General features: G+C 39.8%; 2 protein-coding genes across 4 annotated transcripts; both read right to left on the bottom strand.

The window, feature by feature from the left end:
- Positions 1-37,696: 37,696 nt before the first annotated feature.
- GAS2L3 (growth arrest specific 2 like 3) lies at positions 37,697-69,487 on the bottom strand. Of its 2 annotated transcripts, none has more exons than XM_060777245.2 (9): positions 69,374-69,487; positions 58,686-58,719; positions 58,093-58,261; positions 55,913-56,031; positions 51,668-51,809; positions 44,846-44,909; positions 44,296-44,434; positions 42,767-42,874; positions 37,697-42,350 (listed from the first exon to the last, which is right to left on the bottom strand). In XM_060777245.2, the coding sequence occupies exons 2-9, from the start codon at positions 58,701-58,703 to the stop codon at positions 40,980-40,982; spliced, it is 2,130 nt and encodes a 709-aa protein (XP_060633228.2). In that variant the 5' UTR covers positions 58,704-58,719; positions 69,374-69,487; the 3' UTR covers positions 37,697-40,979. The 2 variants fall into 2 exon arrangements, with proteins under 2 accessions (XP_060633228.2, XP_067325243.1); XM_067469142.1 differs by lacking the exon at positions 69,374-69,487 and adding an exon at positions 69,211-69,316.
- Positions 69,488-85,412: 15,925 nt separating this feature from the next.
- Positions 85,413-139,280, bottom strand: NR1H4 (nuclear receptor subfamily 1 group H member 4). 2 transcript variants are annotated; one of them, XM_060777246.2, is made up of 10 exons: positions 139,117-139,280; positions 133,958-134,097; positions 127,251-127,613; positions 121,833-121,973; positions 101,822-101,955; positions 101,442-101,540; positions 100,224-100,323; positions 97,852-97,998; positions 87,727-87,840; positions 85,413-86,088 (listed from the first exon to the last, which is right to left on the bottom strand). In XM_060777246.2, exons 2-10 carry the CDS (start codon positions 134,040-134,042, stop codon positions 85,850-85,852), a joined length of 1,422 nt encoding a protein of 473 aa, XP_060633229.2. In that variant the 5' UTR covers positions 134,043-134,097; positions 139,117-139,280; the 3' UTR covers positions 85,413-85,849. The 2 variants fall into 2 exon arrangements, with proteins under 2 accessions (XP_060633229.2, XP_060633230.2); XM_060777247.2 differs by lacking the exons at positions 133,958-134,097; positions 139,117-139,280 and adding an exon at positions 130,288-130,391.
- Positions 139,281-144,179: the final 4,899 nt, after the last annotated feature.

Raw genomic sequence — 144,179 nt, 5'->3', positions numbered from 1 at the left:
GTCAGAGAACTGGCCATCTGCAAGGTTTTACCATCCTGTGGGAGGCTTCTCTCATGTGAAGATGGAGCTGACAGACAGGAGCTTACCCCACTCCCCAGATTCGAACTGCGAACCTTTTGGTCAGCAGTCCTACTGGCACAAGGGTTTAATCCATTGCGTCACCAGGATTCATATACTGAAAAGCATATGAGGTCATGGCACTTTAGTTGCAGTATAAAAGGTAAAGGTTTCCCCTGACATTAAGTCTAGTTGTGTCCAACTCTGGGGGTTGGTACTCATCATCTCCATTTCTAAGCCAAAGAGCCAGCATTGTCCATAGACACCTCCAAGGTCATGTGGCCAGCATGACTCCATGGAGTGTTGTTTCCTTCCCGCAGAAGTGGTTCCTATTGATCTACTCACATTTGCATGGTTTTGAACTGCTAGGTTGGCAGAAGCTGGGGCTAACAGTGAGAGGCTGGATGGCCATCTATCAGAAGTGCTGTGAATGCAATATTCCTACTTCTTGGCAGGGGGTTGGACTGGATGGCCCATGAGGTCTCTTCCAACTCTATTATTCTATGATTCTATGCTCTCCAGATTCGAACCACCAACCTTTTGGTCAGCAAGTTCAGCCGCTCAGAGGTTTAACCCTCTGTGCCACTGGGGGGGGGGGGGGGATTAGTTGCAGTATACATTATTATTATTATTATTATTATTATTATTATTATTATTATTATGTTTGAGAGTGCAAACAGGAGAGAGCTGTAAGGACTTCAGAACCAGGAAGCTGCAACATTCTGCTGTATTGTTGATTACCTTAGTGATCAAACAGCAGCATGGACACTCATGGAGGAAGCAAATACTAGTTTAGAACCTACGATGCCTTTATATGTACTATTCAAATAGAAGACTGTGACCCTTAAAAAGTTATTATCTCAGAAATGATTATAGGACACGGATAGCTGGAAAATATTGCACTATACACAACAAACACTTACAAATGTATGTCTAGTTCAATAAATAAATAAATATTAAGAAAGTGTCAAAAAACAATGTGTTATTGAGTCTTGCCAGACAAGAGAGGACAAAGTTCCCTACGATGTCACTCTCCAGATTAGGAAACTGCACTTTTCCCCACCTCCCTAGAGTTGGAAAATACCAAAGTTTAGGGAATTTTTTGAAAATGATCAGAGGCAGGCGAGGTTAGGTTGACCCTGTCATTTTCCTTCCTTCTAAGCAGCACAGTTTGGCTCTATCAACATCAGGGAAAGTCCCCTTAAATACTGTTTTAATTGTCCCCATTTAAAATGCTAACGTTTCAATGGGAAAATGCTGGTGGAAAGACTTTTTGTCTGGGTTGCTGTGAGTTTTCTGGGCTGTATGGCCATGTTCCAGAAGCATTCTCTCCTGACGTTTTGTCTGCAGCTATGGCAGGCATCCTCAGAGGGTGTCTGTTGGAAATTACGTAAGTGAGGTTTATATATCCGTGGAATGTCCAGGGTGGGAGAAAGAACTTTGTCTCTTTGAGGTAAGTATGAATTGGCCACCTTGATTAGCATTTAATGGCCAAGCAGTTTCAAGGTCTGGCTTCTTACTGCCTTGAGGAATCCAAACCTTGAAACTGCTAGGCCATTAAATGCCAATCAAGGTGGCCAATTGAAACATTCACACTTGCTTCAAACAGGCAAGAGTTCTTTCTCCCACCTGGACATTCCACTTATATATAAACCTCTGATGATGCCAGCCATAGATGCAGGCGAAACGTTAGGCGAGAATGCTTCTGGAACATAGCCTGGAAAACTCACAACAACCCTTCATCACACTGGAGAAAAAATCCATTTAAAGTCTGGTTTCTGCCACCTGCAGAATTCTGGGATTTGTAGTTTAGTGAGGCTGTTAAAGGCTCCATCCTAAACTACAAACTCCAGAATTCTGCAAGAGACAGAAACCAGATTTTAAGTGGATTTTTTTTACTAGTGTGATGAGGCCACCAGTGATTCCGGTCATGAAAGCCTTTGACAAGACCTGGTGTCCTCTCTTCTTCAAACCCAGGGATTACACAGGTGGCTTCCTTCCCTCTGCTGTCAGATCCTTCTTGAAAGGACAGGACAAAACTCGTATGTGTGTGTGCTGAATGGAGAGCTTGACCAAGCTAAGGGCAACCTCTTCGCCCAATATGCATTGCCTCACTTATACTATACGTTGCTGTGAGCCTGGCACACAACCATCACTACCCGATTTCCAAGGCTCTCCTTTCAAGGACAAAAGGGATTTTACGCCAGGGGCTCTGGAAGGGGTTTGAAGCCAAACAAAAGGCAAACTTGCCCTGCAGTTCCTTAAGTGAGTGCCTGCCACTCCTCGGGAGGGGGTTCGGAGGGGAAGGGAGGCTGGAAATGAAGGTCACGTTAAGGCTCAGCAGGGATCCAGTATGGGGAAAGGGAGGGGGGCACTGCAGCAAAGATGCTCCGTCCATGCGTGCACTTACCGTGGAAACGGAAAGATCGGAGGGAAGGTCCCTTTGGAAAGCTCCCTTCTCCTTCAGATTGCAGAGAGACGCAAAGCCAGCAGCAGCAGCAGCAGCAGCCCTGGGAAGCGAGGCTTCAGAGGAAGGCGATGCTCAAGTAGACACAACACAACAGGCAGTCTTTACGCAAAGCCGAACCTGTAAGCAGTTTGACTGCGGGCAAAAACCCGGGACATGAAGACCTCGGGCTCCTTCCTCTGTTGCACTGCAGCTACCAAAACAGAAGGCTTCTTTCCCCTCTAGTCTTTTCCCCACTCTCACACACAATGGTGGGGGTTCTCCTCCTCTTCCTCCTCTTCCTCCTCCTCCTCCTCCTCACTCAACCCCCGCCTCCCCCGGCTGCCTTCATATGCTCCCAATTACTTGCCTCGTAGAGAGATGATGTGTTGGTTGGGGAAGAGGAGGAGGAGGAGGAGGTGAGGAGCCGGAGAGCTGCCCAGCATCAGGAGTCTTCCTCAGCCCTCGCCAGCAGCCAATCAGGCGGCGCCTTGAAAAGAGCCAGAGTGACACCTAATAGCCCAGGAGTCTTGACAAGGGAAGCAAGGGCGCAACACCTTTCTCTGCCCTTTTCAGACCTTCTTGTAGTCAAGGCACACCAAGGAACAGCCCAGCTTGACACACAAGGCACAGCCTCACACTAGGAGAGTCCTCTGTTGCTGCTCATCTCTGCTACTCACCAGGGCAGTGTGGATGCTGCCTGCCTTCTGACATCATCAGCTTGAACTTAAGTTTTTGAGGTTTTTTTCTTCCACGGTTTCTGCACAGTTAGACAGTCACGTCTCTTATTTCTCCTTCCACTAGATCTGGCATGGGCAAACTTCAGTCCACTCCAGGTATTTTGGACAATTGTGGGAGTTGAAGTCCAAAACACCTGGAATGCCGGAGTTTGCCCATGCCTGCACTTGATCCTCCAGGCACTTTTGAAGATGAGCTCACAGGCCCCTGACTTCAAACTAATCTGACCATACAGCAGGGAGTTCCGCAGTTCCTGGGAGCATGGACTTTCAAGATGACAGAGGGACTGTGGCTCCAACAGCGGCTTCAACACAGAGACCTTTCCTTTTCCTGCTAGATTTCCCCTGCTTTCTTGTAACACTCCCCCAATAAAAAGTATCCTTTCTTTCAACTTCTTCTCTCTCTGGAATGATACATTGTGTTCTTTACTGACTCTAACTCCACTACCATAATGAATTTTCCCTTTTCCAAGGCGCAGATCACTGCTGGCTTCCCCGGGACAGTCTTCCAGCATCCCAGGGAGGACGAAACTGCGTTCCTTTGAACCGTGGATAAGGAGACCCACTGGGCCCCATATCCGCAGGTCAACCGATCGGCTCCAAACCAGTGCCATCTTTTTCCTAAACTAATTTTAAGACTAACTGCTATCTTACTTTTTGCGGAATAGACCCCTGCACCCTGGGAAAACCATTTTTGTCACAAAAGCCTCATGTGGGGACCAGCATGCTTCTTTGCATGGCTCCACACTGCAACAATGTTTGTGCCTCCATTTCATGTGCACCAAAAAGCCTGTCGACTGTGGGAGAGTGCCTTGTGATCATCCCCCAGATCAACCCCCAGACCCCTGGCAGGCCGCTTGAGCTTTATGAATTGGATCTGTAGTTTTCTTTTCCTTTTATGAATAGATAAAGTGCAAATACCAGGTGACAAAACTAGGGATGAAGGGCAATATAGGGTGGAACATTATAACTCTGAGCAGGGAACAGTAGAAAAGTGTGGGAACTAGATTTTAGGTCATAGCTGGGGGCTGAATTTCCTGGGGAACCATCCAATCAAAGGCACAGTGGAACATCCATGTCTTTAGTTCTTTGTGAAAGATGGGCAAAGAGAGTGTCAGCCTAATTTCCAAGGGGAGAGAATTCCAGAGCTGGGGGAGCACCACCGAGAAGGCCCTTTCTCTCATCCCCACCAGCCGTACCTGAGACGGAGGTGGGAGAGAGAGGAGAGCCTCCCCAGAAGACCTTAGAGATCCAAACAATCTGCATTTATGCACACCGGGACTGTGGTGCAGTTGGCTGGGAGTCAGCTGCATTAAGATCACTACTGACTGAAAGGTCATGAGTTCAAAGCTAATTCAGGTCAGAATGAGCTTCCGACCATTGTGTAGCTTGCTGTCGACTTTTGCAGCCTTAAAGACAGTTGCATCTGTCAAGTAGGAAATTTAGGTACCGCTTATGTGGGGAGGCTAATTTAACTAATTTACGATGCCATAAAATCTCCAGCAAGCAAGCAAAATAATGAGGAAGTACTCCATCAGTGTCACAAATGGATGGTGAAATGACAGCTCCCTTGGTGGCCAGAATACCCCCATGAAGCTGGAATGTTAAACAGCTTCTGTGTGTCTGTCTATTGTGTGTCTATGGCATTGAATGTTTGCCATGTATATATACATTGTAATCTGCCCTAAGTCCCCTGCGGGGTGAGAAGGGTGGAATATAAATACTGTAAATAAATAAATAAACTCAGCTCTCTGGGCTCAGTAGCAGACTGCTTGCTGAAACTTTTCCCCTATCCTCTGCTGTTTGTGTGGGGTGAGATAAATACACAAACAGTTGCTGGTTAGTGCTGGGGGAGAGAGACCCACAGTACTGGGTAAAATGGCAGCCACAGCTTTACGTCTTCCCCCTGAGGACACACAATACCCAAAGAAGAGCATCCCGCTCCTCACTTCACTGAGGAGACTGCAAGTTTCACTTTCTATGTCTTCCTCTATGCCTCAGCTTGTAGCATGCACAGAATGACCACGCAGAACAACTGGAACCTGATGGGGGAGCCGACCTTGTACACTTCATAGTACATTATGTCTTATTTTCAGGGTATGGCTTATATTGCACAAATGCTTAGAAATCCTGCTACGGCTTATTTTATGGGTATGTCTTATTTTAGGAGAAACAGGGTTGTATATAAAATTGGAAGAAAAATCAAATGCTCCCTGAGACTATTTCATTATCCAGGCAGAGGCCACAAGGGAGGCGCTAGAGAGAGAATGCTAGTTAATTTTACAGGTGGGGGGAGTTGAAGAAGGAAAACAATTTTCTATGTTTTCACGGGTTATTCCCCCTCCCCACTTCCCATGTCATACACAAGGTTTGTTTCCATGACAGGAACATGAGTGGGTGGGTGGGTGGGTGGATAACAGGAAAACAGGGGAAAATGGTTTAATAATAATAATAATAATAATTATTATTATTTATTTATTTATTTCTAGACCGCCCTCTCTCCCTGAAGTGACTCAGGTCAGTTTAGAGACACAAAACAAAAGGCAAACATTCAATGCTTCAAATGAATACAACACATCAAAATAATACAAGATAATGCACAGAAACAATAGGAAACTTACAACAAAGAATTAAGCATCGAGATGAAAATAAAAAAAAACCAATCCAATAAGACACAGTAAACTAAAACATAGGTAAAATATTACAACATATATCCTAAAAGAAATTAGGATACTCCTTCGAACCACCCCTATAAAATGGGCTATCCTTCTCTCACTAGCACTCCCTAGTGGCCTCCACCCAGATAATAAAACAGTACCCTTATGGATAATAAATTAACGTTTGCAAGGCTTGCTGAACTGGCTGGTTTTCCTTTTTGTGGAGTATAGCTAAGCATTTTCTGCAGAGTCCACTGTAAACACTGCACATTGTTGCTGATGGATTTGTGTAAATATCTAGGTGGTATTTAGAAACTTTTTATTGTCGCTATTTTTTTCTTGGCAGGGGGGAATTGGATGGCCCACAAGGTTTCTTCCAACTCTATGATTCTATGATTGAGCTAAGAGGTCCACATTTGGGGGCCTGGACTTCCTAAGGGCCTCATCACACTGGAGCATTTTCCCACTTCAATCCACTTTAAATGCAGTGACTGCTTCCTGCAGATTTCTGGCGTTTGTAATATAGGAAGGGGCCTTTAAACTGCTCGTCCAAAGAAGCCCTTTGACTCCCTTAAACTACAAGCCCCAGAATTCTGCAGGAAGCAGTCACAGCATTCTGCACAGTTAGACTACTAGATATAGACAAGCTTCAGCCCTCCAGGGGTTTTGGATGTGAACTCCCACAATTCGTAACTGTCTTGGGCCCTTTCCTTTCCCCAATGTCTCCACAACAAAAAGGATCAGTGTAAAGAGAGCCGCTGTCTGAGGCTCCAGCAGGCAGAGGAAAGTGTTTGGCATTTCCAGCAACATCACAGCATCCAGATTAAAAGAGAAAAGAGGAAAGAAGATGAGAAAATGAAGAGATTGAAGTGGGAAAATGCTCAAATGTGATAAGGCCCTTAGCCACAAAAGTGCAAATAATAAAGTACACTGGAGGATAAAGGACTGGGATTCTACTGTTAACTAACAACATGGAAAATGCATACAGTTGTCCTGTCAAAGCATTATGAAGAAGTCTGCATTTCTACAATAGACACTCAAAGTTGTGCAAGCAACAGGGGCGGCCCGTCCATTACTCGAAGTAAGCGGTGGCGGAATACTTTTTTTGCCAGGGGGCGCTGTTCTGTCCTTAGGCCACGCCTCCTCCTGCAGGCCCCATGCGCCCTCCACAGCCTTCTAATGGAGAAGCGCAGGCCCCGCCCACTAGGCGAGAGGGAAGTCCTCCCTCCACGTGCTGCCAGGAGGGAGGCAGCCAGCCAGGCTCTTTCGCTTTCCCTTTCCTTCCCTGCAGCTGAGCCTGGACCCCTCTCAGGGCAGCAAGGGGGCCTGGTCAAAAGGTACTGCAAATGTCATCTTCTGTACATGCCTGCCCCAAACCCCTCTAGTATTTGGTAATGGAAGTCCTATATGCCAAGCTTGGTTCAATTCTATTGTTGGTGGAGCTCAGAATGTTCTTTGGTGCTTGGTAAACTGCAATTTCCAAATGTCAGGGTCTATTTTTCCCAACCCCCTCTCCAGTATTTTCTGTTAGTCATGAAAGTCCTGTATGCCAAGTTTGGTTCAGTTCTATTATGGGTGGAGTTCAGAAAGCATTCTCACCTGATGTTTCACCCACATCTATGGCAGGCATCCTCAAGAGGCTGTGAGGTCTGTTTGTAACTAGGCAAGTGGGGTTTGTATATCTGTGGAATGTCCAGGGTGGGAAAAAGAACTCATGTCTGCTTGAGGTAAGTGTGAATGTTGCAATTGGTCATCTTGATGAGTATTTAATGGCCTTGCAGCTTCGAAGCCGAGCTAGTTGCTGCCCAGGAATCCTTTGGTGGAAGCGGTTAACTGGCCCTGATTGCTTCATGTCAGGAATTCCCCCCCCCCCTTTTTAGTGTTGCTCTTTATTTATTGTTCTGATTTTAGAGGGTTATTTTAGAGGGTACTGGTAGCCAGATTTTGGGCGAGGGGCGAGCGAGGCATTCTCTCCTGACGTTTTGCCTGCATCTATGGCAAGCAGCATCCTCAGAGGTAGTGAAGTCTATATTTATAAGGGTTTATATTTATGTGGAATAATGACCAGGGTGGGACAAAGGACTCTTGTCTGCTGGAGCGAGGTGTGAATGTTTCAACTGACCACCTTGATTAGCATTTGATGGCCTGGCAGTGCCTGGAGCAATCTTTTGTTGAGAGGTGATTAGATGTCCCTGATAGGGTTGTTGTAGGTTTTTTCAGGCCATATGGCCATGGCCTAGAGGCATTTTCTCCTGACTTTTCGCCTGCATCTATGGCGAGCGAGAGGGGCGAGCGAGGCATTCTCTCCTGACGTTTTGCCTGCATCTATGGCAAGCAGCATCCTCAGAGGTAGTGAAGTCTATATTTATAAGGGTTTATATTTATGTGGAATAATGACCAGGGTGGGACAAAGGACTCTTGTCTGCTGGAGCGAGGTGTGAATGTTTCAACTGACCACCTTGATTAGCATTTGATGGCCTGGCAGTGCCTGGAGCAATCTTTTGTTGAGAGGTGATTAGATGTCCCTGATAGGGTTGTTGTAGGTTTTTTCAGGCCATATGGCCATGGCCTAGAGGCATTTTCTCCTGACTTTTCGCCTGCATCTATAGCGAGCGAGAGGGGCGAGCGAGGCATTCTCTCCTGACGTTTTGCCTGCATCTATGGCAAGCAGCATCCTCAGAGGTAGTGAAGTCTATATTTATAAGGGTTTATATTTATGTGGAATAATGACCAGGGTGGGACAAAGGACTCTTGTCTGCTGGAGCGAGGTGTGAATGTTTCAACTGACCACCTTGATTAGCATTTGATGGCCTGGCAGTGCCTGGAGCAATCTTTTGTTGAGAGGTGATTACAGATGTCCCTGATTGGGTTGTTGTAGGTTTTTTCAGGCCATATGGCCATGGCCTAGAGGCATTTTCTCCTGACTTTTCGCCTGCATCTATGGCGAGTGAGAGGGGCGAGCGAGCGGCGAGCGAGAGGGGCGAGCGAGGGGCGAGCGAGAGGGGCGAGCGAGCGGCGAGCGAGAGGGGCGAGCGAGGCATTCTCTCCTGACGTTTTGCCTGCATCTATGGCAAGCATCCTCTACTAGTGAGGTCTGTTGGAAGTAGGAAAAAGGGTTTATATATTTATGTGGAATAATGACCAGGGTGGGACAAAGGACTCTTGTCTGCTGGAGCGAGGTGTGAATGTTTCAACTGACCACCTTGATTAGAGGGCCCGCCAGAGTGAGTGCCTGCCTTCCCTCCTTAATAATAATTTTAATTTCTCCTCCCTATTCTACTAAATTAATAATTAAATTTAAAAAATATTGAAAAAATATTGAAAAAATATTGAAAAAAAAGGGCGCCATCTTTACAAAATGTTTTGTAAATATTTACGAAATTTCGTAAATACCGAACTTTTTTTTTTGAAAATTTTGTAATTATTTTAAATATCGAAACAAAAAAAAACCCCCAATTACAAAACGATTTTAGAAACAAATTTTTGCGTTGTTACCCAGGCCTAATAGATAGATAGATAGATAGATAGATAGATAGATAGATAGATAGATAGATAGTGATTGGTTTTGGGGGAGGGGGGCGCCAAAATACTGTTTGCTTACCATTGAAAATTACCTAGGGCCGCCTCTGGCAAGCAACCATACATTCCCCACAAATCTAACATCTATCTCAACCTTACAAATTCCTCAATACTAAGATAAGGGCATGTAATGTGTTTAATGCACTTAAAGCAAGAATAGTAATCCCGAAGCCTTCCGGATGTAGTTGGATTCCATTTCTCACCATTCCATACTATTAGCTTTTGTCTAGAGCCAGAGGCTTTCAGTGTCGGAGACTGAGGCATTATACCACAAGCTTTACTGATGGTAAATGATGAAGCAGATGATACACAGCAGAGAAGCATGCCAGTTCTTCCACTGATAGGGTCCAGCAGCCCTCACAGTCAATGGTAGAACAAGAGCTCCAAAGAGCTTCAGTTGGTGATCAAATCAAATCTTCATCGATAAACATATAGGAAGCCCTTGGACTGAGGTGCAACCCTGCCTCACCAAGCTGAGACCAATGAAAGATTTTTTTTACAACATGTATAGCCCCTCTTTCTCAACCATACGGCGACTCAAGGCGGGTTACAGATTGGCCAGATTCGATGCCATGCATTCATAAAAGTGCAATTTAAAACAGTCAACATAACAATATAAAAACATATATAAAAACCATTAAAACATGTAGTCACCAATGTCATCTTGTTAAAATCGTTTTCCAGTTACACCATCTGGCCATTCCATGTTTATCATTCATAGTTTCATGCTATCTATTCTGCTGCATTCTCAAAAGCTTGCTCAAAGAGCCAAGGTTTTACCTTTTTTTGGGAAAGTCAGGAGGGAGGGAGATGATCTAATATCCCTGGGGAGAGAGTTCCATAGCCGGGGAGGGGGGGGGGGCACCACTGAGAAGGCCAAGTCCCTCATCCCCACCAATCACGCTTGCGATGCAGGCGGGATTGCGGGCAGGGTCTCCCCAGATGACCTTAAGCTCCTAGATGGTTCATAAGGAGAGATACATTTGGACAGATAAGCTGGGCCAGAACCATTTAGGGCTTTATAGGCTAAAGCCAGCACTTTGAATTGTGCCCAGTAGCCAATTGGCAGCCAGTGGAGCTGACGCAACAGAGTAATAGTGTGCACCCTGAGAGTCGCTCCCATTAGTAACCTGGTTGCAGTCGGTTGGATCATTTGAAGATGGGCTTCTAAGGTTAATGTAGTAAAAAGAAGACAGAATTAAAGTACACATACATGACCAATGTCCCACCAATAGCTTTTAAAAGTGTATAAGAAGGTTAGTAACAACATCAACACCACTTCCCCAGTTGGTTCTCAGCGTTCGTATCTTTTCCGAGCCTCAAACTGCAAATTGAATCCACAAAGTATCCAACATAGATATTGGCACAAGTCAGCTCTCTCACACCACTGAACAGCTGTCATGATGCTAACAAGAACTCTGAAATCTATCTGTATGGTAACAGCTGCCCAGCTCACTACAGCTGTACTGGTTACAGCAGGCATGGGCAAACTTCCACCCTCCTGGTATTTTGGACTTCAACTCTCACCATTCTTAACAGCCTCAGACCCCCTCCTTTCCCCCCTTAAGTCACTTAAGAAAAGGGCCTGAAGCTGTTAGGAATTGTGGGAGTTGAAGTCCAAAACACCTGGAGGGCTGAAGTTTGCCCATGCTTGGGTTACAGGTATATTGAAAGTTGTATTCCAAATAGGAGTGGAGCCAACGTCATGTAGTGCTTTGAGTAATGGCGTAGGATTCTGGGAAACCAGGGTTCAAATTCACATACCCCTCAGCCTGAGATTAAGGAAATGATAAACCCGTTCTAAACAGAACTTTCCAAGAAAACATGTGATAGGTTCTCCTGGGTGGCAATAAGTCAAAAACAAGAAACAACTTGAAGATACACAACACTAACAGCAGTTCAACAGCAGCTGGTAAACTACATGATTCCTTCTGTGATATAAAAAGGCTAGATTATTTTTAAACATTTGTTCTGTGCATAATGTGAATTACAATAAGGATTTAGGACACCATGATGAGGAAACAACACAAATGTGGAGCAGTGAAGACACTTGTAGTCTTCCAAGATCTTTAGCTTTATCTGCCCAAACCTACTCCCAGAATTCCATACCATTGAACCATGGCAGTCAATGTGTGTCAAACTGCATTAATTCTACAATGTAGTAGCTCATAGAAAATACTGGCCTTTGTTTTTGACATAAGCTTTCTTAAATTAGTTTCCTGTCCAAGAAAAATTAAGTTAAAATTAACGTGTTAATTGTTCAAATGCCACAGTCACTTGCATTTTATCTATAAATATATAGGTGTACTCAGAGGAAAAGGAAAAGCTCTTATAATACAGTCATTATTTTAAGTAGTTGTTTGGCGAAATATATTAGAACTCATTCTATATTTAACAAAGGCTGAAAATTACTTGGTGAGTAGATTACAAAAGACAGGCAGCATGTTTGCCGAACCAATTATCCTGCAAAACTTCGATTCGCCAGCCTCTGCTGTTATTATTAGTCATTCAAAAGAGGAGAAGGAGGCAAACAATTGATACATAGGCAGAAGTAAAGGCAACCCATCTACTAGGGCCACACTAAAATGAGCAAAGAGGGCACATTAGGATTATGTTGCCAATCACAGGATGAGTCTCATTCGCCTGGAATTCTGAAATCCAAAATACTCCAACATTTAAAATTGGCCTCCTGAGTGTCTGAGATAGTGAAGCTATTACTTTCTGATGGTTCAATGTAATTAAACTTTGTTTCATGCATAAATATATTAAAATATGGTGTATAAAATTATTCTTAGGCTATGTGCATAAGATGTATATGAAATTTAAATGAATTTCATGTTTAGAGTTAGATCCCATCTCCAAGATATCTCATTAAGTATATGCAAGTACAATATTCCAAAACCTGAAAAAAAATCTGAAAATGATAATACTTGGCATCTACCTTTGGGCATATTCTATGATCATATAGTAAGTGAAACTGGAGACTAGTTTGTTGGTTAAAATGGGAATGAGGAATGTTAACCTGTGCCACTTCCCTAGCCCTGTGTTCCACCCAACATAACATGAATACATTTATCAAATTCTTGCTGAAATAAAGATAAATTATGTCCCTAGCATCCCATAGTCTGGCATCCCATAGTCTACCAAACTCGTAACTGAGTTTCAAACAAACAAACAAACAAACAAAAATATAGCTTCATGTGAGTTTTATGGGCTGTATGGCCATGTTCCAGAAGCACTCTCTCCTGACATTTCACACACATCTATGGCAGGAATCCTCAGAGGAAGTGAGGTCTGTTGGAAACTAGGCAAGTGAGATTTATATATCTGTAGAATGTCCAGGGTGGGAGAAAGAACTCTTGTCTGCTTGAGGCAAGTGTGAATGTTGCAATTGGCCACCTTGATTAGCATTGAATGGCCATTTAACATCAGGAGAGACTGCTTCTGGAACACGGCCATACAGCTCAGAAAACTCGCTGTAACCCAGTGATTTGGGCCATGAAAACCTTCGACAACACAAGCACAAATATACATTGGTGAGTGTAATAGGCTTTGGTCCTGTCTCCTAGTCTTGAGTAGAAGAGGGGACATTCAAAATATAGCCAATGACCATCTACTAATTTACCCTACAAGACTCATTAATTTAATGGGTTTAATGTGCACCTTCCCCACCCCTGATATTTTAAGAAGAGTCTTTATCCAAAGCAGCCAATATTACATTATCAGTGCATTTTGGCCTCAGGAAGATTCCAGGGAAGACATTTGGCCCCTTCCACAGTTGCCCACATCTGATTTAAGCCGACGTAAACAGAATTAAGGAGAATACACTAAGAAAATATAAGAAGACATTAATAGTTCATCCCCGTTTTAAAATTGAGATTATTGAATTCCTACAATCAAGTGAATGCTTAATGTTTTATAAGTGGAGTGAGTGCATGCCAAAATAGTGACTGAGCCAAAACTAGGCAACTGCAAATGAAAGCTGTTTCTGTTTCAGTACAACAAATAATGCGAATATCAAAGTCCTGAGTGAGCAAAGAGAGTCAGCATTTCCAGTAAAATGCTTTATCAAATGGATAATCTGTTTCTTTGAAAATTCAACGTGTTCATTATGGGCTGCATCAAATATTAATTAAAAGTGAATGTCAGCCTTTTCTCTCCACAGACAATTCTGTCAGTTTCAGAGTGACAAATGAGAGACTACAATTGAGAGACTGCATTCGTAAAGTGATATAGTTTACTATGCCAACAGTAGCTTAACCCAGGCTGAAGATACTTCCCTTACTTTTAGATAATACATCTGCCATTTTTTAATGTGCTGGTAAGTGACCTTAGCCTTCATTTTTTTACATTCACACAAATGTTCTCTTTTATGTTCTTTTGGCCCTTAAACCAAAAGATCTTAAACCAAATAGGTTTAACTGGAAACTAGAGTAAACCCTTAGCCTGACTCTGACTAGGGTTTTGTGGGGAACTGTTTCTTTCGTTTCATCTGTTCTTTCATTACTTTCATTATCTTTGGGATCATGTAACAGGAAGGCCCTTCCCCAGATGAAAATTAGCTCGACATGAAAGCATGCGGGAGCCGATCCTAGTTCCTCACCTGCTTTTCGTGTGGAAGTGTGTGTATGTGGCGTGCAGGCCCAGAGAGCACACATGCCTGCCTGCAGCCGAGCACCTCCTCTCTAGTAAGAGAACTCCTCCTTGCCTTAGAAAGTGCATGATGTGCAGGCCAAGAAAGCGTGTGAGCCTGCCTGCAGCTGAGCACTTCCTCTAGAGTATGAATCAGGAAAGAAACCTCCTGAAAGCACACATCCGCCTGCAGTTGAGTGCCTCTCCTCTAGAGTAAAACAGTGGGAAGGGGAACCTGGAAGCCCCCCCCCCCCCCCATAACGGGCCGAGAGAAAATGGATCTTTCGACACCCCAGAGCAAAAACATATATCTGCCCTCCCTACTTCGCGGATTTTCACTGATCGTGGGTGGCCCTGGAACAGAACCCTCATGGTAAGTGAGGGAACACTATACAACAAAATCTCAAACCTACAGGCAGTGCTGATGATTTTTGTGGCAGCTCCAAAGCATAAAATACACCATGGAAGCATTTGAAGCTTTAGTGACTTCTTCATTTGGCAAAGATGTTAAAAATCAGGCCATGGGAAATTGGAAATGATTTTGACTGAAATGCTGTCATTTAAGATAGACAGCAGTATGGCAGAGGTTGGACTAGATAGCCCACGTGGTCTCCTCCAACGCTGTTATTTCTATACATTTCATTGCAGAGATCACTGCTTGCTATATGAAAACTACAGAAAAAAAATCAATCAAAAATGAGTGCAATCAGCTCTCCATATCCACAAATTCTGCATCCATGGATTGAAAATACTGCAAAAAAGTAAAATCAAAAAGCAAGCCCCAATTTTGCTATTTTATGTAAGGGACATCATTTTACTCACTGTATAAAACAGGACTTTGATTCTGTATTCATGGGGCCCAGGAACCAAACTATAGTGGACATCAAGGGCCCACCGTAATAAAATGTTATTCTATTAGCATCAGCAAAATAACTTGAAATGTAGATGTCTGTCCTGTGTGAAGCTAACTACATCTTTCTTAGGCAATTTAATTTCTCAGGAAGTCTCTATACTGTTACTTATAGGTAAATCTTGTCAAACTGTAGTCCAGTGAGAGTTTTTATCTTTATTTGAGGTAGAAAACCTCAAAGAGCGAAGTCCCACTTTTTTGGTTCTCTCTTTTTAAGGATTTCCTGCTGCTAATAAATTTGGTATCTTGACATCCAGAGAGAAACAAATATACTAACCATTCACATAATCCATAGTCACTAAAGGCGCACCTACACTGTAAAATTGATGCAGTTTGACACAACTTTAACTGCCATGGCTCAATGCTATGGGATAATTGAAGCTGCAGTTTTACAAGGTCTCTGCCAAAGAGTGCTGGTGCCTCATTAAACTACAAATCCCAAGATTACATAGCATTGAGCATGATAGTTAAAGTGGTATCAAACTGCATTTATTCTACTATATGGATGCACCCCCAGTCACTAGGCCTTACTTTGAACTCCATCTGCTTGAATTGCTTTTATTGCAATGGTTCCCAACCTGTGGTCAGTGGATCACCAGTGGTCCCGCGAGAATGAAAATATATGGTCTGTGGCCTCACCATTACAACACCGTTACCTTGAAACTATGCGGCAATGAGAGCAACTGGTCTTGCAAAACCCTCTTATACTGCCAAGGCAACGGGGATTTTGGGAGGGGAGAATCTGACTACCCATGAAAGATTATTACTACCACATCAGCTCTAGATTATTAAATATGTTTTTCTGTGGGCGAGCAGATGGTGACTACTTAATGGCATATGTTTTGTATCAGAAACTAGAGCTCATGTGGTCTACCCAATGCAATTTTCTGAATCAGCACCTCAAATAACCAAACTGAATCTAAAGTTGAACAAAAACTGATTCATAACCCTTTTGGTACTAATGTTGGAGAGTGGTCTCTGGTCAAGTGATCCTTGGTCAAAAAAAGAAGTTAGGAGCCACTGTTCTAGTGGCTGAAGGATTTCAGAATCTGCTGTAAGATATGTTGCACACATTTGTCCTATGCATGGTAATGCTATCATAGTATACTCCCTTGCTTTGTGGTCCTATATAAGACATTGAAGTGTTTCTCACATGAAAACCCTACAAAGATGAATCCTCAATTGACAAGAATCTTCACACTTTGGAACATACCATTACATGTAAAAAAATTTACTCCTTTTTACAAATGTGACAGTATTTTCTGTCCCAGAAGTATTTTGATTACTGTGCCACAGTTCTTCCTTATTGGTTACAGCAGTCAGGGTTTGTTTTTGTTTTGTTTTTTGGTTGTTTTTTTTTTGTTTTGTTTTGTTTTGTTTTTTGCAAATGAAGTCCAAAATATCTAGAAGCCACTTGGTCCACCACTCCTGCTATTCAGGACTGTGGTATATGCTTTGAAGTTGCCTATGTAGTTAAGCACTCCTGGTTCTGGTCTGCAGTTGGGTATTAGCTTGTCTTAGCACTTTGTGGATATCTTAACAAACAGATTTTCACCCTTATGGTGTTAAGAATCAAGTAACACCAAGATGAAAGTGTGATTGCACAAGTCAATTGGTACTGGCCTTTATTATGTGCTTTCAAGTCATTTCTGACTTTTGGCAATCCTATCATAAGGTTTTCTTAGCACAATTTCTTCAAAGGAGTTATGCCATTGTCTTCTTCTGACTCCCAGGGAATGTGATTTGCTCATAGTTACTCACTTGGTTTCTATGCCTAAACAGGGATTTAGACACCGGTCTCTAGAAGTTTCCTAGTCTAGCTCTCAAACCACTCCATCAATCAGGGAATCATAGCATTGCTCATCTATAAAACTAAGTGAAATATACGGAGGATGGTTAATACAGAAAACAGGGAGAAGCATTTACTTACCCAAGTAGTAGACATAGATTAACAAAATATCAGTAACAAGAGTATAGAATAGGACAGTTGCAGAATTAGTGTCTGAATGCAAGCTTGTTTAAATGAAGGCATTTGTTACTTATCTCATATAATATGTATTTTTAAAATACATATTATTAATAACGTAAATGTGTGAGCACATCTTCTCAACAGATGCTAATCCTTTCTTATAAAACATTCACATTTAGATGAGTAGCTTGCTGCTTTTCTAGAGGCTGCTCATTTGAGTTCTGGTGTTTTGAAACTATGACTTAACAGTAAACTTTGTAATACAAAGGTCAGCAGAAAAGCTATTAGTCTCAAATGGTCAATGTTTCTTCAAATATCATAATTCATCACATTGATCAAAGCAGGAATTTAGCCATTCAAACAAGGTTATCTGGGTCCTGTTACAAATCTGTTGAGTTTTATGTTTTGTAATAATGCACTGCCTGCAGTTCCAAACTAGCAAGAGTGCTCATGACACAATGCTATTTATAGAAGGAAGTAAGAGATCCGCACATGGCATCATTATCGTAATTCAAAGGTGATATAAAGGATTAAAGGACTAACCTCTGTACAATATCAATAAATATAAAATATTCCCTTGGGGCATTAGTACAATGTTTGTAGTAAAAGAGACATCAAGTACAGGTTAAGTTCCCCTTATCTGAAATGCATGGGCCCAAAAGTGTTTTGGATTTCAGATTTTGGAACACCTCTACTTGCAAAGAATCATACAACCATAGAATCACAGAGTTGGAAGAGACCTCGTGGGCCATCCAGTCCAACCCCCTGCCAAAAAGTAGGAAAACTGCATTCAAAGCACCTCTGACAGATGGCCATTCAGCCTCTGTATAAAAGCCTCCAAAGAAGAAGCCTCTGCCACACTCTGGGACAGAGAGTTCCACTGCTGAACAGCTCTCACAGTTAGGAAGTTCTTCCTAATGTTCAGGTGGAATCTCCTTTCCTGTAGTTTGAAGGCATCCAAGTCTCCAGGGGATCCGAAAACAAGCCTGCTCTCTCCTCTGTATGACTTCCCCTCACATATTTATACATGGCTATCACGTCTCTACTCAGCCTTCTCTTCTGCAGGCTAGACATGCCCAGCAATTTAAGTCACTCCTCATAGGGCTTGTTCTCCGAACCCTTGATAATTTTAGTTGCCCTCCTCTTGACACATTTCAGCTTGACAACATCTCCCTTCAATTGTGGTGTCCAGAATCGGATACAGTATTCCGGGGTGCTCTGACCAAGGCAGAATAGAAGGGTAGCATGACTTCCCTGGATCTAGACACTATACTCCTGTTTATGCAGGCCAAAATCTCATCGGCTTTTTAAGCTGCTGCATCACATTGTTGGCTTATGTTTAACTTGTTATCAAAGAGGACTCTAAGATCTTTTTCACATGTACTGCTCTCGAGCTAGCCATCCCCCATTCTGTATCTTTGCATTTCATTTTTTTCTGCCTAAGTGGAGTATCTTGCATTTGTCCCTGTTGAACTTGAATTCTGCTCCTGTCTTCTGGAGTATTAACTAAGCTATCCCTCCCAATTTGGTGTCATCTGCAAACTTGATAATCATGCCTTTTAACCCTTCATTTAAGTCAGGGGTCCTCAAACTAAGGCCCAGGGGCCGGATACAGCCCTCCAAGGTCATTTACCCGGCCCTCACTCAAGGTCAACCTAAGTCTGAAATGACTTGAAAGCGCACAACAACAACAACAATCCTATCTCATCAGCCAAAAGCAGGCCCATACTTCCCATTGAAATACTAATAAGTTTATATTTGTTAAAATTGTTCTTCATTTTAATTATTGTATTGTTTTAAAGTATTTTTTGCACTACAAATAAGATATGTGCAGTGTGCATACGAATTCATTCATGATTTTTTTCAAATTACAATCCGGCCCTCCAACAGTTTGAGGGACTGTGACCTGGCCCTCTGTTTAAAAAGTTTGAGGAACCCTGATCTAAGTCATGAATAAAGATGTTGAACAGAACCTGGCCCAGAAAGGGCCAGGTTCTGTTCAACATCTTCAGAAATTGGACCCAGAGCACAAAAGTAGACAGTAACCAGAAAAATTGCAAAGGTCTTACTCAAAATTTGGAGACGTCTTACTCAAAATGAAGAATTCAATAGACTCTGAGTGAATCTTTATGGTGCTTTCAGGTCATCCTGACAGCTAAAAGTTGGCATACATTTAATTTGGAATGTGCTGGTTCAGCAGGTTAACTGCTGAACTGCTGAACTTGCTGACCGAAAGGTTGGCAGTTTGAATCTGCCGAGTGAGGTAAGCTCCTGCTGTTAGGGTCAGCTTCTGCCAACCTAGCAATTTGAAAACATCCAAATGTGAGTAGATCAATAGGTACCGCTTCTGCGGGAAGGTAACAGCGCTCCATGCAGTCATGCTGGCCACGTGACCTTGGGGGCATTTATGGACAACGGCGGCTTAGAAATGGAGATGAGCACCCCCCCCCCCCAAGAGTTGGAGATGATTAGATGTAATGTCAAGGGAAACCTTTACCTTATCACAACACAAACTAAATAAACTTTCATTATTGTGCTGTTTCCCAAACCTTGGGGCGGGGGGAGCATTCCTCATTGTTGCATGAGGTTTCTATCAATAACTGCAGAAAACAAGCACAATTTACTAGAAATGTGTAAATATACATATCTGTGGGGATCTAACATTTTTCTTATGCGATGCCATTAACTGTATTAGAAGGGTCTTTACAGTCTGTTGGTCCAGATCAGAGCACTACAGTGTAATGTACAAACAGAAGCCTAACATCCATATTTTATGGAATACGTACTAGACAGTAGGAACTATCATTAGATAACAGTGTAGATATAGCAGTTATTTTGAGCGAAATTATAAAAATGTACTGCCCTTTATTGACCATTTGCAGGGCTGACACAGAATACTTTTTAACCAGCTTAATTGGGCAAGTTGCATCCTTTCTTAACAGTATGTCTGACACTGGGATAGGATCCTACAATATTCTTAGTTTGGGGCTGTGGATATACAAAATGCTCAGAAACTCGAGTTGGTAGAAAATATAATGGTCCTAGATGACTGGAGCCTATGGCATCAACATGTTCTCAATCTCTTTTGCTCCCTATTTTCTTTCTATTGACATACAAATCCCGCTCACATTGTTCCTCAAAGTGCTAAAAGATCATGGAGAATTGTATCTTCAAACGTCATACAAACCTAGCTCAGCTTCTATTTCTCAACGGATCTACATCACTCCATTTTTAAAGTTTAGACAGGTGAGCACATGGGACATGGATGTTTTTCATCTTTGCAAAAGTGCTGTAGTGAAACCAGGTCTTGCAGGTTCAAAGTGACAGGAGTATTTTTAGCAGCAGCGATGATAACATCTTTCATCCTGCACTAAGGCTGGAATCCATCTCAACGGAGCGGCAGTCCTCACAATGGCTGAGGCAAATGGATTTTCTCTGCAACTACATAGTGGCGGATACTACACATGCTGTAATTTAATGTAATCTGAGTTGGTTTGGTCTTAAATTACCTTTTTATACAACAGGCTTTAAGAATTGAATGTTTTTGAAAGCTTTTAAGAATACACTGTATTATTTTAATTTTTGTTTTTGTGTCAGGAACGACTTGAGAAACTGCAAGTCGCTTCTGGTGTGAGAGAGTTGGCTGTCTGCAATGACATTGCCCAGGGGATGCCTAGATGTTTTGCTGGTCTGAGTCCCTCTACAGAGGTTGAGAAGATCAGGATATAAAAGTTGTAAATAAATAATTGTAGTTTTGGAGTTGTAGTTTACCTACATCCAGAGACCACTGTGGATTCAAACATTGATGGATCAGGACCAAACTTGGCACGAATACCCAATATGCCCAAATGTGAACACTGGTGGAGTTTGGGGGGAAATAGACCTTGACATGTGGGAGTTGTAGTTGCTGGGCTTTATAGTTCACCTATAATCAAAGAGTATTCTGAACCCCACCAACGATATAATTGGGCCAAACTTCCCACACAAAACCTCAATGACCAACAGAAAATACTGTGTTTCCAATGGTCTTTGGTGACCCTTTTGCCACCTCCTTGCAACACCCCCCCCCCCCCCAGGGAACCTGACCCCCAGGTTGGGAAACGCTGCTCTCTCTCTCTCTCTATATATATATATATATACACACACACACATACATACATACATGCTTTTGGAGAGCAGAAGGAAAACACCCCTGTGGTGTTTCTTTTGCTGTCCATGCCCCTGTTCAGAAGATTTCACCTCACTTCCTGTCCCTGTGATAATTGGATTTTGCAAAAATTTGGCTTGTTGTGGAAACAAGGTTTGGTGAGAAAGCTACAGCGGAGACACCTTTTCCCCAAGATAACTTCCAGGAGTGAATTTCCCTTCAGAGGGGCTGATTTCTCTCACTTCCTGTTGTCTCACCCCGTTCTTAACTATGAGTTGTTTGTAAGTTAGATGTTTGTAACTCAGAGAATGACTATACAGGCAAATGAAAATGGACTATAAATGTTCTGAAACAAATAAATCATTGTTCTCAGGCATGTTTCCTTTCCTCACCTCCCATTGAGAAGAAGCTTCCCTCTCCTTGGACCAAAAACTCTGCAAGTTTTAGCTCCCATTGCCCCCTATAACTTATTTAAAGCTCTATTTCTTCTTATTTTGTTTATACTACACAATTTTATCTATTGTGAATTTATTTAGTCCATTCCTTTGCTATGTTGAACTTGCAAGGTTGCAACATGTCGGCAACTCAGTGCCTTTCCTATACTGCTGACAGGCTGAGTCTAACTTCCTTCCATTTATCCTTATAATGCAGCAAAACAAAAGCTGTAATTGACAGGAGAGGACAGTGTATAACCTTAAACTCCTTTGTAAGTCAATACATTAAATTATAGGGAAGTATGTGATTTGTCAGTGCTATTTTTTATCTATTAGTCAGAGCAATAACTGTATCTGCTATCTATGGAAGATAACACTGGAAAGCATCAACCAGAGATTTACTTTCTTTCTGAGGGCATGCATGCTTGATTTTTATAGGTATCAGAAGTAAAGCTGAACATTTTTGTTCTTCAAATATAAATATTCAGAGAAGAAGAAAAAGAGGAAGAGTAAGGGGAGGAAAAAGAAGAAGAAAAGGAGGAAGAATTGGAGAAAGAAGGAGGGGAAGAGGAAAGGAAAGGAGGGGGGAAAGGAAGGAACTCATCCAATCTCCTTTGTATTCAGAAAAACAGATTCACTGAATGAGACTTTACAAGTAAATATATGGTTTGTATCAGCAAGATTTCTGCATCTATTAGTTGTTTAACAGGAAAACAGATAGTAGTTTGAGTATTCACTAAATTGCTAGCATGAGGTTCATACATTACATTGACATATATGACAGAAAAATGCTCACACCATAAGACACATAGTCCTATAGTACAAAAGTGCTGAAACATTTCAAATTATATCCACATTTTCCATTACAAAGGAAACGTCATTCAAAACATAGGATTCTGTAAAGTGGTCCCAGAATATTCTGGAAAATAACTCTCACAGAAGTTTGACAAAAATGACACTGTCAAAGCAATCATTGTGGCTTGGGATTTTCTTACCATTTTCTCTAGTCGCTTCACATTAAACAACATATTACTTTGAGACTGCTATCCTGGGTTTTGGTGAGATATTAGAGCTCTCCTGCAAAAATGCTAATTGCCTCACCAAACTACAAATCCCAGGATTCTCTAGGATGCCACCATGACAATTAAAATGGTGCTTTGTTGTCTTTTGAGAAAGATCTGCTGTCCCACACATAAATATTGGGCACATAGAAGTAGACCGATGGGCCATTTTTAGCTGTCCATACTGTGGCCCACACATGGTTTTTCATTGGATGGAAGTGATGTGCAGTCACTTCCACTTTTTGTTTTGTTTCATTTTTTAAATTCTCAAATTGTGTGAGAATCCAAGGAAAGGTGTCACATTGTTGTGTGACTTTGTCCAATTTCAGGTGAATTGTCACCTGAAGATTTCAGTACAGGTTGTGTGGGAGCTTTGGGAGTGTCCTGTGATGTTTAGCAGGCTGCAGACTTGTATAAAAGCCACACATGATCTGTAGAGTAACCCCCCACCCCACCCCTGGCTATATTTTGACCCTGAAACATACAAATAAACCTTACCTGTGAGATCTTGTGCATCACTAAGTGTCTCATTGCTGCTGTCCCTGTCCCTGCTGGTCCTGGAAGGCACTGGAGTGATAGATAATGATGCTGGGCAGGACAAAGGAGCAGATACATCAATCTGGGGCATAAAATATTGATCCATGCCAACATCTTCATAGAAGGAGAAAGGAAGGTGTTGATGAGCAACTTGCAAGCATGGACTCCTCTGGTGAGAAAGTCCAATGGCAAATTGTCCAGAAGCACAATCTGAAAATAAACATGGTATGGTTTTCTGATGAACGTATTATAAACAGAGCAACCCTAGCTGGTGAGTGTCATGCCAATAGAACAGTGGTTCCCAACCTGTGGTCTATGGACCACCAGTGGTCCCCAAGACCTAAAATATGGTCTGTAGTCTCACCGTTACTACACCATTGCAACGAGAGCAACTGGTCTCACAAAATTCTCTCACAGTGCCAAGGCAATTGAGATGTCCAGAGCGGAGAGGCTGACTACCTACGAAAGGTGCAACGTCAAGCCTCCTGACTGCTGCTTCTTCTCCTCCTCCCTCCCACTATGCAGAGCCATTCCATGTGGCATTTGGAAGCAAGGTGCCTTAGTTTTTAGGCCTATACCTTGGATTATTTGGGGTACTGACTCTGAAAATTGCATTGGATAGACCACATCAGCTCTAGATTATAAAATATGGATTTCTGTGGGTGAGCAGATGGTGACCACTGGATAGCATATGCTCTGTATCAGAAACTAGAGCTGATGTGGTCAATCCAATGCAATGTTCAGAATCAGCACCCCAAATAACCAAAGTAAATCTAAAATTGACCAAAAACTGATTTGTAACTCTTTTGGTACTAATGTTGGAGTGTAGTCCCTGGTCAAGTGGTCCCTGGTCAAAAAAAAGTTGGGAACCACTGCAATAGAGTATTGAATATGGTCCAGGTTTTAGCTAGCATTAAAGGAGCTACCCAAGGTGCTGAACCTATTTGGGAGATGGTTCAGCACTGTTGATACATTCTTTAAAGTCTGAACTAAACTCTGAACTGAATTCACTCTCTGTGGCATGAGATCAATCAGCTGCCACTGAAACATAATATTGCTGGTAATACTTCAGCATTCTCTTTCAACAGTGGCTAACCAAAAATCTCTTAGAAACTAAAAAGGACCACAAAACATTCATCATTCCCTATTAATCATACCAAACCACTGTTATTAAGAATAGAGAAAGGCTGCTTTGTAAAAAAGGGTTAACAGATGCTTGGCAATTAGAAAGTTGCTATTTGAACTCATTAGCTAATTTAATTAAGTTCTTAACCCTTTAAAAATATCTTTTTTATCTCTGGTTTATCTCTGGCTTGCAGATCTGTGGGTTTCAGCTACCTGTCATAGCTAAGTGATATAAATGAAAATCATCCTTATTTAAAAAAAACAACAACTTGGCACTAGTGGGATGAGTTGCTACATGTTCTAGACATCATTAATTTAAGGCCATTTATTAATGTAAAAAGCTAATCAGACAGTGTTACATTTCTCCCAAAAAATAAAAAAAAAACAACCCTGCAGGACTCATCTATGTTTAGTTGATTTGAATTCTTAGGGTGGGTTACATTTTAAGATATTATGAGGGTTATATGGAAAGTTAGGTTACAAGGCATGTAGCTCTCACAGGGAATTTTCTCGAGGAAAGTTGGTATCACTGCCGTGTAGCCGGAAGCCAGCAGAAGCAAATAAGTAGTGCCAATCGTCAGTAGCTCATTGACTGCCATTGTGGTGAAGGTTAGAGATGAGCATTTTCATTCCGTTTCAGTGCAAACCCTCATACTCTGGATGGTAGAACAATAGAATAAATCTTGCCCGGTCACTTTTAATGTTTGATATGCTATTAAAATTATATCCATTCTAACTTCCAGCAACCAGTCCTACCTCCATTAAGAACTGTAACATATGATTATGGTAATAATGTTTTAACTGTTTTTAATCTATTGTTTTATTTATTGTTTATATTGCTGTTATAGTTGTCATATTTGTTGCTGCATCGAATTGTTGCCAATGTAAGCCATTCTGAGTGGGTTGAGAAAGGCGGGGTAGAAATAAAATAAATAAATAAACTGTTTCCACTAAAGAAGATCAAACTTTTTGATAGAAATAGGCCATATTGATAATTAGCCGTTCTTTTCCTTTTTTGTTTTTCAGAGAGGAAAATTTTGCCTACTATAGCACAACAAACAAATATAAGAGACTACAAATTAAGTACAGAAGAGGTGTTCAGATAACACTTTCCATATTTCTGTCCAGCTCCATAACATACCTGTTTGGAGTATGCAAATATAGAAATTACATGAAATTGTGCAATATCCTAAGACCTTTAGTCAAACATAGAGTAAACAGAGGTACAAATGTGCCCTACGTTTACAGAGTATAAGCCTAGGAGTCAGATGAAGCTATAGAGTAAAGCAGGCACGGGCAAACTTTGGCTCTCCAGGTGTTTTGGACTTCAACTCTCACTATTCCTAACAGGCCCCTTCTTCCCCCCCCCCCCCTCAGCCCCTTAAGTGGGTAAGGGAGGGAGGGGGGAGAGAAGGGGCCTGAGGCTGTTAGGAATGGTGAAGTTGAAGTCCAAGACACCCGGAGAGCTGAAGTTTGCTCATGTCTGGGCTAAAGTATGAGAAGCACATAAAATTCCTTACCAACTGTAATTTGGCTGATGCAGCTGTGGTAGCTTGTTCCAGTGGAAATACTGCAACTGCCATGAGAAGTATCATGATCTAAAAATCAAACATGCAAGAAGTGTTAGAAATGACACTGCTTGGATTCTCAAAAACCTTTGTAAACAACAGATTCCGCTATTTTAGGATACTGTCAATAGTAACTTCCCCTTGAAAAAAAATATTAGGTGCTGTGATGAATCATTAGTGGGGTCACAGCAGGTAGGGAAACTGATAAAATATTGGTTTCCTGGGACTGATCCATAAATAACATTTAAAAATCAGTACCCAAAAGAACTCACACAAAATCTATGGCTGAACTGTAAATGGAGAGGAGGGGAAGAAATGCACAATAAACATTTGCATACATTTGTGTTAATATTTCTTTGGCTCTAAAGCTTTCTGCAAATCCCACGCAGCTTTCCTAGGTCAGCCACACAATATCCCAGAGGCATCATGTATTTCCATAAACTAAATGTATAGCCAATGTGGAATAGTGATTCAAGTCTATCACTCTGGAGGAGACTAGAGTTTGAATTCTCGCTTGGCCCTGGAAATCCAACAGGTAACCTTGGACAAGTCACACTCTCTCAACCCTAGAAGAAAGAAAGGCAAACCCTCTCTGAACAATTTTTGCCCAAAAGTATTATTATAGGGTCACCATAAGTCAGAAACTACTTGAAAGTACACAACAAATGTAAATGGACACCTGTCAATTTAGACATATTTGTTATAAGTGTGTGATCTATTAAAAGCTGGTGACTTGGCAATTTTTGGGACTGTTCAGTCAGCTGACCAAGTGATGGTTGTTTTTCTTTAAACTGGACTTTGAATACATGATGCTCTCTTAAAGCACAATATAGAGCTGCCTTAATCCTATTGCAAATGTGCCTATGTGTATGCTCACACACATTTCAGTATTTTCTACATATATACATACAAGAGGGGGGCCCTGGTGGTGCAGCAGGTTAAACCACTGAGTTGCTGAACTTGCTGACCAAAAACATTTGCTGTTCAAATCTGGGGAGCTCCCGCTGTTAGCTCTAGTTTCTGCCAACCTGGCAGATTTAAAGCATGCAACTGTGAGTAGATCTATAGGTACCGCTTTTGCAGGAAGGTAAACGTGCTCCTTGCAATCATGCCGGCCACATGACTTTGGAGGTGTCTACGGACAATGCTGGCTCTTCATCTTAGAGATGGAGATGAGCACCAACCCCCAGAGTCAGACACGGCTAGACTTAAGGTCAGGGGAAACCTTTACCTTATACATACAAGATTATTTCAGGTCTGCACTTTTCAGCCTCTGTACAATGCTAAGCATACTAATATCCAGTGAGAAATCAAACTTAATTTCTACTGTAGTCGACAGCTGTATCATTTATAATAGTATGCAATCTCTAAGCAACTGTCATCTTATTATTTTGACTTAAATATTGTCCTATAGATCTGAAATATATTAGCGCATCACTCTTGTCTCAGTATACTAGCTCCTGAATACATTTATGTGTTAGTAAAGAGGGCAAAAAAAGATACAACATTAATAACTACAAACTATCTCAGCTCTTAAAATAATAGAGATGTACACACTTTTTTGTGTTCTGTCAGTAACTGACAACATGTTTAGCCTTGCATAATAATCTGACACCTGAAATAATGAGATCGTTTAAGACAATAATTAAACACTGTTTCATAATGCTGACTGGCTTTAAATTTGTTCTTTCTATTGTTGATAATCTTCAGTGCTCAGGTTACAGCAGAATAGTTTAACACTCCAATATGAAATACCAGGATTTACAATTAAACACACAAACAGAGAAAATAGAGTTCTTTGCGGTTATTAGTGTGGTTGCAGCTTTTGACTATATTCATTATAAATTATTAATAATCTTCTGTGTGAAAGTCATACTTGCTTTGCAAAAGAACAGAGCAAATAGCATCCTGTACTAAAAGCAGGAGGCATAACAAAAAGCAATGACAAAATGTTCGCATTTGAACATTAACCTCTCATCAGTCTCACCAAATAGCAAAATTGCTAGTGTGAGCCCTTGAAGATACCCATACAGGAGACATCTATGCACGTTTACTCAGAAATAAATTATGCCACACTAGAAGGAGCTAATTTGTTATATTAAGAATTCCATCTGTAGAGGTGAGTTTTCATAATCCAGTATCTATACATTATTTTGGCATTTCACCATATCACCCATGCATTGAGGATCTAAACTTTAGATTAAGGATTCTGTCTTCAGTCAACTAAGTAAACTTGTCTTAGCCATTCACACAGTGTTGAGGGTATTTCAAAAAACCCAAATAGGTTGACCTACAAGTGGTGAGAGACACCGGCATGAAATATAGCCACAATCCCACATCCTGACCCAATGAGATTTAGTAGTGCAGCAATATAAGAGATCCAAGTTACAGTTAACAAAAAAGGACATATATAAAGAAGTGTTTGGTTTTCTTTTTACCATATCCAGCCACGGAAGACAGCCTGGTGACATTCTTGGCAGGGCTGACAGACATAGCCAGTTCTTTCTGAGGAGTCTGCGGACTGTTCCACTTTGAAACCTTTTGGATACTTCCCATTTTGCAGCACCTTTGGTCCCTTTCATATATCTCTAGCTGGATTCTCCTTAGTAAGCTCCGGTCTCCTCCTAAAACTGGCAAAGTACACAGTGGCCACATATAAAACACAGAGGCTCTGCATCAAAAGTGCCCTCTCATCTCTCTCTCTCTTGTTTATTCTCCGACCTGCTTGGAACAACTGGAGGTATTTTTTTTCTCTTCTGCCAGCAAGGTAATATATGGCCTCGTGATATCCATGATAGTACCACTGCTATGCTGAGCAGGGTATTTTTTTAATGTCCTCCTTAGCATGCTCAGCTTCAGCTTGTAAGGGATGGAAAGAGAGTGGATTAACACACACACACACACACACACACACACAGAGCTAAATAACAAGACCAACATATATTCTTAGTAATAAACCAGATTAATTGATTTTGAGTTGTAGGTTTTTTGGGCTGCATGGTCATGTTCTAGAAGCATGCTCTCCTGATGTTTTGCTTGCATCTATGGAAGGCATCCTCAGAGATTGTGAGGTTGTAATTGGTCCACGCTTTGGTTACATCCCGTTTAGATTACTGCAACGCTCTCTATGTGGGGTTGCCTCTGAAGACTGCCTGGAAGCTTCAATTAGTCCAACGTGCGGCAGCCAGGTTACTAACAGGAGCGGGGTACAGGGAGCATACTACTCCTCTGTTGCGCCAGCTCCACTGGCTGCCAGTCAGCTTCCGAGCACAATTCAAAGTGCTGGTCTTAACCTATAAAGCCCTAAATGACTTCAGCCCAATTTACCTGTCCAAACGTATCCTCCCCTATGAGCCATCAAGATTACTAAGATCGTCTGGAGGGGCCCTGCTCTTGATCCCACCGGCCTCACAGGCGCGGCTGGTGGGGACGAGAGACAGGGCGTTCTCGGTGGTGGCCCCTCGACTCTGGAGATCAGAACTGCCCCTTTGATCTTAACGTTCAGGAAACAGGTGAAAACTTGGCTTTGGGGATTGGCATTCAACAAATGAGCCATGATCCTGTGATATGGATGGATGACGACGAATAATGACTTTGATGACGACTGACCACTATAATCATATGATTGTATTTTTGCCATTTTAATTGTTTCAATGTTTTAATGTTTTAGTGTGATTTAGAAATATGATGTTTTAATGACGGTCTTCAATATTGATGTTGGAAACCGGCCCGAGTCCCTCGAATGGAGGTGAGAAGACCGGTATACAAAACTACCAAATAAAATAAATAAATATTTTATATTCCTAGCTATTTAGTTATTTGGGGGTGCTAATTCAGAAAATTGCATTGGATAGACTACATCAGCTCTAGATTATTAAATATGGTTTTATGTGGGTGAGCAGATGGCGACCACTGGATGGCATGTGTTCTGTATCAGAAACTAGAGCTGATATGGTCTATCCAATGCAGTTTTCTGAATCAGCACCCCAAATAACCAAACCAAACCTAAAGTTGACAAAAAATTATTCGTAACCCTTTTGGTACTAATGTTAGAGAGTGGTCCCTCGTCAAAGTGGCCCTTGGTCAAAAAAAAAAAGGTTGAGAGCCAGTGAGCTAAACTAGTTAAATTTTAGATTGCACATCAGTTTCTTCACAGTGACTCTTCAAGAAAGCTTACTTTGTTTATTTTTATTTCTTTTAACAATTTATATTCTTTCCTCCAACATTTAGTGTTCCCTGGATAGCTTACAAATACAAACAAGATTTTTAGATTTAGAGAGAGAAGTAAATTAGCACTGAACAAGAGTGAAACGGCAGGAACTAAACAACAGGTAATTAGAGGCAGAAAACAGCTATTAACCATTTGTTACTAACTGGACTGAAAATATCTGGTAGTACGGTATTCTTCCATATTTGCATAAAGCTATAGCTCTTAGATGAATAATGATTTTTCTCTCATGGCATGCTGTGAAGGCCAGGTGGTGGCAGATGGATTGCATGCTGCTTTGTATAAACAGCAATATTTCAGAATGGCATTATTCATATATATTTATTGTGAAAAAACCTGAATGAGCCTATTCATTATTAGGTTGCTATAACTCTTAGGAACTCTATAACTACAGATGCCGGGGACTGATGTAGGTCTTCATATATATAAAACTGTTCTCTTCTCACTACTATTTCCTTATTTTCAAACACCATCATAACATAACATAATAGTGCTTGTTCTTAGAGACATCTTTTCTGGCCATGACAACACAACTAGTGAGCTTCTGTCTGGATTGCAGTAACATGCTCTATGTGGGCCTACCCGTGGAGAAGCTTCAGAAACTTCATCTGGTCCAAAGAACTTCAGCCAGAGGGTTAAGAAGAGCTGGTTATAAGGAACACATAAATCCCTTGTTTCACCTGCTCCATTGGCTGCTGATCTGTTTCCAAGCACAAATCAAAGTGCTGGTAATGGCCTACAAAGCTCTATGTGGCTCAAGTCCATGTTGTCTTTAATCTTCCAATAAGCACCCCTGGACACTAAGATCTGGAGAGGCTTTTGCTGTTCTGCAGGCAGACTTTGATGGCCAGTTGCTGAGGCAGTAAGTGTGCTTTGTAATATGCTGCCTATATTACTTGTTTTTCTTCTCAGTGGTTATTTTCTTAAGTGCTTTTAATTATATTGATACTTTAACTTTTGTATGAAAGAATTTTTAACTTTTGTGAGCCACCAGATTCTCAGACAGTAGGAAAGGCAGGGTACAAATACAAATATACATAGAAACAACAACGTCCCCTGCAAAAAAGGTGGGTGTACATAAGTGAATATATTTAGTAATACCTACCTATTGTTATCTACAAATCAGACTTTGTAATAATGAAAAGATGTATTAAAGAGCATTCCTCCGTCCCCAAAAAATTATTATAAAATTATAATATTTTGTTTATCTTTGACCATTATGCACCAGGATACAACAAGAGCATAAAGTTGCAAAGAAGTAAAGAAGGTTTTGTTCTAACTAGCACTTAGGAAAGTACTGCATTATTTACATTATTCAAAATTAGTTTTGAATCCCCCCCCCCTTGGCAAAAAAGCTGCTAGATGGCCTAAATAGGAAAAAATTAGAGATTTCTTTCCAAGCAAAAGAGTAAGATTAATTTTGTTTCTATGCCTTATTATATGACATATTGTTCCTGGTGAATAAGTGTACAGGTACACTTTCCTATGAGTTATGATATATGATAGGCCTACTGGTTATGCAAGGTTACTGAATGCAATTTCAGTTACATGTGAAAAGCTTTGACTACTATAGAATCATGCCAGGAAGACCTAGTGATGCCTAGAAAAGGCCTTTAGGCCTCCAATGCAATTTTATCGCAAACCTCTGCTGGAACTATTGCCTTACACTACTCCAAATTTTTATATATTCTTAATCAGTGTGTGTTAAGTATTGGGAGCTTAGAGCAGGCATTGTTGTCCCTGGCTATGCGAAATCTTGCCAGCAAAAACAGCTTCCTCTTTTGCTGTGTTGCAGCGACACCACTGCAGATAGTTGGGGCTTGGTACTGCAGCTAATTAATACTGGTTAATAGTATGAGAAACACCTCGGAAACAATTACTGCCACCTTATTAATGGCTTTACAAGGTGAACAACTTGCTTTGAACTGGGTTAAATAAAGGTAAAGGTTTCCCCCTGACATTAAGCCCAGTCGTGGCCAATTCTGGGGTTTGGTGCTCATCTCCATTTCTAAGCCAAAGAACCAGAGTTGTCCGTAGACACCTCCAAGGTCATGTGGCCAGCATGACTGCTTGTAGTGCCCTTACCTTCCTGCCGGAGTGGTGCCTATTGATCTACTCACATTTTCATGTTTTCGAACTGCTAGGTTGGCAGAAGCTGGGGCTAACAGCGGGAGCTCACCCCACTCCCCGGATTTGAACCTGGGTTATATGCCATATATTCCAGTTGGATAATGTGGGATTCCATTCATCTGTGTGGAAGGGGGCTTGCATACAACCCAGTGGTAGAACCCACCACACTTGATGGCAGCAGGCTAGTTTAATGCATTAGGATGGACCACATGAAATACACAGCTGTGTGCTTTGACAAAGGATATGGACTGGAGGATTCACAGAAGGCGCATGCAAACGTCTGCTGCTCTTACCCTCAGCATCTGCTACCAGACATGGTTGCAATGGCCAACCCTGGTGATATTCGACAGGAAAGTTGCACTTTCTGTTCAGAAGTTGCAGTCTATATCTCAACGAAGTAAATATAAAATACCTTGCAGCACCTAGATGTAATATCAAGGGACTATGGAATATACAAAATGCTTATCATAATTTCTAATTTCATGCTAGGTTCATTGCACAGTGTTGAAGATAGCAATAAATACGTTCAAGGTATTGCTAAAGCTGATTCAGTAGTATGTACATAAATGCACATTATTTATTACAGCCTTGTTTCACAGGTTCATACATAATGCTAGACTCAGCAGAACAGTGCTGTGGTTAGAAACACTATTCATCAAGAATGACACTTGGTGGTATTTATGTTTCTCCAGCTGCACTCTCAGGGACCAATGCAACATATTTTATTGCATCTGTATTTTTGAAGGGTAAGAGCAACATTGGCTTTCTAACTCATTATAAATGTATGTACTGGAAACAAATTGTTTTATATGCAGCCTAGATGTAACCTGGAGTTTATGTGCTTATTCCAGTATTTATAACTTGTTTATTTTATTTTTATTTTCATTTAAAAAAAAACTTTCAAGACAGTTTACAAAGTCTAATAGAATAAAAGGTTATTCAGACAATGCAGAATGAATGCATTGCATGGGTTATGCAGTTGGAGATTTGGTGTTAATGGATAACTGTTAGAAATTGCCAGGAAGGCTCTGGTAAAATCTTTTGTTGCTGTATATGCCTTGCCCAACTCACTGGGCAGGGCCGTTGCGGCGGTGGGCACCCTCCTACAGGTCATGGCATCTGCGGGGGGCTTCTTGCTCCTAGAATGTTTCCCACCATAGGGCCAATTGGTCAATTGGTGGCAGGCCCTGCTGTGTCTCCTCATTGGCCAAGGCCTGGCAGCCTTATTAGACTGCCCTAGACTGGTGCAGGCACTTAGCCTGCTTTGGTGATCCATCTCACCCACCCGGCATAATAGTTATGTTTTGATTTCATTTTAATAATTGTCATGTTTTAGTCTTCCATCACAACTTCCAGGTTGGCATGTGGCATGGGCCATGGATCTGGCTTGCTTACCCCCCCCCCCGCCTTATCAGAATATGGGGGGGGGGGGAGAGATAAGTATCTGGTGATTACCGGGGCTGCAGTGTAATTGTTTGCCCGGTATAGTGCCAGCAGCACCCTGGCATGGTAAGCGGTTAGTCAGCAGCGGGCTGCCCAATCCATAATACAGGATCCATGCTTGGCGGCCAACCTTTCTTCCTATAATCAATAAATAAGTTGTGGCCAGTTTATAACCAAACCCGGTGCATGTGTCATCTATGGTTCCACTGGCAGGTGTGTCGCCCATGCCCACACAACACATATTACTTACTGAATTGTTTCCCTAAACCAGGGGTCCTCAAACTAAGGCCCGGGAGCCAGATACAGTCCTCCAAGGTCATTTGCCCAGCCCTCGCTCTGAGTCAACCTAAGTCTGAAATGACTTGGAAGCACACAACAACAACAATCCTATCTCATCAGCCAAAAGCAGGCCCACACTTCACACTGAAATAATAATGAGTTTATATTTGTCAAAATGGCTCTTCATTTTAATTATTGTATTGTTTTAAAGTGTTTTTTGCACTACAAATAAGATATGTGCAGTGTGCATAGGAATTCATTCATGTTTTTTCCAAATTATAATCCGGCCCTTAAACAGTTTGAGGGACTGTGACCTGGCCCTCTGTTTAAAAAGTTTGAGGATGCCTGCCCTAGAATATGAGAGTGTTTGGAGAAGAGGGATTTACTTTCCCCCTCTATAAGCATGCCATTGCACATTTCCCAGATGAAAATGGACATATGTGAACAACCAGTGTTAGTGTGGCCAAGTAATTGGTAAGAATACACAAATTAGGATAGATTCCAGCCATTTGCTTTTGTTTGAGCCTACTGGGAAAGGGTTCAAACTTCCCACCCCCACTCTCAATTTGCGGCACATTTGAAGGAAATAGTGAAATATACCTTTGTGGCCAACCAGTTTTCATTGGAAGCCTCCCAGCAAGGTACAGTTAGCAAATGCATCATGCTCTTCCAGGTAAGATCCAGAAGGTCCTGATGCTCTATTCTTTTCAGCCTTTGGTAAAAACATGGCGTTGCAGAAGATATTTGCTTGAAAGTGATCACAGCTTATCATTTTGATAATAGCCACAGTGGTGCAATGGGTTAAACCCTTGTGCCAACTGAACTGCTGACTTGAAGGTCGGTGGTTTGAATCCTTGAGATGGAGTAAGCTCCCATTTGTCAGCTCCAGCTTCCCATGCAGGGACATGAGAGAAGCCTGCCACAGGATAACACATCCGGGTGTCCCCTGGGCAATGTCTCTGCAGATGGCCAATTCTCTCACACCAGAAGCAACTTGCAGTTTCCCAAGTCTCTCCTGGCACGATAATTAAAAAATTGATACTGTTCTTTTTACGATGACGTATTATCATGTATTATTTGACTTTTGATGATGTTCTATATATATTATTTCTTGAGGAAGGATGGAATATACAAATAAATTAATAGCTTGTGTTTAATAATTTCATTTAGCAAAAAATATATTAGGCAAGTCCCAACTTGCCAAATATGGTCTCAATGAAATGCTTTTCAACTGACAAATCAAAATTACTCTTTCTGCAACAATTTCACACCCCAAGTGAATCCTACTTACTCTATTTCATCCTCTTCCCTTTTCCTACCCAGTTGTGCTCCTGAACAAAGCTCACTATTCTGTAAGGTCCAGCAGAGGTCCCCAGAGGATCAGATGATCTACAATTCACTTTTCAAGCATTTCAGAGCATAAAAAGATACAATACACAGATATTTGGTCGGAAAAGAGATGCGATACCAATAAAAAAAATGGATGGTAGTGCATTTACTTGATTTCAAAACAAGGCCCCTATTATTAAATGATCAAGTGCTTGAATTTTATACCATTAATGAAGCCTAAATCCCAAACCATTTTAATAGTTTGCATAAAAGGATGGTAGAGAATTGCCATTGCATATGGTTAGAATTGGTTCCCCCATCCCAATCTGCATTTATGTTGCTCTCAGTTATGTACTTCGAGTGCATATGTATGCATGACCATTGTGTACACACTGTATAATGTACTGGGATACGTTTCTGACTTTTAAAAGGACATATTTCTACATCAATAGACATTTTAAGTTGGTAACATTAGCAGGCTTTGTAGTGTTTGGGGGGCACAGCTGGTGTTAGAGTTATTTGCAGGAGTCTAGTCCCTCTCTTTTTATCTTTCTTTTTGTCTAGTGCTACTACTGAGTAACTAGTACTATGAGAAAAAAGTGTAACTGGTAGCTGATTGTATGCTTTAAGTCAGTAATTACCAACCTTTGACCCTTCAGGTGTTTTGGACCTGATTTGTGATAATCGCATTTTGCCATGACCCATGAATACTGTGAGAGCTAACACAACGTTGTGGTTTGAGTGATGCACTACAACTCTGAACTATTCTTTGCTCAGCCCTGTAAGTCCATTGGCTAATCTTAGATGAGTCACACTTTCAGTCCCAGAAAACCCTGTGATGGGGTTATAGTAGGGTCACTGTAAGTCAGAAACAACTTGAAGGCATACAACAATGAATATAACAAGCAGTGGTCAACACTAATCAGTTTTCAATAAATAGCCACATTAACCAGCTTAAAATGGAGAATGAGGATGTGGCAGGGGAGGAATATAGTAGCACTTTGACAAAAAGGAAAAAAAAAACAGGAAGAGATACTTGGTATCTGGGCTTGTGGCAGGGTCTTGTTCCTGTATTATCGTCTGGGAGGTTACCTGATTTCCAGATAGCCTCCCAACTTTAAACAAATGGATTGTAGTACAGGGACAAGAACCTGCCACAAATCTAGTTGCCAACTTTGCATAACATAGATAAGTAATACAAGGATAAGGTCCTGCCATAAACCCAGTTGCTAAGTTTGACATTGACATCAACAATATGTTACCATTTCTTGTGTGTGTCAGGAGCGACTTGAGAAATTGCAAGTCACTTCTGGTGTGAGAGAATTGGCCCATCTACAAGGGCATTGTCCAGGGAACGCCCAATGTTTTACCATCCTATGGGAGGCTTCTCTCATGTCCCTGTATGAGAAGTTGGAGCTGACAGATGGGAGCTCACCCTGCTCTCCAGATTCAAACTGCTAACCTTTTGGTCAGTAGACCTGCCGGCACAAGGGTTTAATCCATTGTGCCACCAAGGGCACCCACAAATAATATCAAAGGTGCAGTTAATCTGCCCTGTGATATAGGAGTATATATATGTAGACTTGAACATTCTCCTCTTTGGAGTAGCTCTCTCTACACTGAGTTTAGATACATGTTTAGCAAACATTAATGCTAAGAATGTATTTAAGTATCCTCCCTGTTGTCCTTTCATCAGCAGGCTAAAACCTATTTATTCAGGCAGGTTTCTAAAAATGCTTTTAAGATCAAGTTGTGGGTTTAGCTTTGAATATGTTTTTAATTAGTTGTTATGGATTTTAACTGAATGTTTTAATACCATTGATATTTAATTCTGTTTTATGTTTGTATATTTTAAATTGTAATGAAATACTTTTTAACGTAAGCTGCTTTGAGTTTCCTTTGTGGAAAGAAAAAATCAGGGTACAAATAACAATAATACTTCATCTGAAAGCAATCAGTACTTTGCTATATTAGTATGAGTTATCAACAGCTTGATTGTATAATATGTATGATCAAAGAAGGTAAATAAAAACATGGCAATTCTGATCCAGCAACTGGGAATGAAGCAAGAGATGGAGAATGTTGCTACACAGAACTCTGCTACAAGTGGATGTCACCATTTCCTTGGGACAAGAAATAATATCCACACAAGGAGATGCAGGTATCTAAATTGTACTAAACTGAGAATCAGTGGGGCTTATTGATTATACAGTTAGCCTAGTGGAGTCAGTTTCAAATTCCTGCTCAGCCATGAGAATCGCTTGGTTTCATGGACCAGCCATTTCTCTCATTTTATCGATCACACAGAAAACGGTTATAAGATTGGAGGAAAGACTAAGCTAAACTGTACATACTGTTTATAAGAAAGGAAGGTTAAAAATATAATGTAATAAATCAGCTCCTTGAATGAAAACACAAGACTCCTGCAGCACTTTAAAATTTTATTGTGGCACAAGTTTTCAGCATGATTACACAGGAAAGGTCATCCACACTCACACTAGAACCTACATAGTTATAACCTATTCCCTTTTCAGACAAAGCTTCATGAGCACACTCAAACAAGTTTTGTGTACAAAATCACGCAAAACAGAAAAGCCCACTCTGAAGGCAAAGAGCTGCTCCTTTGGATCATGACCATAATTCTCAAATACTGCAGCATAACCATCCCACTCTACAAATGATATATCTCATTCCACATTACTGGATGGTGACATCTTTACAGAAATAATGGAAAGAACTAGCTTAGCGAAGAAGTGATGATCACATGATCTTTCAGATGGCGTTGGGTTGCAATACCTAGTTAAGTTTCTCTAATCAGCATGGTCTATTGCATTGGTTCCTAACCTTTGGGCCTCCAGGTGTTTTGGACTTCAGCTACCATGATTCCCGACAGCTGCCTGGGATTTCTGGGAATTGAAGTCCAAAATACCTGAAGGCCCAAAGGTTGGGAACCACTGGTCTATTGTGACGGATGCTACAGTTCAGCAATATTTGGAGAGCCATGCGATTCCCACCCAGATTTTGAGAGGGGGACAAAATTAAGGTCAGATTAAGCAACTTTATAAACGTCTAGATCCAAGACTTAAGTCAAAGATACACACCAATAATACTCTTAATTCCTGTCTGTTCCATTTGCCATCGAAAATGGTAGTGTATTTTAAATCTATAAATGAACCTGGAAAGGCGGAAATTGATGTTTATACAACCACAGCTTTGACTCCTGAGAATATCTTGTTAGTACATGTGTTAAATAATAGTTCCAGGCACTTTTCATCTGTATCCCCATTCTTGCCTCATTTAAAAATGCTATAAACATGACTTGTAGCACAGCACTATACATGTGTAATCACTGATGTTTACTCCCTAATAATTATGTTAAGACTTATAACTTTATAAAACTAGCCCACCTGATTCATCTAAGGCAGTTATGGGCAAACTTCAGCCCTCCATGTGTTTTGGACTTCAACTCCCATAATTCCTAACAGCCAAAACACATGGAGGGGCAAAGTTTGCCCATACCTGATCTAAGAGAATCTGTGCCTATCAGCAGGTTTCCATGCAAGTATCACATACCGAAGGAAGAATTCTGTTCATAAAGTATGTGTGATTACCTGATGCTGCTCACACACACACACACATACTTTATGCTGCTGGAGCCCCCGGTGGCGCAGTGGGTTAAAGCCTTGTGCTGGCAGGACTGAAGACCGACAGGTCGCAGGTTCGAATCCCGGGAGAGGCGGATGAGCTCCCTCTATCGGCTCCAGCTCCTCATGCAGGGACATGAGAGAAGCCTCCCACAAGGATGATAAAACATCAGAAATCATCCGGGCGTACCCTGGGCAACGTCCTTGCAGACGGCCAATTCTCTCACAACAGGAGCGGTTGCTCCTGACACGACAAAAAAAAACAAAAAAAAAACCTGATGCTGCTTATTATTTGTCCACACTGTGTTTTCCATGCAAAGACACAATGAATGCAAACTGTTATTCATATCCAGTTTTGACTAATCAAATATTATCATCTTTTAAAGTGCAATTAGACCAGGTTCAGTATATATCCTTAAGTCCCACTTCTACACACTTCAGTCAACAGTGGATTGTACCAGCTTGTGATTTTTGTTCTTTTGCAAAGTTTCACTCACTGAGGATTAATTCCATATTTGTCTGCAATGTATATTAAAGCTACAATTTGATATGAAATGCATTAAGATGCAGACTTTCTGTTTCAAAAAGTGTGAAGTTCCATCATGAATACTTGACAGTGCAATTTCTGACTCCAACATAAACATTAATTATGGAGGAGGTACAGGAAACATTTTAAATATGCAGGTTGTCTGAAATACTGCTTTAATAAGTACAGGTTTATACAAATATATGCATGCAATTTTAATAACCATCGCTTGAGAACGCACGACTTTGTATGCAAAGATATTTAGACCCCAGTTGTTTTCCTTCCAACGTTATGAGTTTGTGCTGCAAGTGAAAGCATCAATGCAACAAATAATTTATCGCAGAACTAGCAATGAAGGAACACATGATATTAATATAGTAGTCACATAGGCAGCTTATTTGAAAAGCTTTTCAGTTGTGCTGACGAATATAAATCATATTATCTGGCGGTTGTTCTCAAACTGCAGACCCAAGCATACTTTCTAGAATTGTACAGAGATCTTCTCTCACAGGAAGCCTTGGCTAATGCATTTTATATAGGCAGTACACCAGACTATGTGGTTGCATAATTTCTACACACATCAGAAAGGCCAATATGAAGAAGGACACAGCATCAGCACACATTGCATTATTGCTGTGCTCCCATTCCCATAGTTTTGCTTGCTTAAATCCAGTTTTTATCAGCACAGTCGATATAAATAAAGCAGAAGACATACCTGTACTGATACAATGAGAACAACTGGCAGAGCACATCATGGGCTAAGGCACTAAGGTGGGAGTGCTTAAGGCCAAAATTTGTAAAGTGCTCCCATTGACCTAGTTTCACTGAAAACTCAGTGGAATCGTACGTTTGAGAGAGACATATATGATTAAATACTAAGATTAAATACTAATGCCAATCAGCAGTCTCTGCTGAGGGCATTTACCTTTAACAGCCTGTTCTCTGCAATATAGATATATACAATTTTAAGTACTTGCCAATAAACAAATGATAAGCTATTTCCCCAGCTGAAATGGTATTTAGAACATAAGGTCCAGTTCTCATACCTACTTTTGGGGAGGAAAAGCTGTAATTAAATGCATGGACATGGAAAAAGCTAAATTCAAGATGAAAGGGAAAATATTCAAAACTTGGAAATGCTAATTTTCTGGAATGTACCTACCAGTACCAGAATCCCTAAGTGATCATAGCCATGCAAGTCATTGTCCAAAATATATTAACTTTTCCAAGATCAGCTAAAATTTCAGATTCAGTGTGTATCCCAAGAGGCAACTAATACAGTATTCAGCCTCCCCAACATATAAAATATAACCCAGTTCATGGGACTCATATCAAATTGGGGAGCAAACATTTTATGAAGACTTTATCAAAACAGAATGGGAAACGACCCTGAATCCTGATAAAGCTGGGAAAGTGCCTTATGCTGCTCAAAATGTTACTTCATTCTGGGGAAGTGTTAACAGAACTCATCAAACTGCATTTGCAATATCATTACTTATCATTACTTAATGTTAGTATTCTCTTGTACGAAACAAGATAAATTAGAAGCCACCAGCTAATGTTTCCTTGTTATTTTGTTTCCTAAGCTTCTTATTTCCAGACATAACGAAATAATTGTCATCTTGTTTTTTCTTCAGTGTGGGATCCTTTGACCCATGAGGCATCCCCTCAGTAGTGCCTGCATCAACCTTTACTTTTAAAAGCCGATTCTTACCAGCTGGATCAAGGATTTTATTACTCTTCTGGGCGGTTTTAGCTGGAGATTGAGTTTTGGCGGTAGCCTGCACTGTCTTTTTTCTTTTTTCAGTTACGGAAGATGTTTGGGGAAGACGTACAACAGACAGCGGAGTACGCTCAGAATGTTTTGACCGACTGGATCCGACCAGAGTTTTTGATCTGCTACTTTGAACTTGCATATTCTTGCTTGAGGAATGACTGCTGGCAGATGGAGATGCGACTTTACTTCTCGATTCTAATGCAGATGTCAGCTGTGCTGATTTACTTGCTGTGTGTAAAGAGGCAGAGCTCAACTGTTTACCAGCAGCTGCAGTTTTGATATTTTTGGCCTGTTTACTTTCTGTTGTGCCTCTTGCTGAGCACGCTTGAGAAGTAGTGGTTTTGGGAATTGATTTGGTTGTTGTTGCAGAAAAATGTTGAGACCATGGTGGTTTGGGACCATTGGGAGTTTGGTTAGTTGGCAGTGGAGGCTTCACTGATGTTTTTGGAAGAGGTTTAGATTTGACTGTGGCACCGTTCTTTGGAGAATGAAGCATTTCTTCAGAGGCCACCCTCTTCTTTGTTCCAGACAGCTCAGAAAGTTTAGTTGTTGAACAAGAAGGGGCAGGACGCAACATGGTTGGAGAATTCTGTGGACGTGTACATTGGACAGGTGGCAAAATACGTTTCTGAAGATATTCTGTAGACTTTAAAACAGGCATGATTTTTTCAGAAGAGGGAGCTAACTTTTTTGGAGCAGCTGTTGAGGATTTGGAAGATGATGAATTATTAACTGAGGAACTTTTCGACTTCAGTTGGTCCAGAGCACACTGGTTTCTAGGTGTTTCTGGTTTTGCTTTGGCAGAAGAAAGTGCAGGTGATTGTGTAAACTTTGCTGCATTCTGCTTTCTATCAGCAACATGAGGAGGCTTTGGAGGTGGGGCAGGAGCAGGAGGCTTTGGATTTTGTTTCTGATATGTATCAATCGCAGACATGGGGTTCATAGATGGAGGCTGGGGAGTTCTAGCAGATGAATCAGGAACTGTCTCATTGGATGCACCTTTTTGAAATGCCAAGATCTTCTGTTCAACGGTTGCGAATTGCAGCACTCGACAGGGATCATACTTGAGTAAAAATCCCTGAAGGGTATCCCAGCCCCCACCAACACGTACCATCACATGCTTCCCATGTAACATCTAGGAGAAGAGAAGAAAAAGACCAGGGATAGAATATCTGGTTAGAATTTGGTACACTTTTCTGAAACAAAGCATTACATGGATATTTGATTGACTTAAATATTTTGCTTTCTTTGGAGTGGAACACATTGATCATTACTCTACCTTCCCTAGAAATTATCCATCCAAAGAAGGCTTCATAAGAACAGGCCAAGAGACAACCAGGCCAATGACTACAACAGAAGTATTGCTCAAGTATTCCCTGGCATCACTGAGACATGGGAATCCTTCTAAACAGGTAGCAAGCATGGGAAGACTTCATCATCAGGTAGATTCATTTCTCAGTATCACAGTATCAATACCTGTACGGATGAGATTATGTCCAGGCTTGACTAGTTTTAAGGGATCATCAAAACATTTTGAGAAACTGCACTTACCCGTATGAAGAGTATCTTGTCTCCTAATCTATAGCGTCCTTCAGATAAATACTCAATTGAAAACCTGTGAGAGCAACTGCAAGGAGGATCTTCAGCAATATGCTTAACCTATAGCATACAAAGACCACGTGTTAACTTATTCGTGTTTCTTTTAGCTCAAAGAATACCAAAAAAGAAAAATGATGTCTAGCCCCAATAGTCCGCAATTAATGACACCGCATGCACTTCATCCTATGCCCTTCTTGCTTAGCTACCATTTGCATTATCCCATTCCCTTGTCTTGTTAACAGTTTGGCCATGTTTTATGGCAGTTGTCACCACAGGTTATTGGGCGTTGTTTTATATGCTATTGGTTTTACTGTTTTGTACTGTACTGTGTGTTCATTTTTTGCTTTGTTTTAGGCACTTTGGGTCATGTGTAAGCCACCTTCGGGGAAATGGACACAAATATAAAGTCATTAGTATTGTTGTTGTTGTTGTTGTTGATACATAACAAGATTAGTACACAGCAAACAAGATCACTATGCTGGCTTTTGTATTTGATCACACGTCGGACACTTCACAAGTGTCTAGGGCTGTGTGATGTATCGGCGAATAATGCGTGCAGATCCGAGTAGGGTGGCCTTTTGCAGCTGAGAGATAGTAATTTGGTATTTAAGTGCAGGCCAGGGTCTTTAGGTACTGCACTCAGTGTGCAGATCACCACTGGGACCACCTTTACTGGCTTGTGCCAGAGTCTATGCAGTTCTATCTTTAAATCCTCATGTCGTGTAAGCTTTTCCAGTTGCTTCTCGTCAATCCTGCTGTTGCCTGGGATTGCAACATCGATTATCCATATTTGCCCCCCCCCCTCCCCAATTGTGAGGTCAGGAGTATTGTGCTCCAAAACTCTGTCAGTCTGAATTCGGAAGTCCCAGAGTAGTCTGACTATTATTATTATTATTATTATTATTAATAATAATAATAATAATAATAATAATAATAATCTGAAATCCAGAATTATAACTGTTTCAATGTTTTCTTTCTTTTTCATCAAAATAAAAAGCTCATACAAGCACAGAGGAAATAAAGAGCATTTCAGTAATTTCCAATGTGATTTACATTTGTAACAGCATGCATTTTCTTCTTCCTGTATTGTGATCTAATTTCCCTTGCCTTGATTAAACAGTCATAAGACTACCATATTATGGTGCAATCCTATGCATAGTTCAACTGGTTAAACTTCACTGAAATCAAGGCATTTTACTCAGAAATAAATCCCTCTCAGTTCATTTGGGCTGGTAAAATCTATGTCTGACACCACAATGAAGCTTAATATTGTGGATTATACCATTTTCGGAAACCATACCAAAATAGTAAAGTAAAATAAAATTAGTTTTATAAGCTTCAGGATATGGAACATAATAACTAAGATATCTTTACGAAATAACTAACTGATCGAAATCATGGCTGATTTGGACAGTAACTCATGGACAAGGATCCTATGTTCCCATAAGAATAAACCTCCATAGGACATGCACAATGCTTACTGCTTCATGCAATGCTTCATGTGGACAACAGGATGTGGGGATGGCAGCAGGAGCAACAGGATCAGCGGACATCAATAAGGTTTCTTCCAATTCAATTTCCTTCTCCAGTTTTACTAAAAGAGGTGGTTCAACTCCATATCTAGAAAATGGAAGCAGGGAGAAGACAGATATTGCATAAAATTAAGAACAATGTGGATGTAGACAACAGTGCAAACAAGTACTCATTGACAAACAATCTTTAGTTTATACTTGTAAAAGTAGCTCTTTGGGTTTTTTTTTTAAACCAAATGTATATATGTACAAATTAATGATTTAAACCACAATGGAGATTCACAGGACAAAAGCAGTGACTGACCTTTCCACCACTATTTGGGGTAAAGCAGGCCAACATAGAGAAAGGGGCATTGTACTTCTTGGCCCTTCTGATACCCACTCATGACCGCACAATAGGATTGCATCTCAACTCTCTTGAAGAAAACTCTGAGAAATCTTTTAAATGTTTACAAGATATTGAAAGCATCTGCTCAAGAGAACTGCAATGAATACACACCTTGAGACAATGCGGCCGATTTCCAGTAAACAAAGATATACTTGTCTTGGTTCTTTATGCAGAACTGCAAGAAAATTAGGATACATACAGAAAAGAGATGTTAGTTTGAGATTACACACACAGCAGTATCTCTAGCTCAGTGAAGCTTGCGCAAACTAATGCATTTAGGGTGACAGACAATGACCAAGATTCAAAGTTTCCTAGAGCTGTAACAATCATAGTAGAGGTAAAGGTTTCCCCTGACATTAATTCTAGTTGTGTCCGAATTTGGGGGTGGTGGTGCTTATCTCCATTTCTAAGCCAGGGAGCCAGCATTGTCCATAGACACTTCCGAGGTCATGTGGCCAGCATGACTGCATGGAGCGCCGTTATCTTCCCAAAGAAGTGATACCTATTGATCTACTCACATTTGCATGTTTTCGAACTGCTAGGTTGGCAGAAGCTGGGCCTAACAATGGGAGCTCACCTCGCTCCCTGGATTTGAACCGTCAACCTTTCGGTCAGCAAGTTCAGCAGCTCAGCGGTTTAACCCACTGTCACCAGGGCCCCCTGTAACACTCATACAGATATGCAATTATGTATTAATAAGATTTGCTCATAGTGTTCTTTATATGTAATCCATTCTCCGAGCCCAAGAAGTAATGTGGTCACTCTCATCCTCATGAAAATCTGTCAGTATCCACATCAATAAGTTAAAAAAAGCAAAGAAACCCCATTTTTTGTGCTTATCATTCTAATCCTTAAGACAAGGAGAAAAGAAATTCTTGATATTGATGAAAGGAAGCTCATGTTGCAACCTAAGCAGCATGATCAATAGTCACAGCAATTTCATTTATAATTTAACAAGGTATAGATTACTTTTCATTGCCCACCCTTGCCTTGGAAATATTTATCAAAATTACATTTGCTCTGAAATGTCCTCTGTGAGTCTAGTGTTTTCTCTCTAGGCATTTTCTTGGTCCTCCATCATGATTCTATGATACGCTTTTGCCAGAAGTCATTAATTTCAATAGGGTTTATTATTGTTTGCTGTTTCATGTTTCCATTACAAGCCCAGAAATGTATCCCTGTGGATATAGGGGTTGTACTGTACAATGGAAACAGCTATAAGAAAAGTTAGCGGCATGGGTATGAAACAGATTGAACAAAATCAGGCTACTAGTATTAAAAAATTCTAAACTCAGGACAGTAAATAAAGAGCAACACTCAAGAAATAGGGGAATCCAAACAATAATCAATCAGGGCCAGCTAACACTTCTCAACAAAGGATTCCCCAGGCAGCAATCAACCAGGCTTTGAAACTACAATGCCATTAAATGCTAATTAAGGTGGCCAATTGCAACATTCACACTTGCCTCAAGCAGACAAGAGTATATAAACCTCACTTGCCTAGTTTCCAACAGACATCACAACCTCTGAGGGTGTCTGCCATAGATATGGGTGAAATGTCAGGAGAGAATGCTTCTGGAACATAGCCATACAGCCCGGAAAACTCACAACAACCCAAACAGATGGTTGTTTATTTCAGTAGCATTTCCTACTGGACAGTATGTTATGATACAATTCCGTATATTTAAGTAGGAGAAGAATGGGAGAAGGAGACTGAAAAACACTCTCCCTGATCTTTAGTATACAAGAAAAGTAATGTGAGAACATCCCTGTCCTCCCCTGTTTTAATCAAGACATTCCTAGATATGCAGGGCTATAAAATCTGAATACAGCCTTCTCACAGAGAATTAGTTCACATGGTCAATGGTCTAGGACTGCCCAAAACAGGCCTTCACACATTACATTGCATAGGGCATATCATGAAGCGTGGGGGCAGGGAGGACAGAAGCACTTTCCCAATGCACATGGATCAACATCCAATTTAGGCCAGTGTTTTCCACACAGTCACTTAGAGCAAGTTCATTTCTGCACAGAATTTCCAGTCCTGTTGTTCAAAGTTCAAGCATTCACTAGACGACATTATCAAGACTTTCACATTGTTTGGATGTAAGAGAGATGTGCCCACACATGGGAATCCAGAGCCCTAGCACAAAGCTCTCTTTATTTTGCTCCTCCGGCCAAAAATGCTAGCGAAAGGGCACCGAAAGCTAAGAAGAATTCAGCCCTTTTGATGAGGCTCATTGCCAAGAACACACAAAGCATCCATTTATGACAGCAACTGCATGTAGTTAGCAAGCTTCTGAAAACTTTGAGCTACATCTAAAACAAGATACAATATTGTGCACTACTGAATTCAAGCAAAACTGATTCCAAGTATAAATTTCATGGTTTTCATTTATGGAAAATGCAATACGGGTGTAAGTAACAATAAACAATAATTAAGATTGAAGACATATGATGCGTCTTCTAAAAATAGTGAGATTCGGCTAGATATACATTACAAGCAATTTGTAATGAAGCTGTCAAAAGTGCAAAATTATAGAGTCTGTGTTATGCATTTTACAAGCACACAGTCCCGAGTGTGTGTTTGTTTACAAATGTACAAAGCAAATATGTAGCATGTCGTGTTTCAACAAGCCCAAGGATGTCATAATTTAAGCCGTACTTCTTGTTCAGGGTTGGGACTTACATAGAGGTACCTGTATTTTAAAAAAGACAATAATTAGCAATACAATTCTAAGTTTCATGTATTAAGGAGCAGTCAAACATTTTGCTCCATCTGGAAAAACCTGGTCGGGCAGTTCCTGGTTACAAGCCTCGGGCTGATAACCACAGGCAAGGAGTCTAAACCTCCAGGTGCAAATCTAGCACACAGTCTATTAAAGTTAGGAAGGATTGAAATGCTGAGGCTTTTGGAAGAGCTTCCTTCTGAATTAGTTAGGCCATTTATATTTTCATAGACACTTAGTTAGAAAGAAAATACATAGGGGGATAGAACCTACGATTCATCTTTCTACTGAGTGGCTGTAATTACCAATAAATTGTTGCCAATGGTGACATAAGATCCCCTGGATATCTAATTTAGCGGTTACATACATTCTGTTACAAGCATTATTTGTAATATAGCAATCACTGATGCCCTACTTGCCAGGATATACTGCCCTTAGAAGAGAGGAAGTGCTCAACTTAGTGTATCCAGTTCTTTCAAACCACTTTATACGATCCATAGATCCAATCAGTAAACCATTAAGAGAATGAACAAAAACCTCTGTACAAAGTAACAGGATCAATAACATAGATCCCTTCTAAGGAAACTCTCATCATGCTATATCTACCACCCCTTTGCTACAGAACATAGAATTTGTCATCCAGGAAGGAAGGAAGGAAGTACATTTGTAACATGTGAGTCCCAAATTGGAAGAAAAGTGACATTTTGGTAATATAAGCCCTATCCAAGATAGCCAATGTGCAGGTATTATAATTAATGTTATTGTTTTAATCTATTGTGTATTTATGATTTTATATTGTTGTTATACTGTGATATTGCGGCATCAAATTGTTGCCAGTGTTAACCGCTCTGAGTCCCCCCTCGGGGGTTGAGAAGGGCGGAGTAGAAATGTTGTAAATAAATAAATAAATAAGAGCTGTAGCCCAAAACGCTGTAGGGCATCCAGTTTTCCCCATGTTATAGGCAATCCTGCAGGCAGTTTGAATGGGAAGTGCTGAAAAGTAGATTGTGTGTGTGTGTGAGGACCAACTTGAAAAATTGAAAGTTGCATCTGGTGTGAGAGAATTGGCTGTCTGCAAGGATGTTGACCAGGGGATGCCTGGATGTTTTATCATCCTTGTGAGAGGCTTCTCTCATGTCTTCGCATGAGGAGCTGGGGCTGACAGAGGGAGCTCATCTGTGCTCTCCCTGGATTCGAACCTCCAACCTGTCAGTCTTCAGTCCTGCCGGCACAAGGGTTTAACCCATTGTGCCACCGGGGGCGCCAGAAAAGTAGTTACTAGGGCTGGGCGGTTTCGTTTCGTTAATTCGTAATTCGTTAATAATTCGTTAATTTTTTCAATTACAAAACGATAACGAACCATTCTGGAGCAATTTTTTAAAAAAACGAATTTTTAAACACGTTTTGTAAATGCTTCGTATTTCATTATTGTATTCGTTTCGTTATTGTTCTGAGGTCGTTTCGTTATTATTTCCGCATGTCTGGGGCAAGTTTTTTGTTTAATTAGTGAAAAAAAATTATAATATCACACCAACAGTCAACAACAGAGGGAGAGGGAAGCTTCAGAAGTTTTTGGAGGTTTTTTAGCGTATTTCGCGGTCGCGTCCGCCATTAACGAATCGATTCGTTATTGTTTCGGAAATCGATTCGTTAATGTTTTGTAATTTTTTTCACATTTACGAAATTTCATAAATATCGAACTTTTTAAAAGGAAAATTTTGTAATTATTTTAAATATAGAAACAAAAAAACCCCCCAAATACAAATCGATTTTAGAAACATATTTTTCCGTTGTTACCCAGGCCTAGTAGTTACAGGATGGCTTTGATCCAAGCAGTTGGGTTTGAAAAGCCACCCGTTTCCTTCCCTACTGTGGTGAACCTCTATCTTGTTTTTTCAGGCTTTGTCCAGCATTAATAGCTGGGAGGTTTATGTGAGCTCTCACCGTTCCTATCTTTTGGGTCTCCTCTGCTTTATGTTCTCATCACTTTACAAAATCTGATGCTTCTTTAGTCACTTAGCCTCATAGCCAGAAAGTTATTGTGGTTCCAACCATATTCTGTGCATCACGCATCATTCTGTGCATATTAGTAACACTCCTTTTAGGACTTCTTTTGCAACACTGTTCTAAAAAGTGGCACAGCTTTCACTATTTTGGTGTCAGAAGCAGCCAAAACCTCCCCCCTCTCCACTGTATTTCCTTTTTTCTAGATTGAGTTAGATTCTGGAAGAGACACCACATTTCATTCATGCTTTGATAGCATCTTATATGTGGAATTGATTATTTTGACTGTTCAAGCCTAGGGTAGGATTTGAAGATTAAAATAACACAGCAAAGCCAATCAAAAATAAAATATTTGCTAAGTAGGCTTGAGTCAGGAAGAAACTTTCCTTCTTGTTTCCAAACTAAATTATCTGAAAATGCAAGGCACGCATATCAAAATTTCCAGGAAAAAATGCTACTGACCAAAATTTACAGATATAGCTGGCAGCATTAACATGATGAAACAACCACAGTTTCTACCATGGTACAGCTGCCAAGTTTTCAATATTGTGACTCATTACCTGGTGACTCACCCCCAAAATCTGAAAGATGAAAAGCTTAGTAAGATACAAGTTGAAGAATGAAATGGGATCGATCACCACATCAAAAACACTATAGCTATAGTTATGTAAATTCACTATAGATGGAAAGAAGCATCTTTTCCTACTAAAGAGCATGCTACAACACGAACAATATATTTGTTCAGTTCATTTTTAAGATCTGTTGCTTCTGAAGCTTCCAGAAATATTCAAAAACAGTTAGACAATTCCAGACTTCCATCTTTTTACCTATAATTTCTATTAGCCAGGTTAGCACAGGCAATGGTGTGGGATCCTGTAACGAGTATTCCAAAATCACCACCATTGTCCACTGTTATTCATGAACAAACACAAGTCATGCCAGACTAATGTTATCTCTTTTTTTATAGAGTTACAAGCTTGGTTGATGCAGGGAATGCTGTAGAAGTAGCATATCTTGATTTCAGTAAGGCCTTCAACAAAGTTCCCCATGACCTTCTTGCAAACCAACTAGTCAAGTGTGGGCTAGGCAACACTACTATTAGGTGGATCTATAATTGGTTAAGTGACCGAACCCAAAAGGTGCTCACCAATGGTTCAATTTCATCCTGGAAAGAAGTGACTAGTGGAGTGCCACAGGGTTCGGTCCTGGGCCCAGTGCTGTTTAACATCTTTATTAATAACTTGGATGGAGGTTTAGAGAGCATACTTCTCAAGTTTGCAAATGACACCAAATTAAGAGGGATCGCTAATACATCGGAGGATAGGATCAGAATTCAAAATGACCATAACAGATTAGAGACTATCAAAACTAACAAAATGAATTTCAACAAGGCGTGGACCATGCCTTAGTTACTTACAGATTGGACTACTGTAATGCACTCTATGTGGGGCTGCATTTGCAGGTGGCCTGGAAACTGCAATTGGTACAAAGGTTGGCAGCCAGACTTCTAACTAGAACTAATTACAGAGCGCAAAACGTCCCTATTAAAGCAGCTCCACTGGCTGCCGATAAATTCCTGGTCCCCCTGGAAACATGTAAACAGAGACTGGGTGACCATCTGTCAGGGATACTTTGTGCTTTTCCTACATGGCAGGGAGTTGGACTAGATGGCCCATGTGATCCTTTCCGACTCTATTATTCTATGATTCCATTAACAGTGATGGACAAAGTGTGACTCACAAGTCATATGAAACTGTCCAGGGCCACTTTTGTGGCCTGCTGGCCAATTTAAGCCTGGAAGATGTATTTTTAAAACCCAGTAAGTTGTGAAGATGCCTCAAGTCTAGATGCAATTTTTAACATTTTATTTGATTTTGTTTTCTGTAAAAGCAGATACCGTTTTTCCAGAAGCTATTGCTGCTCCTTATCCTTCCACAATTGCCCACCAATGTTCCAAAATGTCACTTCTGCTATGACCAAATTGTCAAGAGCACCGGCATTAATATTGTGATAGTTTTATTTAAAACGATACAAAAAAAGTCCATGATAAAGATACATATAAAGTTATCATAAAAATAAAGTAATCCAAACATTTCTCACATTTTCAAATTATTACTCAATGGAAATCAGTAACAACCTGCATGAGAAATGCATGGCCTTTGTGGGGCTTTCTGCTTACAGAACATCTAGAAATAATTACCCAAGCCTTCAGATTCAAAGAGGCAAGTGTCCCCCACTCCAATACATCTGCACCACTTCAGAAAGTTGGCTGTGTTATCTCTGGCAAAGAAGGATCCAGAAGGCGCATCTTTCTTACAGGGGACTTTTTTCAAAGGGAAATCCTGAAAATAAGAAAATTGAGGGAATAAAATTAGTTTGTGTGAATTGAAAAAGCCACAGAAATATTTTATCCAGGGGCAGTTTTCATCTCCCATTTTAGTGGGCCAATGAATGCAGTCCAGATTGTAGTCTGAACTTTAAGTTCCTATCCTACACAATACTTTAAGGATAGGACTGAGCAGTTGGGATACTTTTCTCAACTTCTGGAGTACAGCTGCCAGTTGTACCATCATAATTCCTTCACAGTTCAGAATTATATTGTGATTAGATGAAATGCCCTTCAGAATATTTTCCAAAGAAATATAATATTGCAATTTTTCTGTATGTATAACAGTATTGACTGAAGTGACTTTGACTGGCTGTATTAAGAATTACCATATGTATATGAGTATATAAACTAAGTTTTTCAGCCCTTGTTTTAAGGCTGAAAAAGCCCCCCTCGGCTTATACTCGAGTCAAAGTTATTTATTCTTTTACCCTGCTGCTGTTGTTATTATTATTATATTTATTATTTTACTCTATTTAATAATTTTATTAATATTACATTTACATTTTATTATTATTATTATTATTATTACATTTATTATTTTATTCTATTATTATTACATTTATTATTTCACTCTATATTACTGTTATTATTACATTTCCATTATTGTACTCTATTATTATTTTTATTACATTTCCCTTATTGTACTCTATTATTATTGGAAGGATACATAAGCACATTTATATTAAAAAAGGTTATAATAATGGTTTAATCAGATTTGGACAGTCTTATTTTAAATTACAGTTTTATGTAAATGTTCAAAAACATTTAACCTACTGATGCCTCAATTAATGTAATTTTATTAGTATCTATTTTTATTTTTAAATTTATAAATAGTGTCGGCATTGCCCACCCTTGGCATATACTCAAGTCAATACATTTTCCCTGTTTTTTGGTGGTAAAATTAGGTGCCTCGGCTTATATTCAGGTCAGCTTATACTCAAGGATATATGGTAAGCTGAAACAGGAATAAATGCAACATGATCCAAAATCTGTGAAGGGTAGCCTTTGGTTGTGAGATGTGCTTTCTTTAAAATTCAATATAGTCCACAACTGCATGACTTGCTACTTCCTGTGCCAAAAACACAGTTGAAAGACTGTTGGAAAAAATTGTTCCAGCAAAATATAGAAAAGGAGCTATGGAACATCACATGGAAAAATCAGAACAAGCCTTAGGGTTATACAAAACATTCAGAACACTACTCCAGTTATCTAAAAGTAGTCCAAGTTTGTCAGCAGATTTAACATATGATGTACTTGCATTTCTAATGAATTTTGTCTCATCTACCATTTGGGAACATGAAGATCAGTAGATTTTTTTTTCCCTATCTACTTCCAAATTCTCTTTTTAATCAGAATATACCAGTTGGTCCTTGTTATATCCTTCATACAAGTTGCATAATCCTATTGAAACAATGATTTCACAGTATGATACAACACAAGACTACACAGTTTTTCCTAGGATGTCATGGGGCTTAGGTAAATGGATATAGAAGTATTGTCTCAATTTGGCAGGGCGCATTTCCTCCAATCTGAGGCAGTTGGGAGTGATGTGGCACATCTTTACTGAATTCGCTATCCCCCGACTCCGATATAGTCTTTTCCACCCAGTTATTTACACTGAACCCCCTGCTTCTCTTGAGCCACAGCACTTTCTGATTCTAGAGTATATTGCAGTTATATTCCATTTTGGTACATGTTTGTCATACATCATATTTTCACCACATACCACCTCAATGACTACTGTCTTACTGTGCCCTTGGCAGTCAGTTCTCTAACCAGCAGCTTGTATTTGGGCTACGAGGGGAAAAGAAGGTGAACTCTAAGACTGAAGTAATACCATGCATTCCAAAAATCTAAATGCAAAAGCCAAGGTATGTGATAAAAGATAGAGGTAAAGGTTTCCCCTTGACATTAAGTCTAGTCGTGTCCAACTCTGGGGGGTGGTGCTCATCTCCATTTCTAAGCCGAAGAGCCAGCATTGTCCATAGACACCTCCAAGGTCATGTGGCCAGCATGACTGCATGGAGTGCTGTTACCTTCTCACAGAAGCAGTACCTATTGATCTACTCACATTTGCATGTTTTCGAACTGCTATGTTGGCAGGAGCTGGGATGGCAGAGGAAGCTCACCCCACTCCCTAGATTCGAACTGCTGACCTTTCAGTCAGCAAGTTCATCAGCTTAGCAGTTTAACCCACTGCAACAGCAATATATGTGATACCCTTGTCTTATTGAAGATTCAGCTCTTTGAAAATGTCTGGAGCAGAGTGACCAGACCTCAGAGGTAGAAGACATGAGCTGTCAGAATAAAAATATTGCTTTGGGAATGAAGTGGAGAAGTCATGCTGCCTTGAATTTGATGGAAGACAGGCATGATTTAAATGTAACTACTTAACAATCAATATAAATAAATGTCAGTAAATAATGAAAGCTTCAGTAAGATCAATTCTGGAAGGCAACATTGATACAAACACAAGCAACAATGGCACATTTACTCCTTAGCAACATTTTAAGGTAGCTCAAAGAACTGATTTGATAAAGCAGAAAGTTAATCTCAAGATTAATTATAACATGGCAAAGCCATTTCTAACTAAGCAGTGGTTATACCAGGGGTTGGTTGCTGTTGTGGTTACCGAACTGAACTACGGCTCTGGCGGCCAAAGTTCAAATAACTGCTCAACCATGAGAACCCACTGGGTGACCTTGGACAAGAACAATTTCTCAGCCTCAGAGGAGAACTATGGCAAGCCTCTTCTTAATAAATCTTGCCAAAGACACACACCTCTGGACAGAAGGGGCCAACCGGATGGCCGGAGGGGAGCACTTGAATCCCCTCGTGAAGGACCAGTTGGTTCTGGCTGGCATTCCTGCCACTCAGGAGAGGGGAGGGGCCTTAGGAACCTTCCTATAGGTATCCCCCTCCCCTCTGCATTTGGCCTTGTTTTCCATAAGCTAGAGCAGTGGTTCTCAACCTGGGGTCCCCAGATGTTTTTGGCCTCCAACTCCCAGAAATCCTAACAGCTGGTAAAGTGGCTGGAATTTCTGGGATTTGTAGGCCAAAAACATCTGGGGACCCCAGGTTGAGAACCACTGAGCTAGAGCTTTACAGATCAGACAGGTGCATCTATCAATAGAGGGGCATGCCATATTCCTAGCGGACATTAAAAGAGGATTGGAGATCGCAGTAGAAGTGGTAATGGGGAAAAGACACTAAGCAGACATCTGAGTCTTTTTGTGGCAGGAAGTGGGGGGAAAGATAAGATCGCTGTACACCTTGGCACCCCTACATTCTGGGGTGAATTTTGGGTTTATCTCTGTAAGCTCTATGGCTTAAGGGGTTCCCCAAAATATCTTCCTTGGGGGTTTCCTTGGGGGTCTGCCTCTCCCCTATGGGGCTTTATTGACAGGAAGGGGGGGGGCGTCCCTCTGACGGCCTTCCAGTAATGACTGGCTGGGACAGCAAACCATCAATGTGGAGTGCCCCCCGGGGACAGGTGTTTCACCCAGAGGTTGGTTTGGCAGGTGGTCCCACAAAGTTACCTGGCCTAACACCATTACTCATGTCACAATGCTCCTCCCACAACTAGTCAATTAGCTCAATTACCAGTTTCTAATTAGGTCAATAAATGGCCCATTTATTTCTTCACATCTTTTGCCTGGTCTCTTTAATTCACAGTGGGGATTCAAAATCAGTGACAGTCTTGCTTTAAGATTGCGGTTGGAAATGATTTGAAGGTAACAACAACAGCAGTAGTATTCTGCCCTTCCCCAATTACGGACACCTTCAATAAATCACCTTCATTCTATTTACTCCTAACTAAATTAACTTTTTAAAAGCTCTCCTCTGGAGCTGTCACTTGCCAGCCTTCATATAATGGATATATAATATGAACACACACATAGCTGGCTATACCTCATTGCACTTTCTGATATTGCCTCAATTGTATTTAACAGACTAAACAAACACGTTCAGGTCCTCTAATACTTTCTCTATGTGAACACTGGCATGCATTAAATAGTTTTATGTTTAAAATATTATAACAAACTCATCACTTACACTTAAGTCACTTGGGTTACAACTTTCTTTAACTGTACTCTGAATGACTCCAATCAACAAGCACAGCAATACCCCATTATCAAGGTCATCCAATAGTTCTTCCGCTGTCAGTTCTACCCCTGTAAAAGATACACATTATTCATTTGCGCAAGAAAGACAAAACTCCAAGTGACCATTCAGACATACATACGCATGTCTACATCCTAAATCCAACAGGAAATAATCAACTCAGCCCAACTTTTGGTTTATCTGTCATTCCTCCTTCACACTCCCCTCCCAACAGACTTCAAAACATTTTTGCAAACAGTGCATCTAATCAGAAAGAGCTTCTATAGGTCTAAAGGAACCACACACTGTGATATACACTGATCTGGGCAACACATTGGAAGAAAGGAACAAAATTCAAAAAATCCTGGATAAACTAGAACATTTGGCACAAATTAATATAATTCAATAGAGACAAATGCAAAATTCTACATTAGGCTACAACATCTAAAAGGACAGGTAAAGAGGGTGGGGAATATATAACTCTGCATAAATTAAATATGAACCGAGAGTGAGATACTGCAACAAAGAAGGTGAGTGCTATCTTAGCCTGTGTTGGGAGAAGCATAGTTCTCAAGCTGAGGGAAATAATAGCCCCACTTTATTTTATGCTAGTCAGGGATCAACTAGAGTACAGGTCAGGCATGTAGCCGGGGGGGGGGGGGGGGGGCTATAGGGGCTTCAGCCCCCCTCCTCTGAAATTCTCATGGTGGTCCACGAGAAGGCCTTACTGGTACATTATTTAAACTGCTATGTTTATTAATATCATGATCTGATCACCATTCTCAATATATCCCATATGTATGGGGGTATTGGGGTAACAATACAAAAGGTTTGCTAGGGTAGACCCTCTTTCACCCAGACTCAGCTCCCCCCCCACCCCCGAATCAAAATCCTGGCTACGAGCCTGAGTACAGTATTTAGTTTTGTTTGAGATGCTCTAAGCTGGTGATGCTGTATTGAGCAGAAGGCTGGACTCTAACTTCTAACTCAAAGATTCTAAGAATACAACCTGTGCATTACAGTAATAATTAGTCATTACTATTGGGGCCAAAGATTAATCTGTCTAATCACTGCTAGTCAAAAATATTATGCACTTTTTTCTGTGCAGGAGCAACTTGAAAAACTGCAAGTTGTTTCTGGTGTGAGAGAATTGGCTGTCTGTAAAGACGTTGCCTAGGGGACACCCAGATGTTTTACATTCCTGTGGGAGGCTTCTCTCATGTCCCTGCATGAGAAGCTGGAGCTGACAGGCAGGAGCTCACCCTGCTTTTCGGATTTGGACCTCTGACCTTTCAGTCATGAGTCCTGCCAGCACAAGCGTTTAACTCATTGCATCACCAGAGGTTAGGATTATGTGCTTAAAAAGATCCTATACAGTAATGACATTATTAGCTGAAGAAGGGAAATTTATTTTCTTGGATCAGTGTTCCAATGGCCAAGATAGATGGGGATTCTGGGCTTCCTAACCCAAAAAGTAACTTTTCCAAGTTCTGCTCTTAGCAGTCAATTAGACCTTGGAGAGAGAAAATATATAAGAAGAAGAAGAACTTTATTTTTCTACTCTGCCTCCATCTCCCCGAAGGGACTTGGGGCAGCTTACATGGGGCCAAGCCCAAGGCAAAATACAATTAAAAGTAAAGCAATAACAAATCAAAACAGCATAAAACAGGGTAGCAGTAATAACAAGCATCAAGAGTGACAGCAATAACAAATCAAAACAGCATAAAACAGAGTAACAGTAATAACAAGCATCAAGAGTGACAGCAGACTAATTTTGGGGTGGGGGGGGGAAGAGGACCACTATGCGAGCTGAATTAAAGGATAAGGTGGTTCAATAAGGTGCATAGCAACGTATAATGGCATAGGAAATTGCATGTTAACAGAGCAATTTAACAGGATCGATTAAACTTAAATTAAGGCTTATATATAGTAATGTAGTATAGGAATTCAGAATCAGGTCATGATTCAAGTCATGATATAAGTCATCAATCATAAGAAACAAAATAGCACAACGAAAAGTTAACACCTTTTTATTCAAAAGCAGGTATGTTAATATGACACCATGCTCAATTTTGGTTAATAACAATTAGACAGTTTTTTTTCAAAGAGACAAATATATATGGCGGCTTTACCCAGCAAGCCAGATAACCAGATGGCCAGATCCTCCTGCATAGGCTCCAAAGTTGCTTCATGTCGGACAGAGAGCCACTGGTCATAGAGTATAACATCTGTTAAGCCAGGTCCATGCCTTGGAGTCAGTGGACTTCGTGGACCTAATGGGGGTTCATCTCCAAACCATACCTATTAAGAATATCAATTACAGAATGAGATTATTCAGCAACACTTCAATATATTCAAGGGGACTGCATGTCCAAACAATAAAGCATTATTGCTCATCATGGAATCCAGGCATATTGTTATCTTGCACACTATTTAATTGATTTGTAATTATTTTAGAGTAGATTTTTTATTAGTTATAAATTTTTGTTTTTCTCTATAGCCTGCCATCATGATTTCTAGATTCCTGACCCACTCCGGAAAATTTCAGCTTTGAGTTTTCATTAACATTAACACAAACACACACACATACACACATTATGAACATTATAAATGAATGTTCAAACTGTGGCACATTAAATCAACATGTGTATTTATCTTCTTCATAACATTGTAAAGCCTATGTATTAATAAGTAGGAATATTTCAAAGAGTTTTAACATGCCTACCTGAACTGCTGGCTGCATGGTGTCCGTTACCTCCCTAGGAAAGGAAACAAGAGACTTCAACTATGACTCATATTTTTTTATTAGAGATTTCTACAAGTTTACACTGAAAAAGCTGGCATGTGAAAACATTATATACATATGTCATCTTATATAGTCAAAGCATTAAGTTTGCAAATCACAGCAGTCTGTAGTTTATAGGCCACATGTACACCTCAAGGCAATTTCTTAGGCTTGTCAGCTCCAGTCAGAGTTTTGTCTATATCAGTTTCAAAACATGAGGTCAAAAGACCGAGAATACTGAGAATTAAAAGGGCCATAAGATGGCAAACCTCTCTCCCCTAGTCTCCCCTAACCATATAAATAGTATTTTCCAAGGCTTATTTAATTTTGTCGGCATATTGGAAGAAACTGGAGAGTAGGACTGCGATAGTTTAGGAGCTTTTCATGACAAAATTGTGATGGGTTCAGGTCTTTTTGCCCCAGCTAACTAAAGGGATGTCTTAGTCATTACAAGCTGTCAGGCAAGAGTCTATCTACAACAGAGCTTTCCAACTATTCTATGTTGGCGACATTTTTTAGATATGTATCATTTCTTGACACAGTAATTCAGTTTAATAGCAAATCGGAGGTTATAAGAAAACCCTTATATGAAATACAGACACATATGTAAATTGTAATCACAAGGTGGATGGGGCATAACATTAAAAGCTTCTATTTATATTTTTAAAAATATGATTTGTAAGGTAATAACATACATTTCCAAGATTTCTGTCATTTTTTTTTTGTTAAATTTGTGTGATGCACCTACACGCTATAGGCAACACACTAACACAGGGGTCCGCAAACTTTTTAAACAGAGAGCCAGGTCACAGTCTCTCAAACTGTTGGAGGGCCAGATTATAATTTAAAAAAACAAACAAACATGATTCTATGCACATATCTTATTTGTGGTGCAAAAAACACTTAAAAACAATACAATACAATAATTAAAATGAAGAACAATGTTAACAAATATAAACTTATTAGTATTTCAATTAGAAGTGTGGGTCTGCTTTTGGTTGATGAGAAAGGACTGTCATTGTTGTTGTATGCTTTCAAGTCATTTCACCCTGAGTGAGGGCCGGGTAAATTACCTTGGAGGGCTGTCTCCGGCCCCCGGGCCTTAGTTTGAGGACCCCTGCACTAACATGTAACAACCCACAGTTTGGAAAGCTCTGATTTACAAGTTGAATATACATAGTTGACCAGCTCAGATTGATTTTCTTGGTTTTATAAGCCAGAATGCTATCAGAAATTTCAAACTAGAAATATAATTTATAGCAATGGTTCCCAACCTGTGGTCCATGGACCACCAGTGGTTGGCAAGAACAAAAATACGGTCAGTGGCCTCGCCATTACTACACCATTATCTCAAAACCATGCGGCAATGAGAGTGGCTATTCTCGCGAAACCCTCTCATAGTGCCGAAGCAACAGGAGTGTCAGGAGGGGAGATGACTACCCATGAAAGATTACTACTATCACATCAGCTCTAGATTATTAAATATGGTTTTTTGTGGGTGAGCAGATGGTGACTACTGGATGGCATATGTTCTGTATCAGAAACTAGAGCTGATGTGGTCTATCCAATGCACTTTTCTGACTCAGCACCCCAAATAACTGCCAAACCAAATCTAATGTTGACCAAAAACTGATTCATAATTCATTTGGTACTAATGTTGGAGAGTGGTCCCCAGTCAAAGTGGTCCTGGTCCAAAAACGTTTGGGAACCACTGATTTATAGCAACACTTTAGGAAGTTTTGTTTCTATCTCCGCCCCTCTCTCCAATTTTAGTGTAAATCCTACTTTCTAGCTATAATTTGGTTCAAATAGTTTACAAAATGTCTTTTTAAATTATAATTTGAGTTCAAAATAAATTCTTTTTCAACAACAACAACCCATTTTCTGTATTAGGGGTGCTAGATTCCTAGCTGTTCAGTATAAACACACATTAATTGCATTTCTTACAATTTTAGTCAAATTATGACAGCATACATATCCTACACCAACCATATTGTGTCAGTGTCAAATTTCATTACATGTCCCCTAATTCTTAGCAACACATACCCTTTTCTTGGTGCTATTTCTCTTCTCCAAAGTGCACAAAAAGGCAGCATATGAACAGGCCGCTACTAATGAATGAGTTATTCTTCACACAATTTGGTCAAAGGAATAAATTTCCTTTAGAATAAAAAGCCCTTTGTTTTAATGATAAGCTAAAGAAAGAAGGTCCATTGACTTTTTAGAAGGAAAAAATATGGCCAGAACATTGACCAAAGCTGCTCTCATTAAAATAAGGATCTCCACAGTCCCTTAAAATGCCAACTAACACAATATGAACAAAAGGCAGCTTAATTTGGAGGGCAAGTTCAGAATCTGAACTAAGTGAAAGATTCACAAAGAAGGCATTAGAACACTCTCCAGCATCCTCATTTTTCAGACATGGCTCAGATATCTTTGAAAGGAAGTGTGATACTTTCTTGTCTGAAAGAAAGTGCGATACTTTTACCCCAGGTTGCTTTAGACCATTATGTCTATTAGGCTTGTGCAATCCGGGTAAACCTTGACCCGTTTCATGTCTCGGCTTTTGGTGGGGACCCTGATCCGTTTTTTGGGAGCTACCCAAAATCAAGAGGGCAGATAGCTGTTTTTGCTCTGGGGTGCTGAAAGATCCGTCTTCTATCGGCCCATTATTTTGGGGGGGGGGGCTTCCCAAGCCCCCCCTCCAATCATTTTAGGCATTAAATCTCTTCTCTAGAAAAGAGGCACTCAGCTCCAGGCAGGCGTGCACACTTTCTGGGCCTGCACGCCACATGTACTTTCCAAGTCAAGGAGGCAAGTTCTCTTTCTCCAGAGGAGGTGCTTGGCTGCAGGCAGGTACGCAGGCTTTCTAGGTCTGCACGCCACATACTTTCCAAGGCAAGGAGGCACGGTGCCTTACTCCAGAAGAGGCACTAGGCTGCAGACAGGCACATGCATTTTCTGGCCTGCACACCACACACGTACTCTTTCCAAGGCAAGGCGACTGCTCACGAAAAGCAGGCAAGGAGCCAAGATAGGCTCCCATTTGCTTTTGTGTAAAGCTGATTTCCGTACCAGTTACGTGCTCCCAAAGGTAACGAAAGAACGGATGTAACGAAGGAAAACGGATCTGTGTCTATGATATGTATATTAAAATACATTAATAAAATTTGTAGGAAGTTGACAACTGGATGCTTTGCTATCATAGGTAATTTTAGTTTTCTTAAACCATTTATACTTCAAGATTGGCAAGATAAACATTCACACCCTATTATTTAATTATTAGTAGATATTAGTATTTTAATTGCACATTGACATATAATTTATAGAACTCATCAACAAATAGTGTTTTGGAAATATTAAGATATATACTGAACTGACATTCATGTCGTATTTTGTTGTTTTGGTCCTTTACTTTGTAATTATAATTTTAAAATCAAGCAAAGGGGAAAAATATGTTTTTGCTTCTCAGCATGATAGATTTAGAAATTGAGGCTGTATTTTAAATGTGACCTTCCTCATTCTTCAAAACATGACTTGATCCTCTACAAGACTTAAAAGAATAACCCTGGCTCCCTTAAAACCAGTTACCTGCTTCAAAATCACAGCAAACCAATAAAAAACATGAAAGGGGGAAAAGGAAGGAGTGTGAATACTTTTAGCATGTCTCCTGTCCTTCTGATCATTGTTTAGAAGCTCAAAATGCATCATCAAAACACAGACATTTATATGCAGTACGATAGTTTAATGTGTGTGTGTGTGTGTTTTTTTTTTTTTTTTACTAAGACAGTACATCCCCTGAAATCTGTATACAAGCAGGTCTATCTGTGCTTAAGAGAAGGAATATTCTTTGGGAGGAAAGTCTCAATAAATTTATGTAAAAACAAGACTTAGTTGCATGCGTTGCTCCAGATACGCAATACTTCACTGTGATCATTTAAAGTATATTCAGAAACTAGTTGATGCCAAAATAGCTCGTGACAGATATAAACATCATGGGATTCCCTTGCCACATTGGCTTCCATTTGTTTCTGAGTGCTCTGTACAAGATATTGATGTTAACTTTAACAATTCCGTTACCATTTGCTTCTATATAAGCCTGTCCCGCTATTAAAATAGTTGTCAGAGGTCCTCATGTGTATGCAAACACACTTGGAAGGCACTCATACTCAGCCATGAGTGATAGCCTGTGATGACTAACAAACATCAGAAGTGCAATGGCTTTACCTTTTCAGTGAGTGCAACTAGGCTCTGGAATACCTTTCCAAGAAAGACTTTGCGTCTACATTGATAGCGTTCCAGAAGTTAGCAAGCAGTTATTGTTATTGTTTATGATTACCTTTAAATTAAATAATTTCACTTTTATCCTGTCTTTAAATCATTATTTGTTGCTGCTTCCATGCTTCAGTTTTGAATATATTATACATGGAAAGGATATTTTTAACGGTTAAATGTACAATTAGTGGGATAGAAACATTGAAAAATAAATCTCACTGCAGCATGGGGGCATATGTTTGGGTTGAATGCTATCTACATTGTGGCATCACTGAGGGCCTTATAACCCTGTCTCCCCATCAAAGATCATTACAGAACATTAACTTTGTGTAGAAGTGTGGCCACTGCATTGAGAAACTAGACACATATATTTAGACACAATAACTAGACACAGTTACAGCACAAAGACAGTTGGCAGGCTATGCCTTTTCACAATCATCTGATCCAATTAAAGATTTATTGGTAAGCGATGCCTCAGATAAAAATGCCTCCTCCGAGCAGATGAGGAAAAATCTAAGCAGTTATACTCTTCCTCAAAAAAGTAAAGTTGACCACAAGTAACAAATGAAACACAGAGCTCATACAGGCTCGAAGGAAGTTCTCACATTGCAGTTCTTGAGTGTCCAAGTGACTCACAAATAGATGACTATTCCTACCACTCCTTTGCATATGCTCCCTGTTCTGCCCATGCCTTGCATACACCCCTTTTTACTGTCTGCATAATTCTGAATGATTCAGCTTCAAAGCAAAGTTAGTGCATTGTTTCAAAGGGCCTTCAACTCATTGCTTCTTTTGAAGTTAATACAACAGTTTTTCTCTGAAGAAGGTAGTTATCCTCTCCTGGACCCAACTGGGCAGTCTCTCCCAGATTAGGATAGTGAGCCAAGACAAGATAGATTCATTGGCTTTTACAACAAACAATTTTTAAGCACTCTGTTCATACCCTTAGTCCTTAAGAAATACATTCAGCACTGAGAGGACATAGACCCCAACTCCATCCTGAATGCATCACCTAAGGACCCATCTACACTATATAATCCAGTTTTAGAATGTAGACTAAATGCATTGAACTGGATTATATGACAGTGTATACTCATATAAATCCAGTTCAATCTGCATTATACGATTCTACATGGACCATTACAACGCAGTCAAACTGGATTATATAGCAGTGTAGATGTGGCCTCAATTGTCTTCATTGCTTCTCAGGGAAATAGGCACTGAGAGTCTAAACCTAAAAAGTAAGTGACCCAACTATGATGAGGGAATTACAGTAGTAAACCACAGATACAACATTAAGATAAAGGTAAAGGTTTCTCCTTGACACCAAGTCTAGTCATGTCCAACTCTGGGGGGTGGTGCTCATCTCCATTTCAAAGTCGAAAAGCTGTCAGTGTCCATAGAGGCCGCCAAGGTCATGTGGCCTGCATGACTACATGGAGCACCGTTATCTTCCTGCCATAACAGTACCTACTGACCTACTTACATTTGTATGTTTTCGAACTGCTAGGGAGGAAGAAGTTGTGACTAACAGCGGGAGCTCACCTTGTTACCCGGATTTGAACCACTGACCTTTTGGTCAGCAAGTTCAGCAGCTCAGCGGTTTAACCCACTGTGCCAGTGGTATTTAATGCAAGTAACAATGTTACTTGCATTAAATACTATGGTATGTTCCTCTCTAGTGATAACATTAATCTGTTTTGTTTCTAATGCATTTTTCCCCAAATTGCTTGTATAATGGATACCAATTATTAATTTTTATCCTCAATGCCTGTAAATTTTCGTGATGAAGGAGAAGGAGGCAAACTATGAACTGAATTTAGCTCATTGAGAAGTAATATTGTTGCTTCTTGCTGGGCTATCCCACAGTTGAATACAGACGGTTCTTTCCAACAAAACTGGTTTTTAGCCGAATATATCATTTCATTACACAGGAAATGCAGTCACAATATTCCTATTTTTAGTATATTTTAATATGTCCAAAAAGACATCATGACAACATTTTAGACAATTCATGGTATAAAACAGCTTCTTATTTGGTCATTGGGACATCAGTGTATTTATGAGTCAGTGAATGTCATAATCTGAAAAAAAATGCAACATTAGAGCATTGATAGTCTGAAACACATGTTCTTTTACTCTACTTTTTGTCAAAGTTTAGTATATGTTCCTAGATACAGAATGGATATTTGAATCCAGATTCTGATTTGTTAATTAGCAATCCCTACAGATATTCAGCTTTAGTAGATCTCGGGAAGGAAGGAAGGTAGACATCTCTTTGCAATGTATCTTCTTTCAACCATGTGCACACAGGGAAATCAGCTGAATATAGTCCAAGTAACTGTATACATTATGACAGGCAAAGGAATAGATACAAATCTCTCAAAGTGCATCCTATGCAAGTTTATTCAGCAATACCTTCCACTGTGGTCAATGCCTTGCAGTGCATGTATTTTATGCATTTCTGTATTTATTTAATTATGGTATTTCTATCCTGCCTTTCTCAGCCCAAAGGTGACTCAAGGCGGCTTACAAATTGGCAGCAATTTGATGCCACAATGGTCATAAAATACAATTTAAAAGCATTTAGCACAACATTATAAAAATCCATACCCCCCCCCAAAAAAAACCCCATTTTGGACTGTAGCCTGGTATTCTTAGTTCTGAACTACTTGAAACTTTGCATCACGAATGTGGTCTACACTGACTGCAATGGGGGAGTCTTGATTTAGAGACTAAGCAAGTGAGGAGTACAAGAGTAAACCCAATTCTTCTAATACTACAACTTCCAAAGGTTGTTTTTTTTTTAAAAAAAAAACTATTCTACACAATACTATAGATTGAAATTATGGAAACCAACCCCGCAAAGAGCATACTTCCCCCCCCCCCATGTATTTCATCACAAAGTTGTAAGGTGTTTTTATTCTGCTACTATGCTTAACCATCAGCAGAGCGTGTGTGCCTCAACAAACCTCCTTCCGATGCTAATGTCCTGTTCTGGCTTGCAATGCTCTTGGTACTCTTTATCCTAAATCCACACTTGCTGGTACAACAGGTTTTGAAAGTTTATGAAACATCATGGTCAAGGGACATCTGAGCTAATGCCAAATCTTATCAAACATCTTGTCATGTAACTCTTTTTTTTAAAAAAAGTACTGGGATTTACCATATTTACTTGAGTATAAGCTGACCCAAATATAAGCCGAGGCACCTAATTTTACCACAAAAAACTGAGAAAACGTACTGACTCAAGTATAAGCCAAGGGTGGGAAATGCAGCAGCTACTGGTCAATTTCAAAATAAAAATAAATACCAATAAAATTATATTAATTGAGGCTAAATGTTTCAGAATATTTACATAAAACTGTAATTTAAGACTGCCCAACTCTGATTCAACAATTATTCTAACCTTCTTCAATATAAATGTGCTTACATATCCTTTCAATAATAATAGAGTAAAATAATGTAAACATAATAACAACAATAATAGAGTAAAATAAAAAAGTAACGAAAGTGGGAAAATGTTCCATTTCTGGTTTTCAAGTGTTATTTCCTCTTTAATTGTGCAGTACTTAACTTTGAAAGTACTTGTTATACTCCAGAAACTTTGTTTCTGTAACTGCCACAAACTATGTTGAATTGGTTGAGACTCTGTGAAATATTCATTGAAAAACTATAGCAAAATGTGCTGCAGTTTAATAAAGCTTTCTCCGTGTTTTTATGATAGAACCGCAGCCAATGTATCTACCAATGTAGTAGCTATAGATCAGTGGTTCCCAACCTGTGGTCTGTGGACCACCAGTGGTCGCAAGAACAAAAACATGGTCCATTGCCTCACCATTACTACACCGTTGCCTTGAAACCACACGGTAATGATAGCAACTGATATCACAAAACCTTCTTATAGTGCCGAGGCAATGGGGATGTTGGGAGGGGAGAGGCAGATACCCACGAAAGATTACTACTACCACATCAGTTCTAGATTATTAAGCCCCCAATGATAGAATTGGTCCAAACTTCTCACACAGAACCCCCATGATCAACAGAAAATACTGTTTTCTGATGGTCTTTGGTGACCTCTCTGCCACCCCCTCACGACCATCCCAGGGGTCCCGACCCCCAGGCTGAGAAACACTGGGGTAGAGAGCGCTTTACAAACATTTCATTCTTTTTTAGACACTTTGTGACACAGTAATTCAGTTTTACTAGCAAACCAGAGGTTAAACCAACTCCTATTAAGAGTAATGGACACACCTACATAAATTGTAATAATGAAATTTTTGTGTGTGTCAGGAGCAACTTGAGAAACTGCAAGTCGCTTCTGGTGCGAGAGAATTGGCCATCTGCAAGGACATTGAACAGGGGACACCCAGATTTTTTGATGTTTTGCCATATTTATGGGACGCTGCTCTCATGTCCCACATGGGGAGCTAGAGCTGACAAAGGGAGCTCATCCGTGCTCTCTCCGGATTCAAACCTCCAACCTGTCGGTCTTCAGTCCTGCTGGCACAAGGGTTTAACAGTCATAGGTTGTTAGGAATTGTGGGATTTGAAGTCCAAAATACCTGGAGGGTCCAAGTTTGCCCATGCCTGGGGATGGAGTGTTGGCTTAAGACACTGAACGCCAGGTCTCCAATTCTGCTCAGCCATGGAAGCTGATTGGGTGACTTTGGGCAAGTCACACACTCTAGCCTCAGAGGAAAGCAAAGGGCAAAACCTTCCTGAATCTATTCTTCCACGAATGAAAATAGGGTTGCCATAATTCAGAAATGACATCAGGCCACAAAACGCATGCTAAAAATAAAGGTAACGATGGGATATGAATAAAATAATAGAAATAATAAGCATTATTTCTGCTTTCTCATAAGTAGTCCTAGAGAGCAACCTTAACAAACTCACTCTAATGGAAGTGGAGAGCAAAATATATTTATTTATGACATTTATATGCCGCCCTTCTCATCCCAAAGGGGACTTAGAGCAGCTTAGAAGATATATATACATAAAATATATTATATTATTAGCATAGTACAATATCAGTATTAAATATTACTATATTGTACTATACCATTATATTGTAATAATATTAGTAAGATCACATGTAATATATATATATATATATATAATATATATATATATATGGAATTTTTGTTTGTGGGATTAACATAACTCAAAAACCACTGGACGAATTGACACCAAATTTGGACACAACCCAATGTATGTCCTTCACTAAAAAAAACAACGATTTTGTCATTTGGGAGTTGTAGTTGCTGGGATTTATGGTTCACCTACAATCAAAGAGAATTATGAACCCTACCAACGATAGAATTGAACCAAACTTGGCACACAGTTCTTCCATGACAAACAGAAAATACTGGAAGGGTTTGGTGGGCAGTATCCTTTGGTTTTGGAGTCGTAGTTCACCAGAGATCACTGTGGACTCAAACAATGATGGCTCTGGACCAAACTCTACACGAATACTCAATATGCCCAAATGTGAACACTGGTGGAGTTTGGAGAAAACAAAATCTTGACATTTGGGAGTTGTAGTTGCTGGGATTTATAGTTCACTAGAATCACAGAGCATTCTGAACCCCACCAACAATAGAATTGGGCCAAACCTCCCACACAGAACCCCCATGTGGGCCACAGCAACGCGTGGCAGGGGACGGCTAGTCTATATAAATAAAAATGCAATTTTTGTTTGTGGGATTAACATAACTCAAAAACCACTGGACGAATTGACACCAATGTTGGACACACGACACCTTTTAGGCCAACGAATGACCATCACACATAAAATCACTGAAAAACACAATAGAAGATACTTAAAAAGCCAAAAAGTAAAAAAAAATACATTATAAAGCCTGGGCAAAACCACTTACACATAAGACATAAACACAGACTGGGCCAGAGCAACGCATGGCAAGGGACGGCTAGTATAAATATATAACTATAATATCATATTATTAGTAGTAGTATTATATTGCATTACAGCATAATATTATACTGAACCAAACTGGGTTAGTTTTACATGGTGTAGCCCAGGCATTGGGCCAACTTGGGCCCTCCAGGTGTTTTGGACTTCAACTCCCACAATTCCTAACAGCCTACCGGCTGTTAGGAATTGTAGGAGTTGAAGTCCAAAACACCTGGAGGGCCCAAGTTGGCCCAATGCCTGATGTAGACTCACTCTCTCAATGCTGGAACCGGTTCTGCCCTCTTTCCCAATCAAAACCTTGGAGAGGTCTGAAGTCTTTCCCTGGGGAGGGGGCTGCGCTGCCTGCAGAGCTCTACCAGGGCTCCCCCAACCAGAGAGGCGCTGGCAGCCTCCCCACCCTGGCCCTCCGCCTCACCTGCCTGCCACACGGGCATGGATCCTGCCTGCCGCTGCCTTCGCAGCCCCTGCGCGGCCCGATTCATTCCGCCGCCTCCGCCCGCACAGTTCGAAAGGCCCAATCAGGCGGGAGGGGGCGGGGCCTCGGAGGGAGGTGGGCGGGGCGAGCCTCGGCGTCACTCAGCGTCGGGTCAGAGCACGGATTCGAATCACGGCGCCCGCGGGGAAGGCGTCGGCTGGCTGGCTGGCTGGCTGGCAGCGTCACGTGACAGGCGCAGGGCTGCTTTTCCCGCAGGGGGTCCCTCGCCAGGATCTGCTGGTGCTCAGCTGGGAAGGGAGGGAGGGATGGCCCTGCAGGCACAACTGGTGGTGGCTTTCCCCCCAACCACATCTACAGTATATATGAGTTTGTGCATGCACCATATATAGACACATTCTACCAATATAAACATACCTATACACAGACCCCATATGCATATATTGTTCATTCGTTCAGTCGTTTCCGACTCTTCCTGACCTCATGGACCAGCCCACACCAGACCTCACTGTAGGCCGTCACCACCCCCAGCTCCTTCAAGGTCAATCCAGTCACTTCAAGGATGCCATCCATCCATCTTGCCTTTGATCAGCCCCTCTTCCTTTTCCCTTCCATTTCCCCCAGCATCATTGACTTCTCCACGTCACCACCCCCAGCTCCTTCAAGGTCAATCCAGTCACTTCAAGGATGCCATCCATCCATCTTGCCTTTGATCGGCCCCTCTTCCTTTTCCCTTCCATTTCCCCCAGCATCATTGACTTCTCCAAGCTTTCCTTTCTTCTCATAATGTGGCCAAAGTACTTCCTCTTTGCCTCTAATATCCAGGCCTGTAGCGAGGGGGGGGGGGGTTAGGGGTTCAACCCCCCCCCCCCGAAATGTTTCAGATTTTTTAAAAAACCTGGTTTACTCATGAATTTTAACTGGTTAACCCAATCCCCATGCTAAGTCTATGAGATGCAAAAAATTAAAAGTCCCTCCAGAACTGCAAGCATTATCTCAGGCAAATATTGACAATTTATTCACGCTGTCATTACTTGCAGCAATAGCCGATGTAGTGAAGCAACCAAGTTGGGTGTGTGTGTGTTGAATGCTTTTATTAAGGAGGCCAGACTTGGTGTAGGTGGTTGACAGGGGCGGAGCTGCAGGCTACTGAAGGCTGCTCTGCCCCTGTTGTGCTCTTTGCTTCAGCGTGAGCTAGGAGGCAAGTTTCAACCCCCCCCTCCCCGAAAATTTTCAAACCCCTCCCGAAAATTTTCAATCCCCCCCCCCCCCGAAAATTTCAACCCCTCCCGAATTTTTTTTCTGGCTACGGCCCTGCTATTATCCTTCCCTCCAGTGAGCAGTCAGGCTTTATTTCCTGAAGTATGGCCTGGTTGGATCTTCTCACAGTCCAAGGCACTCTCAGAACTTTCCTCCAACACCACAGTTCAAAAGCATCTATCTTCCATCGCTCAGCCTTCCCTATGGCCCAGCTCTCACATCTGTAGGTGACTACGGGGAACACCATCGCTTTAACTACGCGGGTCTTCGTTGCCAGTGTGATGTCTCCACTCTTCACTATTTTATCAAGATTGGCCATTGCTCTCCTCCCAAGAAGTAAGCGTTTCCTGATTTCCTGGCTCTGCAGTAATCTTTGCACCTAGACAGCCAATGGTGGGAAACGCAGCAGCTACTGGTCAATTTGAAAAATGAAAACAGAGACATTCTTATTAAAATTACATTAATAGAGGGATCGACAGGTTAAATTAATATTCATGTGAAAAATATTAGTAATGATTATATTAACAACAACAACCACAACAAGAATAATGAGAGTTGGAAGGGAGTTCTAAAGGCTCTCTAGTCCAACGCTCTTCATTCTGCCTTCATGCAGGGAAAGCAAAGTGGCATATGGCCAACCAGCCTTAAATTTAAGAAAATTAAGAAGAAGAAGAAGAAGAAGAAGAAGAAGCAACAGCAGCTTTGGAAGGAAGCTGTAAAGGCTCTGTAGTCCAACTGTCTTCCTTCTGCCTTCATGCAGGGAAAGCACAGTCAAAGCACCTCCGATAGATGGCCATTCAGCCTTGTTATTAATATTATTATTAACAACGATAGATTTGGAAGGGAGTTCATTTAGTCCAACCCCCTGCTCTCTTCATTCAGCACAAGCCAATTCAAAGTACAGCACCTCCTGGTCCCGGAAGCCAGCCAGGCAGGCCATTGCAAGAAGAGGTCAGCGCAGGCCTCCGTAGCATACCACAATATTCACGGGATGTACCACTATATTGTACTCTTCCACTATACCAGAACGTTATTAGTCATTTGACATGAAATATATAATATATAACCAATACTCTGATTCTTAAATATTTTTCAGAATTCTTCCTTAATTAAAGGGCCATATTGCTGGCAATATTTTTTAATAAATCAAAAGTACAGCACAACTGCAAGTCTTTGATTCAGGAAATGTTTCTTGACCATATTTGAGGTGGATATCTATCCTCATGTTTAGACAATCTTCCCATTTTGGGAAAAATCCAGATGGTCCTTCTGGGGTCATTCTTTCTCAGCCTTGGTTCACCTCCTCCATAGAAAAACCATCCAAAAGATCTACCCACATCGGAGAATGGTGCTTTCCATCCATATTTCCAATCCAGTTCTTATTCCTCAAGGACAGGCAGCTCCTGTGAAGATCAGCTCCCAAGGCACTGTGATTTTGGAACACGATTCCCAATGTGACACCAATGGAAGCACCTTTGTACAAGGCGACGGAGAAAGGAACGTAGTGAATATGGCAAGCACATGATGAATTGAGAAGGTGGTCAAAATGGAAATCATCAGAAATATTGGTGGTCTCAGAGAAAGCAGAGGGAACTACGAGCAGCATGGATGTTTAATTAATTTGAAAAAGAACACAATTCAATCAAATTCAAAATAAACCCAAAATTGGTTTGACATGGGTCATATTCCTATCGGTAATCTAAAAAACATACTTTCAAGCCATGATGCGCCATCATCAAAAAGAAACAAGAGACAAAAGTATAAGGAATCATCATGATTTTTATTATCCAATAAAAAACAAAAATTCTGAGGGGACCGTCCAGTGACCGCGTCGTCCTGAGCCGGATTCGAACTCCTACCATTGAGGGCTCAATCCAGACGCTCAGCGCATGTCGCCACCTAGGCACGCCTCGAGATTCCGCCTGGAAAACAGCCTCAAGAAGCCGACAGTTAGAATGTGAAAGAGGGAGGGGGGAACTCCTCGTGATGTCATCACGCCACTCACTCACCTGGGATAGAAGGCGGGACTAGCTTCAGGAATGGGCGTGGCCAGGCCCGTAGCCAGGATTTCATTTGGGGGGGGGGCTGAATTTGGGGGGGGGGGCTGAGTCTGAGTGAAAGAGGGTCTAGCCTAGCAAACCTTTTGTATCATTACCCCAATACCCCCATGCATATGGGATATATTGAGTATGGTGATCAGATCATGATATGAACAAACACAACAGTTTAAAAAATGCACCAGTAAGGCCTTTTCGCGAACCACCATGAGAATTTCGGGGGGGGGGGGCTGAAGCCTCTCAAGCCCCCCACCCCCCGGCTACATGCCTGTACCTAGAAATACAAAGTCTGTCACTGCCTCTACGTTTCCCCCCTCTATTTGCCAGTTGTCAATCATTCTTATTGCCATAATCTTGGTTTTTTTATGTTTGGCTGCAACCCAGCTTTTGCGCTTTCTTCTTTCACCTTGATTAGAAGGCTCCTCAGCTCCTCCTTGCTTTTGGCCATCAAAGTGATATCATCTGCATATCTAAAGTTGGTAATGTTTCTTCCAGCAATTTTCACCCCAGCCTTGTATTCCTCAAGCCCCGCACATCGCATGATGTGTTCTGCATACAAGTTGAATAGGTTGGGTATGCAATCCTGCCGTATGCCTTTCCCAATCTTGAACCAGTGTGTTGTTCCGTGGTCAGTTCTCACTGTTGCTACTTGGTCCTTGTACAGATTCCTCAGGAGAGAGACAGGGTGATTTGGTATGCCCAGACCACCAAGAACTTGCCACAATTTATTATGATCCACACATTCATTTTGAATAGTCAATAAAACAGAAATAGATGTTTTTCTGAAACTCCCTGCCTTTCTCCATTATCCAGTGGATATTGGCAATCTGCCTTTTCTAAACCCAGCTTGTACATCTGGCAACTCTCTCTCCATGTATTGCTGGAGTCTTCTTTGCAGGATCTTGAGCATTACTTTACTGGCATGAGAAATAAGGGCCCCTGTACGGAAGTTTGAGCAGTTTTTAGCATTTCCCTTTTTTGGTATGGGGATATAAGTTGATTTTTTCCAGTCTGATGGCCATTCTTGTGTTTTCCATATTTGCTGGCATATATGTGTGTGTGTGGCATATATATATATATATATATATATATATATATATATATATATACTAGCTGTGCCCTGCCACGCGTTGCTGTGGCCTATAGTAAAACTTATCAAAGTTGAGGTAGATATCTGGACTATTATGAAAGAGAGGTCCCTACCTATTCCTTCCCCCTTTTCCTCCCCCTTTCTCTACTTTCTTCCTTCTCTACCTCTTTCTTTCTTTCCTTCTTTCACTACTTGGTTTCATCCTTCTCTCTTTCCTTCATTCCCTCCCCCTTTCTTCCTTTGCCTTTCTTCCCTTCCTTGTTTGCTTCCTTCTTTCACTTTTTATTCCCTTTTATTTCACCACCATCATAACAATAACCATAATGCAATGCATTGCCTCTGGGACCTGGCACCTCTCCCATTCCCCCTAAAAGGGTCTCATAGGAACAATAGCATAATAATAATAATAGAAATAACAACCTTTACCCGCCATGTGTTCCTGTGGCTAATCTTCCCTCTTTCTCTCCTTCCCTCCCTCCCTCCCTCCCTCCCTCCCTCCTTCCTTCCTTCCTTCCTTCCTTCCTTCCTTCCTTCCTTCCCATCTTTCCTTCTCCTCTTCTTTCTCTATCTCTTTCCTTCCATCCCCCTTTTTCTTTCTCTTCTGCTGTCTCTCTTTTCTTTCCTTCCATCTTTCCTTTTCTTTCCTTTTCTTCTTCCTCTAACTTTCCTTCCTTCCCCCTTTTTCTTTACCTCCCTTTCTCTTTCTTCCTTCTTTCCTTCCTTCCTGTCTTTCCTAGATTTTGACAGGGCGGGAAGGGGCGAGGTGGGGTTTGGAGGTGGCGTGAAGTAAAAGGAGGTAAGATTGGGGCAGGGGAGTGATGGAGCGTGGGGTTGCGTGTGTGTGTGCGGCGGCGGGGGGAGTGATGGAGCCTGGGGTTGCATGTGTGTGTGCGGCGGCGGGGGGAGTGGGGTTGCGTGTGTGTGCGGCGGTGGGGGGAGTGATGGAGCGTGGGGTTGTGTGTGTGTGTGCGGCGGCGGGGGGAGTGATGGAGCGTGGGGTTGCGTGTGTGTGTGTGGCAGGGTGTGTGTGTGTGCGGGAAGCGGCGCGGCGGGGCTTGGAGTGGGCATGGTTTCCGCAGAGGGAACGTTGGCCGGAAGGCCATGTGCGCGCGCGATGGAACTTGCGGCTGGGCGCCAATGCGCATGCTCAGTTGTTTTGCCGTTTTGTGAGTGTGCTGTGTTGTTTTTCATTTTGAGTAGATATGTTTGTACCTTGTGGGTTGTGTTATGGGCATGGGAATTTTGGTTAAGTTTGGTTGGGTTTTTTTTGAGTTTTGTTCTTTTGCCGTTTTGTGAGTGTGTTGCTGTGTTGTTTTTCATTTTGAGTAGATATGTTTGTACCTTGTGGGTTGTGTTATGGGCACGGGGATTTTAGTTAAGTTTCGTTGGGGGATTTTTGAGTTTTGTTGTTTTGCCGTTTTGTGAGTGTGTTGTTGTGTTTTTTTTCATTTTGAGTAGGTATGTTTGTACCTTGTGGGTTGTGTTATGGGCACGGGGATTTTGGTTAAGTTTCGTTGGGGGATTTTTGAGTTTTGTTGTTTTGCCGTTTTGTGAGTGTGTTGTTGTGTTGTTTTTCATTTTGAGTAGATATGTTTGTACCTTGTGGGTTGTGTTATGGGCACAGGGATTTGGGTTAAGTTTCGTTGGGGGATTTTTGAGTTTTGTTGTTTTGCCGTTTTGTGAGTGTGTTGTTGTGTTGTTTTTCATTTTGAGTAGATATGTTTGTACCTTGTGGGTTGTGTTATGGGCATGGGAATTTTGGTTAAGTTTCGTTGGGGGGTTTTTGAGTTTTGTTTCCTCGTTGGATGCCCCTAACAAATTTTTATATATATATATATATATATATATATATATATATATATGGTGTGTGTATGCAACATATACATCTATACACACACCCTGTGTGTGTGTATATATATATATAGAGTTTGTGTGCATATATGCACTATATAATATATCTTTATACATGCATATATGCATCATACTATACATACACATCATATATCTATATAAATAAAAATGTAATGTTCGTTTGTGGGATTAACATATCTTAAACACAACTGGACAAATTGAGACCAAATTTGGACATAATACAGCTATCAGGCCAACGAGCGACCATCCCTCATAAAAGTACTGAAAAACACAGCAGAAGAGATGTAAAAAGCAAAAAAACAAAAACAAAACCCAAACATTACAATGCCTGCGCAAAACCACACACACATATATGCAAACATACACATACACATATACACAAATATTTACACACACAAAATACATATACACAGCAACGCGTGGCAGAGGACAGCTAGTATAGTATATAAGTGTGTGTGGATACACCATATCTTTACACACAATATATGTGTGTGCATGCACCATATATATATATATATATATATATATATATATATATACACACACACACATACACACACACACCATACACATATATGAGTGAAGAGAGAGGGAGCTGCAATTGAAGACAGTTCCATCTTGTCTCCTGTGCTTTACTAATAATATAATATAATATATTGTATATACATATAATATTTATGATATGATAATGTAATACAGTATCATACTACTTCTACTACTACTACTACTAATACAATATTATAATTATATATTTTATATTACATGTAATATTACTAATAATATTACAATATAATGGTGTAGTACAATATAGTAATATATAATACTGATATTGTACTATACTAATAATTTAATATATTGTATGTATATATATCTTGTAAGTTCAACTCTGGGGAGTGGTGCTCATCTCCATTTCTAAGCTGAAGAGCCGGCGTTGTCAGTAGGCACCTCCAAGGCCATGTGGCCAGCATGACTGCATGGAGTGCCGTTACCTTCCTGCTGGAGTTGAACCTATTGATTTACTCACATTTGCATGTTTTTGAACTTCTAGATTGGCAGAAGCTGGGGCTAACAACAGGAGCTCACCCCACTCTATGGATTCAAACTGCTGACCTTTTGGTCAGCAAGTTCCACAGCTCAGCAGTTCAATTCACTGCACCACCAGGGGCCCCTGTTATAGTATTATTTTAGACCTATTTTAATAGTAACTATCAAGCAACCAGATAGTACATTTATCCAGCATCTGCCAACCCCATAAGTGCTGGTTAACTGCATACAGTTGGCCTTCCACATCCATGGATTCGACCATCCACAGATTCAACCATCCACGGATTTAAAAACACCCACTAGTAACCTGGCTAACCTGTTTCCACTGTTGACATACTAGGTGCATTTCTATCCATGCTACAAACTGCTACAAGCTGCATGTGCTTGGGTCAACATGTGTATTTAAATACCCTCTGGCTAGTGCTGTTGCATTACATCTACATCGTTTAATTCATGTGATAAGCAAGCATAACATGGGTTTGTTTTAGTGAGTAAACAAAATTGTAGCTTTGTATCAAAAGTCTGTGCTTGTGTATTTGCAATGTGTGTGGGATTCATATAATTTTCTACATCTGAGTATGTCCTGTGCACAAGTTAGTGCTATTTCACTGCAACTTGGCCATCCATTAATGATGACTTCATCTACAGACGTTTTATGTGTAAATTGGCATGACAGGTATAAACAAGCATAGAGTTTTCACGTCTCCTCATGTCCCCTCGAGCACAAACTGCTAGTCTTAACATTAAGATCCAAAAGGTTGGAAGCTTGCCAGTCTAAAAAGAAATCCCAGAGGACGCAAGAAAACAAATCCTTTAGTCATCTGAATGTCTTGCCAAAGAAAATTTTGGTGGACAGCATTTTGTAAGATAAAATTATTGTCCATATTGGACAAACACAGAGATCGTATATATGTAAGATCTACGTGAGTGTATCATAAGTTTTCTAAAAATGCCAGGTACATGCTGTAGAAGACACTTCTGCCCTATGGGCCTTCTCCGTTCAAAGATGAACCACACAACCATTCCTGGGATTATTAGTTGTACAACTGTTCATAATTAGCAATACAACATCATTGGTTGATCACTACTCCTATGTCACAGGCTAGTACATGGCTATGGAAGAGCAAATATTGTTTTCCATCTGGGAGGACTGCAGGTACATTCAGTGAGAGTGAAGAGGCCTAAAAAGTGAAATAGAAATAGTAGATATTGTCATTTAATTAAAATAGCCAAGCACTTTGACCCCCATGAGTCCAGGGCACAAGTATGATAGCTGGGACCCTATGAACCCTATGCCAGAATTAATGAAGAGAAGTCCGCTTGGACTGCTCCCAGCTGCTGGGGCTGCTTTCTTCGAAGGGTGGAAAATGTGCTGGTGGCCACGAAAGGCTTTTACAAGGCCCTAATGTGGACAATGAGGCAGGAACCGGATTCCCCCTTTCCCTTCTTCTGCTTTCCTCCACCTGCTTTCTAACAGTGGAGGAGCCAGGGCTCCGGGAAGGCAGGACATGTGAGCTGTAGATCCCCTCCTCTTCCCTTCCTCGCAGCTGCATCTCTCTCTCGCTGCACTGTCTCGCGTACATCTTCCCTTCATGAATTCTGACCTGCGATGCGCAACCAGCATAGGGTCCCCGCTATCATACTTTTGCCTGAGTCCAGTTCCATCACCTAATTATGAGCATATTCATAGGACTGGGCTCACAGGGCCTTCACTAGCAACTGGCCACGTATGTTTCCTCTTTTTGGCAGCTGAATCTGTACCTCTTCCCTTCAAAGTCATATCATCTTATCACATTGAGAAATTTCCTAGTCCTAGGACACTTCAGCCTCTTTTCAAGTGTGGAGCTTGAGTTCATCACATGAGTTAAACTACTTCTGGCTGTCATGCATAGCCCCCTCTGTGGTTGAAAAGAGGCAGAAGTGTCCTGAAAGAAGGGAACTCTGTCCCCCTCGTAGGAAACTTCTGCCTCATTTCAAGCATAGAGAGGCATGGATCTCATCACATGTTCCAGAGTTGAAAAGAGGCAGAAATGTCCTGAAAAGGAGAGAACTCTGAACATGGGCCAGCAATCCATGATAAGAATTCCTATTGATTTACTTACTTACTTATTTACTATATTTATATACCGTCCCTCTCAACCAACAGGCGACTTGGGGCGGTTTACAGTTGGTACCTTTTATCACACTTTACTCCCATGTCTACAACTGAAAAATAGGTGCAATGGGAAACAATAATATCCAAGAACCAAGAGATCCGTTGCCCTGCCCAAAGCCCCTTACATTAAAGGAGACTAACACCAGTTTAAAACCACATTTTTCCATGGGATAAAATTGTTCTGCCCCAAACCCCATAGCGTACAAGAGCCAGCAACCCAGGTTAAAACCACTGCTTTCCATGGGATCCTATTGTTTTGCATCATACCCATAGGATACAAGAGCCAGTGACCCAGGTTAAAAGCATTGCTGACGGTTGGGCAGTGAAACAGGATGGGAAACTGATGGTTCTCCTGATGGAAAACAAAAAAAAAATAATACTGGCCATGTGATGAATAAGATGAAAGTATTGCCATCTCTTAAGTTTCCACATGTGAGTGTGATGTGGAGGCATGATATAAGAGGAGTGATTCTATACTCTTAAAGGGACGGTCACCCTGAACTCTATAAAATTGAAAAATCTATGATTTCAACTGATTTCAACTCAATGTTTTGTTGACTGAGAGTTACCTACAGCCCTAGGACACAGGTTTCGCACCCTATTCTTGACTGACATCACAAGAGTCTTACTTCTAAATGTATTTGGCTATAACATTTCTCCTTCCCTCCTGCAAAACAAACGAAATAGCCTCCCCAGTTAATATTTCTTTGCTGTTTAAACATAAAGAAGCGGACTTCCGGGTTGGGAGCGGAGAGAGGCAGCAGCATGGAGCCGGAGCTCCGTGAAGAATCGTGAGCGGTGAGAGGAGAAAGCAACTTTTTCCTCACAGATTCCTTATCTTCGGGCGAGACAGAGAAAGGAGAGTTGGTCTGCAGAAAATCACTTTGTCTGATCTCAAAGTGAAGACAGCTCCCGCCGCGATATTGTCCTCTTCGCTACGCTCTCAACAACCAATATATTCAACAGATTCAAGTAAGACTGCAATATTTGCTTTTTAAAGTACACTATCCACGTGGTGTTCTTACGAAGGAAACCTGTCAAAGTCTGTCTCCACATTCCTGCTTGTAAAGTTTACGATCCTTAATTGCCTTAAGTGTCTCCCAAGAAGAGCCATTAAGCTGTTTGCTACAACAGTAAATCTTTGAAATCTTGCTCTGTGGTTTGACAGGAGACAGCAAAACCTTAAAGGCCAGATCTACATAAGATCTATATAAGCAGAAAACAGACTGAGCTTTGCTTTCTTCTCTTTAAAAAAAATGGCAAGATGATTAAAATGCTTAAAATGCAACTGAAAAAGATGGTGGGCTGAACCCAGCTTCTCTTCCGCCCCTTCTCAAGCACGTCTCCATCTCTCTCAGGCAGATAACACTGCTGCAGCGACCTTGAACAAACGCTCATAAACTACAATCAATTATGGATAAAGGGTCACCGCGGACGCCCAAGGGACCAATCTCCTCCTACGCGTCTGCAGCGTCAACAGTGGTGACAGAGAAGGCAAAAAAACCCAGTCAGTCTCAAGAGAAGACGCTTTCAGAAATTAAAGCTATGTTTGTGGAACTTAAGACCTCAATGGAGGCAGTTACCAAAGAACTGAAACAGATCTCTGAACGCCAAGAAAAGACTGAGGCAAAAGTGAACAAACTGGACACTGATCAGAAACTTATTAAAAAAAGGCTTGAAAAAACAGAAGGGGCTCAACAACTCTTTAATGATAAGCAAGAAAGTATGTTGGATAACATGGCCATGCTAGAACTCAAACTTGCTGATAACACTCTAAGATTAAGAGGGATCCAAGAGGGGGAAGAAGGTGACAATCTGAAGTTGTTTATAAGTAAATTGTTGGCAAACCTTTTGGGGGAGGATGACCTCTCAGTGATGATGGATTCCATATCTGCATGCTACAGAGTGAGTTCTGCAATAGCAAAACAAAAGAAACTCCCCAGGGACTGCATTGTGCAATTTGTCACAAGAATATGCAAAGATATTATTTTGAAGAAACAATATGAATCCCCCATTATAATAGGGGGAAAGAAAATTTTGATGCTAAAAGAGATCCCTGGAAGGTTCTTGAAAAAAAGGAAAGACTTTGCTTTCCTAGTGAGCAAACTCAAACAGAAGAAGATATCCTTTCGATGGCTCTACCCTCAAGGAGTGGCCTTTTACTACAAAACCAAGAGACATTCTATTTCTGATACCATGAAGGCTGAGCAGTTCTTAAGAAAATATCACAAGGACTTTGACGCTGAAGAAGACTCCCAGCAGGAAGAAGAAAGACAAAAAAGACAAGGACATGGCAGAAATAAGAAAGAGAACTTGGGGCAAAACCATCAGTTCCATACAGAAGAAGAGAAGGAGCCAGAGCAGGAGGAGGAGAAAGAAATGCCAGCTGTTCCAGAAGAAGAGAAAGAAGAAGAGGAAGAAGTTGGGTAGCAGTGGACTCTGTTTGAGAAAGTTATATAAGTTATATAAGTTTATCTAAGGGGGAGACGAGGGCGGGGGGCGGGGGGAAGCAGGGTAATTATAAAATGCACTGTTAAAATGGGCACCAAATCTCTGAATACTATTGTTTGGAATACGAATGGCTTAAACAGTGGATCAAAGCGTAAGAAAGTATTTCATTTCTTGAAGAAAATTAAGCCTGATATAGCTTGTTTAGTGGAATCCCACATGGTAGAAAAGGATATACATCTATTGGGGCAAGAAAGACTGGGCCAGTTATTCACCTCTTGCAATTGTAAGAAAACCAATGGGATTGCAATATACATTAAGAAAATGCTGTACCCTGAAGTAATTTTCTCAGATAAGGAAGGCAGGATTCTTATAATTAAGGTTCTCATCCAGGGTAAATCAGTTCTCATAGTAGGTATCTATGCCCCCAATACCAAACAAAGTGAATTTTACAAGACACTTGCGGGTATACTTGCCGAATATGGTGAAAAAGATATGATTTGGCTAGGTGACTTTAATGGGGTCATGGATACAAAGTTAGATAGGAGTAATAGAATAAAAAAAGACAAGAAAGAAGGCAGATTACCGGGTGCTTTTTTGAAAGAAATACATCAATGGGATATGTTCGATATCTGGAGAACTCTCAATCCAACTGGGAGAGAATTTACATACTACTCCCACAGACACAAATCAGCCTCCAGAATTGATATGGTATTTGGTACAAAAGACATCATCTGCAGAACAGAAAAGATAGAGATCCTAGCAAGAACATTTGCAGACCATAATCCGATTCTATTGAAACTAAGAAAAGAAAATAGCAACAGGGGGGGTTGGAGAATGAACGATTATATTCTGAGGATACAAACACATAGAGATAAAATTGGAAAGGAATTAAAATACTACCTGAAAGACAACACCAATGATAACCTAGAGGATAGGGTGGTTTGGGAGGCTGGAAAAGCTGTAATAAGAGGGGTATTAATTCAGCAAAATTCAATTTGGTACAAAGGTAATAATAAAAAGCAACTAGAGTTATTAGTCAAGATTAGAGGAAAGGAAATAGAGCTGGAGAGGAAAAGAGGGCAGCGAAAGGAAATTCTGGCAGAATTGAAAAACTTAAACCAGCAATATGACCTCTTGATTGCTAATGATATTGAGAGGAAAATCAGGTACAATAGGTACAACTTCTTTGAGAATGCAAACAAGCCAGGCAAATTTCTTGCCTGGCAGCTGAAAGGTATAAAGAAATCCCAACTGATTACCAGAATAAGAAACAATGGTGAGACAATTACAAACTTGCAGCAAATCCAGACAATTTTTGAAAAATATTACTCAAAGCTCTACAAAAAAGAACAGGAAGACTTAGACAAGACCATTCAATTTGTTAATGAGACCAAGATTGTAAGATTAACTGAAGCAATGAAAGCTAATCTAGATAGATCAATTTCACCAGACGAACTAATGGAAACAATAGATAAGATTAGGCCACATAAAGCTCCTGGCCCAGATGGTCTTTCCCCACTCTATTATAAAACTTTTAAAGAAGAGCTGACACCATTACTGGTGTCTGTAATGAATAAAGTCTTGGAAAAAGGTGAGATTCCAGATTCTTGGAAAGAATCCACAATTGTACTAATCCCAAAATCAGATAAAGACCTAGACCAAATTAAAAATTACAGACCCATCTCGCTTCTAAATTGTGACTATAAATTATTTACTACAATCTTGGCAAACAGACTCAAACAGACATTAGCAGAAATCATTCATAAGGATCAAGCGGGATTTCTACCTAATAGATACCTGAGCCAAAACGTCAGAACAATTCTGAATGTTTTGGAGGTAGCGGAGAGCGACCCCAATAAAGATTTAGCATTGTTTTTTTTGGATGCGGAAAAAGCTTTCGACCAGGTCAGCTGGGTTTATTTAGAAAAGGTCTTGGATTTATATGGGGTGGGTCATCGCTTTAGAAAAGCAGTGGGGGCAATATATTCTAAGCAATCTGCTAAGATAAAAATAAATGGACAGCTGACAAAAGCCATAGATATACAGAAAGGGACTAGACAAGGCTGTCCACTTTCGCCATTACTATTCATTTTGGGATTGGAAATTTTGAGTATAAGAATTAGGGATGACAATGAAATTGAAGGGTTCAAAGTAAAAGGCCAGGAAATCAAAATCAGAACATATGCAGACGATATGGTTTGTATTTTATCTAATCCAACACAGAGCGTTCCAAAATTATTAGAGGTAATCAAATTGTATGGAGAGGTTTCGGGTTTTAAAATAAATAAAGATAAATCTAAATTTATTACAAAAAATTTAGACACTAAAATTATTAGGAAATTAGAGGAAGTGGCTAACTGTAAAGTAGTCCCAAAGATAAAATATTTGGGAATAACTATCACAAGCAAGAACATCGACTTGTTTCAAAATAATTATGTGAAGACATGGTCGGAGATCAAAGGAAATTTGAACAATTGGCAAAAGCTACCATTAACATGGCTGGGCAGGATTGCAATTATTAAGATGATGATACTTCCCAAAATGCTTTTCTTTTTTCAAAGCATACCTATTATTAAAGGGACTAAAATTTTCAATTTGTGGAAGAGGGATATCACGAATTTCATTTGGGCAGGGAAAAAAGCCAGGATTGCTTACAAAAATTTAATTGATACCAAAGAGAGGGGAGGACTAAATTTACCAGATTTAAAAACCTACTATGAGGCTGCCTGCATGAGCTGGCTCAAAGATTGGATACAATTCCGGAACATAAATCTACTAAATTTAGAAGGACATGGAATCAGATATGGATGGCATTCTTACCTCTGGTATGAAGGAGAGAGATTAAATAAGGCATTCAATAAACATGTAATTAGGGGAAGCTTAATAGATGTTTGGAAAAGATACAAATTAGGGATGGAATCCAAAACACCCCTGTGGCTGAGGCCAATAGAAGCCATTGGGAGACCCACCTGCAAGGATGATGTCAGAACATACGGGGAACTACTTATCAGGTCCAATGGCCAATGGGCACTGAGGGGAAAAGACGAATTGGGTTTTAAAGATTGGTTCCGATATCATCAATTATACGAAAGATTCAAAAAAGACGAGAAGAGGGGATTTGCTTCCAAAAAATCAGATCTGGAAACTATATTAGATAAAGGGGAAAAAGGATTAATAGCCAGATTATACAAATATATTTTACACTATAATTTGGAAGATAATCGTGTTAAAACCCCCATGATCTCATGGGCAAAAGATTTAGGGAGAAGCATAGATTTTGACACCTGGGAAAACCTGTGGAACAATGGATTTAAATTTACAGTGGCAGCTTCAATTAGAGATAATGTATATAAAATGTTCTACAGATGCTACATAACTCCAGCCCTCCTAGCCAAAATGGACAAGTCACAAACAGGATCCTGTTGGAGATGCAAAAGAAAGAAAGGGACTTTCTTTCACGTATGGTGGTCGTGTGAACTGGTGCAGATCTATTGGAAAAGAATAATAAAGGAAACAAATAAAATGATTTACAACAAAGTAAAAAAGAACCCAGGGATGTGCCTATTAGGGATATTCAGAGACAGCTTAGAACAGCCAGAGAGAGAAATCTGCTTGTACAGCTTTGCGGCTGCACGCATTACAATTGCCAAAAATTGGAAAGGGGAGAAAACATTAAGCATCAAAGATTGGAAGGATAAATTGTGGGATTATGCACAGATGGCTAAGATTTCAAGCAATTTGAAATATGAAAATAATGAAATATTTGAAAGAAACTGGAAGCTGGCCTTAGCATACTTGACGGGAGAGCTAAAGAAATAAAAACAAGAGGAATTTATTGAATTAGAAGTATAGAGGGTTAAATAAGTTGTGCATAAATCCTGCGTGGATTAGTGACGGAAGTCAAGGTGGTGGGTAGCACTGGGGGTGGGTGGAGGGGTAACTGTATGGAGGGTTGTTTGTGTATGTGTGTTTGTTTGTGTATGTGTACATTTTTGCAACATATATGGTTGGTGTATTATCTTTTCAAAATAAAATTTAATTAAAAAATTAGAAAAAAAAAAAACAAAAAACAAAAAAAAACATAAAGAAGCATACTTGGGCAAAATAATATTTACTGAGTTCTTATAGCAACTACAAAATTGTCAATAAAACATTTGAACTGAGCAGAATATAATGAACACACACGGAGATTTCATAATTCTGAAGGAAGATATGTAGATACAATTAGTTTACTTGCAGAAGAGATAAGAGTATAACAACTTCAGGCATGTCTTGGGAATTTGTTGTTGTTGTTGTTGTTCCAAAAGGGCAGTGAAAAGTTGGAGAACAAGACCATCACCCCAGAATTTCCAGTACATGTCGTTAGGATAATGTTTGTTAAAAAACTAACTGACAAACTACTGTAAGAAAAAATTACTATAAATGCTTTTAGGTTCAGGTGATAAAAATTGATACTGAAAACATTTGCATGAAGTCAGTTCTATTTTTCCAAGTACACGTGGTTAGGGTTGCAACTAAATCCATTCTTATTACTGGACATCCCATATTTCACAAAGAAGAGGTGTAAATTTGTGATCATTGACTCTCCACGACATCAGCATGTCCGCATGATGGTGATTAAAAGTCCTTAGTTCTGTAAGACGACCCAAGAGGCAGGCAAAATGTTGAGGGTTGTCGGTATGATAAAGCTTGCAGAACTTTTGCAAAACTTCCAGCAGGGGCTCTTGAAGCCTTTCCACAGATTCCCTGTTCTGTATATATTGCCGATCTATATTTTAGATTAAAAAAAACATTCAGGTGAGAGAGACACAATTATGTATATTATTTTAAGTTATATCACAGTGCTACAATCAGAGGCTAAGAAGAAATGTTCCCTGCTCCTGAAATTTTCCTTTGTTTTCCCACATTTGGGACTGCAGAAATTTAAGATATTGAAAATAATTAACACCCAGAATGTTTACATTTGCAGTGTTTATTTATTTATTTGTTTGTTTGTTTGTTTGTTTATAGTACTCATATTCTGCCCTTCTCACCCCGAAGGGAACTTGGGGTGGATCACAGAACACATATACGGCAAACATTAAATGCCGATTATACAATGACAAAACAGGCAACAGATAGAGGTATATTTAGGCTTTTTCTCATCATTCGGCATCTTTGGAGGCTGTGCTCTGTTCTGGACACAGGGGGCTGCTGTTACGCCATCTCCTTGCCAAAGAGCTTTCTTTGTAAACTTTCCTCCAAAAAGCTGTGCGTAAAATACCTTCGTGCTTAATGCAGTTCTGATTCATCTACTCACATTGCTTTAGCAGAGGGCCAGCTTTAGCTTTGCCTTTGAGTTTTCTGTGGTCGCCTAAACTTTATTCTAAATTATTAACAATAGTTTTGAGTTACTGCAATGCTACAAATTTGGGAAGAGAGGAAATTTCTTGGAGAGTAGAGTTTTATTTGGGAGTGAAAATGTCCTCATTTCACCCCACAACCTGGCTAAAAATGTTAGGAGTTGATAGTACACCTATTACATTGGTAAATGTACCCAATTGTGAGACCAAACTGTACACCTTTAAATAAACAACAATCCTGCAGTCATGTAATATGTAATTATTTATTTATTTACATTATTTCTATTCCACCCTTCTCACCCTGAAGGGGACTCAGGGCGGATCACAATGTACATATACACAACAAACATTCAGTGCCGTTTTTGACATACAAGACATACAGACAGATAGAAGCCATTCAGCAGTTCTTCCACCAATTCGGTCACAGGGGGAGCTGTCGCTTCTTCCACTATGACACTGACCCTTTTTGATGGTAGTATTTCCTCCTTGCTCTCTGGCATTTTTATGGTGTCATAAATTAGCCTCCCCGTCCCTGATTCCTCTACTCACAGCTCACAGCTGTTTTCGAACAGCTTAGGTTGACAGTGAGTTGGGCATTTTTTTAACCGCTATTTTTTAACAGCTATTAACAGTCAGGCGCTCAACCCCGACTCAGTCACCTTTCGGTCGGCAGTGATTTATTGCAGCTGATTAACCAGTTGTGCTACCAGCCCGGCCCATATTCATTCAGAAACTTAATTCATTTCATTTTAAAATTATTTTTGAACATTTTTTACATACAACGTGAGTAGAAAACTGTATTGGTCTTAGGAGTTGGATCCTCTGGATTCAAAATAGCAGAATGGATGAAATGTGGTTGTGGTGCTTTATCTGAAGCCCCTCCTGTGATCTCTGGTCTCCTCTCTCTCTTCCAGATGCTCAATCCCACAAATGTATCTTTATCATTTGAGTTATTCTTTTCAAAATGTCCAACCCTTTTCAAAATTTCTAACCCTTATCCTTCTGCAATTTTTCTAAACCACTCCCCTGCCACACACACATTATTAACAAAGGAATCGAATTACCTGGAGATAAGATAACTATTGCTGTGAGTAGAGCATATTCTTCTTGTGTCATCTTCAGTTCCCCAATACTCTTATAGAATTGGAACATGGGTGTGATGTAATCATCTGAGATACCTGTATTAAAAATGGGAAATGTTTATTTAAATGTATTTAATCTTTACCTGTTCTGTAGTGTTACAAGGTCTTTGACTTATCTGCCAAAGAGTGCTGGTGCCACATCAAACTACAAATCCCAGAATTCCTTCAGATTGAGAGGTTAAAGTGGTATCAAACTGCATTAGTTCTACAGTGTAAATGTACCCCTGGCAGCAGTCTTCCCAATATAGTGAGATACATTCTATTCCATTTAAATGATAACACTTGCTGCTAATTTTCATTTCTATACAGTACATAAATTAATGAGTAAAAGAAAGCCCTGTGCAAAATGATATCTTCTTTGTCCTCTTCTCATTGATGCCATAACTCTTACAGGAGGTAACCGGGTTAGGGAAAATTCCAAGTTTTACAAAATGAAACACTCAAACTCAGTTTTCAGCAACCAAAGTAAACAGAACACAAAACTATCAATGCAATTTTCTGGCCAACTTGCTTCTTATCATCCAATTAACTGATTTCAGACAGTTGTTTCTGCTTCAACAGCGGCTCTTATCTTTATGTACACATTTCATTCATTACAATAACACTTATTCGTTAGCACGGTCACGAAGCAAGAGAGAAGAGAAAAAAATAGAAGAAATTGCATCTGCTATATTTATACCCCACTGTTATCAGCTCATTAATTCAGTGTCCAGTCTATTGCAATATCTTCCTTGTCTGTTCTACGCATGCTTCATTCATAATGCTCCAGAGATTAACTCTTTCACAGCTATCAGCATGGACATTTTAAACTTGTACAATATATATTGGCATTACATTGATGAAAACAGGATAGTAGGAAGAGAAAAGAGAAGCTGGGACATTTTAGAAGCAGTTGAAAATGTGAGATGACTGATGATTAATCAGGACAGTCCCTGCCAAATTGGGGCAGTTGGAGGGTGCCAAAGTAACCTGGTAGAGGGCATAGTTGGTTGAACAGAATAATTCCACACTGCAACATTCATTATAGGTCTCACTTGTGTTTATAGCATTCCAAACATGCCATTCTGATCTAAGATGCCAAAACTAGCTAGAAGCAAGTTCTATAAGCCTATACAAATTTGTGGCAACATTAGTCACATTGACCCCAATCTACAGAAAGTTAATGGGGTTTAAATTGAAAATGCATACCTATCTAGAAATAGGTCTTGCTTAACCCAGTGGAATTTGCATAAGAATACATAAGACTTCCTTGTATGTTTTATTGCAATTATTAGTTTTTCATGGCAATTATGCCTGTTGATTCCAGTGGGACCTAAGTGAAATTGACTCTTCTGGAATTGGGAGCAAAATGACTGCATGAGTGCATCATGTAGCTAGTGCATATATGGTGAATTCTTAATTTAAGTTTCATGAATTTAAGTTTCACTAATTTAAGATGCCTTTTCTAATGTCAAGGAAGATATGAGAGTAGTTCTAAAACTGAAAATTTCAGAGCAGTTGCAACAAAGCAACCATCTTTCATGCTAAGCCTTTACAAGGCCCTTAGGAGGACTACGTAGACTTGATAGTAAAGGTAAAGGTTTCCCCCTGATATTGTCCAACTCTGGGGTGTGGTGCTCATCTCCATTTCTAAGCCGAAAAGCCAGCGTTGTCCATAGACACCTCCAATGTCATGTGGCCAGCATGACTGCATGGAGCACCATTACCTTCCTGCCGGAGTGGTACCTATTTGCATGTTTTCGAATTGCTAGGTTGGCAGAAGCTGGGGCTGACAGCGGAAGCTTACGCCGCTCCCTGGATCCAAACCTGCGATCTTTTGGTCAACAAGTTTAGCAGCTCAGTGGTTTAACCCACAGCACCACTGGAGGCTTCTTGCATAGACTTGATACGTTTCAGTAATAACACTTATTAGATGTTATTCTCAACTTGTGGGAAACTGAGCATGAGAGAAAAGAATACTGCTAAAATTAGAACTATGTTGCAATTCAGAATAAATGAAACTAAGCATGATTCCACACACCCACATTAAGCAACAGCCTGAAAACTAAAGCTCAAACAGTGAGAAACTTGGTTTCTTAGACTTATGCAGAGATCTATTAAATTTGCTCAGAGGCGGCTCAACCCATTACGCAAAGTTAGCATTTGCATTTGCAATATAGTTGATTTTGCCCAGGGGTGCTCTTGAGGCGCTCTTGGGGGAAAACAGACCTTGACATATGTGAGTTGTAGTTACTGGGATGTATAGTGCACCTAAAATCAAACAGCATTCTGAACTCCACCAATGATGGAATTGAACCAAATATGGCACACAGAACTCCCATGACGAACAGAAAATATATATCCGTGATTGGTTTGGGCGGGGTGGGGGGGGGGGGGGATACTGTTTGCTTACCGTTGAAAATTACCTAGGGCCACCTCTGTACTTCATCACACTAGAGAATGAATTGACTTTAGATCTGGTTTTTAGAGGAGTGCATTTAAGATATCTGCATTTATATTCTGTTGGATTTATTTTTATTCCCATTTTAAAATTTGAGAACATCAAATATTTCCAAAGTCAACTAAAATGGCAAAAACTAACAGCATATATAATAGGTTTCACACCCAAGAACAGATCTTCATGGAAAGAAAAAATAGTTTTAAAGTGTATGTTAATCAAACTATTCAACAAGTTACAGAAAAAATCCACCTAAAATCCGGTTTCTGCCTCCTGCCGAATTCTGGAATTTGTAGTTTAGTGGGGCTGTTAAAGGTTCCTCGCTAAGCTAAAAATGCCAGAATTCTGTAGGAGGCAGCAACCGGATTTAAAGTGGATTTTTTCTCTAGTGTGATGCGGTCCTAATTGTGCTTTTTTCAGCCTCTTTCCCCATGTTTCATCATTCCCTCAATTGTGTGTTCCTTTTAACCACAAGAGGGGGCTACTTTCTTATATATAATAATGCACACCAGCACTTCTTAACCTATGAAAAGAATAACATGTTCCCCACATCATTTCGTTGATGATCCTTTTCTTATTTTTTTTAAAAATTGTGTCAAGTTGTAAAACAGAATGAGGCTGCTAGGTCTAACTATTGATATAATTATTGTGATGATAACTTGATACAGCTGCCACAGAGTGGCTATTTTGTTGTCGAAGGCCTTCATGGCCAAAATCACTGGGTTGCTGTGAGTTTTCTGGATTGTATGGCCATGTCCCAGAAGCATGCTCTCCTGATGTCTCACCCACATCTATGGCAGGCATCCTCAGAGGTTGTGAGGTCTATTCGAAACTAGGCAAGTGAGGTTTATATATTAATTGAATGTCCAAGGTGGGAGAAAGAGTTCTTGTCTGCTTGAGGCAAGGGTGAATGTTGAAATTGGCCACCTTGATTAGCATTGAATAGGCTTGCAGCTTCAAAGCCTGGCTGCTTCCTGCCTGGGGGAATCCTTTGTTGGATTTCCTTCTTCTTTGCAGAGGACTCATTTATTCAAAGTCCTTCTCCTTCTGATGGACTATCCTGTCCAAGTGTACAATCAAGCTAGGAGAGGCTGTAACAATTTGCTTTTGCCCAAGTCTCAAGTCCCTTCTCCTTCATAGGGTCTCTCCTTCCTGCAAACTACCTTTACACTTAGTTTATAGACATTGCAGCAAGCTGGGGTCAAAAGGGGGAAGTGAGAGGAAACTGGAATTTTTTTAAAGCAGAAAAATTGGGGTGACATAAAATTAAACAGGACTGTCCTTGTCAAATGGAGACAGTTGGATTGTATTTTTACTGCCTTTCTTGGTAGCAAGGTTTTATATGCGAGTGGAAAGAAAATATAGCACCTTAATTAGAAAATTCCTCCAAACAGGCATGGATATTCCATCATAAAGGCATGTGAATACCTGATGCTGGAATTCGATCAAGATGCTGAAATGGATTTGTTGTCTAGAGAAAGGTGAAATTAAATCTAGTCTAAGACTAAGCACACTGGTTTAGATAGCATGTGATAACCTGTCTACATTATGTTTATGGTTCATCATCCCTTCGTCCAAACGTCATTAAACTTAATCCAATTTGTAACGAATATGAGAGGGATAAGAATGAAGCTTCTGTTTCATGTATGAGATATTGCAACATTAAAATCAAACAAATGAGAAACAGAAGCCAATATGGAAATGTATATGACTACAAGCTGAAAACTAAAACACAGAATTTCATTCAATTAATATTGCACTAGCTTCAACATGGAAGTTAAATAAATAGTACAGGAGTACAGAATACAATGAAAATGCAAATATGACTTCCTGTCCTTTTTCTGGCAATTTGTAAGAAGCTACTGTTATCAAAGACCCCTAAATCCACCCCTAATAAAAAGAAGACAAAGTTTGATCTGTGGGAATTGTAGTTTCCCAAGGGCAGAAGGGAAGATGAATTGGAAATGGCTTCCATCCCCATGACCTCCCTCGAGCCTCCTTAGGACCAACAAAGGACATTCTTGGATCTTAGCAAGACTCCAGCTGCCAGCAGTTCCCTTCAAGGTTTTTGATTTGTGCCATCTGCGGTTAGCGAAGCTTGCCAAGTGTCCCTCAGTATCCACGGGACTTAGAAAAGCTCCAAATTTCAGCATTACTACCTTATACACAGAATCTGAAATTAGATTTCATACAACTGCAAGGTTGGAGGGATTGGTCTTAGAAAGATCCAAAGTGTTCAGTTTTGCCTTCAACACCATTCCAGGGATAGTGTGACTACAACCAAAGATTTATTTCCATGGTGCACAATATAGCGGTTTCAGTGTTAGCCTATGGGTACATCTACACTGGAGTTTGACACCATCTTAACTGACATGGCTTAGTGCTATGGACCTTGAGTAAGTCAGCTTCAGATAAGGCAAAAGCAACACACTGAACAAATCTTATCAAGAAAACTTCATGATGGGGTCAACAAAGAGTTGCCATAAGTAAGAAATGACCAGAAGACACACAACAATAGTGTGCTTCCTGATATAGGGACTATGGATGACAGTTCTTTATCTCTGTTCTCAGGCTCTGATACATTCTATATTAATTTTCCCATCTTCAGTAATAAGCATTGGATTTATGCACTTATTACAGCTAGATGTTTGAATTAAAGAGAAGAAAAACAGCTGTGAGGGGGAACGTTTTGTGCTAATTAATTATGACTAAGGCTGTTGTTAATATGGATGGAGAGATCTTTCATCTGGATAGGTTTGAAACTGCCAGTGGATATTAAATCAAAGAGTAAATGAGCTTTTGTTTTACTAGGAAATGTGTATTAATTACTCATTGTGTTATAATATATATTTCACATAATCTTATCTATGCAAAGTATTTTCCCAGTTCCAAATTCTTCATCAGAAGCTTTAGTTCAAATTTATTGAAATTTTAATCAAAAATTCATTTCAAAGAATACTGCAACCCCTTATTTACTGTTCATTTTGACCAGTAAGACAGGAATGGGAAATGTATATCCATTATCCTCCACTGTTATTCTTGACTTTAAATGCCATCACCCCTAAAATTTGACTACACTAACTAGGGGTAAGGGTTACATTAAATCTTCAATGACTTGAAGGCACACAACAATACTAATTAACTTTACTATCTCATCAGCCAAAAGCAGGCCTGCACTTCTCATTGAAACACTGGTAAGTTCATGTTGGTTTTTTGTTCATGTCAGGAGTGACTTGAGAAACTGCAAGTCGCTTCTTGTGTGAGAGAATTGGCCATCTGCAAGGACGTTGCCCAGGAGATGCCTGGATGTTTCGATGTGTTACCAGCCTTGTAGGAGGCTTCTCTCATGTCCCTGCATGAGGAGCTGGAGCTGATAGAGGGAGCTCATCCACACTCTCCCTGGATTTGAACCTGTGATCTGTCAGTCTTTAGTCCTACTGGCACAGGGGTTTAACCCACTGCGCCACTGGGGGCTCCAGTTCATGTTGGTAAAAATTGTTCTTCATTATAAATATTGTATTGTTCCTTCAATTTTTGCACTACAAATAAGATATGTGCAGTGTGCATAGGAATTTGTTCATTTTTTCCAGACTATAGTTCCGCCTCTCAACAGTCTGAGGGACTGTGAACTGGCCCTCTGCATAAAAAGTTTGAGGACTCCTGGTCTAGCATATGGCTGATCCAGATTCAAATTCAGCATAAAATTATTCAGCCAACCAGAGGAAATACTTTTGTTGTTACTATTGAAAAACTGCTCTTTGATATCATTGAGCAAACTTTTGTTTACAATTCTCTCTTACAATCAACAAACAGAAGTCTTTCTGTTATAACTGAAAGCACTTAAGCTCTATACAGACTGTAATGCAGGTAACTCTGTTGCCATTTAATTAGGGACTTGTTACATCATTCCTTTATGCTGCCTTATTCCATTTGAAATAATCTCCAGTCAGTCTTTTGAGAGTAGATGATTGTTGATGTTCTCTATCCGCACTCGTCCTGCATTTGCAAGGGCTTTTTGCACAATCCCTTGCTTTGTGATTGATTTGGGTTTTTTTAGTCATAGCATTATGATGGCAAAAATGTTATGACAATATAACAGCAAAACAAAGCAGCAGCAACAAGATCGGAAGAGTTTAAGGGAGTTTTAAGCATGCCACAAAAGTCATATTTCCTGCCTGAGCACTAGAATTGATCTGGAGTTTCACTAATAGGGATTTCCTTGGGAAACCTTGAAGAATGGGGCAACCCACTTTTCCCACCAATGGCTTGTGTACAGGAGGCCCTGCAGTGCAACGTAACAATGCCCAGAGAGCAATGAAGTCTTGCAATTTAGGCTGAGACACAAATGGGAGTAATGCATTGCTGTGACATTATAACAGCATGGTGTCATAATGCCCTTAGTCAGAATCAAAGATCCTTCAGAAGTCATCCGTATACTTACAGATTAGGTGAGTGTAAGCTCTGAGAAACAGTTTCCTTCATTGTTGGATCCTAGCTTTTGAATTCCCTACTTAAAGCTTTCTCTAAGGCACCCATTCTGAGTCTTGTAAGCCATCTTTTCAGATGACGCCTCAGGTAAATTAATTCAGAACAAGCAGAATTTCCCTGCTTTGTTCAGAATTAATTAAACACCTGGTAAGATCTGGGTCTTACCCGGTGTGGATTGGGCTCGGATCCAATCCACACAGTCCTTTCAGTTTTGGGGGCTCCAGGAGCTTGAAAAACCAAGAGGACACCCATCCCCTCCCCCAATACCACGAAAGAACTCCTAAAAAGTTTTAAAAACTTACCCAGCTGCCATTATGGTCGTCCTTGCACCCTCCTGGTGTGAGGAAATAACGCACCAGAAGACTTAAGGGGTGTGGAGGACATGATGCACCAGGAGGGTGTGAGGAGGACCATAATGCTGGCCGGGTAAGTTTTAAACACTTTTAAGGGGTTCTTTTTAAAACCCGCTTTGATGCGTGATTAAGTCATGTCTGGAAGCACCCTGAGAGTGTGTGGTTTTTCCCAATGCCACCTAGTAAGTTTCCATGGATGAGTGGGTTCCTACACTGGATTACAAGAGTCCAACACTCAAATCACTTCACCATACTGGTTTTTGTGCTGCGATTGAATAATACAGTTGGCACTCCATAGCCATGGATTCTTTGTCCATTGAGTCAACAATTCAAAATTTTAAAAAAGCAAAAAAAAATTAAAAGTAAATTTTTTAAAAAGCAAATCTTGATTTTGCCATTTTCTATAAATGATACTATTTCACTGGTTTCCCCTGACATTAAGTCCGACTCTGGGGGTGGTGCTCATCTCCATTTCTAAGCCGAAAAACTGGCATTGTCCACAGACACTTCCAAGGTCATGTGGCCAGCATGACTGCATTTCTATTTCACTATGACTGCACTACACCACTGTTAATTTGACTGGAAGATCCATGGATTTTGATATCAATTGGTATCACTTAATTAATGGCCTTGGTGTTAGATAGAAAAATACATTCATCTAACCTTTTACAGAAGGTTGTAAGGAAGATAGCATTACCCATAGAAACTATTTGCCTTATAGTCTCGCAACCATAAAAAAGCTGTATTTCATCAGCAAAAGGATAACAGTGCGGAAAGGTCATCATCACTAGATCACTCAACTTGCTTTATCACACACAAAATTGTAATGCAAAATAGTTGAGGGGATCATAAATGTTAAGAGATGGCAGAAGCTTCAGAAAACTGCACAGTGGCAGGTGACAAAACATTCCATATTTTTGCTATTGTGTTTGGTTTGCATAGCAACTGACAATGAGACTTAGCTGACAGCCTGACATGCAGCTTCACATAAAAACCATCCAAACACAAATATTTCTTTCTTCAGAATAAGTTTGGACTTTTTGCTAGTACACATTTAAGTGAGTCATTCTATTTAAGTTATGACTATATTTGTATGTGATATTATTATTATTATTATTATTATTATTATTATTATTATGCAACAAAATGCCTGAGCCCTTTTGGAGTAAGATAATAGCATCAGTGTTGACTACATAGAAAACCTAGTGCATTCAGTTATAAAGAGAGAAATCTCAAAAGGGAAATGGGACACGCCTATGCAAAATATGACAACTGAAAATATATTCTATGGTTATGCTAAGTTTAAAGTTACAAACTCTTCGAAGAATTACATAATTCTTTTTTGACAGCAAGGTCGTTGCAATGACAGTCTATTGTGACCAAAGATAAAAGTCTGTCAAAATATTTTTTCCCATTTATTTATTTATTTGCCCTATTTATACCCCACCTTTCTCAACCCCAAAGGGGACTCAAGGCGGCTTTATATATAGGCAACTATGCAATGCCTTAAAACAACATGCAATTCAAATGAACATTTAAATTAAAAAAGAATAAAATTAATGCACATTAAAACATTTGAAAACATTACATTCACTATTAAAAACCACGCCATCTACAATCATAATCCAGGGCCGTTCCAGTAGTCATTGCACATATTCCATATCTTACAGTGCCACAATATTTACTATAAAACTTTAGAAATACCATGTGCTAAAATACCCCCTTTAAATGGAGTTTAGCACAAAGTCATGCATTGGATCCTGTCTCAGTATCAGCCTCCAATATTGAGCACATTCTTAAATTGCTTGGTCACATTTGTCCCGGCTTTCATCGGTTAAATGTTGGAGGGCTACATCCAATGACCTATGAACAGTCTTCTGCTTGCTCAGCTGATTTTGCTTGTCCCTTCCCCTGCACCTCCAAAATCTACTTCCATGGTCTCAACTCTTCAGATTGGATTTGGTGGTGTGTCCAAGGCCATGGAAGGAGACATTTCCTCTGCTGCTGGAGTCTGGTGGATAGACTAAAGTCCCTTTCACACAGCTGAGTAAAATCCCACACTATCTACTTTTAATTGGAATATATGGCAGTGTGGATTCACATAACGCAGCTTAAAGCAGATAGTGTGTGATTTTCTGCCTTGATATTCTGGGTTATATGGCTGTGTGTTAGGACCGATAGTCGGATTTCACACATAGCTTTGGGCTTAACCATGAATCATTTCCTATCTGTGAAGACTTACATTACCACTAGAGTTGTTTAATGCAAATACATTCTATACATATAAAAAGAACTATCATAATAATAAATATATTAAACTAGATCAGCTCTCATGAAACCAAACATGAAATTTCTACACACCCATCATAATTTTGCCATTTATTCCAAATGAGCCCTTCATCTGAGTAATCCAAACAAATGTATTAGCAACAGTAGACCTTGCACCATCATTATTATATCATTTGTAGTAAGTTAAATGTGTGAGATGCGGTTACTGGAATGAACGTGATAGAAGTATGTTTCATTGCCCCAATTTATTTATGCATATCCTTGAACAAATATAGCTGGTTGTAATGGGACAGTTTTCTCGGGATGTACATATATTTTTATGATTACAACTTTACTTGTTAACCTTTGGACTCAAGAATGACTGAGAGCTTATTGTTGAACACTTGGATACATGATATTCATATAATGGATATACACCCTCACTCTCTAGCATTCCAAGGACTAGCTTGGTTCCTGTTGCTGTTAATCAAAGCCACATACCACTGTTACGAATTCTCTCTTCCAGGAGGTCAGCATGGCCTGTAGGGAGTTTTCTGTTGAAAATCTCAGCTGAGCGAAGGAACATGGCTTCCACAGCAGAACCCTTTAGCAATGCAATTTGATCCTCATGGTCAAGGGTTTGGAAGCCTGGAATAAAATATGAAAATACCAGATTATGAAACTAGTACTATTCTATGTATTGTTGAAGGTTTTAATGGCCGGAATCATTGGGTTGTTGTAAATTTTATGGGATGTAGGATCATGTTCCAGAAGCATTCTCTCCTGATGTTTTGCCTGCACCTATGGCAGACATCGTCAGAGGTTGTGGAATCTGTTGGAAACTAAGAAAAAGGGGTTTATATATCTGTAGAATGTCCATGGTGAGAGAAAGAACTCTTGCCTGTTTGAGGTAGGTGGGAATATTTCAATTGGCCACCTTGATTAGCACTTAATGGCCTTGCAGTTTTAAGGTCATCTGCCTTGAGTCCCTTTGGGGAGATAGAGCAGAATATAAATACATTATTATTATTATTATTATTATTATTATTATTATTATTATTATTATGGCCTGGCTTCTTATTGCCTGGGAGAATCCTTTGTTGGGAGGTGATTAGCTGGCTCTGATTGTTTCTTGTTTGGAATTCCCCTGTTTCTGAGTGTTGTTCTTCAGTCATGCTGGCCACATGGCCTTGGAGGTGTCTAGACACTGCTGGTTCTTCAGCTTAGAAATGGAGATGAGCACCACCCCGCAGAGTCAGGCACGACTAGGCTTAATGTCAAGGGGAAACCTTTACCTTTATACCCTGCCCTTCTTACCCTGAAGTGGACTCAGAGCGGCCTTACAAGTAGGCAACAATTTGATTGAATGCTAATCAAGGTGATCAGCTGAAACATTCACACCTAGCCTCAGCAGACAAAAGTCCTTTGTCTCACCCTGGTCATTCCACAGATATATTAACCCATTTTTCCTACTTCCAACAGACCTCACTACCCCTGAGGATGCTTGCCATAGATGCAGGCGAAACGTCAGGAGAAAAATTGCCTCCAAAACATGGCCATATAGCCCGGAAAAACCTACAACAACCCAGTGATTCCGGGCATGAAAGCCTTCGACAATACATTCAACAATTTGATGCTGCATAACATACACACAATAAAATAAACAAATACATGTAAAAGACATGTCAACATTAAAACCATTTATTAAAACCACACAGTCCAAAATCATAATCCAAAGCCGTTCCAGTCCGCATTGCACTTGTTATTGAATTATGTATACAGTGGTGAATTATATAGTATGAAATGTGTTGAATGCACGTATAAAATACATGCACACACACTCTCTGTGTGCATTTGTAGTTTGCATGATAGCTGTCTGAATGAATATGCTCTAGCCGTGACTAATAACACAATTCATGCCAATATGCTTCTTATTTTTATCAAGGCTGTTTTGCAGCGATAGCATCTTTCCTCACCTTTCTTTATTTGATATGGAACACTACCTTCGATGAAGATGTTCTAGTTTATTTTCCTTTAGAGATATGGGATGTTATCTTTGTCTATGAAGAAGCAATTGATGGAGGAAGAGTAGCTAGCAGAAGAAAAGAAAGGAGAAGAGTTCTGCTCTCTTTTCAACAACAAACTCACCAAAATTAGATTAGAAGTTGTTCCTGATGGTGCACTGCTAAGTACTATGAATACATATGTTGAAATGTAAATAATTAACACTGGATAACTACTTTAAGAGTAATGAATTAAAGCTATTCCAAAAAATGGACAGCAGGACAAATTTTGCGGAAACAATTGACTTTCTGATTAAGTTAGGTTGGCTTTGTTTTCTCTTTTTATGATAAAAGAGAAATATGTACATATTATGCAACAGTGGGTTGTTGTAGGTTTTTTGGGCTGTATGGCTATGTTCCAGAAGCATTCTCTCCTGATGTTTCACCTGCACCTATAGCAGACATCCTCAGAGGTTGTGAGGTCTGCTGGAAACTAGGAAAATTGGATTTATGTATCTTTGGAAAGTCCAGGGTGGGAGAAAGAAGTCTTGTCTGTTGGAGCTAGGTGTGAATGTTTCAGTTGGCCACCTTGGTTACCATTTAATAGCCTGACAGTTTTTAGGTGTGCCCTGTCCCTGCCTGGGGGAATTCTTTGTTGAGAGGTGATTAGCTAGTCCTGTTTGTTTCTTCTCTGGAGTTCCTCCTGTGTTTGAGTTTTCTTCTTTATTTACTGTTATCATTTTAGAGGTTTTTTTTAAAAAAAATTGGTAGCTAGATTTTGCAACGGTTCTAATTATACGCTGCTATGGTATTGTAAGTATCTTCAATGGAAATACAGATGGGAAGAGTTTAGAATTTAAGAAAACATACCTGGTAATCTTTTGGTGAATTCCACAAGAACTTGTACATGACTGGTGGCCATTTCTGTTAAGATGAGAAAGTTTTCTTCAGCACTGAATTCCTCTTGTAACTGAGCATTAAAACAGAATCACATTAATTTTAATAGTATTGGGAGCAATCATGTTCAACAGTTCCAAATCATTGGAGGGCTTCTGTCAGAGCCCATGATTGAAAAAGCAATTGGGTGCCTCGCCTCACCATTTCTGGGTGAAGCAATTCTCTGATTAAGATCATAGCATACATCACATCTAAAATATTTTTATCAACAGTTTTAGGGATGCTATGTGCTATATGCTGTGTTGGATCCGATACCAAGAGAAAGGTGGGAAAGAAAAGGAAGAAAGGGAGGAAAAGGAAAGGAAGGAAGTTGTTATTCTTTTCCATTGACTACGCTGGCTTGTGATGTTGGAAGATGGAATCCCAATTCAAAAGTGTAGTGTCCCCTTTCAAAATACTGTGATACAGTGGGGGGGGGGGGGTATTTAGTCAGAAACCAATTGTACAAGTTCTCCCTCTTAAAAAGATGAGAGAGGCCTGTAATTGACATCATAGGTAGACCTCAACTATGAGGAGACAACATGAGAAAACACATCCAGAAAATCACATTGTCTGATTTTTACATTGTCTGGGAGAACTTGTATCTGACTAAATACCCCCCCCCCCCCACTGTACCTTGACATACAAGTTTAATTAATTCCATGACCATGCTCATGACTAAAAAAACTCATATGTCAAAGCAAAAGTTCCCATTGAAATGCTATTAATCAATTCCACCCCCCCCCCAACCCCCAAAAAAGCCCAGAACCAATTAAAACAATTTTAGTCTCCTCCCTCTCTCCTTGTCATTCGTGACTGGTAGTATGGCTTTTGCAACCAAAGAGGTCAGGATTCATCCATTTAACCCCTAGCAACTGAATAACAGCCCTGGCTTCTTTGAATGCAAATAATCCTGTGTTTGAATAACCGAATCATCTACTGTTTCCTATCGCGACATGATTATCTGCATTAACTATGTGTGTTGTATTTGGGTACAGAGTTGTGCCTATATTTTTAATATATACCATACAAAATCCATATTGCAATGAAAAACATTTTCTAGAATAATCAGAATTTGTAATCTAAATGTTCTGTGGAAAACTATATTTTGAAAAATCTGGATATATATATTGTATTACAGAGAATACTCACAAGCTTTTTAGAAACTTCAGGAGGGATCCGTTGTTTATTATATGAATCCATGATATAGTGCAGGAGATTCTGTTGTTCTGGAGTTAGTTCTACTTTCTCCTATACTGGCAATAATAAACCATAAGCTTTAGTAACAGAGTATAAATGTGTATACCCTTGTTTAGTTACACTGAGCAGCACTGAGGTATTGTGATTAACAGGACCCAATATTGTTCCACTTCTGATTTATAGAAAGATCACATTTTTATGTCACCAGCTGAATAACAGATCTATTTATCTGTTGAAAATTGTAATGAAATCTGGAAGTTTCTATCATTCTGATCCTCCAGGCTTTCTAGTTTCACCAAATAATGTGTTTGATGCTACCATAATTGTATTACCTTGTAGAACTTGGTTGTAGAGGACACTTGCTTCACATCAGAACCATCAGTATCTTCACCAGTTGACTGATCTAGAGGCTGTGATGTATTTTTTCTTAGCCGTTTTGACTTGCATTGAATTTCTGTTAACAAACCTAAAATATCACTTTAAATGATTAGGTAGAATGCATTTATCAGATAATAGAATATATCCTCTTGTAATATATTTCTTTCCTCCATTTTCATCATTTTACTGTCATAGTTTTGTATGCCAGCTACAAACTGACTTGAACAGAAGGAATCTTAGACAGGTTTACCCCTGCTATTATAACCTCCTTTTTAGCCTATAGCAGTGATTCCCAAACTGTGGTCTGTGGACCACCAGTGGTCACCAAGAACTAAAATATGGTCCACAGCCAGGCATTTTCATGGTGGTTCGCGAAAAGGCCTTACTGGTGCATTATTTAAACTGTTATGTTTATTCATATCATGATCTGATCACCATACTCAATATATCCCATATGCATGGGGGTATTGGGGTAATGATACAAAAGGTTTGCTAAGCTAGACCCCCTTTCACTCAGACTCAGTCCCCACGAAACTCAGCCCCCCCGAACCCCCCCTGAAAAAAATCAGCCCCCCCCCCCCAAACGAAATCCTGGCTACGGGCCTGTCCACAGCTCATTGTTACTACACGATTGCAACGACAGCAACTGGACTTGCAAAACCATCTTATAGTGCCAAGGTAATGGGGATGTTAGGAGGGGAGAGGATGACTACCCACGGAAGGCATGACAACAAGCCTCCTGACTGCTGCTTCTCCTCCTCCTGGGTGGAGTCATTCCACGTGGGACCTGGAAGTAGGGGAGCCTTGGTTTCTTTGTTTTTAGGCCTGTTCCTAGGGTTATTCAGGGTATTGATTCCAAAAATTGCATCTGATAGACCACATCAGCTCTAGATTATTAAATATGGTTTTCTGTGGGCAAGCAGATGGCTACTACTAGGTGGCATATGTTCTGTCTTAGAAACTAAAGCTGATATGCTCTATCCAATACAATTTTCTGAATCAGCACCCCAAATAACCAAGCTGAATCTAAAGTTGACCAAAAACTGATTTCTAACCCTTTCAATACTAAAGTTGGAGAGTAATCGTTGGTCAAAGTGGTCCCTGGTTAAATGGTCCCTGGTCAAAAAAAGTTTGGGACCACTGACCTATGAACTGTATGCTTGAAGATAACTTGGGAAATGTAGGTAATATAGAATATGAGGCTGCAAATAAATCTTGTAGAATCTTTGAGACTGAGAGAAAAAAAGTTGAGAGGGTAAGTTTTCATAGGCCTTTAATTGATTAAATGCTCCAGATTGGCCCTGTAAGTGGCCACAGGCACCATCCCAAACCTCTTGAGTTACCTCATTCACACACCTTCTATTTTGTCAGTTTTATACTAATTTATGCAATGTTTTTGAAATAAATAAAAGTTGAGCTGATTTAATGGCAATCAATATTTTCCCTAAATATTGATAGAACACAAAAAACTTGGTGAATTCCATCCAATATTCTGAAAATGGACTTCCAGTCATTCAATGAAAGGCTTCCCTCTTCTCTCAAAGCTCTACCACACTTTTGGGATGAATGGAGAGATTGAAAGGAAGGAAGTTGCACAGCATCCTCTTGAGAAGAGAGACTCAACAGATAAAACATGTTTACTATATTAAGAAATGTAATGAAGAAATTGCCAGCACATTAGTGAATTAGCCATATACTGTACTCATAAAAATCCTATGAATTATGGTAAGATTACACCCCATTATTATTTATTTATTATTTATTGATTTATATACCGATTTTCCCCCATCCAGGATTGAAAGTGACTCCTCCACATATCATTATTATAGGTATTATCCCTAGGTACTGTCAATGCATGACAAAACATTTTACAATGGATGGTATGAAGCTCTCTCTCTCTCTTTTTTTAAGATATGGAATCTTACATCTTTCACTATATTACGTGAATATGATCTTCCTTAACTTCACACAACACTCTGTCCTGGCAGAGGAGCAGGTAAATGTCAATTCAAGGACACCACCACAATAATTTAAATTAAAATATTTTTTAAACAATAGGGTCAGCTGTGTGCCCTAGTTTTGAGGCTACAGAACAAGAAAACTGTTTCCCCCCCAGAAACTAGATATTGTTGAGGAAGATATCAATGAAAATGCCTAATTCAGTGGTGAATGCTTTTAATATCCTGTATATTATAAAATTATGCACCATAGAAAGCAAACTTCCTCTGTCCCTGAAAGAAGAGGAAATTTAAAGGATTAAAATAACAGCTCCACATAATATCTGGAAGGAGTAAAAGAGTGTTTATGAGAACGAAGCAAGAACTAGATTTGGTACTGACTTTCATTACTGGTTGTGTGTTGACCGTTTTTTGTAATATATCAGGGGGAAGATACATATGAAACATAGGCTTGGAAAAGTCGATTTTATCCTACAGTTCCCAGAATTCTTTTGAAAGCATGGGAGATTCTAGGAGTTATAGTCCAAGAGAGTAATTTTTCCCAAGCCCTGCTGAAACAGATAAATAACATAAAAATAAACATAGCAATGTTGATTGATTGGCTTCAGTGACATATTTCACTTCACCTATTCCAGTGGTTATCGCAATCACATATGGTGTTGAAATGGGAATTTGTTTGATTGGCTTATTAGATTTAGGCCATCTTTCTGTCATAGGTGCCCTTTTGTGCTGCTTAACAAAATACCTTAAAATATTTTTTAAAAAACAGATATAATCTTATGCAATATAGTGGTACTTTTGGAATAATAAAGATGACAGAGCTTTCCTTGGGAGGAAGGTCCATAATTATAGTACCACTAATTTTATGTTGTACTTTTGTATTGTTGCACTCTTATATCATATTTGTTTATTTTGTATGTGAATGGCCTGTGGTCTAAGTATGAATAAACTACTATTACCAGTACTACTACTGAGATGCAACCATTGAAAAGTTTCTCTCTTCAGTGGCCATACCTCTAATCTTGTCTGCTGAGGCCGTAAAAGGGAAAGGACTGAAATGGGAGATGAGGTTACCCAAAAGTATTCATCCTGCATATGGAGCATTGCAATTGGTAGTGAAGACCTATTGTCTAAGGCACATGTGTCAAACACAAGGCTAGCAGGCTGAATTTTATGTGACCCACAATGCTTTCTGTGCCAATGCAACATAGTTACATTTATACAGTCTTACAATTACAACCGGCCTTTTAAAGGCAACCATATGGCGGATGTGGTTCTCGGTGAAAATCAGTTTGACACCCCTGGTCTAAGATTATCCTTGAGACTTGTTGGTGGCCATCACTGGATCGTGTGGTAACAAATTCCACAGTTTCATTGCATGGTAAATGGGAAAATTCCTAAATCTCCCACAATTTCATTCACAGGCACCAGTATTATAAAAGTGAAGAAAAATCATCTGTTCTCTTTTCCCACACCATACGTATCTGCCTACATCTTTGTCATGTCTTCCTGCACCTTTAGACTTAAGCGAAAAGCATGCCAACATTATATCTCTCATGTTACCTATTAGGTTTTACTACCAGTACATTACTTATTACATATGATTTGTTAATTTTGAATAGCATGTAACAAGCAAGATTATTAACAAACCACAAATAAATTTATTTTTTAATAATTAAGCACTAAAAATGTGCACAACTTTCAAATTTTCTTCAAAGTATGATTTTTGCTATAATGAGTAATCACTACTTATTGGAAGAATTGTAACATCTGTGCCGTTTTCATTAGAAAATAAAAACAAATTATACTGTCCCGCTTAGTCAAAGTAAGTCATTAATTATTAATAACAGTGTTAATATAATACATTGTTTGCAAGCTCTGAAACTTTCATCGTGAGATAGTTGCTTCAGTCAACTGATTAATTAATTGTCCCAAACTTGAACTGTGGTGTTGAAGGAAAATTCTGAGAGTGCATTGGACCACAAGATGATCAAACCAGTCCATACTCAATGCCTGACTGTTCACTGGAGGGAAGGATATTAGAGGCAAAGATGAAGTACTTTGGCCACATAATAAGAAGACAGGAAAATTTGGAGCAGATAATGATTCTGGGGAAAATGGAAGGAAAGGGGAAGAGAGGCCAACCAAGGGCATGATGAATGGATGGTACCCTTGAAGCGACTGGCTTGACCTTGAAAGAGCTGGGGGTGGTCATGGCCAACAGGGAGCTCTGGTGTGGGCTGGTCCATATGGTCACAGAGTTGGAAGCAACTGAACAAATAAACAACAAGGATATCCTAGTTTTGAGATCTTGACGGGGACTAAACACTGAATTCTAAATCTGTTAATATTGTAGATTTCTATGAATAAATCATAATATTGCCATCTTCGATTTAAAAGATGATGACAATATGGTCTTTATTGTAATTTGTGAAAAAGACTCGAGAGAAGGAAATTTTCAAAATCAGCTTCTTTGAAATAGTTTCTTATAAGAAGCTGGGCTTTACATATACTGGCATAATACATCTGTGTGCCTATGATGCATTATGAATCAGAAGCACCTCAGTAAAGCCATAAACATCAGTAAGATTGTGTTCTCTCTCTCTCTGTTTTGCAATATAGCAAAATAGCACTGCATCACTGTATGAGTAAATGAAGCAAAGTCCAAGGTAATGTTAATTTCAAAGAAACAATTTCACCTAAAGTCAATTTACAAATAGGGGTGTCAAGTTTAACCACTCTTAGTTAACCTTGAGATTTTTTTTTTAGTGAGAGTGAGAAATTTATAATACCACTCCTTATTTACTGGTTGTTAGGCAAGTAGTTTGCAACATGTCCTCATTGCTGCACTTTACAAGAACATGCTTATGTTTAAGTGATGAGTTATCTGAGCCTCACAGTAACAAAGTACAGGTTTCCATTGCAGAGGAAAATTCAAGTAGCAGCACCTATTGTTGGTCTTTGTTTCTCGTAGGACAATCTGAGAAAATGATCACCTGGTTTGAAAGTTTCCATTTCCAGTATCCTTGGCCAGTATTGTTTACAATGACCTATTTTTTCCCTGTTTGTTCTATTATTAGGCATCAGAAGAATAGCAGTCTTCCAAGCTCTCTTCCCTCCCTCTTGTCATTGTCACTCAGGTATAAAGCTGAAATCAATGTTACAAGAGAGGTGTATGTGTGTATACACACTACCCACAAATTCACTGAGTGCTCTCAACACTTTGGCAGCTTGATTTGTTTGTGCATTTGTTCAATGGGTGGGAATGGGTCCTATCTCAAGATCGCAGTGGTCTGTTAAATTTACAGAATGCAAGATTAATTATATTATAATTTTTGCATGAATTTGAAACACTGACAGACATAGGCTGTTGTTTTTCACAAAGCCTAACAGCTAATATAGCACCTTATGATCAGATTGGAGGATAGAAGTATATTAAAAACCCAGAGTAGATTAATTTCCGGTATGAACCTAAATTGGTACGGCACTACGGTTATGCTAAGAAGATTGGAAGCATCATCAGGGAACACAAAACACAGCCTTAATCGGATTCCTGATCTTTCCAAAAAGAAGCAAATGCCAAGAAGTGAAGCTTTAAATAAAGTACAGCTATAATCCTTATGCCATAATTTGTTAAACCTAATATTAAGAACCCAACCACATAACATGTTTAAGATCTGCAAATACTTTGTCAACCTTTTTGAAAAAATACATGGATTGCAGCAGTTCTGGAAGTGATGGTTATTTATTTTATGAAAATGCCAGAGGAAGAAAGGGTTAAACACAGCCTCACACAGCATTCCTATATTCATCATCTTAACAAATGACAGAAAACAAAATTCAAAGCTGTTAATGCAGGTTTATGAGCATATACACAAAGACGAATGGAGAATAAACTCAAGTACTGAGATTAAGGTTTCAGATATCCTGAGAATTCTTGAATAAATTTAGGAAAATAGTGTCATAAGATATTTCACTCCAGTAGCTTATTTCATCCTGAACCTGTGTTTTAATGCATTTTTCTCAAGTGCACTCTTGATTGGTGTTTCAAAGTCTCTTTCCAGGATGGATAACTGAGAAAGCTTCCATGATTCAGCTTTCCTCAATTTCAAAGTGATATGTCCTCTGCTGCTAGAAATCTGCTTTTCTACATTATTTAGAAATGGCATCCTGCTACCACCTTTCTTAATATTATATTTCATATATATAGTTCCTTTTGAAGACGTTTAAAGATCAGTGTCACAGCATGCCCCTTCCTAGATTTGGAGAACCTGAAGATGGTAGTGCACACACTGGTAACCTCAAGATTGGACTTCTGCAATGCACTTTGCATTGGGCTATCTTTGTACCAAGTTCAGAAACTCCAGTTGATTCAAAATACAGCAGCCAGATTGGTTACAGGAACATCTAGGAGTGAGCACATTGCACCTATCCTAATGTCACTCCACTAGCTGCCAATTAGTTTCCAGGCAAAATACAAGGTGTTGGTTTTAACCTTAAAGTCCTACATGGTTTGAGTCCAGGTTGCCTTCAGGATTCAATCCACCCGGAACACATAGGTCCTGGGGGGGGGGGGTCTGCTTCAGCCTTCCAGAACCTGACTGGTGACCACTACCTAGAGCACCTTTTCATTGCCACCCCAAGACTCTGGAATGACCTGCCGGTAGAGCTCCGAAAGCTAAATGAGCTGTCAGAATTTTAAAACCATCTAAAGGCACATCTCTTCTGGCAAGCCTTTTTTGTTGTTTATTTGTTCAGTCACTTCTGACGCTTCGTGACCTCATGGAACAGCCCATGCCAGAGCTCCCTGTGGGCCATCACCACCTCCAGCTCCTTCAAAGTCAAGCCAGTCAATTCAAGGATAACATTCATCCATCTTGCCCTTGGTTGGCCCCTCTTCCTTTTTCCTTCCATTTTCCCCAGCATCATGATCTTCTTCAAGCTTTCCTGTCTTCTCATTATGTGGCCAAAATCATCTTTGCCTCTAATATCCTTCTCCCCAGTCAGCAGCTGGGCAATATTTCCTGGAGTATTAACTGGTTTGATCTTGTGATCCAAGGAACTCTCAGAATTTTCCTCCAACATCACAGTTCAAAGGCATCTATCTTTCTTCGCTCATGCAGCCATGTGTTACTATGGGGAATACCATTGCTTTATCTATGCAGATCTTCATTGCCAGTGTGAGGTCTCTACTCTTCACTATTTTATCGAGATTTGTCATTCCTCTTCTCCTAAGAGGTAAATGTCTTCTGATTTTCTGGTTGCAGTCTGTCCTTTGTTTGATGTCTGTTTTGTGTATTTAATTTGTATTTTATAGAAATGCACTTTTAATGTGGATCTTTTATAGAAATATGTATATTTGTTGAATTTTTGCTAGGTTTGTGTTTTTAAATTGTGTTGCAGCTCACCTCGAGCCACAAGAAGAGGTGGGTAAGAAATAAAATTATTATTATTATCATGCAAAAGGTTCTAGTTAGATTGTTATGTGTTTTAATTGCTTATATGCTTAGGTTGTTTATATTTTTATGAGATACGTTTTATTGTTTACCTGTGCAGCACTGAATTTTTGCCAGATTTGTAAGGTGCCTTTTGCCAGATTTGTAAGGTGCCTGGGTCAAGAAAGGCGAGGTAGAAATCAAGTAAATAAATAGTTACAGTCCTGAAGATAACCGGAAACTTGGATGGCTTCTATCATTGCTGGTCCAATACTTCAAATGAAAACATGATTCCTTCCTATCTTTAATAGCAACAGATTTACTACTTGTGACAAGCGGTTCAGTTCAATATAAATGGAGCAATGAGAATTTTATTGCTTCACTTTTAAAAGTTTATTTTATATATTTTAATGCACTATCAAATCAGAAAATTCAGAAAGAAAATCTGGGACATTTCAATCAATCTGGTTGCACTCCTAGACTGCTCAATTAAAACAGATAGTTGTTAAGATGGACATGAAAAGTTTGTAATCTTCATTCAAGAGTGATATAGGTCTATAATTCTTTGGTTGCAGAGGGTCTCTATCTTCCTTTGGTATTAATGTTATATATGCACCGGGATTGTGGCTCAGCTGGCTGAGTGTCAGCTGTATTAAGATCACTCTGACCAAAAGGTCATGAGTTCGAGGCCAGCCCGGGCTGGAGTGGGTGTCCAGCCATTGTGTAGCCCATTGTCATAGAATCATAGAATCATAGAATCAAAGAGTTGGAAGAGACCTCATGGGCCATCCAGTCCAACCCCCTGCCAAGAAGCAGGAATATTGCATTCAAATCACCCCTGACAGATGGCCATCCAGCCTCTGTTTAAAAGCTTCCAAAGAAGGAGCCTCCACCACACTCCGGGGCAGAGAGTTCCACTGCTGAACGGCTCTCACAGTCAGGAAGTTCTTCCTCATGTTCAGATGGAATCTCCTCTCTTGTAGTTTGAAGCCATTGTTCCGCGTCCTAGTCTCCAAGGAAGCAGAAAACAAGCTTGCTCCCTCCTCCCTGTGGCTTCCTCTCACATATTTATACATGGCTATCATATCTCCTCTCAGCCTTCTCTTCTTCAGGCTAAACATGCCCAGTTCCCTAAGCCGCTCCTCATAGGGCTTGTTCTCCAGACCCTTGATCATTTTAGTCGCCCTCCTCTGGACACATTCCAGCTTGTCAATATCTCTCTTGAATTGTGGCGCCCAGAATTGGACACAATATTCCAGGTGTGGTCTAACCAAAGCAGAATAGAGGGGTAGCATTACTTCCTTAGATCTAGACACTATGCTCCTCTTGATGCAGGCCAAAATCCCATTGGCTTTTTTTGCCGCCACGTCACATTGTTGGCTCATGTTTAACTTGTTGTCCACGAGGACTCCAAGATCTTTTTCACACGTACTGCTCTCGAGCCAGGCGTCCCCCATTCTGTATCTTTGCATTTCGTTTTTTCTGCCAAAGTGGAGTATCTTGCATTTGTCACTGTTGAACTTCATTTTGTTAGTTTTGGCCCATCTCTCTAATCTGTCAAGATCGTTTTGAATTCTGCTCCTGTCCTCTGGACTATTGGCTATCCCTCCCAATTTGGTGTCGTCTGCAAACTTGATGATCATGCCTTCTAGCCCTTCATCTAAGTCATTAATAAAGATGTTGAACAGGACCGGGCCCAGGACGGAACCCTGCGGCACTCCACTTGTCACTTCTTTCCAAGATGAAGAGGAAGCATTAGTGAGCACTCTCTGTGTTCGTCCACTTAACCAATTCCAGATCCACCTCACCGTAGTTTTGCCTAGCCCACATTGGACTAGTTTCCTTGCCAGAAGGTCATGGGGGACCTTGTCGAAGGCCTTACTGAAATCCAGGTACGCTACATCCACGGCATTCCCTGCATCTACCCAGCTTGTAGCTCTATCGAAGAAAGAGATCAGATTAGTCTGACATGACTTGTTTTTGATAAATCCATGTTGACTATTAGCGATGACTGCATTTGTTTCTAAGTGTTTGCAGACCACTTCCTTAACAATCTTTTCCAGAATCTTGCCCGGTATCGACGTGAGGCTGACCGGACGGTAGTTGTTTGGGTCATCCTTTTTTCCCTTCTTGAAGATTGGGACCACATTGGCCCTCCTCCAATCTGCTGGAACTTCTCCCGTTCTCCAAGAACTCTCAAAGATGGTTGCCAATGGTTCCGAAATGACTTCCGCTAGTTCCTTCAATACTCTGGGGTGTAGTTGATCTGGCCCTGGGGACTTGAACTCATTAAGAGCGGCCAGGTATTCCTGAACGACTTCTTTCCCAATTTGGGGTTGGATGTCCTCCAAACCCTCATCCACTCCATCTTGCTGAGGTTGAAGACTCTCTTTTTGTGAGAAGACCGAGGCAAAGAAGGCATTAAGTAGTTCTGCCTTTTCCCTATCCCCTGTCAGCATTGCCCCATCTTCTCCTCGAAGAGGTCCTATCGCCTCCTTGTTTTTCCTTTTTCTATTGACATAAGAATAGAAGCCCTTTTTATTGTTTTTAATGTCCCTGGCAAGTCTGAGCTCGTTTTTTGCTTTAGCCTTGCGGACCTTTTCCCTACAGGTGTTGGCTATTTGTTTGAATTCTTCTTTGGTGATTTCTCCCTTTTTCCACTTCTTGTGCATGTCTCTTTTGTGTCTTAGCACAGTTAGAAGTTCTTTGGACATCCATTCTGGCTTCTTTGCACTTGTCCTATTTTTTCTCTTTGTTGGCACAGTTTGCAATTGCGCCTTGAGTATTTCACTCTTGAGAAATTCCCATCCATCCGTAACTCCCTTGTCTTTTAGTATCTGTGTCCACGGAATGCTGCTCAGCGTTTCCTTCATTTTTTGGAAATCAGCTCTCCTAAAGTCCAAAATGCGGGTTTGACTTGTCTTAGTTTCGGCCTTCCTTTGTACCTCAAATTGCAGGAGCACATGGTCACTTGCCCCTAAGGATCCTACCACTTCGACCGCATCGATCAGGTCCTCCGCATTTGTTAAGATGAGATCAAGAGTAGTCAATCCCCTTGTTGCTTCTTCTACCTTCTGGACCATGAAATTGTCTGCAAGGCAAGCGAGGAATTTGTTGGACCTTGTACTCTTGGCCGAGTTTGTTTTCCAGCAAATATCGGGATAGTTGAAATCGCCCATGACTACTACATCTCTTCTCTGTGCCTGTTTGGTCAACTGTTGGCAGAAGACTTCATCAAGTTCTTCCTCCTGGCTTGGGGGTCTGTAGTAGACGCCTACAACGACATCTTTTTGAGTCCCAGTTCCCTTGATTCTTATCCAGATGATTTCAAGCTGGTTTCCCAGATTGCTGTCTTGAATCTCTTCTGTAGCATAAGAGTTTTTGACATATAAGGCTACTCCGCCTCCTCTCCCCTTTGTTCGGTTTCTGTGAAAGAGGTTATACCCCTCGATATCTACATTCCAGCGATAGGAGTCATCCCACCAGGTTTCAGTGATCCCTATGATATCATATTTGTGGTGTTGTGCTAAAAGTTGGAGTTCGTCTTGTTTATTTCCCATGCTCTGTGCATTAGTGTAAAGACATGTGAGCCCCTGAGATCTTCCCCTGAGCTGTTTAATTGGGATTATTGTGCTTTGGGTACTTGGTCCTTGTTGTGTTTGTGCAGCCCTCCGTTTAGCCTTCTGGCGATTCCCAGATATTGTGGGTAAAGTAGTGTTCGCAAGGCTGTTGTCCCCCTCCCCCGGTGGACCTAGTTTAAAGTGTGTCTAATGAGGTTTGCGAGTCTGTGAGCAAAAAGGTGTTTTCCTACTTGTGTGAGATGCACCCCATCCCTTGCCAGTAGGCCATCCTCCTGGAAAAGCAGGCCATGGTCGAGGAAGCCAAAGCGTTCCTCCTGACACCATTTTCTAAGCCAGTCATTGACTTGTACTATTTTTCTGGCTCTTGTGGGTCCGTGTCTTACAACAGGGAGGAGGGATGAAAAGACCACCTGTACATTACATTCTTTTAGCTTTGCTCCTAGAGCTCGAAAATCATTTGTGATCTTTTGAAACGTATGCCTTGCAGTATCATTGGTTCCTACATGAATCAACATGAGGGGAGGACGGTGATAGGGCTTGAGGAGCCTGGTGAGCCTCTGAGTGATATGGTGTATTTTTGCCCCCGGTAGGCAGCATATTTCTCGAGCCATCCCATCTGGTCTGGAAATGACAGCTTCCGTTCCTCTAAGGAGGGAGTCGCCTACTACCAAGACCTGTTTACTTTTGGGAATGACAGGGCCCCTTTTGTGCATTGTAGTGTGTAGGTCTCCAGAAAAGTGATCCTGTTGGTGTGAATTGTGTAGGTGAAAAGTGTTGTCCTCCTCCTCGACATCCCCGGTGCATTCGTCAAGGACAATCCATTGAGATTCGTCCAAGAGCCTATGGTTCTCCTGTATGTGTTCCTGTTGCACCTGGTCTACGGTTGGGGATGGTACACCTGCACGATTGCTCAAGTGTGAATGTTGTGAAGTGTTGTCCCAGTCAGGGCTATCCCCTGCACACTGATCAAGGATGAGCCACTGATCAGTATCTAAGCCATTCTGGTCTTCCCCAATATGTTGTGTTTCTTGGTCAGGTGCTAGTTGTGTGAGAATTTGGAATCTATTGTGTAACTGCAGCTGAGCGGAAGTATTCTGAGGAGGCTTCCGGGTCCTATGTGTCCTTCTAAGGGTGACATTTCTCCAAGCCTGAGGGTTGTCCACAACTGAGGTGCTGTTCTGTTGAGCCTCCCCGTAATGTTGGTGTGATATGGGCTGCGTGTCTAGGACAGTGTGGTGTGTGGTGTCTAAGAACAGCTCAAGTTCCTGAATGTCCTTAAGGGTGTTAATACGGTCCTCGAGTTGTCGGATCCTGTGTTCCATGCGAGTGATTTGTTTACACTTGGGGCAGATGTAATTGAGTAATTGTAGTGTGAAAAAGCTGAACATGCCACAGCTCGTGCATGAGACGGGAAGTTTTCGTGTTTGTTCCATCTAGAGGTTGCTAATGACCCCCTCTTGGTGTGTGTTTGATGTTGTTGTCTGTATGCAGGGGTGAAAGTATAGGTTACTGAGTGTACGACACTGGTTTATATAGGATAACCAGGAAGCCCCGCCTCTCAAACAAAGCAGTCAATTTTTAAACTCAGGAAGCCCCTCCTTCAAACAAAGGAGTCAGTTTTTAAACTCAGGAAGCCCCTCCTTCAAACAAAGGAGTCAGTTTTTAAACTCAGGAAGCCCCTCCTTCAAACAAAGGAGTCAGTTTTTAAACTCAGGAAGCCCCTCCTTCAAACAAAGGAGTCAGTTTTTAAACTCAGGAAGCCCCTCCTTCAAACAAAGGAGTCAGTTTTTAAACTCAGGAAGCCCCTCCTTCAAACAAAGGAGTCAGTTTTTAAACTCAGGAAGCCCCTCCTTCAAACAAAGGAGTCAGTTTTTAAACTCAGGAAGCCCCTCCTTCAAACAAAGGAGTCAGTTTTTAAACTCAGGAAGCCCCTCCTTCAAACAAAGGAGTCAGTTTTTAAACTCAGGAAGCCCCTCCTTCAAACAAAGGAGGTCGACCTTTGCAACCCGAAAGACAGTTGCATCTGTCAAGTAGGAAAATAAGGTACCACCTTAAAGTGTGGGAGGCTGAATTTAACTAATTTATGAGGCCATAAAGAAAGAAGACTCCGGGGAATGTGGAATGCGGAAGAACTTCATCGGTGTCGTTGATGGACGATGAAAAAGCAGCAGCTCCCCTGGCGGCCAGAAAAAAGTTAAATAGCCTTGGTGTATTTGTTGTCTGTATTTGTTGTCTGTCAAACTGGCATTGAATGTTTGCCATATATGTGTTTACTGTAATCCGCCCTGAGTCCCCTGCGGGGTGAGAAGGGCGGAATATAAGAACTGTAAATAAATATGCATCTTTCCATGTTTCAGGTATTTTCCCTTCTTTTATCGAATTCATAATGGCTTGTAGAGGTTTAGTTAAATTCTCCTGGAATACTTTGTAATATTTTGTTGTGAAGCCATCTGGCCCCGGAGCTTTATTACTTTTGGAAGATCGTATTGCCTCTTCTATTTCTTCTATGCTGATTGGTTGATTCAAACTTCTTCTGTCTTCCTCTGTGAACCTATTTATCTTTAACCCATCCAGATACTTTTTGATTTCTTCCTTATCAGTTGTTTTGCTCTTGTATAGGTTTGTATAGAATTGTTCAAATATTTTTTTGATTTTGGATGTTTCATGGTGTATATGTTTACCATCTGTTATTTTTGTAATGGGTGCATAGCTTTGTTCCTTCCTTAATCGTAGTGCTAGCCATTTTCCAGCTTTATTAGCCCATTCAAAGTTTTTCTGTTTCCATCTTGTTAATTTCTTTGCTATCTCCTCTGATAAGATCAAATCTAGCTGCTTTTGTAGTAACCTTATTTCTTCTTTTATTTTTTTGTCAGATGGATTTTTGTGAAGTTCTCTTTCCTTTTCCTTGATTGCTTCATTTATTTTATCCAGTTGTTCCCTTTTTCTTTTGTTTCTAGTTGCATTTTGTTGTATAAAGAACCCTTTTATGATGGCTTTACTTGCATCCCAAACTGTCTCCATTTTTACTTCTCCTGGTTTGTTTTCTGTAAAATATAGTGTTAGGATTTCTTTTGCTTTCTTAACTATTTCTGAGTCCTGTAACAGGTTATCATTTAGTTTCCAGGAGAAGTCAGTTCTCTTCTTTTTGAAAACTAGCAGAATTGCGTTGTGATCTGAGAGGGTTCTCGGCAAAATTTCCATTTTCTTAATCTGTGGGATAAGAGTTTTTGATGTGAGAAACATATCTATTCTTGACAGGGATGAATGTACTTCTGAGTAGAATGTGAATCCTTTCTGATTCCCATATAGGTGTCTCCAGACATCAACCACCCCTGTTGTTTGCATTAGAGTGTTAAAAGCTATGGGCAATTTCCCTTGATCTTGCTTGATCTTCTTCCCAGAATGTCTATCTATTTGTGGGTTCAGGACTCCATTCCAATCTCCCAGCAAGATGATTTCTTCATAATCTTTGTCTAATAATTCTTTCTCCAGTCTCTTATAAAATTTTTCTTTTGCATTATGTGGTCCATACACTCCAACCAGTAGGATTTTTTGGTTTTGCCAGGTGATTTCTATTGCTAATTGGTGTCCAGATTCATCTTTGAAGATTTCTTGTGCTGGAATGTTGTCTCTTATATAAATTGTAACCCCCCTTTTCTTTTCATCTGCTAGTGAGCAAAAGTATTTCCCAAGTCTTTTATTCTGCATTAAATGGTTTTTCTCTTTTTTGACTCTCACTTCTTCTAAACAGATAATATCAAGTTTTTGTTTGCTTAAGAAGTGATAGATTTTCCTTCTTTTCTCTGGTGTGGACATTCCTTTGATGTTCCAAGATAAAATACGTAGATCTGCCATATTTATTTTATTCGGATATGTCCAGAGTCGCCATATCATATATATACAAAAATTTAGGAAAAGATAAACATGTAAATCAAGATGAAGAGCCTATCACTCTATTCGAATAATGTAAATGGGATGAACTCCCCAAATAAAAGGAAGCTCATATACAGCACTCTCAAAAAAAGTAACTATGATGTTATTGCATTACAGGAAATCCATGTTATTCCTAAACACAGCTCGTACTTAGCACAGCCCCAACTAGGTCAAGAATTTTTTTCTTTAGCCACCCAAAAAAAAAGGGGGGTGATCATATATGTCAAAGACACCTATAAGGCTACTTTAGCCTTCAAAGATAACGAGGGAAGAATGATTGGTATTAAGATCTCCCTGGGAAACCAAGTATTACTTATTTGTAATATATACACCCCCACGGGCCCCAAAACGAACTTCCTGAAACTACTTAGAAAGAAACTTAATGAACAGTCGTTTGACAATCTAATTCTGTTAGGGGATTTTAATGGAGTACTAGACTGTAAGATCGATAAAACGGGGAAGAAGAGGGCCAGAGAGAATGGTGGAAGGCTACCGGAAAGATTTCTCAAATTAAAAAGGGACTGGCACCTGTACGATGTTTGGAGAACCAAAAACCCCTCAGGTAGAGACTTCACATTTTATTCAGCCCGCCACTCCACCTGGTCCAGAATTGATATGGTGTGGATGTCCAAAACCCTTATAACTAAATCAGAAAAGGTAAAAATACTGCCCAGGGGCAATTCCGATCACTGCCCCATAACTTTAAAGGTGTTTAGCGACAAACAGCAAAGGACTTGGAGATTAAATGAATTCTTGCTTTAAAAAGAAGAAGATGTAGATATGGATAGAAATAAAATTAAAGAATTCTTTGAGCTTAACGCTAATAAAGAAGTAAAGGAAGAGGTGGTATGGGACGCCGGGAAGGTGGTTATAAGAGGTCACCTAATCCAGCAAGGAATAACTCGCAACAGAAAGAGAAATTAGGAACTCACTAAACTGTTGAAGAGCATTGAGGAAAAAGAGAGCTTACTTAAAAAGAAGCCAGGAAAGAAAAAAATTATGATAGAGTTAGAGTTGCTGAGGAGACAAAGGGACTCGTACCAACTGGAACACATAGCTAAAAACTTGAAATATCTGAGGGCCAAACATTATGCACAAGCCAATAAGCCGGGTAAGCTCCTAGCTAAATCTCTTAGGGAAAAAAGACAATCCCAACACATCATTAAGATAACAAAGGAAGGGACCTACTACACAGATGAGGAAGGGATTAGCAGACAATTTAAGGAATTCTATGAGGAACTCTATAAGAAAGAAAACACGCCACAAGAGGAAATAGTTAAATATTTGTCAAAATATAATCTGGAAAAGCTTACAGAACAACAAAGGGAACTATTGAATAAACAGATACAGGAAAGTGAGATAATCAGAGCAATAAGTGATCTCCCTATGGAAAAATCACCGGGACCGGATGGAATAACAGCATTATATTATAAGTTATTTCGAGACGAGCTCTTACCACACCTGAAGACATTATTTAATAATATACTAAATGAAGGTAGAATTCCGGACTCCTGGAAAGAGACGACTATTTCCTTAATACATAAAACGGGTTCAGAGGAAGACAACGTCAAAAATTACAGGCCAATTGCCTTACTGAATATAGATTATAAAATATTTGCTCATACAATGGCCAACAGACTTAAAATCTATCTTAATGAGGTAATTAAAGAAGACCAAAATGGATTTCTCCCCGGAAGACAAATGAGTGAAAATATAAGAACTATTTTAGATATCATAGAGCTCCATGAAGCCAATCACCAAAGAGAATTAGGCCTTTTATTTGTAGATGCCGAGAAGGCTTTCGATCGAGTGAATTGGGATTTTATGATGCATTTAGCTAAGGAGAGAGATATGGGCTTTCAATTTAATAACACATTAAAGGCTATATATACAAATCAAAGAGCCAGGATAAGAGTAAATGGTCATCTTACAGACAATATCCAAATCGAAAGAGGGACCAGACAAGGCTGTCCCCTCTCACCCCTTTTATTTATATGGTCACTGGAGATCCTCCTAGAAGGAATAAGGAGAGATGGAAACCTAAAGGGAGTGAAAATAAGAAAGGAGGAGTTTAAACTAAAAGCGTACGCGGATGATATTGTTTGTATAATATCAAACCCAACAGAGAACATCACAAACTGGGTAGAAGTGTTTCAAGAGTACGGAAGGGTGGCCGGGCTAAAAATAAATAAACAAAAGACTAAACTATTAACAAAGAACATTAGCCAAGCTAAGAAATTAGAACTGGAGAGGACCACACAATTTAGCATAGCCGGGAAAGTCAAATACCTAGGGATAACTCTAACAGCTAGCAATATACAACTGGTTAAGAACAACTATGAGCAGACTTGGAAAGAAATCTCCAAAATTTTAGAAAAATGGAAACAGCTTAAGCTAAGTATTATGGGGAGAGTGGCTCTGATAAAAATGAATATTTTACCTAAGATGATTTTTTTATTCCAAATGCTCCCGATACTTAGAACAAATCATTATTTCGGGATATGGAAAAGAGATATACAGAAATTTATTTGGCAGGGGAAAAACGCCAGAATCAAATACACGACGATGATAGACGTGAAGGATAGGGGAGGCTTGTCGCTACCGGACTTTCAGCTATACTTTGAGGCCTCAGCATTGGCTTGGGTTAAGGAGTGGGCAACCCTCAAAAAGAAAAAACTTCTAAATTTAGAGGGTGCAGAGTTAAGGAGGGGCTGGCATGCCTATTTATGGCATGGGAAGGCCAGAATAGAAAAGAACTTCACCAGCCATACCATCAGGGCGGCGTTGCTGAAGGTATGGGAGAAGTATAAAACCAGATTTTACGATAAAACACCCCTCTGGATTTCCCGCATCGAGGCCTTTCAAAAAAGGGAGCTCCCAAGCGGTAGCTGGCATACATATAGGGTCCTGTTAGCAAAGGTCGGAAACCAATACAGAATGAAATCAATAGAGGAACTGAAGTCCCTAGATGCAAATTTCTCCTGGTTCCATTACCATCAAGTCATGGATACCTTTAAGGAGGAGAATAAGAGGGGCTTTGCCCCAACTGACTCTCTTTGGGATAAGGTAATGGTGAAGGAGAGGAAGGTGATTAAAACTCTCTATCAAAAATTGCTAGAATGGAGAACAGAAAAGGAACTGATTAAAGAAAATATGATCTCATGGGCGTTAGATTTGAAACACACCATCCTCTTGAAAGATTGGGAAGATATTTGGAAAGATAAACTGACACTCACCAAGACAGTAACCATTAAAGAAAGCTGGTATAAGATGTATACACGGTGGTACCTAACGCCAACAAGAATAGCAAAATTTCATCATGGAGCAAGTAATTTATGTTGGAAATGTGGTACCAAGGTAGGCACATTTATACATTGTTGGTGGGATTGTAAAAAAATCAAAACCTTCTGGAAGGAGATCCACCGAAATGTACAAGGGATCCTGCAATTAAAGTTCGAGCTAAAGGCGGAATATTACCTCCTGCACTTACTGGACTTTAAGTTGGAGAAAAACAAGGAGAGTTTGCTCTTCCATCTCTCAGCAGCCGCGAGAACTGTAATAGCGAGTAAATGGAAAGCGAGGGAAATGCCATCGTTGGAGGCATGGTTATATAAGATAAAGGACTTTATGGAGTTAGACTCATTATCCAACTTGATATATAACATAAATGTAAAGAGAAGAGTAGATTGGTACCCACTTAGACTCTTTTTTAAAGAAAAGAAAAACTTAATTGTATGAGACTTTCATTTGATTGTCGACAACCGCAACAAGGATAGGTAATAGTAAGTAAGGACATACAAGGATGCAATTACCCCCAGGACCGCTGGGAAGTTCAATGGATGTATGTATGTTTAAGCTATTTCTTCACAATCCGATTACCCCTCACTACCCTTCCCACTTCCCCTTTTCCTCCCCCTCTAACACATCCCCCCCCCTGCACACTAGCCGAACGCGGATTCCAGTAGAGAATAATACACATAAGGATGACATTCGAGTTTACGTAAAGATTGGGGATGTGTCAATGGTGAACTTTTAAAGGAGAAATGTAAAAGGAAGGATGTTTGATTCAATAATCTACTGTAATCTAGATGTGTTTTGATAAGAATGCTTGTAATTATGGAAAATCTTTCAATAAAAATTATATATATATAAAAAAAAATTACTGACTTGGCACACGGAAGAGGAAATAGTAAAAGATTCTATGGTTAGATGGGCCCAAAATATAGGCCAAGAGATAAAAATGTCCCAGTGGAAAAAGACATGGAGGAGAAGAATGAAATACACTGCATGTCAAAACTTAAAGGAAAATGTTTATAAAATGCATTTGCGATGGTATCTCTCTCCAGAGAGACTAGCTAAGATGTACAATTGCTCCAACAAATGTTGGAAATGTGGGAAAGAAAAAGGTACATTCTATCACACATGGTGGTCTTGTAGCAAAGTAAAAAATTACTGGAAACAGATCCACATATATCTTGAAAAAATGTTAAACACAAATTTCAAAATGACACCTCAAATGTACCTTTTGAATATGCCTAAGGAAGAATTAGAAAGAAAATTTGGAAAAATTTTGTTTTACACAACAGTGGCAGCTAGAATAGTATATGCTAGATATTGGAAAACCCCAGATATACCTCTTCTAGAAGAATGGGAAAAATATATTATAGATATGTTGATAATGGACAAAATAACTGTATTGTTAAGAGGAGAAATACTAGACAACTTCGTTAATGAATGGCAACCAATGATTCAACACCTTGATGTAAAGTTAAATTAAAAATGTATATAGAGGATCCTATAAGACCGTAGACAAGGAAGAAGTGGATGCAAAGTAAGAATCTATGATATCTTTTTATGTAATATTTAGATAGTAGACTGTGACCCCTTAATAGAAATATACTATGAGATAAAGGATTATAGAACATTAATAGATGGCGAGTATTGCACTGTATGCAACAAACACTTGCAAATGTATGTTTTCTTAAATAAAATTAAATAAAAAATGAAAAAAAACAGATAGTTGTGAGATAGAAAGATCTATAAATTCGATATACATACACTCAGCCAGCATCCCAACTTCCTTGCACTTCTGTAGACGACACATCTGACACTTTCTTCTCATATACATGTCCATTTCGCAGTTTCCTCCATTTTTACACTTGTACACAGCATTTTTGGTGATACTTCTTCTGAAAAATCCTGGTGAACAAACGGAAATCATGATAAGATTTCAGTCTGAAACTACTTTTTGTTTTAAAATGAATTCTACAACTAAGTAAATAATATTAAACACAAGATATGCAATTATTTCTCTTTCTTTAGATCTAGAAAAATGTATGCTGCTTTAAAGAATACTTACTTCTATTATCCACAGTTATTTATTTTATTTTATCGTATCAGAAGCGAATTGGGGTTATAGTTGTAATGTGTTTAAAAACACAAAGTTAAAAACTTGGCATTATACTAAATGTCCTTTGACCAGCAGCTGGCCACGTGGAGTGCCTCTGGTGTTGCTATAAGAAGGTCCTCCATTGTGCATGTACTTTTAACCTATAGTTAAAATTATATCCTCAATCCAGGATTCCAATAAAACATACAACCAGGTTCCTGCACAGTCATTTATACCAAAGGAAACTTTGTTTTTCCTCAGCGTATGCACAGATTGCACATGAATGTTTAAGTATCTGACAGATGTCTTTATACCAGAAATGAGTGGGAAAGTGAACATCATCTGGGATGCATTCATAAAGGGAACGTAGATCACTGAGCAGGAAATTGAAACCAAAGAAATGCAATAGATATCTGATTGTCTGAACATAGAATGCAATCCTTACTGGCGATCAGCCCCCTCCAAACACAATAAAATTTCCTTCTGTGTGATCTATGTTAAACTAACACCAAAGTCTCTAAAGGAAAAGCATGGTCTTCATACCACCAAGTTGATTTGGGAGCCTGCTTCTCCAAACTTGATGTTTCGTGACTGACAGTTCCAAAGGAAATTCAGTTTAATTCATTGACTGTATTCAAGTCAAAGGCAACAATGCAGTGAGGGAGGGATGGGGGGAGAAAAACCTGCCAGTTAAAACTGATCAATTCTAAAGGAACAAAATTGCAGGGCCTGTAATGTGCCTGTGATGCACAACAATATCCTAGAAGACAAAAAAATTATTTCCAGCCAGTTTGGAGTGCTGGGTTGGGATTTGAGGGAGCGAAGTTCAAGAGCCCACTCAGCCCTGAAAGTGTATGTAACCATGAGCTGTCATTTCTCTCCTTCCGGTTATTGCGAGGTTTAAATAGAATGTAGGAGGCACCTCCCTGAACTTTATGGAAGAAAGGTGGTATTTAAAATATAGATTAAAAAACAACCCAACCAAAAAAAGGCCATGGTGTCTTCCTTTTGAGGCCTGTTCCTGGCGTTATCACAGAGGTTAAGAACATCTGGGGAGGCCCTGCTCTCAGTCCCACCACCTTCACAGGCTCAACTGGTGGGGATGAGAGACAGGGCCTTCTCAGTGGTGGCCCCTCAGCTGTGGAACACCCCCCCCCCTTTGTGGGATTTGATCAGCCCCTTCCCTCCTGCCATTTCGTAAACAAGTGAAAAATTGACTTTGAGAGCAAGCATTTGGCCCAGCACAATTATTTGTACAATATAGTTGGAATTGGCTTTGGATTGATGAATATGATTGTCTGATTATCTGGCTTTGGATCTATGCACAATAGTCATCTAATGTTTACATATGTTGTTTTGATGTGGTTTTAAATTGTTGTTTAATTGCTTTTAATTGTGGTTGTCGGAATAATGCCACTCATGTAAGCCGCTGTCCTTCAGGATATAAATGTTGTAAATAAGTAAATAATAATTTGGGGCACTGACTCAGAGAATTGAATTGAATAGATCACATCAGCTCTTGTTTCTTAGATATGGTTATCATGATTCTTTATAAGCAAGTAGATGAAAACTGGCATATGTTCTATATCTCAAAAACTTGAGCTGATGGGGAAAAATGGGTATCATTATTGGAACTAGCAGGTCAAATATATCCAGAAACAGGACTAACATTTGAGGCACTAAAAGTTCTGTTGGACAGTGTAATAGTAGCAGTAGCAGCAGCAGTAGTAATAGTAGAAAAAGACTTGGTATCTCTGTGAGGCAGGCTTCATGAGTCTTGGTGGATGAAGGATGCTGTACAGGCTGTAGCACCCAACAGAGAGTAACTTCAAATTTTAACATTGTTAACTGACTTTGGAGGCTGAAGCCTACCCATCAATCTTTATAAAGCCATTATTCTAAATTATTGCTCCTTGACCTTGATGGTAAAATAGAATTTAGTCATTTGGATGGTTTTCAATCTCTAAGTAAATACACTCCAGACCATTGCTGAAATGAGGCAAAGTATTGCCTGGAAAAGATTCCATGAAATCCATTTAAAAAACATTCTTTAATGAATGAAGAAACTTCTGACTCCAAAAGCCAGAAACAAGGCACGATAAATTTAAGCTTAATTGTTCTTTTGCAATAATTATAAGAGAATTGTTTTAAATTTATACACTTTGTAAACAGAAGTATACAATTTTTCACGTAAGTCTATGTATAATTCTCGGTTCTAGCATATTCCTCATTTAAAGTAGCTAGTGACAGTTTTCCTTACAGAATAATAAAGTTGCATCTTTTATCAAGAAAATGGGCACTTCCCTATGTTCATTGGACGTTGCATCTAAATTGTCTTGCCAACAGTCTCCATTCAAAGATATTTGAGTGACACAGACCGATCTCTTTTGAAATGCAAATTATGTGGTGCTTTCACTCAGAGCCACAGATTTGCTATTCCACAGTTCTCGAATTTAGTGTGATTTCCATATTAAAGAAAGGATAGCAGAGGTTAGCTTTAAAGCTCAGTTTTTCATTGCTTGAAGAAAACAGTTCAGTTCTTTAAACACCTGTTTAAGATAAATACTAAATTATGATATTTTAAAATATGTGTTCTACAATGTCTCATAATGATCAACACTACGGTATATAAAACTGCATACAAACCTTAACATTATTCAGAGAAGCAGGTTGATAATATTAAGGATGGAGCAGACATTTCTTTTATTCTATTGATATGAGACATGAAATGGCAATGTACGTACACAAACTATTAAATGGTGCAGAAACCCTACAGATATCAGATAATGTATCTTAACAAAAGTGTATCTTACTAATATCATGGAATGGATACTCCTTATTTTAAAATATTACTGCTCTTAGAATATAGGTAGTTCCCAAGTTATGAACAAGATAGGTTCTGTAGGCTTGTTCTTAAGCTGAATTTGTATGTAAATCAGAACAGGTACATTTTTAAGGGTAGCTACAGCCATAAGTACATGTTTATATATACATACACATAATGAAGGCTGGGGTGAAAATTGCTGGAAGAAACATTAATAGCCTTAGCTATGCAGATGACACCACTTTGATGGCCGAAAGCAAGGAGGAGCTGAGGAGCCTTCTAATCAAGGTGAAAGAAGAAAGCGCAAAAGCTGGGTTGCAGTTAAACAAAAACAAAAAAAACAAAAACCAAGATTATGGCAACAAGAATGATGGACAACTGGGAAATAGAGGGAGAAAACGTGGAGGCAGTGACAGACTTTGTATTTCTAGGTGCAAAGATTACTGCAGACGCAGAATACAGCCAGGAAATCAGGAGACGCTTACTTCTTGGGAGGAGAGCAATGATCAATCTTGATAAAATAGTGAAGAGTAGAGACATCACACTGGCAACAAAGATCCGCATAGGTAAAGCAATGGTATTCCCCATAGTCACCTACGGATGTTAGAGCTGGACCATAAGGAAGGCTGAGCAAAGGAAGATAGATGCTTTTGAACTGTGGTGTTGGAAGAGAGTACTGGGAGTGCGTTGGACAGCAAGAAGATCCAATGAGTCCATACTTCAAGAAATAAAGCCTGACTGCTAATTGGAGGGAAGAATAGTAGAGGCCAAGATGAAGTACTTTGGCCACATCATGAGAAGAAAGGAAAGCTTAGAGAAGACAATTATGCTGGGGAAAATGGAAGGAAAAAGGAAGAGGGGCCGACCAAGGGCAAAATGGATGGATGGTATCCTTGAAGTGACTGGATTGACCTTGAAGGAGCTGGGGGTGGTGACAACTGACAGGGAGCTCTGGCATGGGCTGGTCCATGAAGTCACGAAAAGTCAGAAACGACTGAATGAATGAACAACAACAACACACACATATGGCTGGAGCTACCCTTAAAAATGTACCAGTTCTGAGATACACACACACACACACACATGCAAGCTTTGAATAGTATAGGGGAGGGTTAACATCCCTGTGGTGTTTCCTTTGCTGCCCGTGCCCATTTTCAGAAGACTTCACCTCCCATTCTGTCTCTGTGATAATTGGATTTTTAAAAAATGGCTTGTTATAGAAACAAGGATTAGTGATAAAGCTTCAGTGGAGATACCTTTTCTCCATGATAACTCTTTCAGGTATATTTCTGTTATCTAACTTCCTGTTGTATAACCCCCTTTCTTAACTATGACTCATAAGTGAGTTGAATGTTTGTAACTCGGGGACTACTCATACAGTAAAGTGGATTTCATTTTATGTTTCTAAATGTTCCATATGATAGAGAACAGATGTTGTCATTGTTCCAAAGTAAGCCTTGCTTCTTGACATTTAGATACTAGTCATACTGAGAATCTGGTTGTTAGCAAAATAGATCTCTTTTCATCCCTCAGACGTAAAATAGGAAGAATGGCAAAAAGCATAGGTCACAAATATTTTCTGACAAGGTTTCAATATTATTACTTGAAGCCTGTTACTGGGAAATGGTCCTGTGACTATCAGTATAGCCAGTCCACTCAGGGAGATAGGGCAGGCTATAAATAAAGCATCATCATCATCATTATTATTACATACACAACAAGATTAATACACAGCAAACTATGATGGCTTTTGTATTGGATCACATGTCAGACACTTCCCAAGTGTCTACAACGGTGTGATGTATTGATGAACAATGCATACAGATCCGAGTAGAGTGGCCTTTTGCAGATGACAGATGGTAATTTTGTCAGTGCCAATTGTTTTTAAGTGCAGGCCAACGTCTTTAGGCACTGCACCCAGTGTGCCTATCATCACTGGGATTATTATTATTATTATTATTTTCTGTGCATTCCTCTAGTCCTGGTGCTTGAAAATGAAGATTAATTATGCCAGTTTCTTACTTTGTCTTGAGATGAACAAAATTCCCTCTGCAAATTGATGTCTTACTGAAAAAGTAAAGCCCTCTGGCACAAATGTCAAATGGATTATTTAAATGTGTAACTCTAGACTCAAAAATGTTTACAGTTGCACAAAAATGGGGCCTGAAGCAAACAAAATTTCAGCAGTGACTCTACTTTAACTCTAGTAAATGAAATATATAAAGAGCCCATTGTTCTGTTTTCTCCCATTTATTTGTCCTACCTTTGCAGCCCTCACAGGTAAGAGCGTTATAATGGTACCCAGAAGCTTTGTCACCACAGACAACACAGAGCTCCTCGCCTTTCATTCTTCCGGATGAACTCCCCACTCGAGACCTCCTGGCCACAGATGCGCTCACTAGGTCTGGCTCCTTAGTGAAGAAGTTATCAGAAGGTATTTTTCTGAGTTCATACATGGTTGAGGAATACCATTCCTCTGGCTGCTGGGGATAGAAGCTAAGGCTGGAGTAATAAGATGGTGAAGAGATTGTTGGCTGTGCTGGTGGAAAGTGCACAGGGTTGTACTGGGAATATGGTGACACATCAGAATCTTGCAGTGGAGAAGTCATTGGATCTGGAAGGACACCTAGAAAACAGCACACAGATTCTATTATTATAAATTTCATTTCATAGAATATTTTAAAAAAACTATCTTGCTGACCACTTTGTTGTTAGTTCCTTTTTGTACTGACGATCAATCATCCTAAATGAAACATGTTGGATGAAGTGAAAGGTCTCATTAAAACTGTTTTGCACTAAATGAGTGTAACTTTCAGAATCCTGTTTTCTTTCCTCCACAATACTTTGGTCTATTAGTCTATCTGGTTTCGATCTAGGAAAGAGTGTATAGAGAAATGCATATGGCCCCCAAGATGGTTTCAGGGTTTTTCAAAGGATTTACTTTACAATAACTTCACTTTTTTATTTGGAAACACAAACACAAAAGTGTTTTGATTTCACCATCGGAAGACCCCGGTGGCAAAATGGATTAAACCCTTGTACTGGCTGACCAACAGGTCAACAGTTCAAATCCAGCGAGAGCGGATTGAGCTCCCTCTGTCAGCTCCAGCTCCCTGTGTGGTGACATGAGAGAAACCTCCCACACGGATGGTAAAACATCAAACATCTTGGCGTCCCCTGGGCAACGTCCTTGCAGACGGCCAATTCTCTCACACCAGAAGTGACTTGCAATTTCTCAAGTCACTCCTGACACACACATGAAAAATTATCACAACATGGTGAAAGTTTTTCAAAGATGAATATGGAAACAATGCAAATATGAGAAAAATGGTGTGGCACAATTTTATAGCAAAGTTTGTGATGGAAGTGGCAATCTGGTCTGATTGTTAGTGATAAATTTCTTTTCTATTTTGATCTACAATAATTACTTATTCTTCATATGTTAAGTATTTAAGTATTCATAGTGTTGCCCCAGGGCCAGCTAGGGTGAAAATAAATAATTTTATTTTATTGTTTTAATAATATTGTCAATTGTCTTGGGAATTCTGTTGGGAAGCAAGTTGGGATTTACATATTTTTCATAAATAAAGACAAACAGATCAAGTAAACTGATTTTGAGAGTCTAAGAGTCCATCCCTCACTCCTATATAGTTTCAGTTCTTTCCCCCTTCAACCTCACCAAGTTTTCTTTTTCTAAAACGGGTACTGGATCCAGGGAGAAATGTCAGGTCATATGACTGATTTGGTGTAAAGGACTCAGTTTCCATCCTTATCTTGGACTCATTCTGAACCAAGTCTTGAAATATCTGGGCATGGGCCATGGTGGCTGAAAGCTATAGTCCAAAAAAGCATATTTTCCCATTTCTGTTCTAATCTAGCATTCTATTCTTAAATGTATCTGGAAGACTTACAATGAGTGCCTGAAGACAACTGGCTTCCGTTATGACTTACTGTATCTCCAGTAACTGGTATTCAGAAGTATATTACCCATCGGCAACGGCTATTACAATAAGACCTCCTAATCCATGGGTTCACTTTCAATGCTTTCCTTTACCCATGAATACAGCTACTAAGAAAATGGAAGTATTTGTGGGCATCTCTTGGTCCACCAGTGCATTTTTATACTTGGGCCAGCAGTTAACCTTGTGCTCTCTGCATGTTGTGCAAGTGTCTGCTGAAAAAGCAAGAAGAAGAAATTTGGGAGTAGCAGATGAATGAGGAGATGTTCCTCGTGGCCATGAAAAATGTTGTTTCCAAACTCCCTTTAACTCTGTGGTAGTAGGTTATGATTAAGTAACCAACTGCAATCTGAAAATATAGAGTTTGGTACTATCTGCAGTTTCAGTCATCCACAAGTAGACTTGGAAGGTATCTTCTATTGATAAGGAGTTGTATCTTTTGTTATTATGACTGGATAAATAGAGTTAATAAAGGAAGATACATGGATAGAATAGGCAGATAGAGCATTGGGTGCATGGAATGACCTGGCAGGGAAAATAGGACTTGTAACATCTTCCGTTTTGGGAAGTCCTGGATGCTCCAGACTGCAAATAATGCCAAGTTTTGTTTTGTCACTGTGATCATTCCCATACATCCTGGTAAATTTCTGAGGAATCATCAAGTACTTCCGCTTGCTGAGATTCACTTGCTGAGAGTACTATTCCAAGGAGAGCTTTGGCCTGATTCTATAAGGCACAGCTTATTCATGCTCACAGTTGCCTAATACATATTACTTTTGCCTAACAAAGCAAACAAACCCAACAAATCCATGAATATGTACCCTGGCTTTATAAATATGGCACACTTCAGCAGACCATGGTCATTCATAATAATAAAAATAGTAACCACCACTATGCAAGAGTTGTTAGATCAGGCCGGATCTACACTGTCCTATGTCCCAGGATCTGAGATTTTCTGTTTATCCCAGATTATCTGGCAGCGTAGACTCATATAATCCAGTTCAACACGGATAATCTGGAATCAGATCCCGGAATATAAGGACAGTGTAGAAGTGACCTCAGTCTTATCCTATAGAAAAGCATGCATATAACTTGATAGCTGCCACAAGCCCAGAATAAGAGAAATCAAAATAATCATGCAAGAAATTACTATGGAGATCAAGGAGACTAAACCAAAATAGATTATGCAAGAAAAGAGCTCAGCATTTTAAAAAGTCTTTTTGCTGGAAATAATGTTAGATTCCTCAGGACATAAACACCTAGTGCTGGATACAGTTCTGTATCGTTATAATAATCAGAGCTACTATTCAGAATGACAGTGATCTGCCGAAGTAATCTTACCTTTTCCCCCCACAGTGTTTCTATCTGACTATTTATAGGATAGTTCCGGTAAAACAAGTGACTTTGTGGTGTTGCTTTCTTAACATCCCGATACTTCACTCAAAAGTAAAAGCTAAAACTTCCTCTAAGACCAGCCAAGCCAAGGAAATTCTAGGCCAGAGGTTATACTGTTTACTGATTAACTTTATTGTAAGGTGTTCCTTTGAAAAATGCCTAACAAAATAGCAATGTAAAATTTCCAGTTCAGTGTGATACAGTCTGAAGTACATCCAAAAACTCATTAACATGAGCATTAGTGAGGCTCCATCAAGCCCTTAAGGATTATATCTGGCATCACCAAAGTTTATGAGGATGACTGCCAGGAGTAACCCTGAATTCCTCACCATACTTTCTCTCCTGTTCACAGCCAGAAACAATGCATGAATGTGGAACAAGGTACGGGCATATGTTCCTCTCTGGTACACATCCATCCCAGGTGATAGATCCAGAGCTTGGAAAATTTAAGTTTTTGAATTCCAACTCCCAGAATCCCAAAGTGATAATTTGCCTGTTCTCAATATGCTCAGCCCTCTGCTCTTCAAATCCACTGGTTAAACTGGTGCAATGTCTAGATAAGATGACTGTTAAGCATAGAGAGAAAGTGCCAAACAAAACTACACATTATACGGGAAGTGCAGATTTTAAAGATCCATCTGAATAGCAGGCACTCATTTGCATTGTCCTATTTGCTCCAGAAAGGAAATTTCAAAGTCAAAATATGTCCCATTCCCTACTGGATGTTCTTTGACCGACACATCCAATTATAGATTTCCCACATGATGTGTATATGAATGCTGGAAAAAATAAATTCTCTTTTAAAGCTTTGCCTGAAGGAAAATTATCAGATGAGGTTAGAGGCACATACAAAAGATGGGTCCTCAAACTTTTAAAGCAGAGGACCAGTTCATGGTCCTTTGAAAAGCCGGACTATGATTTGAAAAAAGAAATAAATAATTCCTATGTACACTGCAGATATCTTATTTGTAGTGCAAAAACATGTAAGAACAATTCAATATTGAAAATGAAGGTACAGGTGGCATACAACTCCTCTGTTATGCCAGCTTCACTGGCTGCCAGTCTGCTACCAAGCACAATTCAAAGTGCTGGCTTTAGCCTATAAAGCCCTAAATGCTTCTGGCCCAGCTTACCTGTCCGGATGTATCTCCTTCTATGAGCCAGATAGGAGATTAAGATTTTCTGGGGAGGCCCTGCTATCAGTCCTGCCTCCTTCGCAGGTGCGGTTGTTGGGCATGAGAGACAGGGCCTTCTCAGTGGTGGCCCCTTGGCTATGGAACTCCCTCTCTAATGAAACCAGCCCCCTCCCTCCTGTCCTTCAGGAAAAGGCTAAAGATGTGGATGTGGGATCAAGAGTTCAGTTAGTAACCCTCTAGAGAATTATGGAATCGTGCAATGACAATTTGGAACAGCCATGGATTATGACTTTGGATAATGTGGTTTTAATAAGTGTTTTAAGGTTTGATATGTTTTAAATAATTATTTTAATAGATTTTTTATTTTATTATGTATGCATGTTTATGGCATTGAATTGTTGCCTAGATATGTAAGCCGCCTGGGGTCCCTACAGGGTTGAGAAAGGCGGATTATAAATAGGGCAAATAAATAAATAAATAAATACATACATGCATAAAAATGAAGAATAATTTTAACCAAGATTTTAATGTTTTATGTCAAGCCACTTTGAGCCTCCTTTGGGGGAGATAAAGTGGGGTATAAATAAATATTACAACAACAACATAGTCTTAACAGTATTTCAATGGGAGATATGGGCCTGCTTTTGGCTGATGAGATAGTCAAATTAATTACAGAGCCTGTAAGAAGTATACAAGTCACTTGAGGCAACATGAAACAACCTCAAAGAAGAATGGGTGAAGAAGTCAACAAGAGAATTCAAGGATGTAGTGAGAGAAGAAGTTCAAGTACAACTTCCTAGAACATGGCCATACAGCCCAAAAAACCTACAACGCAAAACTTCAAGTAACTGTATTATAAAATGAAATGAATATTATAATATTTTATTGCTGCTTTTAACATGAAAGGTTTTCTATTTCACTGAACAGTATTTGTGCCACTGAGCAACATCATTTTTGAACTTGAAACAAATCAGAAATGCACAAATTTAACAATACATCTGTTTGTAAAACCCAACAGCTGCTCATTAATATCCCAATTTTACCACAGGGTTTGTAGGAGAGTATTTAATTATAGAGTGCCCTTAAATTTAGTGACGTAAGGAGAAATCATTGCAAGATCTTCATATGAACACATAAAGTAGCTTGAAAATAGCAAAAGGATTTTGGAAGGGTGCATTTAAGAGATCTGCATTTATATTCTGTTGGCTTTATTTTTTATTCCCATTTTAAAATTTGAGAATATCAAACATTTCCGAAGCCAGCTAAAATGACAAAAATTAACAGCATACTTAATAGGTTTCATACACAAGAAGAGATCTTCATGAAAAGAAAAAAAAATAGTTTTAAGGTGTATGATAATTTTAAAACTATTCATCACCCTAGAGAAAAAAATCCACTTTAAATCTGCCTCCTGCAGAATTCTGGGGTTTGTAGTTTAGTAAGGTTGTTAAAGGCTCCTCCCTAAACTATAAACCCCAGCATTCTGCAGGAAGCAGAAACCGGATTTTAAGTGGATTTTTTCTGTAGTGTGATGAAGTAGTAAATGCAGTGTCCAGTTACAAATAAGAAACTTATACACACAATTGAACATATAGAGCTGGTGATGCAAGGCACAGCTATCCCACTCTCCTCTCTTGTCTTCATCTTACAAAACTCTTGGATATTTTGCTATGATTTGTATACTGTAGAGCAGTAGTTCCCAGCTTTTCTTTTTTACAGGGCCCACTTGACCAGGGTCTACTTTGACCAGGACCCACTTTGACCAGGGCCCACTCTCCAACATTAGTACCAAAAGGGGTGGGGCTGGTTAACTCTGTGGAAAGGAGCAGAAATAAAATAAAATAAAATAATTATGAGGAAGGAGGTTTGCGGACCAAAGGAGGTTCACGGCCCACAGGTTGAGAACAACTGCTGTGGAGACGTACTGGTCTATAGTATGTATCTAATTATCTGCAGAAGAAGTGCATTACCATTCCAGCTACAAAAGAATAGTCTGATAACCCATTGCTGGACTTTCTCAGTGATAATCCAAGTACATTGAAATTTATTGAACAAGAATTCATGAAACTCATCCCTGAAAACTTTCTAAGTAGAGATGATAAAAATTTCCTATACATTAAATAAACAATTTAATGGAACAATTTCCTATAGCATTAAATAAACATATTTTTGAAATGTCTGGGATTTTCGAATTATACTTTCCTATATTTATAAAACAGGGAGATCCTATTGTTTTTCCAAAAAGAGTAAATCAATTGAATCAAAGGGATTTAACTGTGTGCGAACTCAAGCTTTAACAATATTCACTGAGTGCACTGGGACACAAATATAGGATTCAGGTCTAAGTCAGATCAAATGAATTACAAGATGTATCAAAGCCTGGCCATTTTTTGTAGGATTTTACTAGAAAAAATATAGACATTTCTCTCCGTGCTATAGATTAAGTTACCATTTGACTACAAGTGTATTTTCTGATTTACCAAATAAAGGAGAAGCTTCAGAAAGAGAAAATCCATCCGTTGAAGGTAGCTGGGAATGGCTTACTAGGCTAATCTCTGATGCCATGATGTCTTTGATAGAATACTGATTGCAACAAACGAAGCCAAGTGTCAATGAAAACCTGAAATGACAAGAGAAAAATAGATAAAGCAAGTTATGAAGCAAGACTAACCCTTACCCCTGCCCCAAATGATGAGGGAAAATTGAACCACCAAGATATTTTGTATGAGGGTGAGTCAAAAATTATCCGCACTTTGGTATAGAATTTATTTTAATCAAATTTCAGAAAAGACAAATATATCATTTTTGACAGAATCATCCTGCCTTTCAATACACTTTGTCCATCTTGGCAGGGGAGTTTGCAGCAGCTGCTTTTATTTTGTGTGCTAGACAAAAATCTGAAGAAACAAAAGGCCTGCTATAGCATTGTGAATCTCTTCTGAAATGAACAATATCAACAAACTATCCCAGCCGCTTTGCAGTTGAGATTAATCTCACTACTTTTGAGCTTGAGGACATTATTGGCTCAGATCTAAGTCACAGAATTATAAAGTTGGAAGGTATCCAAAGGGTCATCTAGTCCAGCTTCCACCAGGGCAGGAATCCAAAGTAAACCATCCCTGAGAAATATCTATCCAGCCTCTGCACTTTCCAATGAAAGAGTATGCCACTTTCCATAGCAGCCCCCTGAATTATCTTCTTGAGCATAATATGGGTAGAAACAGCTGTGTTTTACATTACTACGTTATGCATAAGCTGTCGGTTTCTGTAACGTGTAATGTTTATATTTGCTTCTGTAATGAACTGATGGGCAGAAGTAGTTTTTAACTGGAAAAACAGTTTTGGTGAAGCAGAACCACATGGATTGTAGGAAAAGTTGTAATAATATACAGTGATACCTCACTTATCATGGGGGTTCCATTCCAGTAGCCCCCGTGATAAGTGAAAATCCCCGAAATACGGATGCTCTGCCCACTCGGTGGTGGCCTCCTCCTTGACGCTTGTGCTCCTGCTGGCTTTGGAGGCCCCTTGGGCGCCATTGATGGCACTGCCAGGATGTCCAAGGGGCTTCTTAAGCTGGGAGTAGCACAGGCAGCGTGAAGGAGGAGGCTGCTGCCAAGTGGGGAGAGCCTCATACTGCTCGCCGCCTTTATTGCTCTGGCTTCGGAGGCCCCTTGGGCACCGTTGATGAAACTGCCAGGCTGGGCTGAAGCCTCAGCCCTGCCTGCCAGCACCATCAACGGCACCCAAGAGGCCTCCAAAGCCGGCAGGAGCACAGGCCGTGAGGAAGAGGAGGCTGCTCTTCCTCCTCCTCCTTCCTCCCCCCCCCCCATGGCTCGGGGGGGGGGGGGAGGAAAAAAACGTGATATGTTGAGACTGCATAAAGAGAACTGCGAAGTGGCAAGCAAACAAAGTAAAGGCTTTATACTATTAAGGAACCCAAACACATAGATAACATTTTCCTTCCTCTTTTGGACTCTTTATGGAAACAGGGACCTATAGATAACAACAAATACTATTGAAAGTAATTACTTCCATCAGAAGTTACCAGTCACATGGTGTACCTAGAAAGTTCATAGATAAGTATCCTCTCTAGGAATGTGTTAGGTCCTCCAGAGCATCTCTTTAGTAACTTCTGGTGGAAGCATACCATAGAATCACCTGGAAGACTTAGAAAATTCCTAAAGAGGACATATTTTGTCAGATGCAGGAAGGCGAAACTATGGTAGTATTCCCATGTATTTCATTTGTAATTTTGCCACTGGATGTTTACCTGCTTCATCTGTTCCTGTACTTATTGTTTTTGTGTAATATATTATGTGTTTTTAATGATCTGTAAAAGTATGATTGCAAGTAGGTAAAATCAGCAATGAACTCTCTGCCAATGTTGCGTCCACCTTAAAAATACTTCAAAGGCCACGAGAGCAATATTAATCTTAAAGAGGCTTCATTTTTAATGTGAAATGTGCTGTTTAAAGTGAACTATTTCAAGATAAAAACTGATTTTTATGTTAGGTTTTATTATAAAAATGTCTATGTTATTCTTCAGTAGAAATCTCCAGGATTGTTTTGAGGCTTTGATTTGCATGCATGAGTCATTCTTCACAAGTATCCATTTCCCCTCAAAACGTAACACAAGACTGACTAATTAAATTGTAGTTGAAGTTATCCATGCACAAATAAAATAAACAATTTATTTTAAAATGTCAAGCATATTTGCAAAATGTCATATTTGCTGCATACCAGTGTGGCTTCTCACAGCTGGAAAATGAAATGAAAATGGTCAGATTAAACTTGAGAGGGAAGATCGCTCAGCTGTTACATTCATATGGCATAGCAGCTTGCTGCAACTTCTTTCTGCTTCCTGTTCAATGCCCAGTGGATTAGTGTTAGCTTTTAGAGCTAATAGTTTTATCAGACTGTCCCTCTTTAGGTGATGAAATGTATTACTTTATGTTGTGCAAAATATCATTAGGTACCTCTGCTCATTGGAGGGAAGGATATTAGAGGCAAAGATGAAATATTTTGGCCATATCATGAGAAGACAGGAAAGCTTGGAGAAGATAATGAAGGTGAGGGAAATAGAAGGAAAAGGAAGAGGGGCCGACCAAGGGCAAGATGGATAGATGTTATCCTTGAAAGAGGTGGGGGTGGTGACCTTGACCTTGAAAGAGGTGGGGGTGGTGACGGCCTTGAGGAAGCTATGGTGTGGGCTGGTCCATGAGGTCACGAAGAGTCAGAAGCAACTGAATGAATAAACAACAACACCTCTGCTGTTTCTGGATGTCCCCTTATTCAAATATTTTAATGGAAACCTACATAAAATGTCTGCAGCTAATGCAGCATGAGGGAAATCCTGAATTAAACTATTTAGAGCTGCATGTTGTGCAATCAGTGTTTTCAAAACTTCTTTTAAGTACATCCACATTATTATTATTACTGTGTCAGGAGCGACTTGAGAAACTGCAATTCACTTCTGGTGTGAGAGAATTGGCTGTCTGCAATAACATTGCCCAGGAGATACTGAGATGTTTTACCATCTCTCATGTCCCCACATGGGAAGCTGGAGCTGACAGACAGGAGTTCACTCTGCTCCTCAACTTCAAACTGCTGATCTTTCAGTCAGCAGTCCTGCCAGCACAAGGATTTAACCCAGTGGTTCTCAAGCTGTGTGTCCCCAGATGTTTTGGCCTTCAACTCCCAGAAATTGTAACAGCTGGTAAACTAGCCGGGATTTCTGGGAGTTGTAGGCCAAAACAGAAGTACTGGTTTCACCCATTGCACCATTGGGAGCTCCATAATCATCTTTATTGGTATCCCCTCTCTCAAAAGGGACTCAGGGACCTTACAACAAAAATACAATATACCCAGTAATAATAGCAACCAAAACAACACAGATCAACAAATTGTAATACAAAAACCAAAACAGCCATAAAAATATTAAATTATATCAAAACATCACAAAGTATAAACTTTTGTTTTGTTCTAAACTTTTGTTTTGTTCATATTATACTTAAGAGGCAAAAAAAAACAAGTTACTATTAATAGCCAATTAAAATTCAGTTGATATCGGAATCAACATGTTAAGAACTATGCTTCTAATCTGTGATTGATGGGTTTCATATATTTAATGATTTTATCATATCCTTACATCTGTTTCCTCTGTGTTTAATTTTATTTCAAAATAAGATTTCATGAGAAATTAGAGAGTAAAACTGCAGAAATAATTGCATCATGTTAAGACTACTTGCTCAACCTTTTGAGTCTGTCCTTTCACTGAATATCAGCTGCATGTCAGTGTGTAACACAACTGAATAAACCCAGCCGTCAGACCGATATGTTTGCAGCTGGAATCAACATTATCTAGAGGCTCAGAAGTTGGGTACTAGGAAAGATTTTTGAGAGAAACACAAGAGTGTAAATAAATCAAATCCAAATTTTGCAAAATAATCGAAATAAAGGACGTATACAATCCACTTAAATTATGACCACCTCGTGCTCCAATTCTCTTTAAGTCTAATTTTCATTGGAACTATAATCAAAACCATTTTGTACAGATTAGAATGATGGAAACTCATTCCAATTAATATGTTTTTTATTTTCAATTTACATCTTCATTAAAAACAGTGAAATAATTCTATATACATGTATACATGCATGAACAAATACAATACTTTCTAACATCTATACAATATTCACATTTAGTTATATCAATGGTTCTCAACCTGTGGCTCCCCTGGTATTTTGGCCTATAACTCCCAGAAATCTCAGCCAAGTTTACAAGTTGTTAGGATTTCTGGGAATTAAAGGCCAAAACATCTGGGGATCCACAGGTTAAGAACCACTGGGTTATACTCTCCCCTCCTTCCGCCCCTTCCAATTTATTGACTTCCCATCATTTCAGTTGGACACATTCATATACAATTCCATTCTTCCTTCCTATTGCATTGTTTTTCTATTCTTCCTTCCCTTACACTGATTCTAACAGGTTAAATTATGAAGCCTTCTAAAAAAATACCATACACACAGTTCTGGAAGAAGGCAGACATCCCAACAACAGAAGCGTTAATGGTTAAAGTCTGTACAAATTAGCAATGATGAACAAAGAAAAAAGACAACCTTTTTCATGGACTGGGAACTATTTCTAAACTTTGTAAAAACAAAAGAAAGAAGGAAAAGTTGTTTTAGAAGGATGGAAACTAATTCCAACTTTGCCAGGAAACTAAAACTCAGCAAGCTGACACATGTTTTGCTACTTTCTGTCTTTTCTCCAAGGTATTTGTGGAGACAGTATTAGAATCCATTAGCAGGAATTATTATTTAATTTACAGTGTTGTATTCTGGCAAGGAGGGACTGATCGGTTAATGCCAATAGATTACAACTGGTTGAGATCACGAGTCAGATTCTAGATACTACTAGATAATGCCATACAAAATCAGTAATAGCGTTTTCTACAGCAAAGTATTACTATTCAGTAGCTTACTTACAATGAGACACTGGATTTTGCAAAGTTTGCATTTGGATCTTTTCTTTTTGTAGTTTTTGATAGCACATACATTTCTATGCAGGTAAAAAAACCCTGATATTAGGAATAAAAAGATTATGTACTTTTTTATCCAAATATATATAATGACTTACAATTTGTGTCTTCTTGTCGTCTTGCTGGTAGATACTAACTCTATGAATCAACTCTCTGCACTCAGTTCCAAATCCTAATGACTTTTAAATGGGAACATTTTTGTTTAGGTTTTCTCACTTTTGCAGAAGCCTTCAGTGTGATAACATGCTGACTTTAGGCTTAATCCTCTTCTTTTTATTGGCTCAGAGCGGCTGTGGAGAAAGATTACTCATTAACAGTTCTTTCTTTGATAAACTGTTTAAACAGACTTGAAATATTGGAACCTTTTAAAAAAAACTTGGGCAGGCAATGCTTCTTGCTTAGACATATTGGAATTCCTACAGGATAACATTTAAAAGTGTAATGTCAAGTTCCATCTCTTCATTCTCTTGAATTAGACAACCCAAAGCTAGCTAGCATCAGCCTGTATTCAGCTGTTAGCCCTTAAAATGATTCACCCATGAAATCAATGGGCTTTACCCAACATACATTCACATAAAATATAAAACAAGATATAGTACAAATATTTTAATGTATAATACAACTTGCACTTTGAACTGTATCCAGAAATGGATTAGTAGCCAAGTTGTTTGAACAAGAGAGCTCTATGCCTTCTGCAACTATGAGATCAAAACCTACTATACTCACTGGAGTAGTAGGAGCCCCCGGTGGCACAATGGGTTAAATCCTTGTCCCAGCAGAACTACTGACCAAAAGGTCAGCAGTTCAAAATCTGGGGAGCAGGATGAGCTCCTGTCTGTCAGCTCCAACCTCTCATGTGGGGACATGAGAGAAGCCTCCCACAGGTTGGTAAAACAACCGGGCGTTCCCTGGGCAACATCCTTGTAGATGGCCAATTCTCTCACACCAGAAGCAACTTGCAGTTTCTGAAATCACTCCTGACACACAACCCTCCCCCCCCCCAAAAAAAAAAAAAAACCTAGAGTAACTAACCTACCATCCAGGAATGGAGCATCTCCTGGATGGTAGGCTAGAATGGATACTTGCTTGCATAGCATTGATTCCTATTTATCTTTAACTCTTGCTCTGATACTATAAATTAGGCAAGGCCCTTGTTATTGAGGTGGGAAACCTTTTTGTACCACTTTCCTACAGTACCACATCTCAGTTGACTGAGGCACAACTTCGGATGCAGGCACTTGAGTTAAAGGAGTTATCTTTATCTCTATCTTCCTTCTAATAGTAAACAAATGTTCTTAGCTTAATTTCATTTCTGTCAAGATTTTCCATAATCTTGTCGAAAAATTGGGCAGCAGTGAAAATACCATAGTAAAATATATCTAATGACAAAAGAGTTTGATTACCAATTAATAATGTTATCAAAGGTAGATAGTCAAGTAATCTTAACAGATAAGATTACTTCCTCAGAAGCCTATACAATATACAGTAGGAGTAGGAAAGATTTAGATATTGTATAGCAATTGGCATTCCATTTTACAAATGTGTGTGCATACACAAATGGCTGTGTGTGCATATGGGTGTGCACACACATGCACAACCCGAGGATATGAGTACACTGGAAGAAAAATATAAGTTCCATGCTGGATCAGACTAGTTGCCAACCCAGCCCACAATTCTGTTACGTAGTAAGCAATCAAATGCCTAAGGGAAACCCATGAGCACAAATGGAAACAATAGTCTCTCTTTCCTTGTGTTTTTAAGTGACTGGTATTTAATAGAATAATAGAATAGAATAATAGAGTTGGAAGAGACCACATGGGCCATCTAGTCCAACCCCCCATGTGCCCTCCCTCCTTACCCCATCAGGACAAGGTGCATTGGCACCCTGTCCCTGTCTCCATCAGATGAGGGAAATGATGGTTGCCACGTGGTCCTTTCCCCCATCATAGGGGAGAAAGGGTCCAAAAATGCAGGTAACTCTGTTGGAGCTACCCTAAAAACTACTTTTGATGCAGCTCAAAATCCCATTGGCTTTTTAGCTGCTGCATCACACTGCTGGCTCATGTTCAACTTGTTGCCCATGAAGGCTCCAAGATCTTTTTCATATGGGCTGTTGTTGAGCCAGGCATCACCCATTCTGTATCTTTGCATTCTCTTTTTTTCTGCATAAGTGTAGTATTTTACATTTGTCCTTGTTGAAATTCATTTTGTTAGTTTTGGTCCAGCTCTCTAACCTCTTAAGGTTATTTTGAATTCTTATCCTGTCCTCCGGAGTATTAGCTATCCCTCCTAATTTGGTGTCATCTGCAAACTTAATGAGCATGCTCTATAAAACCTTCATCCAAGTCATTAATAAAGATGTTGAACAGTACTGGGCCCAGGACCGAACCTTGTAGAACCCACTAGTCACTTTTTTCTAGGATGAAGTGGAACCATTGGTGCGCACCATTTGGGTTCGGTTGCTTAACCAATTACAGATCTACTTAATAAAAGCATCGTTTTGCCCACATTTGACTAATTTGTTTGCAAGAAAGTCATGGAAGATCTTGTTGAAGGCCTTACTGAAATCAAGATATGCTACATCCACAGCATTCCCTGAATCTACCAAGCTTGTAATTCTATCAAAAAAGAGATAAGATTCATCTGTATGACTTGTTTTTGAGAAATCCATGTTGACTTTTAGTAATCATGTCATTTTTTCTAAGTGATTACAGGCTGCCTCCTTAATGATCTGCTAATGATTTGATGACATCCTGCCTTAGAAACAATAGAACATGTGCTCCTTCAGTGCTCGTTCTACAGGGATATCCGTGCCAGGCTTATCTTACCAATGTTATACAAGTACCCAGGCCATTCAGGACAATTTTATACCTCCCTGCTACTTGCAGATATTAATTCAGCTACAACCTACAATGTTGCAAAGTTCTGTGCAGCAGCATACAAAATCCGTCAGGGAATGACTAGTCCCAAAAGTTAACTGTGTGTCCAGTAATCTTCTTCTCTGAATCTACAATTTGGTGATGGATCTGGGCATTGTATGTTTTTACCCTGTTTCCCCTTCCCTTCTGCTCCCTCACCCATATTGTGCTTCAGTCGTTATATTTATATTTTTAATGTACCAAACATACCAAGTTTGTATGAAAATGTGACTATTTTCTGTGCTGGTCCATGACCGAAATAAATGATTTTGATTTGATTTGACATCCTGCCTCCAATACTGGTGGTAATGTAGCAGGCATCTCAAACTCATTTCCATCAAGGGCCACATCAGCCTTATAGTTGCCTTCAAAGGGCTGGTTGTAATTGCAAGACTGTACAAATATAACTATGATGTTCTGGCATTGAAAGCCTCACAAACCACATTTGTGGTGTTTCAGATTTGACCCAGGGGCCTTGCGGTTGACACCTATGCTTTATATTGATTATCACCCATAGCCACATCTGCAAAAGTGGTGTGGTAGGCTTGGTTAATAAAAAAAAATGGTTCAAAACTCATTTTGGATATAGGGGGTGCTGGTGGTTCAATTCTAAAGTCATTTCCAAGGTTTTTTTTTTAAAAAAAATCAAAACTTCCAAAACTTCTGAATCACTTCGTTAATGTGGGCACACATGTGAAGTAGGCAAAAACAGCACTGGCACTGGGGGAACTTCAGGGGATTCTCCCTCACACATTTTTAGACCAATCCTGATGAAACTTGCTACAGTGGTAGAACACATGGAGCACTGTTAGCTCGCCACATTTCATAACCTTTAACTTCTTCATAGACATTTGGCAATTTTTCAAATTTTCTTTAATTATTTCATTATTTCATTATTTCATTATTTTCTTTAGTAATAAAGAAAATCTGTTCCTGGTTTGAAAGCATTATTTCCTGTTTCATTGGGCGGTCTTTACTTTGAAAGTAGTTGTTCTACTACAAACACTTTGTTTGTGTGGCACAAACTGTGTTAAATTAGAAATCATAGTACAGACCCCATTAAGGAACATCTTGACTGACCGCCTTCTTCTGGGAAGAAAGGCACCATCCAAACTCTCTTGACATCCATTTGCTTCCTCTACTGAGTTGGAGGGAACCCTCAAGACACATCCATTTATTCCTATTTGCAGATGCAATCAATCGTTTTATTTTATCATTACTTATTGAGTGTAAAGGGCTGGCTGGCTGTGGCTGACTACCCCAGTGCCTTGTTCATGGCAATCAAGCAAAAGTAAAATGATTGTTTTTTAAGCAGTTCGTGTTCTCTTGGCTTTGCTGCCTTCTGTAGACACCTTTGTAGATTCAATCTATTTATTTTATATTTAGATGAAGACTGTTGCAGACAGTTATTTTGGGTCCTTCAGCCATTTTGGCTAATAAACAGCAAGGCAGTGTGGGAAATGTAGTTTAACATCACAGCCTTTTGCAGTCTCTATCACTGAGGGTCTTGCCTTCACAAACTACTACAGTTAAAGATAGCTGTGCCCATGCCCACCGCTTCCCTCCTTGCATCACCCACGGCGTGAAAGGCATGAGATTTTAAAAATTCCCTTGCTTAATGGTAGTGAAAATTAAAATATTATTGGGAGACATCCGGATATTATAGAATATTTCCAAAAAATAAAAGGTAAGTTGTTCAGATCCCCTCCCCCTTTTCTGCATGGTTCAAAACTGCTTCAGAAGTCAAAATTCAGAAGTTTTTTCTGACTTTCAGGTACTTCCAAACAAACCTATCGAATCCTAGTAGTGATGTGAGTATTGGACTATGACTTTGGAGACTAGGGCTCAAATCTCCACTCTGCCATAACCCTCAGACTCAGAGGAAGGCAATGGCAAAACTCTTCTGAACAAATCTAGCAAGCAAACCCGCCTTAGGTCACCATAGGTCAGAAATGACTTTAAGACACATAACAAACTTTCCAAACATACTAATGAATATTTGGAAATTAATTATTTTGACAAGTAAACTTATGTCATGCTTTGTACAAAACCCCTGGTTTCCACCACTTTATTCTTGTTTTTGAGAAATTGGTGGCTTGCTTCATTCAAAGACCACACAAGAACTATTGGTTCCATTGTATTTTTCCCCCCTCTGCATTCATACTAGTCCCTTACTCATTGCATATGAGGTCTGTGAATACCCAGGCTCTCTGTTACTGAACACATATGTGCTGCAAACATTG

Source organism: Anolis sagrei, chromosome 5 (assembly GCF_037176765.1).
Source record: "Anolis sagrei isolate rAnoSag1 chromosome 5, rAnoSag1.mat, whole genome shotgun sequence".
Classification (NCBI taxonomy): domain Eukaryota; kingdom Metazoa; phylum Chordata; class Lepidosauria; order Squamata; family Dactyloidae; genus Anolis; species Anolis sagrei.
The sequence above is the reverse complement of the archived record's forward strand: the minus strand, read 5'-3'. Positions and strand labels throughout refer to the sequence as shown.

Coding starts and splice junctions, on each gene's coding strand:
- GAS2L3 (XM_060777245.2), bottom strand. Junction 51,810..55,912: donor GTAACCCAAGTGACTTAAGT/GTAAGTGATGAG, acceptor TCTTATTTTCAG/GATTTCCCTTTGAAAAAAGT. Junction 44,910..51,667: donor CTTTGAATCTGAAGGCTTGG/GTAATTATTTCT, acceptor ATTTTCTTGCAG/TTCTGCATAAAGAACCAAGA.
- NR1H4 (XM_060777246.2), bottom strand. CDS start 134,042: ATGGCATCAGAGATTAGCCTAGTAAGCCATTCCCAGCTACCTTCAACG. Junction 97,999..100,223: donor ATTCACCAAAAGATTACCAG/GTATGTTTTCTT, acceptor ATTTTATTCCAG/GCTTCCAAACCCTTGACCAT. Junction 86,089..87,726: donor AATAGTTATCTTATCTCCAG/GTAATTCGATTC, acceptor TCTAAAATATAG/ATCGGCAATATATACAGAAC.